This window comes from Peromyscus californicus, unplaced genomic scaffold (assembly GCF_007827085.1).
Source record: "Peromyscus californicus insignis strain IS unplaced genomic scaffold, ASM782708v3 Scaffold_17__1_contigs__length_78620276, whole genome shotgun sequence".
In the NCBI taxonomy this organism is placed as follows: domain Eukaryota; kingdom Metazoa; phylum Chordata; class Mammalia; order Rodentia; family Cricetidae; genus Peromyscus; species Peromyscus californicus.
In genome coordinates, this window is record NW_026294469.1 from 24,466,918 (window position 1) to 24,606,843 (window position 139,926).

The window sequence follows — 139,926 nt, forward strand, 5'->3', positions numbered from 1 at the left end:
GCATAAGGACCTCTTGAAAAAGAGGTTTGCATTTCTCACCTCCCTGCTTAAAGTACCTCAGCAGTTTTTCTTCAGATGAGTTGTGATCTTAGCCCTACCTGTCACACTCAGCTGCATCCGCTCCCTGGCTTGCTCTCTCTCTCTCTCTCTCTCTCTCTCTCTCTCTCTCTCTCTCTCTCTCTCCCCCCCCCCTCTTCCTCCCTCCCTCCCTCCCTCCTCCCCCTCTCTTCCTTTTGCAGTAAGTAGGGTCTCACATAGCTCAGGCAATTCTCAGATTTGCTCGGTATCTGAAACTGCCCTGGTCCACCTTCCACCTCCCACAGGCTGGGAGGACAGAGGTGCATCCCAGGGCGCATCTGCCTGGTTTCTGGAGGTTCACCCTTTGTTACACTCCCCCTAGCTCAAAAGACTCCATTCACATCGGCCTCCTCAATGAGTTGTTCCGGACTAGGGATCCCTTTTCTCTGTCAGGTCAGGTTGCCCCACGATTTCACACATGGTCTCCTTCAGGCACTTGTCACGATTAGGATGTCCCATCAGTTAGAGTGATTCACTAGTCCGAAAGTCTAGGGTTGTCTCTTTTGTTCATGAAATATTCCTGGGGCTGGCCCTTTGCTTGTCTAGAGTGTGTGAGAAACAACTTAGTATATTTAATAAAACCTTATTTCAAACTTGAGCCTGAGAGAAAAGCTAAGTAACATGTTCAAAGCCACCAAGCCTTTAAGTGGAATGCCACTGTTATCTTGGACAGCTGACTCCACTGTCCACCCCACATCTGTTAAGTTCTTCTTGAAAGTAAACCCTCAGAGAAGGGGCTGGGCCTCAGGTTCGATCCCCAGCACTCACACACATGGCCAGCCACAACTGTCTGTGACTCCACCAGTCCCAGGGAACCCAGTGTCCTTTTTGACCTGTGGTGCACAGACATAATGCAGGCAAATACCCATTCATTGAAAAGAAAAAAAAAAACTTTTAAAAAAAGAATGAAAGAAAAGAAAAACCAGGGAAGAGGGGAGGGAAGATGGTACAGGGGAAGAAAGCCAGGAGCTGTTCTCTGTGACCGCAAAATGCCACAGAGTTGAGGTTAAGATCAGAGAAGACATTTGAATGGCTGATAAGCATATGAAAAGATGCTCCCCGCTATTAGTCATCAGAAAATGCAAATCAAAACCATAGTGACACCAGCAATGAACAATCTGAAAAAGAAATTAAGAAGACAATTAATTCCATTTTCAACCACGAAGAAATGCCCAGGAATAAATTTAACTCAGGTTAGAAAGATTTATACAATAGAAATGATAAACCATTTCTGAAAGAAAGAAAGAAATCTAAATAAGTAGACAGTCATTCTGTGTTCTTGGGTTGCAGGACTCTCTCTCTCTCTCTTTTTTTTTTTTTTTTTTTGAGACAGGGTTTCTCTTGTATAGTTTTGGAGCCTTTCCTGGATCTCGCTCTGTAGACCAGGCTGGCCTCGAACTCACAGAGATCCGACTGCTTCTGCCTCCCGAGTGCTGGGATTAAAGGCGTGCGCCACCGTTACCTGGCAAGTTTTTTTTTGTTGTTTTGTTTTTAGTGAAAAATGAGGGGGCTGGAGAGATGGCTCAGAGGTTAAGAGCACTGGCTGTTCTTCCAGAGGTCCTGAGTTCAATTCCCAGCAACCACATGGTGGCTCACAACCATCTGTAATGAGATCTGGCGCCCTCTTCCGGCCTGCAGGCGTACACGCAGGCAGAACATTGTATACATAATTAATAAATAAATCTTTAAAAAAAAATGAACAAAGGACAGGAACACAACACTGCAAAAATGGCCAACAGTCACATGAGTATGTGTTTGAGTAAGATTCGTTAAGGACATACAAATGAAAACCACAGTGAGTTTGTGCTTCCCACCCACTAAGGAGGAAGAACAAAGAAGTCAGACTAGCTGGGCAGTGGTGGTGCACACCTTTAGTCCCAGCAATGGGGAGGCAGAGGCAGGCAGATCTCTGAGTTCAAGGCCAGCTTGATCTACAGAGTGAGTTCCAGGACTGCCAGTTACATAGAGAAACCCTGTCTTGAAAAACAAAACAAAACACCCCAACAACAACAAAAGAAGCAGACTAGAAGGCTGGCAGGGCGGTGGAGAGCTCAGAGCGCTTTGCCCACTTTGGGAATGTAAAATAGCCAACTGACAACCGCTCTGTGAAGGCTTGTCAGGTGTTAAACATTCCGGCACAGTGGTGCATGCTGGGACCCAAGCATTCAGGAGGCTGAGACAGGAGGATTATCACCCACCTGGGCCTTGCCTGATCCTCTTCTTTCCAAAAACAAAAACACCAACAAAGAAGGAAACAAAATCCAGAAAAACAAATAAACAAAACCCAAGATATACTATGTAATCCAAGATATACTATGTAACCCAGTGATTCTATTCTGAAATGTCGGCCTGACTGGTGGTTTGAATGAGAATGAAATGTCAGCCTGACTGGTGGTTTGAATGAGAACGACTCCCATAAGCTCGTGTGTTTGAATGGTTGGTCCCCAGTTGGTGGAACTGTTTTGGAAGGATTAGGAGTATGGCCTTGTTAGAGGAGGTGCGTTACTGGGGGTGAGCTTTGAGGTTCCAAAAGCCCCATTTCATTCCTGATGTGCTGTTTCCTGTTTGTGGATGAAGATGTGAGCTCTCAGCAGCTGCTTCAGCACCACAGCAGCTTGCTGCCATGCTCCCTACCATGATGGATGAACTCCATCCCACTGGAACTGTAAGCCCCAAATAAACCCTTACTTCTACAAGTTTCCTTGGTCATGGTATTTTGTCACAGCACTAGAAAAGTAACTAAGACCCCGAGAAGCCAGAACAGCCTGTGTGTACACATGTGCACATGTCAGATGTTGTCTATCTTTTTTTGCATGTGTGTGGATGCACGTGCATGTGTCTGTGCTTTCCGGTGGATGCCTAAGGTTGACCTGTCTAGTGTCTTCCTGCATCGCTCCCCACCTGGGATATTGAGACAAGGCTCTTACTGAGCTGGGAGCTCACCATTTTGGCTACTAGCCAGCTTGCTCTGGGCATCCCTGTCTCCTCCATCTCCGACTTACTGGGATTTCAGGTGGGCTGCCATGCTCCCCCATCTTTTATATGGACTCTAGGGATTGGAACTCCATTCTTCACCCTTACATGGAAGGTGCTTTTCCTGCTGAGCCTCTTTCTGTTTTGTTGATTTTTCGAGACAGGGTTTCTCTGTGTAGCCCTGGCTGTCCTAGAATTTCCTCTGTAGACCAGGCTGGTCTCAAACTCACATAGATCTGCCAGCCTCTGCCTCCCGAGTGTTGGGACTAAAGGTGTGTGCCACCATGTCCATGCCTTTTTGTTTTTTAAAGTTACAGAAATTTGTGTGGTTGTCACGTGGTTAAAATGGAACCTGGGTCCTCTGGGGGAGCAGCCAGTGTGTTTAACTGCTGAGCTCTCTCCAGCTCCTCACTTGGTTTTTTGAAACAAGATCTCTCACTGACCTGGAGCTTACCAAGTAGTCTCGACTGACTGCTGGCTGGTCATAGACCCCAGGGGTTTGCTCTGCTTCCCCGGCCCTAGTTTACAAGGTGCGCCACCATGCCCAGCTCTCTGTGTGGTTCTGGGGTTCAAACTCAGATCCTCATACTTGCAGGGCAAGCATTTTATCAACTGAGCCATCTTCCAGTCGCTCAAAAGTTACCCAAAGACATATATGAATGCTAATGGTAACATTCCTCACCATAGCTGAAAACTAGGAGTGACCCAGATCCACAGAGGAAGCAGTGACTGATACCATACAATGGTGTGCTGCTTCTTTGTGATTTTTACTTCAACATTCAACACCAAGTATGTGGGGTCTCTTCCCACACTAACCGATTCTCCATCTTCTCAGACATGAACTGGGTGTCCAACAGTTCAGCTCAATTTTGACAGGGGAAGTAAGTGCAGACGCCATAGTTTAAAGGTTCGGTCCTCACAGGTGTGGTGGCACATGAGCTTGCAGCCCCTGAAGGCTAGGGCAGGAAGATCCCAGGCCAGCCTTGGCTATGTTGTGAGTTCCAGGCTACCCTGGGATACAGTATAAGACCATGCCTAGCTAGGCCGTGGTGGTGCACGACTTTAATCCCAGCACTCGGGAGGCAGAGGCAGGTGGAATTCTGTGAACTGGAGGCCAGCCTGGTCTACAGAGCAAGATCCAGAACAGCCAGGGCTACACAGAGAAACCCTGTCTCAAAAAACAAAAGACCATGCCTATGAAAAAAAAGAAAAAAAGAAAGAAAAAAAAAAGAAGAAAAATAGGCATAGCAGTGTACACTATGGGATCCTGGCAGAGGCAGACAGATCTCTGAGTTCAAAGCCAACCTGATCTATATAGCAAGTTCCAGGCCATCTGGGGCTATGTAGTGACACTGTCTCAAAAAATGAAATTAGTGTGACTTTTATAGTCACCTATTTTAGGAGTGGTTTAAGGCAGAGTCTCCCTCTATGTAAACAATACCTTTATAAAGTTAATAAACAAATGAGAAATGATGAGTATAAAATATCAGTGTCCTGACATTTGAGTAACTTGTTTTTGAATCAAGTCAGCACTGACTCATCTCTCTTCCAACTCACAGTTCATCTCTGCAGCTGCCCCCTGTTCACGTGTAGGTCTAGAACTCCAAATGAGGAGAGGGCTGCTCTGAATCCTCCATATTCCTTAACACTCCCCACTCTTCATCATTAACACCTCATTAACTGTTTTTTGCTTCCAGACAATAACCACTAAGCACAGAGACGGGGTCTTCTGCTCTTTATTATCCACTCCCCACTGCGCCTCAGCATCTTGCACAGGGCGCAGTGTGTAGGAAATGCCTGTGAATGCTTGCTGAGTGAAAGAGTAAGAGGTTAGCCCATGTCTAAGCATTGGGGAGGGGGGGCAGTAAGGTGTGTATGTAGACAGTAGGCTGGAGGAGTTGGGTTTCTGAGGCCCTTTGCTCAGGTCCCCAGGCTAGAATTAACATGTTGCCTCCCTTCCAAATCAGATTTGAAGGGGATGGGGAGCAAATCCAAGGGCTACCTGAGCTACAAAGTTGAAGTGGGGCAAGGGAGGGTTCAGAGGCCTGAGCATATGCTGAGGATCAACTCCAGGCCTCACACATGCACGGTAATACTCTGTCTCCATCGAGCTACTGTTATCCCGGCCAATACAACAGTCTGAACTATGTGAAGGAACTTTCTTTCTTCCCCAGCTGCCGTCCTGTCTTCTTCTAGAGCCTGCCCTGCATGCCCTCCAAGTGCTCTTTTCATCCCCATCACCCCCTCCCCAGGCCGGGAACTCGTTCAGTTTGGACAGCCATGGAACAGGCTTGTGTCCTGGCATGAGTCCTGGTTTCTGTTCTTTCCGAGTTCTCCTTTGCCCCCAGAGAGAAGAGTGTCTCCTTTGCCTCTCCCTCACAAAACCCTTGCTCCTTCTTGCTTGGAACCTATTTCCAAAGCTGCTGCTTGCTCTCTTTCCCTAGCCTCCCTAGGAATGGACCCTCTAGCTTCCCTTTTGAGTGGTCTTGGAGAGCCAAGCAGAAAGGACTAGGTACAGCCATGGAGGGTATCTCAGCAGAGTGGCAGAGGGTGCTGGAAGCCTGGGGCAGGAGAGGCAACTGAGTCATCCACTCAAGCCAACCCTGACTCATAGGGAAGTGACTTCAGAACACTTTCCTAACTCCTGCATGCTGGCCTCCCTTCCCCTCCCAGCCTTCTTTGGCTGTCAGCCATTCACCTGCCCCCTCTCATAATCTGGTCTTTCATCCATAACATCGGAGAGAACAGGATTTAGGAGAAGAACAAGGTCACCTATTTGCTGAGACCAAGACTTTGGAGTTGTTGGACATTTATGTTAACTCAGAGCTTGGCAAACCGTTTATGGCGTTGCTCCCTGGTCTTCAGCCACCTTTTCTTGGTTGTGAAGGGAACAGAAGAAGATCCAAGGTTCCTGAGTGCTAAAGTTATGATTCTCAAAGACGGAACCAGGCATGGTGACACGTGCCTGTAATCCAGCTCTTGGGAGGTGGAGGCAGGAGGATCACTGCGAGTTTGTGACTGGCCTGGGCTACATAGTAAACCCTGTCTCAAAAATTAAAGTATTGGGGGGCTGGAGAGGTGGCTCAGCGGCTAAGAGCACCTTTGCTCTTGTGGAGGACCTGGGTTCCGTTTCCAGCACCCACATCCAGTTACGTGGGTGGTGGGAATTGAACCCAGGTCCTCTGGAAGAGATTCCAGTGCTCTTACTGAGCTACCTCTCTCATCCCCAAACACTGTTCTTGAGAAGTGACAGTATTAGGTTACTGCAGTGAAGAGGGAACCCCTGTAGACGAAGAACAGACTCTGCCTCGAGCTTGAGCTCCACGTCCTCAGGTAGCTGTGCTTGCTCTCCACCTGCTGCTTGGCTCGCATCAAAGGCCTCCTATTAGCCCTTGGTTTTTGAGACGGGGTTTCTCTCTGCAAACCAGGCTGGCCTTGATCTCAGAAAGATCCGCCTGCCTCTGCCTCCCGAGTGCTGGGATTAAAGGTGTGCACCACCGCTGCCCTGCTAGTCCATGTTCTTTAGACTGCTTCATCTCCCTCAGTTCAAAGCCCGAGACTATCCCCAGTGCCCCGGAGAGCAGCTCCTGTGCCAGCCCTGCCTCTGCTCTTTCCTAGGCAATTCCTGGTTGACTTAGTGGGACTGACTGAGTCAAACCCAAATTGTGAGTCCAAAGCAAACTTACACAAATAACCAAACCAGTTTGAGTACCTTCTGAACCAGTTAGGACTCCAGCACCTGCCCTGTCATGGATGTTCACGTTGTCCCTAAATGATTCGTTACATACTGCTGCTGTGGTTTGGTTTGAGATTGGATGTGGAGTTCAGGTTGGTCTGGGACTCCCACTACCTCAGTCTCCTGAGTGCCGAGATCACAGGTGTGTGCCACCATGCCCAGTGATGTTATTTTTCCTCCAAGTTTCTGAAATTTTAAAGATGTCCTTAATAAGCCTCACCTATTTTAAACTTCAGCATGTACTTAAAATAATCCCTAAAAAAACCACAGTAATTATAAAGCTATGATTTAACCATGGTAGTTTTTTCTATAGTTCACATCTCAGTGCTAAGTGTCCTATCAATGATTTAATTTGAAGAGCGGGGGCAGGGGGCAGGCAGGAGAGCTCAGTGTGACAGAGATGGAGAGAACCACCACCTACAGGCTGTCCTCTGATTTCCTCATATGCTGTGGCATGCACCTCTAAAAAATGTAAATAAAAATGTGGTAAAATTGAAAAACAAAACCTAGGTGGGAGCAAATTTGGCACAATGCATGTACCTGCCACCCTTGTGTCGCCAGCTACTTGTGATGCCGAGAAAGAAGGGCAAGAATGGTCACTTGAAGTAGGGGGGAAGGGGCCCGACTTTAATCTCAGCACTCGGAGGCAGAGGCAGGAGGATCATTGTGTCTAAGGCCAGCCTGGTCTACAGAGTGAGTTCCAGCGCAGGCAGGGCTATGTAGAGATCCTGTCTCAAAAAACAAAAACAGCAGGGCTGGAGAGATGGCTCAGAGTTTAAGAGCACTGGCTGCTCTTCCAGAGGTCTTGAGTTCAATTCCCAGCAACCACATGGTAGCTCACAACTATAATAGGATCTGATGCCCTCTTCTGGTGTGCAGGTATATATGCAGACAGAACATTCACACATAAAATATAAATAAAGTTTAAAAAGCAAAAAATAAAAACAGCAACTACAGCCAGGCGGTGGTGGTGCATGGCCTTTAATCCCAGCACTCTGGAGGCAAAGGAAGGCGGATCTCTGAGTTCGAGGCCAGCACGGTCTACAAAGTGAGTTCCAGGACAGGTTCCAAGGCTACACAGAGAAACCTTGTCTCAAAAAAACAAAACAAAATCCCAGCAACTACAACAAAAATTACTTGAGACTGAAGAGTTTGTGGCAATTGAGGGTAGGTCAGCAAGACCTTCTTTGCTTCAAAAGGGGGGTGGTGGGTGGGAGATAACAATGTAGCTCAGTGGTAGAGTACACGCTTAGCCTACAGGTCAGTGTTCAATCCCAGAACTGGGATTAACTAATACAAGACTGTAGCATGAATCAAAGAGTTCTTATTAATAAAATCAAACCCCAGGCCAGTTATTGGGGTGAAATACTAGATGGTCAGAGAGACAGAACAAGCCACTAGATACAAAGGCTAGAAAATGGTGGCACTCACACCTTTAATCCTAGCACTCCAGAGGTAGAAATCCTTCTGGATCTCTGTGAGTTCAAGGCCACATTGGAAACAGCCAGGCATGGTGACACTCGCCTTTGATCCCAGAAATCGAGCCTTTAATCCTAGGGAGTGGTGGTAGAAAGCAGAAAGGTATATAAGGCGTGAGGACCAGAAACTAGAAGCATTTGGCTGGTTAAGCTTTCAGGTTTTCGAGCAGCAGTTCAGCTGAGAGTCATTGGGATGAGGACACAGAAGTTTCCAGTCTGAGGAAACAAGACCAGCTGAGAAGTTGGCCAGGTGAGGTTAGCTGTGGCTTGTTCTCTGACCCCAGATAAGTTTATTAGGGTGCACAATATTTTGGGGAACACAATACCACCACACAAGACCAAGGACAAACACTACTATTTGAAAAATCCTGTTTATTCTTCCATGAAGACCCCGGACAAATCGCTTCCTATCCCTTGAGACTGGATCCTTATGTAACCACGGCTGGCATTAAACAGTGTAGGATGACCTTGATCTTCCTGCCTCCATTTCCCAAGTGTTAGAATTTTAAGTGTGCCTCACCAAGGGGCTGGCTGAGGATGCTGGAGAACTTCTAGGAGTCCCCTTCAGGAAGGTCATGGGACCCCCTTATTCATCCTCAACTGTGTTGGGGGATAAGCTGGCTAGCCAGTCGAAATGTGTGTTGTGGGAAGGAAGAAGTGCTAATAGGTACTTCCAGACACAACTCAGGCAGGCGGTCACCTTGGAAAGCATGCCAGAGGTTGGGCAGGGCATGCCCACTTAACCTGACTTGCCCCAACAACTTTCTTTTTTTCTTAATGCAAGAATGGCCTGCATTTCATGGCTTTGGAAACAAATAGACCTGAGTCCTAGATTGCCATGTAATAGCTTGGACAGATAGAAACATCTATCTCTGTGGGTTTTTTGTTTTAAAGGATTATATAATTTAACAAATGTCAGCGACCACAGTTATTTTACAGGTGACAGTTCGAATCTCGATTTTAGAGGACAGAAACTGTGCAGAGGTGGAGTGAGCCTCCCGAGTTCTTCATACACTCGACCCTCCTCCATTTGGTCGACTGCCCTATTTCTCCAGATCTCCCCCACAGGGTTTCTCAGTGTACCTACCCTTGGCTGTCCTCGAACTCACAGAGATCCGCCTGCCTCTGCCTCCTGAGTGCTGGGGTTAAAGATGTGCATCACCACTGCCCCGCGTTCTCTCTAGATTTTACGGACAAAGCAAGCTGTCCCAGCCATCTGCTGAAGCTGGGTCAGAAATGGGCCTTTTTAGATGAAGCAAGTTTCATCTGCAATAGTGTAGCACCACCTTGTGGTCACCAGCAGAAAGTCACTCTGGACACTTGCACGGGATGGAGGTTAGAAGCCAAGGAACCTTGATAGCAAGTCTCATCATAGGCCCAGTCAGTTCCAGGTACAGCACTATGCACTTCACAGACCTTCATGAAATTCTTAGTCTGTAAGACAGGGTCTTTGCAGGTAAGAAGGCTGGCCTGGGAAACTCACCATGCTCCTGCCTCCAGAGTGCTGATGTTACAGGTGTAACATCACGTGTTGGCCAGGTCCAGGGGTCAAACCTAGTCTTCCCATATACTGGACAAACACTGCACTGAACTACACCCCCAGCCCTTTGTTTTGAGACAGGATTCCATTAGTCTGTCCAGGCTGACTTTGATTTGCCCAAGCCTCCCAAATAGCAGGGGTTACAGGCAATTACTAATACCAAGCTGGTTCCTAGTTGAGCCCTGGTAAGGCTAAGCCTGCCAAGTTTGGGATTCCTGGAGATGGCTCTACCCTCCAGGGTAGTTCATGAGCTAGGATGTACTCTTATAGAACACCTTGGCTGTCTGCACGTGCCTCTAGTTCTCATTTGGCTCACGTCACCTGGGGGCATCCAAACAGCTGCAAGACAAGAAAGGGTCCTGTCTCACAAGCTCTAACGCCATGTTTCCATATCCCCTGGCCAGTCAGCAACTCCATTCCTTGAGGTACAGTCCCATCAGGGTGGGACTTCGGCAGATGCAAATTCCAACTGGCACTCACTCAAGTTGGCTGCAGGGAGGACGCTGGCATGAGTCTTAAATTCCACCTTGGCATTCAGCCCTCAGTCTAGTGGGTCTGTCTGGGAGTGTTGTGAGGGAATGGAGCCGGAGAACAAAGATGGTAAGCGCCGCGGCCCAGACAGGAGAGCGTGCAGCTTACACATCCTGCACTTCCAACAGCTTGACTTTAATTAAGAACACACCGAGGCATGCTGCAGGAGAAACGCCACCTTTGCTGTGCCGCATCGCACACCCGCCTCTTTGCAGAGGAAGACTGGTTTAATCCGAGGACCTTCTGGGCTGCACAAGAAAAGCACTGGAAAGGCCTGATGGGTAAGAAAAAGCACGGCTGCTGTTGGTCAGTTTTCTCTAAACTGGAAATAGCAAGACACACACAAGCCGTTTCTCAACAGGACTAAAGCGCTCAAAGAACCGCTAGGTTTCTAAACCTTTAAGGAGAAAAAAGAAATGTTAATTATTGAGCCAAGATCTGACCTAGAACTCAGAGGTCACCTGCTGGGATTAAATATATGTGCCAGCCACCACACCACACCACATTTACTTTTTTCTAGACAGGGTTTCTCTGTGTAGCCCTGGCTGTCCTGGAACTAGATTTGTAGACCAGGCTGGCCTCGAACTCAGAGATCCACCTGCCTCTGGCTCTCCAGTGCTGGGAATAAAGGCGTGTGCCACTACCACCCGGCTCCAGATTCACTCTTAACACTGCCTTGGAACCTTGCTCTTCTAGTCCGACACAAGGGGTAAGGCCAGAAAAAGGGAAGTGCCAGGCTAGTTTCTGCTTTGATATTATGAGGATTTTGCCTGCCTGCATCTATGTGCACCGGGTGCCAGTGGAGGTCAGAAGGCAGTGGATCCCCTAAGACTGGAGTTCCCGCCGTTGTGAGCCACCACGTGGGTGCCGGTAACTGAACCCATGCACTTGCATACAGCCAGTGCCCTGTCCCTCCCATTTTACAAGACAGGGTTTCCCTGTGTAGCCTGGCTCTGCCTCCCGTGCTGGGATTCGAGGCACGACGCCTTGCCTGGCTTGCAGTCAGTCCCCCTACTGCTGAGTCAACTGTGCAGCCCCTGGACTAGGTATTCTTCCATTTATTTTTTGAGACAGAATCTTGCTGTGAAGCCAAGACTAGCCTCAAACTTGCGACCTTCCCACCTCTGCTTCTAGTTTATGTACCACCACACTGGACTATGGGCACTTTTATAGGACTCAAAGGCAAGTGGACATAGGATTAACTTAGGAATTGAGACTGGGATACAATTTTGATTTCATCACCGAAAAGCTGCTAATGAAACCCTTCTTACCTGTTAGAAAGTGGCACCACCTGTCCTTATGGAGTATAGGTAGGTCTGAAATATCTTGAACAAAAATCCAAAGCCAAACACATGCAAATTTCCTTCCGGCATTACCCTGGGTCGCAACCTCAGCTATCCCTCACACAGACAGATACAGTGGGAGTAACTCTAAGGCTGAACATTCATTAGAACGGCTAATCTGACAAACAGGAGGAGTCAGTCTCTGTAGTTCCGGCTTTTCTATGAACATTCCTAAAAAATCTCAAGCACACGAAATATATTCTTAAATATGGTTTAATACTCTTCTCCATTTCTGTACATCACAACACCGAGATTCTGCTCTTAGGGTCTCTCTGCAGAGGCTAGGGAGTGCAGGCTACGGTTTTACCCTCACTTATGTGTGTTTGTATGCGTAAGTGGAACACATATCGGTATATATTGATACACACATCAATATATAATGCAATATATATCACCAAGGAGAACACATTGATTAAAGAAATACAAAAATTTGGCATCATTTCCAAACTTAAATAGTAAAAATAAAAACTACAAAAGGAGCTGCATACCCTAAATGTATCATGTGAAACAACAAGCATATTCAAAAATGTAAATTTACATCCAATTTCTCTGGTCTTGTCATATCACATTAGACCCATTTACAATGGCAAAACCCTAAGGTACTGCTGGGAAGAGTGTGTTTGCTCCTGGGTGTTCTGCAAACGAACAGCAGAGCCCAAAGCAAAAGCCTGTTCTGGTGAAGCCTCCCATGTTGGTGAACACCAAAGAATCGACTCTTCTCACCGGGGGTTGAGACATCAGGTTACACGACAGACAGTCATTTGGACCTCAGAGTACAGTGTGAGAACCAGAAGCTTTACATTGCAGACATACTCCCTCCATTCAAGTGAAACAGGATTATTGGAACGATAGGCAGGTCTGTAACCTGGGAACAAGGAGCTGGTTCAGACCAATAAAGCTACAAGTGACTGAGTCAAGTCAGTGAAGAACAGCAGTCAGGCACTAAAGTGTTAAAAGTACCCAATTTGATACCCAATGTACCCACCACCCTGGTGAGTGTGGGTGATACCAACCGACTTTAAAAACCTTTGGTCCTAAAAGTCCACTTGGTACACTTCCCCACTGCTACCACTGGGCACGTCCTACACTCCGTTTGCTGTTGCACCTCGAGTACACCATGACCTTGTACTTCAACTGGGTTCAAATCCAACGTACAGCCCAGCTGCGAAGCATAAGCTTCAGGTTTCGGCCGACTTTTGGATCTAACATGGTTTAATCCATGGCGCCAGAAGCCGTGTCCCATCCCCCCCCACCCCTGCCCTCCCCACCCTCCTCCCACACTTTCTCATCTGAGAGGGGCTTCTAAGTCCCACTTTTGAAAAAGATGCTCCAGCCCCACCAGGGGTTTGAGAAACATGCACAGTCATACATGTCTTGTCTGTCGTTCCTGTGAAAAATCTTGCAGTTCATTTAAAAGAAAAAAAAAAAATCAAAACATTCACATAATCTCATGCCATCCAACACAAGGAAACACGACCACCTCCCTTTATCAAGAATAGATCCAAGCAAAATCACCTTTGAATTTTTTTTTGGTTCCACTAAAATTGCATGTTTTATTTCTCCCCAATCCCAGCAATAGCACAGAAGCCCCATCGTGTCCATCCCCAACTGGTTTCTAGTAGGCTGAGATCACAGGAGCTTCATTAACGTCAGCGACACCAAGGGCTGGCTCCCAAAGGCTTGGCACAGACGTGCCTCCAAACAGATGGAAGTCAGGAGTGCACTGCCCCAGTGTATGAGCACTCAGTCTGACTTTGCATCAACCTGCACCTTTGAAACAGTCTGGGAGTGGGAAGTGAGGGAGTGAGGCCGAAATGGCCTCCTGTCAGCTCACCCTTTCAACATTAAACAGAGACCAAGAGAGAAACAGTTCCAATATTTCACCACATATATTTCTGCTTGTGCAGTCTAGTCTGAGAATGCCATGTAAATGGGTCACTGCGAAATGCAGCAATCGAGTTATCCTCCGATCAAAATAAGAACAAACCAGTATGATCTCACTTCTACTAACTTTTGAAGGTTTACAGCAGTTAAAGTATTTTTGCTTCTATGTATGAAGGTTAAAAAAATCATTTTTTTTTCATAAAATACAAGAGCAACCAATTTTACCATCAAGTAAAAGTAAAAAGTGGGATTCTTTTTTCAATTAGTCCGGAGTGGCATTTAGGAACTTAGTTGTAGGCTGCTGCGCTGACACCATGACAAACCAAAGTGTAGGGTTGGGTCTGCTTTTGTTTCGCTTTGCTTTTCAGTATCCAATGCTCACGGATTAAGTTCTGGAAATGTTCCAATTGTAAGGCAGGGATCTGTTTGGACTCCACCACGGGTATGCTCCTTGGGTTGAATGCTGGAGGGTGAGGCACATGTTGCCGGACCCATGTCGACTACCTAGTAGTCATCAAGGTCAAAAAATTCATCGTCTCCTCCTTGGTATTCCATTCCCTGGAAATCTACTCGGTACCGCAAGATACCTGGAGAAGCAAAGCAGAGTGAGTAACCTGGGTTCTTGAAGCAGGATGGGATTGTTCTTCCAAGAGAAGCCCATCCTCTTCCAGAATTACAAAATGGTAATCAGCCGCAGGCATGTGACTCAGAAATATAAACCTCAGTACTCAGGAGGTCAAGGCACAAGCATCGCCCAGCTGGAGGCCGATTTGGGCGTACAGTGGGTCCCAGGCCAGCCCCCCCACTCCAAAGACCACAATGGGGGTGGGGAGAGATGGGGTAGAGAATGAAAATAGTGTGTGTGCTTGGCCTGATGACCCTTCCATTTCTGGAACCCACATGATGGAAAGAGAATAGACTCCTAGTTATCCTCTGACACAAAACTATACTCCCTCAAACAAAACACAGGCCCAGCAAGATGGTTCTGCAGGTAAAGGCACTTGCTGCACAACCAGACTCCCACGATAGAAGGAACCAAGCCCTGCAAGCCGTCTGACCGCCATATGCATGCCATGGCACTCTTTATTTCTTATGTATACAGCATGCGTGACTGCAGGCCAGAAGAGGGCACCAGATCTCATTACGGATGGTTGTGAGCCACCATGTGGGTGCTGGGAATTGAACTCAGGACCTCTGGGAGAGCAGTCAATGATCCTAACCTCTGAGCCATCTCTCCAGCCCCGCCATGGCACTCTTGTGCCGACATAGAAACACACAAAACAACAAAATCTCAGAAATTAAATATGACTGAAATACATTATGTACATGCATTAAAAAAAAAAAATCGGTGTGGTGGCACATGCCTTAGTCCCATTAGTCCCAGCACTCAGGAAACAGAGGCAGGTGGATCTGAGTCCAAGGCCAGCCCAGTCTACAAAGTAAGTTCCAGGACAGCCAGAGTTACACAGAGAAACCCATCTTGAAAAACCGAAACCTCCACCACACACATATATACACAAAGAAGCCCCTCAGGAGATCATTATTACACATAAATACATGCTAATAAGAACCATGAAAGATAAGCAAAGTGGTTCAAACTAAGGAATGTGCTGCTGCCACTTGCTACTGTCCACACCTCTTCCAAGTAGAGCGGGCATATGCCACCCTGAAGTAACTTCTTTCAGGCCCTGGCAAGAAACCCTGTTTGGAGTTTGCTACTCACCTCCAATTCCACCAAATCCTTTCACAAACTGTGATCCTTCTTGTGACTTATCTGTGACAATTTCTAGTGTAGCTCCAAATTTTTTATAGTTGTTAGCAAACCATTCCAAGAGGGGCATGCTCTCAATCAGTTCATGTTCCTGTCCAGTCTATAGGGCAGTCACGACATAGAAACACTGGGATTAGAATACAAATGTAGCCTGACCCTCTCAATGCCCCTGCCCGTCATTACTCATCCTCCTAACCATTTTGAGTACTAGAAATGTATGATCCTGAATATATCCTGGTTCTTGGGTAGATAAACTGATTATTTCAGTATTTGCCCTCAAGCTGTAGCCTCAGCAACAAAACGTCAAACCATACTGAGTTGTCAACTTATGATTCCTATTGTTGATTCCACAAAGTAGGTTGTTGTAGTTTCTCTTCATTCAACAGCCCAGAAGAGACAGAGCAACTCAAAAAAAAAAAAAAGTACACCACATGTGTGCCTGGTGCCCAAGAACTGGAGTTAGAAACAGTCGTGAGCTGCCATCATGATGATGATGATGACGACGTCGTCATCATCACCGTGAGATGTCCTCTGGAGGGACAAGTGCTCTCTCTCAGCTGTAGAGCCATCTCTTCAGCCCCACTTTTGAAAAGACAGCATTCAGTGTTGTACGTATTTGGCCTATACATGCCATAAAGAGACAAACTCCTGGAGGCAGTCCTCAGGCAGCATGTGCCTTCTCCTCACCGGCCCTTCAGAACTGCAGGCAGCTACATTACAACTGTCTTGTTTAGGAAGGCAGTGTTCATTATAAATCATGAGATGCATTAAACCGAGCTAAGTACATAGGAAAAGATGATAAAATGCTAATAAAGCAACATTGGTCTCACAGGGCCAGATAATGCAAATCTATGTTATTTCAAGGATAATAATGTTTTCCTGCTTTCCCAACATTTTTTAATTTTTAATTTTTGGAGATAGGGTCTTATTATGTAGTTCTAGCTGGCCTTGAACCTACAAGTGCCTGCTTTAGCCTCCTAAGTGCTGGGATTAAAGGTGTGTACCACCCCTCCAGCTTCCTTGACTACTTTAGAAGTTTATACAACCATGATTTCCCCCTCCCTGGGATCAGATCATGTGTGGCAGTTAGACGAGAATAGGGCTTTGTTTCCCAAGGCTGATACTCTATGTTACCAGTGCTCTAACAATGCTTTTTGTATGTTATCATTAAATAAAAAATGACGGGCTGGAGAGATGGCTCAGTGGTTAAGAGCACCGACTGCTCTTCCAGGGGTCCTGAGTTCAATTCCCAGCAACCACATGGTGGCTCACAACCACTTATAATGAGATCTGGTGCCCTCTTCTGGCCTGCAGGGACACATGCAGGCAAAATACTGTGTACATAATAAATAAATAAACCTTTAAAAAAAAAAAAAATAAATAAATAAATAAAAAATGACATACCTCTTTGTCTGTGAAGTGAGATTTATCCTTCTCTTGTTCTGGAGTTAAATAGAGAATTTTCTCCTCTGTAGTATTAAAAGTTAAAAAAGAAAAAAAAAAGTGTTAATCTGGCCATCACAATACTAATAGATATAAATAATAAGAGGAGATTGGATAAGAAAAGGACTCCTAGACTAACTCTAGCAAGCTGTCCCATGAACAGCATACACCCCTGGTACCCTGCTCCTATAAGGAAACATTCCTTGGCAAATTTAACTGGTAACAGACATCAACTAGCTGGGGATGGGGTGGGGAGCAGGGACACATAACCCTAGACCCTATGCAGTTTTACGTTCCCGTCTAACTATGCCTGAAACCAAGGCTTCCTGAACACAGGAAATGTAATAGACAGCAACAATATTTTCTTCTTTTTTACCTTCTGTGCCTTGGCAATGAAGAACGTATCTCATTATATCCAGATTTTCATAGACTATTAGAATTTCTACAGCTCCCATTTCCAAAGCCTTTAGTGTATCTTCAACTCCAAAACAGTACTTGCCTGTGTCCTGGCTAATTTCATCAAAGTATCGCCCTGTGGATTAGGGATATAACAATAAAATATATGGTGGTTCTTGATAACTTAATCAACTATGGATTCAACATTCAGAAAAGCAAGCACAGCATGCCAAGGTGTACTATGGAGCCAGGCCTGTGATGGTTATATTTGAACATACACGGACCTTTACTTGTCATCGTAACCTAAATGACAGCATACCGTTATTTACATAATATTTACAATGTGCTAGGTATTACAAGTAATCAAGAGATAATTTAAAGTACAGGGGAGGGTGTACATAGGTTATATGCAAATACTACACAATTTCTCTAAGGGCCTTGCACAGCTGTGGATTTTATAACTCACAAGATTATGAAATCAGTTCCACTATTCCTGATCATTATAAAGAGAATCCTACTTTCAGGCCCATGCTTGACAGATAATCCACCAGAGCCTGTTCCCAGTGCCTAGCTGCAGGCCCACGTGGCTGAGGAGACCAAGGGTTCCTGGACCATCTCTGCTCAGCTCCTAGGTCCTCCCAAGTCATCCTTTTAAGGTTGGTGCTGTACTTTAAGAGGCTAACACAGCAGTGTAAAGGAACTCCATAAGATCCAGGGAGAGACTGGAAGCCTCCCCTTTGGACCTGTCTAGAATTATAGCTGGGGGAAGAGAAAAAGATTCCATGCAAGTTTTTGTTTTCTGCAGCCCAGGCTGACTTCCCGTTTGTTATATAGTTAAGGATGACCTTGAACTTCTGATCTTCCTGCCTCCAGCACCCAGAGTGCTGGGATTACAGGCTCCCCACCAGTATATCATACTGGTGCTATGGACCGCCTGGAGGGGCCTTGGGAATGCTATTCGAGCACTCTATCTACTGAACCACTTCCCCACTGGCCCCACCCTCACCCCAGAGTCTCCCCCTGAAAGATCAAGCTAGCTGCAACTTGCGGCAATACCACTCCCTTAGCTTCCTGAGTGCCAGGATCACACAGGCACGTGCCACCTCCGGCCAGCTGATACTTTCTTTCCCTCAGTGAAAATGTTTAGTTTTCCATTCTTTTACTCTCTCTTACTTTAGTTTTGTTTGAGTGTCTCATATAACCCAGGCTGGCCTAAAAGCTTTTGTGGCCAAGGATGACCTTGAACTCCTGACATAACTTCAGCCACCCTAGTGTGGGGATTACTAGTATACTATACTATTACTAGTATGGACTACTACCCCAGCCTTTCTTTTATACCTTTTCAGTGTCTTACTTCAGACATACACCAAAAACATTTCACAGAACAAGCAAAATAGTAGCATTTCAGTGATACCTATTAATTTCTTCTCTTGGATGAACTTCACGTTGGAGAGAACTTCAGTAGATAATTCAATGGCTTGGTTGAATCCATTTTCACCACCATAGGATATATCAACTAATTTTAAAACTTTTGATTGCAACCTCTGGCACAAATAGAAACAAAAACATTAGGATCTCAAATACCTTTACTAAAATCCCACTCTCTTTCTCTTAAAAAACAAAGACAAAATGTTACTGGATCCCCCAGGAGCTGGAGTTATAGGTATTTGTGAGCCATCTGATGTGGGTGCTGGGACCAAATTTAGGTCCTCTGCATAAGCTGTGCACACCTTTAACCACTGAGCCATCTTTCCACCCAGAGATTTTTTTTTAACCTAGGGAATTTATGGCTAGGAATGCAAACACATGCATAATACGCTGAGGATGAATGTATCCCACACTAGACTCCCGAAATGGCAGTTCCTTATCTCTTACCTGATCAAACATGTCAGATTGACTTAGTTCAGTTTTAAAGTCAGCTGATCCAGCTAAAACCAGACCAGCCACATTCACTTTGTCTCCAGAAATAAACAGCTGCACAGCAGTCTCTGCTACTTTCCGAACATAGTTATGTCGCTTTTCCATTCTTAAACGGGCAAAACGCAAGGCTGATTGACCTCCTCTGCCTTTGACAGAAAAGTGGTGGGGAAGACAGGGATAACTATTGAAGAGTACAACATGCCATGAAGTCAAAACAAAACACCAGTCAAGCTAAACACAGAAAAGCCACCACCTCCGTTAACGGTTTAGCACAAACTGATGCTTAATGAGTACTGTTAGAGGTAAGTAAAAGAGCTCAAGCAGCCCTCCTATATACCGTGTTTCTTTGGGAGATCCACAGTGAATTTGTGCAGGACTTCTCTGGTGTTTCCTTGGAGCGTGCCAAAAAGAGCACCACTGCCGTCTATGACAATAAAACCAAACTTGCTGTCATCCGAAAGCAGTGCTGTAAGAGCCTGAAAACAAACACAACAAACACTGCATGATCAACTCCAGGGCTCTGCCAGGGCGGGGACACACGCACAGTGACACACCAACTTTACCCCACTCAACATGGTATGCCACCATGGAGGGAATGGAGTCATTTAGAGACCTCAGCTATAAACATGTATGCTAATGTAGAACGGTGTTCTCCACTCTGTAGTGAAGAAGGGGAATATTTACTGTTTACAGTTACAATTAGTTCTGGAAATAAGATAGTGATGGCACACACTGAACTGCACAACTGAAAGCAGCTAAGGTGATTTATCTGGATTTTACCACAGTAAAACCAAGGAGAAACAAAATACCTCAAAATCTAAACTTGGGCAGGCAAGATGGCTCAGCAAGTAAAGGTGCCTGGTGACTATACCTGGTCCCCAAAACCAATGTGGAAGGGACAGAATCAACCAAGTTGTCCTGACCTCCACAAGCAAGCCACAGTGTCTGTCCCCTTTTGCCTCCCCCCAATGCACACAACACAAACTTAAGGTGGACACAGTGGCATTCTATAACTCCAGCACCAGAGAGGCAGACACAGGAGGATTTTAAGTTCAAAGCCAACCTGAGCTGCATAGTGAGAGACCATCTCCAAACCAGCTACCAACCAATCAAACAAAATGTCAGTAGAAAATTGTAGTCTCTTTATTTTCCTTTTCATCATTTTATTTATAGATGGTATACAGACTGTAACGTCCAAATTAAAGATGAATTTCAAAATTTGGTTCCTGGTTTTCTAGAGCAGTGCTCTGAAGTGCATGCACCCAGGGAGTCTCCTGTACTCTGAGCTAGTCACTCCCAGCCAACTTAACTTCTGTTAACTCTCAGTGACCTCAGCATTATTAGACGGCACTACCACAGCAAAAGACTTTTGTAAATCAATTCTATAGTAACAAGTAAAGGAAAACAGACGTGTCTGAAAAGACTTTAGTTTTGGAATGTTTCTCTCAATTTTAAAGAGTACCCACCTCCAACAGGGTTTCTCTATGTAACCCAGGCTACAAACTCAGAGTGCCTCTGCCTCCTGAGTGCTGCTGGGATTAGAGGCTTTTTGTTTTTGCTTTTTTAATGTGCATTGATGTTTTGCATGTATGTCTATGTGAGGGTGTCAGATCCCCTGAAACAGGAATTAACAGATAGGTGTGAGCTGCCATGTGGGTCTTCTGGAAGAGCAGTCAGTGCTATTAATTGATGAGCCATCTCTCCAGCCCCAGGATTAGAGTTTTATAGGAGAACTACTGAGTTACATACTATTTCTGTATCTTTGCCTCTCCTGAGAGGTATGTAAGTAGCCCTGGGGCCCACAGAGACATATTTTCTGTGATGACTTATATAGCCTTGAACATCATTAATGGCCAGATTCTGATCTCTTTAGAACTGAGAAATCATTTATTCTATTTTAATTAAAGAACAAGAAACCTTCTTTATAAAAAGATCTAGAATGCAAGCTACTCAATTAGCAATCTATCTTTAGACAAATGAAACTTAGTAGTAAGTCTGGTGTGGTGACATGCCTATAATGCCAGCACTTGGGAAGCAGAGGCATTGAGAACTGAGTCCAAAATGCTAGCCTAGGCCAGACAGCAAGACCCTGTCTTAAAACAAGAAAATCAGGTATGGTGGGATTCCCTTGTAATCCCAAGCACTCAGGTAGTCAGAAGGATCAGAAGTTCAAGGTCATCCTTGGTAATACAACAATTTGAGAACAGCCTGTCTCAACAAAATAAACTCCAATAGGGGCTGAGGAAGTGGCTTGGTAGGTGCTTGCTATGCATAAGGACCCGAGTTTGGATCCATGTAAAAAACTAGGTATGGGGGAATGCTGGGTGCTTGGGGTATTAGAATCTTCACCCTTAGCTCTACTAGTCATTTTAATCATTGGAAGAAAAGTAAAAATCAATTATGCTAATATAATAACTGAGCTAAATAGCCAGACAATACAACTACTGGGTACTTTTTAAATCAGAAAGCTCCAAAGTCTGCTTTCATCAAAGTTGATATAAGCAAATCCGTCAGCCAGAATGGCTGACAGTCTCAAGAGGCCTTTGCCAGGGCACTGGAGGCTAAGAGGAAGCTAGGCTAGATCACCATCCAGTCAACCAAGCTTCAACTGGGATTGGGCTTCCTGTCAAGTTAGCAAAAGTCACCCACTGGACACTGTGGACAAATTGTCAGCTCTAATTCCACTGCAGAGGGTTTTCTCTAGGTTGACGAGAGGCAAGGGACTAAAGGAGGGGCCAGCTGTGAATTCCTGATTGCTTCCTGTTGACTGATTTAGGTCAGTCTAATGAGGTTTCTTTTCCACTATTAATGTTCATCACAGTTAGCTCTGTCACTCAGGTTTCATAAGAACAGGAAAAGAGAGAAACAAACAACCGAAAACCCTGCCATTAAATGCATTTTATTTGCTTATTTTTCAACAATTTGTGAGCTTAGGACTAAAGTGCAAGAATATAGGCAAGCATCACTGGTAAAGAGTGAGAGGTAACCAATCAACCAGCAGCCAATCACCCGCCTCTAATTAGTTCTCCAAATCCAACTTAGCACTTTCCTCAAACATCCTAATGAGCAGTATCATAATAACATACGTTATTTTGAAAACAGTTGTGATGGAGGATGCCCAGCTGAAGTGCCCAGCTGGTGGAGGCAGGAGGACCAGGAATTTAAAACTAGCCTCAGCAACATGGACCATGTCCTCCTCCACCACCACCAGCACCCCCACACACACAAAAGAACGAAGGAAAAACAACAACAAAACCCCAACTATGTAAAAGGTTACAGCTGCCTATAGTTTAGAAAAGTGACTTCTCAAAGGATTAACTATGATTACTAGCTGAGCTACCAATTCTATTTCTACATATATAATCTACAAAAATAAAAGCAAATGGTTACGAACAAATCTCTGTGCATGAATGTTTACAGTGACATCGTTCATGAAAGCCAGACAGTGAAAAACAACCCAAAGATATCAATTTCTAAACACATAAAGAATGTGTCTTATCTAATACCACGGAGTACTCAATGAGGAAGTGGTAAAATAGTAGAGAACTAGGCGAGCACACACACAGTCTTGAAAAAGGATAAAGAAAAAGGCTAGACTACAGGATTCCACTCTCTCTTAACAGACAGATTAGTGGTGGCCTGGGGCTGGGGAAGCTGAGGGAAGAAGGGCAGCTGCTCATGGGCTCGGGGCTTCTTTAGCTGGGAATGCTCTGTGCTCATCTTACCTCTGTATGAAACTTGTTGTCACACAAATACAATGATGTATTAATTGGTTTGAAAGGTTCAAAGTCAATGTTGACTTTCTTTTCCTTTCCTTCTTCTGTTACAATTGTTCCACAGTAAACAACCAGACCATTTGGAGGTACTGCAAAGAACATAAACAATTTCTCTACTTTAATTGTTCCCATAGCCACAATTTACATCAACAGAAAAACCCTTAGACTCAGGCAAAATTCTCACCCCAATTGCAAAACTTCCTCGGAGATGTTTCAGTAGGATTTATTCTTAAGTACAGCAAACACTACTTAGTGCTCAATGAAAACGAAAAGCCAAAGACCAAGGACGCCAGCTGGCCGAAGACCCAGGAAGAAAGCACCATGGCAGGAGCAGGGCGGACAGAGAGGGAAATGGTTACCTTTGTTATAAAGTTTGAGTCTCTGTTGTACAGATGTGATGGCTCCCAGGACTGAAAGGCGGTTTACTCGGGACTTAATGTTAGATGCAGTTCCAAACTCGTCTGCTAACATTTTTGCCACTCGTGAAATCTGGTCTTTAGGAGGAATGATCAGCGATATCATACTCGTGCCGTTGCTGGAGAGAGAAACACACTAGTTTAAATCCACGTTCACCATCAGTACACTGAGCTCCGGGGAGACGTTCCAGAAGGCAGCAAGTAACCACACAGGAGCATTTTCCAAAGGAAGCCTAACGAGAGCCAGCAGACAGTAGGTGCTCCATGACTTCAGTGCTGAGATTAGCCATGTAACGAAGGCACTCAAAGGGAAAGACTTCATTCTAAGGATGAAGAGAGAAGACTGCTATGCAGGACCAACAAGCTGGAATCAGACTCTGGTGGCTCTTCAGTGGGAGAAGCTATGCCAGGACAATGCAACCAGTCTTCCAGAGTCCAGACAAATAGTCAGTCCACTTAATACCATCCTTTTCTCCTTAAATTCTAGGCCTGCCACGAAAATCCTCAAATACTAATTAATTCAGCACACCCAATGCTTTCTTGATAGGAGAGTAACGAAATTCATAAATATCCCAGTTATGAAACAATTTGTAACTCAAGAATATATATATATGTACACGTACACACACACACACACACACACACACACACACACACACACACACACACACACAGATAGGGTGGGTCTCTATAGTTCGGGAGCTATGTAGACTACACAGATCCTCCTGTCTCTGCCTCTCAGAGTGCTGGGATTAAAGGGATATGCCACCAAGAATGTGTTTGGATTACATTGATTGACTAAAAACTTTTGCAAGAGCCATATGGGGGCTAGAGATGGCTGGGTAACCAAAAGCACCTGTTTCACAATCACAAGAGCCTGGAGTTGGGGGTCCCAGAACCCTTCAACAAGTCAGGTGAGTTCTGAACACGCCTAGTAACACCAGCTCCAAGGGGGTAGAAAATAAAGTCAACAACCTGTGTGTGCAAACACACAAATTAAATATTTTTAAAAGAGTAATGCACCAAGAGCCTGATTAAGTATCCAAACAAATTCAAATATCTAGAACCAAAAGATGAGGCTAAGGATGACCAGGAGAATACCACCTTTAACCCGTTCTTTTAAAACCATCAGCAGTGGCTAAACACCTGGTTCCAGTATTTCTAGTTCTGTTTTTGTCTAGCATGCATGAGGTCACAGGTTCAAACTCTAACACCAAGGAGGACAGGGCATGTCAGCAGCAATAATAACCAGTTTTGTAAGTTGAAAAGCGTTCTGAAGGTTGGTTTACAACATGAACACACTCATCTTTATTTAATGACATACACATAAAGTTGGTTGAGATGACTGACGCTAGAGAGAAGCCTCAGGAGGGAAAGGCATCTGCCACATGCCTGTAATCTTAGCACTAGGGAGGCAGAAATAGGAGGATCCCTAGATTCACAGGTTCAAGTGGAGACCATCTCAAAACCCAAGTGGAGAGGGATAAAGGAAACTACCCGATGCCAGCCTCTGGTTTCCACACAGGTGCATCCATGTGTGTAACATACACAAGATAACACATAAGATAGAAGACAACGCATGAAAATCACGTGGTACGATTTCTGTAAAGACTATGTAGAACATGTAAACAACTCCCAGCACTCAACAACAAAAAGACAACCTAAATTAAAAACCAGCAAAGACTGGGAATAGGGGTATGTGCAGGCAGATGATCTGAGTAGGGGCCGCCTTGTCTCAAAACAAGTCTTAAACAAACAACGTCAACAAGAGCCAGCAAAGGACATATAGGTCAGCGGCAAAGTGTTTACCAAGCAAGCATAAGGCTCTACGTTCAGTCACCAATACAAAAACTAATAAACAAAATAAAACTGGGCAAAGGGCTTGAATTGACATTTTTGTAAAGACCACAGAAAGGCACTTTGGTCTGTCATGGGCTCCCTATCTGGGGTAAGTAAAGCTGTGTGTGTTGCATCTCCCCGGGAAAAGCTTTGTTATACAACACAGGGCTGGAGAAATGACTCCTGAAGAGGACCCAGGCTGGTTCGGTTCTCAGCACCCGCATGGCAGCTCACAATTGTCTGTAACTCCAGTTCAAGGCAGGATCTGATGCCATATTCTGACCTCTGTGGGCACTGCAACCACACGATTCACTAACATACATTCGTAAACACTCATACATATAAAATCTCGAGTGATAAGACATCCAGTGTGGGCCTCTGGTCTCCATATGCACAAGTGAATGACCCCCCCCCCCCATAGGATACAGAAAAACAAAAACTCAAAATATTGTCACGGGGTAAAATGGGATGACTCCAGGAGGAAGAAAGGTGGGTAAAGGCCTGAGTCTGACTGGTGGGACTTACATGGTGTAAGGAGAGAGCCAACCCCCTTAGGCCATCCTCTTACCCCATAGGTATGCTGTTGCATGCATACACCCACATATACAATTAAAATAAAAATAAATTTTAAGAAAGACTGAGACACATATGAATTTAAATTATAGCAAATAAAATCAGTCATAAAGACCACATGTTGTCTAGCTAGTTCTACTTACATGAACTGTTCATCCAGGAAACAATCTATAGACAGGTAGATAGATATGGGATGCAGAGGACTCTGACTATGAAAATGTAGGGAAGTGGTTGTAAGCATGCACACATTTCTTCTGTTCTTGACTGCAGACATGACTAGCTGTCCCAAGAAATTCCTGCATAACTTTCCCAAAATGATGACCCACAGCCTGGAACTGCTGCTCAAGTCAACTCTTACTCTCTGAGCTGCTTTTTGTCAGGGTGCATTATCACAGCAATGGACAGCTAGGACACAAGTCCGAGTTATAACTTTTAAAGGGGGCATACTGTATGGTATGTGAATTGCACTTTAAATTAGAAAATCAGTTAGGGCCAGGATGTAGCTCAGTTAGTGGAGCACTGACTGAGCATGCATGAGACCCTGGGTTCCATCTCCAGCACAGCTGAAGGCGGGGGGATCAGAAATTCAAGGTCATTCTTGGTGCATGTGTGCCTACAAACAACCATAACAAAACTCACTGGGACCAAAGGAGAGACCAATGCACCCACGCATGCACACAGGTAAAGGGGGCCAGCTAGGAAAAGGAAGCAGATCAGCAGGAGAGAAGTAAGAAATAGTGATGGCATGTCCACCAAGTCTCAGGCATTTGAATGCTCCAGTTGGTGACACTGTTTAGGAGGTGTGACCTTGCTGAAAGAAATATGTCACTGGGGGCAGGTTTTGAGGTTTCCAAGACTAGCTGCTATTTCCAGTTTGTTCTGCTTCTTGCTTATGGTTGGAGACGCAAACTCTCAGCTGATTCCACTCCATGATGGACTCAACCTTTTGGAACCATAAGCCCAAAGAAACTCTTTCCTTTTTAAGTTGCTTTGGTGGTGTTTTATCACAGTAACAGAAAATTAACCTAAGTCATAAAGTCACACACAGGCACACACCATACACATAAAAAAGTGAACAGAAGATCGCCCCTCTTAAGGCTATAAAATCAAGTAATTATTAGTGTCACAGGAGTGGGTGGTATCAAATAAACTGAGAACAATATGAACCTTACCCCTGCTACTGAGCCCATGCATGTTCACAAGAGCCTCAAGCCAGTGCTTTTCTGTTTGTTTTAAAGACAGTGTGTGTATGTGTGTGTACACATACAGACAACTTTGTAGAGTCAGTTTTCTCCCTCCACTTTTATACGCGTTTTAGAACTCAAACTCAGGTTGCTATGCTTGTGCGCTTCAGATGCCTCTACCTGTGGTGCTACCATGCTGGCCCTAGAGAGGTAAAGTTAACCAAAAACAGAGAGAGAGAGACAGACAGAGAGAGAAAGACAGAGAGAGAGAGACAGCGAAGGCAAGCAGGGCATGGTAGTGCACGCCTTTAATCCCAATACTCAGGAGGGAGAGGCCATTCTGGTCTATAGTATGAGTTCCAGGATAGCCAGAAATACACACAGAGAAATCTGTCTAGAACCATCCCCCAAACCAAATAAAACAAACAAAGCTCTTTAATTTCTAAGTATACGGCGTTTTGTCTGTACACAAGCCTGTCTTGTCTACACTACTGCATGCCTGGTGCCCTCAGAGACCAGAAGAGGGCAGTGAATGCCCTGGAACCTAGGCTCTCTCTCTTCAAGAGAAATCTGGGCTCTTAACTGCTGAGCCACCTCTCCAGCCCCAAGACAAGTCAGTTTAAATATAAACTTTCTGTGAGGCTTTTTTTCTGATGAACAATTTTCAAGGACACATATACTGTCACTTTAGAGGCTCCCAGAATCTTTAGGGCCATAGGAATTCTCTTAAAGGGCCCAGTTCTAAGCAAATACACTAGTTTACAGAGTAGTTTCCTAAGAGATGGATTTGACAAAGGAGTAGAATGAGGAGGGGCTCTGAGAACAGCAGAGATGATGGCATAGGAACCCAAACCCAAAGGACTATACAATCTGAAGTTAAAGAAAGAGAATATCGGGACAAACTGAGTAAACTCAAAATACCTCAAAGCCAGAAAATGATGTGCAGTACAAAGTAATGACCTTGAGATAAGCTGCTACCATCTACTTTCTACAAAGCTAGGTTAAGATGATAAATGTTCATTAAGCAATTTTGCTCTAAGAACAGCAGGGTAACCTTGCATCCCCACCTAACATTCCAGAGAAGATAAAGCAGTGAATGCATTTAGTGATAGGATGTGATCTTGTTCCTGGAATCCACTGTTTAAAAGGCTCATAAGTAGAGCAGGGCGTGGTGGTGCACTCCATTAATCCAGCATTAAAACCGAAACAGACAAACAAACAAATTCAGAGGTATAGCTTGCCAGTTTTTTTTTTGTTTGTTTTTTTTTTTTGAGGCAGAGGTGGTGGGGTGGGGTACATTTCTACCAAGTTGCTAAATGTGAAACATACTACCTTAAAGCTTAAGACTGCTCTGAAGAGATGGCTCTATAGGAATGAGCTTGCATGAGGACATGAGTTCAGATCCCAGAACCTACATAAAAAACATGTGCTTGTGACCCTGGGGCTGGAGGTAAAGACTCGGCTACTGGGACCCTGTCTCAGGAAATAAGGACAAAGTGACAGAGCAGGACGCCTGAAGCCTTCTCTGGTGCTCTTACCCAAAGACACATTGTGTCCATCTCCTACCCAACCCCTACATTTCAGGGACAAAACTACCTTTCTCCAGTTTCCATGTATAACTCTCCCCATGCTATCGGGGAAACAAATTTCTAAACTCACCTTTCTAAGACACTTGACTAGAAAAGGCCGAAATCTAAATTTTGAAAACATAGCCTGTAGGGTGCTGCATGCCTGTATCCCAGTACTCCAAAGCTGAGGAAGGAATAGTTCAGGCTATAAAGCTGCCTGATAATTTCTATGTTGGCTTGAACACTAGCAGATTAAAGGCCTCTGCCAGGAAAGTTTTGGAGCAGATACCTTCATTTATTCCACAGGCAAGCCAAAGCTGTTTGACCAGTTTGTATAAACACAAGAATAGATCAAGGAAGTTGAGTATTTCATGTGTACACACAGCAAATACCTCTTAAAAGGAAAATGAGTGCCCGGCATGGTGGTGCATGCCTTTAATCCCAGCACTTGGGAGGCAGAGACAGGCAGGCCTCTGTGAGTTTGAGACCAGCCTGGTCTACAGAGTGAGTTCCAGGACGGGCTCCAAAGCTACAGGGAAACCTGGAGACTGAGAAATAAAACTCTTGCAGCAGGGGGATGAAGCAGCTCAGTGATCAAAGTACTTGCTTGGCATGTGCAAGGCCCAGAGTCAGATCTTCAGACACTAGAAAAAGTTCTCACTTGAGAAGCTGCTAACTATACAGGCCAAGCTACAGACTGGTCTCACTCTCACCACCGACCTCCTCATCTCGGAGACAAGGTCTCACTATGGCTCCGTGGCGGGCCTGGAACTCAGACCTGCCTGCCCAGGCTCCCCAGTGCTGGGATTAAGGCTGTGTGTCATAGATTCTGTTTGCCTCCTCCTCTAATTCCAATCGTTGGTTTGTTTTTGTTTTTCCACCTTCTCTGCTGTCACTATATCTCCTTTCCAAAATCAAAAGACCCCAATTAAGAAGAGCCAGTGAGGGCACTGGAGAGATGATTGGCAGTTAAGAGTAACAGCTGCTCTTCCAGAAGACCCAGGGTTTGATTCCAACTATCTACATGGTGGCTCACATGGCAGCCAGTTAGTTCTAAGGGGTCTAATGCCCCTTTCTGGAGGGCACCAGGCATTCATGTGGTGCTCAGACAAACATCTACACACAAAAAAGAGAAAAGAAAAAAAAAAGCCAATGAATACACATTTGTAATCCCAGCTCTTGGAAAGGCAATACAGAAAGAGCCCAAGACAGCCTTGGCTACAAGGTAAGACCTCGCCCCCAAACCAACCAACCAACCAAATAAATAAATAGAAGAAATAGGAGACGTTCCAGTCAAAAAGAGCTTGGTCTCTGGAAGCATGGGAATTTAAACCAGATCCACAGCACTCATAAAAAGCTAGGCGTGGTGATGCATACCTGAAAAAAACCCAGAATTAAGGAGGCAGACAGGAGATCCCCAGGGCTTCCTGGTTAGCCAGTGGGTGGGGAGATGGTTAGCGAAGTAGACATTTGCCCTACAAGCTAGAGCCTGACTTCCCAGACGCCAGTCAAAAGAAAAACAAACATCATCATCATCATCATCATCATCATCATCATCATCATCAACAGCAACAACACTATCTCAAGATGGAAAGGAGGACTCCCACAAGCTCAATGGCCAGCTACTTGAACAGGAAGCAAAACAAAGAAACTCTGTCTCCAACAAGGTGGAACCAACACATCTGATATTGTCCCCTGACCTATGCACGCACGCACGAGGAGGAAGAGGACAAAGAGGACAAAAAGAAGTCACTACACAGCATGCTGGGGTTGGGAGTGCATGCCTGGAATCCCATATTTTAGGAGGCAGAGCCAGTATGGCCCTAAGTTTGAGGCCAGCTAATCTATATTGAGAGTTCCAGGCCAGCTGGGAACAAAGCATGACCCTGTCTCAAAGCAACAAGAGCCAGTGAGGGGCTCAGCAGGTGAAGACACTTCAACCCCTGGAAGCCACATGATAGAAGGGGAGAACAGACTGCTGACCCCCACCCCCAAAATTAATGTAATTGAAAGGGGGAGGCAGTGAATCATGCTGTATGGCAATGACTCATATACAGGTCTTAAAAACATACAAAGCAAGATACAACATAGAACAGTGACTAACACAAAGCTCCCAAGGCCCTCTGTCCTCCTCATGCTCACCAGGATACTTTCCATTATCAAAGAATTTTCTTCAATGATTTACCCGGAGGATTAGTTTCTGGGAGTCACAGGGAAGGAATACTTGTAAATCGAGTAAATACACAGAGCAAACACAACTACGCCAAATTAAAGCTGCATACACAAGGCAGGAAGGAAAGACTGAGTCAGTCAGTAGCTTTCCCTTTCCTCCCTCCCTCCCTCCAGAACTGTTGACAGGGAAGTTTCTCTACCTAGGTCAACAGGACAGGATAGGAGCAGCAATACTCACCTAAGGATTCAGTCCCCAGTACTGTGGACAGGAAAGCATTTATGTGGTAACTTTACCAGGAGATATAACATAAACATTGAAGGTACTCAGTGAATCTTGGCTTGCACAGTATGCATGTGTTTGGTCAACTTCAGGCAAACAATACCAAAGCATCCTTTCACCTGTAAAAGTCTTACTAAGGCTTGGTTTACTAGCAAGTTCCAGACCTCATCTCAAACACAAAACAATCACTGTGTCTACCTTGTGTATTTCCAAGCAGGACCACCTTCTGGTCAGCTGAAGGCAAAGCACCTCCACAGTGCAAGCCTAAATTCAAGAACAAAAATCCAAAGAGCCCACATGCTGCATTACCCTATGCTGTGCCTCAACATGTGTTGGAAATTCAACCTTACCTGCATAGGGAGTTTGAGGACAGTCTGCATCATTCAATATTCTGTCTTAAAACAATTTCAGCCTGCCCAGGGGCAGCGGTGCTTCTCTGAAGAAACCCATGCACAGGTACAAGGACATTCCACAAAGTTGTCCTCTGACCCCCACATACACAGTGGCACATGCATACCCACAGATGCACATGGGCACACACAAGGAGACACACAGATAACAAATGCATATACAATGAGATTTCAAAAAGAAAAACAAAACAGCAAAGACATGTTTATGTGTATGGCCTTTCTGCCATATGAAAATTGGTGTTCCTGCTGGAGGATGCAGCAGTCAAGTAAATCTTGGGGGTGCTTATCAGACACTGAAACTAACAAGTCACACTTCCTTAGACACTGTCCAGCAGCATCTGCAGTATTCCGCTTTAACAGCACAGACAGACTTTTTAAGCTATCCTACTTAAATAACCACACCATAACCCAACTTTGACCAGACATAACGCCCACACTTCATCAGTTATTTTGTCAGACAGGTCACCACTCTTACTACAACTATTTTCAGGACTGGACCAGAACAGTCTAGAGATGCTGCCCAAGTTTGAGGTTGAACATAGCTTCTTTAACACTCTTTCAGCTCAATGTTCAATGGCTGGGTGCTTCCTAAGATGTTAGTGACCCAGGTCACCATGCTCTCTGCTAAGACCATATCTACTCCATCTCAGAAAGTTCAATTTAGACCTAGATCATTTCTGGGAAAGATGCTAAGCTAACAACATTATAGGGATTACTACCTGAGAAATCAGCCAATTCCTCTCCAATTTTTACACCATTTTTCAAAACTGTCCTTATTGGACTCACTCATTATAGGACTTCAATTCTTGCTTCTTTTCCTAGATGTACAAAACTAAACAACTTTTAAAAGTGGGTTGGAGAGAGAGCTCTGTGGTTAAAGTATGTGCCATGCAAGCGTGAGAGCAAGTTCAAATCCCTAGAAGATGGATATAGGGGCTATCTGTAATCTCAGTGCTACTACAGCAAGATGGGAGGCAGAGAACAGGGGGTCCCAAAAGCTTGCCGGCCAGGTAGTCTGATGTGCACAGTGATCAACTGTAAGAGGCCCAAGACCAACACCCAAAGTTGTCTTCTGACCTTTAGTGTGGGACGGCATATCCATGCCCTCCTCTCCCCAACAGAAGAAAAAAATAGGTGATCTTATGACTTTGAGTGCAGGTTTGGAATCACGGACATCGAGGCTCAGCCTCTAGTCTGTTATTAAGCTATCTGACCCAAAACAAATTACACAAATTCTTGTGAATCTTGGTTTGTTTACTTCACAAGGTCAGGATGATTCTGTAGGATAATGTTAAGTACAGTCTGAACAGCAGAGAGTAAGTAATCACTAGATGATGACTAGATGGAGCTCTAGCTCTTTGTCATTCTGATGGCCACTCACCACAGAAACAGGAGAGCACTTGAAACACCACGGAAGCATTATTTGAACTTGGCTATGTCCACACAGAGGCAGAGTGGACTTTGGTAAGTGGCAACCACTTTTCTAGGATGATGGCACAAGATTCAACACCACCTAAAACATTAAACAGTCGTACCATATAAAGTGGGAATGGCCATAGCCTACATCTGCAGCGTAGGTTCCAAGGGGTACAAGTCACTTCAAAGAGGCCTGCTATCTTGCCACAGGTTGGTGCTCTCGAGGGTAGAGATCATTGCAGCACATAGTGGTGGTCAAATACTTGAGGAATCAATAGTCTCTGTTAACAAAAACAAGGTCTTCCTTATACTATATCTTAATTACATTTATTTATCTGCATGTGAGTACATGTTTGGAGGTCAGAGGTGGAGTCATCTTGCCAGCTCATTTATTTATCTGTTATTGTGCCACAATGTAAATGTGGAGGTAAAAACAAAATACAAAACCCCAACTTCTGGAAGTCAGTTCTCTCACTGTGACAAGGTTTGGAAGATCCAACTCGGGTGAGCAAGGGAGCACTTTTATCTGCTGAGTCATTTTACGGGGCCACAATAGACCTTTTTGCGTTTGTTTTTGATTTTCAAGACATACCCCTGCCTTTCCAGGAACTCACTCCGTAGACCAGGCTGGCCTCAAATTCAGAGGTCTGCCTGTGTGCCTCAAGAGTGCTAGGATTAAAGGTGAGGGAGGGCCACTGTACCTGGTGTCAATACACTTTCTTATAAACAGACATCAGATATTTATTCTAAGCAGCTGTAGAAAATACCAACTAAACATTCTCTACTCCAAGGTGGATATGATGATCTACATCTGTAACTCCTTGGAATACTTAGGTGGGAGAATAATGCTTTTGAGGCCAGTCTGGGCAACATAGTGAGATCCAGTCTTAATAAAGTCACTCCTTAGAGAGGAACACATGCTATCTTAAAATAACTAACTGTCTCTCAGCTTTCCCCTCACTAGAAAGCTCAACCTGCCAGGCATGGTGGATCTCTTTGAACTTAAAGCCAGCATGGTCTGTCTACACAGCAAGTTCCAGGCTGGCCTCAAACTCAGATTCACCTACCTCTGTCTCCCAAGGGCTAGGATTAAAGGAGGACTGAGAAACCTTATCTTGAAAAACAAAAAACAGGGCTGGAAAGATGGCTTAGTGGTTAAGTGGCTGCTCTTCCAGAGGACCCAGGTTCAAGTCCCAACAGTGACATGGCAGCTAACAACTGTCTCTTAACTCCAGGGGACCCAACACCCCCATACAGACATACATTTAGGAAAAATACCAAGTCACATAAAATAAAAACAAACAAATCATTAAAAAAAAAGCTCAAGCTAGCATATTATTTTACCATAATAAATCCTACAGTTTCAGCTGGGCGGTGGTGGTGCGTACCTTTAATTCCAGCACTCGGGAGGCAGAGCCAGGTGGATCTCTGTGAGTTTTAGGCTAGCCTGGGCTAAAGTGAGTTCCAGGAAAGGTGCCAAAGCTACACAGAGAAACCCTGTCTCAATGCCCCCCCACCATCCCAGTTTCCTCATTTGATTTTGATCTCACCTTAACGCCACTATCTATGCCGCAGGTAAGGAGGGGACAGAACCTGGTCAGGATACAACACTGAACTAGAATTTAGCGAAAGGGCTGGGAACGTAACTAGGTTGGTAGTATGTTTGACCAGCCAGCATACATGAGGCCCTGGGTTTGATCTCTAGCATCACATAAACAGGGTGTGGTGGCAGAAAGATCAGCTGTATAGGGCCTACTTTGAGACCTTGTCTACAAAAGGGGGGGGGGCTACAAGATTGCTTGGGTTAAAGTCATTTTCTGTCAAGTCTAATGACCTGAGATCAATTCCGAGAGCCTACCTGGTGGAAGGAAAGAATTGACTCCCACAAGTAATCCTGACAGGCAGGCATGCGTGTGCCTGCAGACAAACGCATACAACCTATGTTTTTAAGTATAGAACAATTTAAATGTGCCAGCCATTTTCCAGTAGTTTACAAAGATTATCTTAGCATTTTATTTCCAAAAGCAGACTACTCAATCCTCTAAAATAAGAACTCACTTGGTAATAGCCACCCTCACTAAAAGAACATCCCAACATTATCTATTGGAATATTCCACCAGGAAGCAGCAGAAGCTGGAAAATTTCTCTAGTTTTGTCAAAACAACACACTACAAGGAGATATCAATCTCAACCAGCGTTAGGATCTCACTATCAGTGCTCTGGTCAGGAAATTATAAATGGAAAAAAAAAAAATTCCCCTTGCTTGACCAGTGTGGAAGTATTTTGAAATAAAGCAAAAGCCACACGTCCCCCATGAACTGTCTTTTTGTTGCACACCTCTTTCCCTCGTCACCAATGTTCATTAAGAACCAACATGTTGAGGCTGGATAAGAGCACTTGCTGCTCTCCCAGAGGACCCGAGTTCAAGCTCTCAAACCCACACCAGGCAACTCACAACTGCCTCTCACTCCAGGGTAATCTGACTCTGGCCTCTTCACTCACCTGCACACACATATTAATTAATTCATTAATTAAAATAAATTAAATCTAAACAACAACAAGTAAATTTTAGGGCCCAAGAATATGTAGCTCAGTGGAAGAGCACTTGCCTAGCATTTACGAGGTCATGGGTTCAATTTTCAATACCACAAAAAGATTCTAACTGGTTCAGTCCCCAGCACAATACAAGAATGAACCACACCAGCTAAGGGATACATGGGAAGTAGAGACAGGAGGGCCAGTTTCAGAGATCTTATCTCCAAACAATGAACCATCACCATGACAATTGTAAAACTGCAGTCCACCAAGCCAAAGAGTCTCCAGCCACATACTACAACACTAATGCCCAAACCAACTTTCCTGCTGTGCCTGGCACATACCGGGCAAACACAAAGTAATCTTTTCTTTCTCTTTTGAGAAAAGGTCTCAGTGCTCAGGTTGGCCTTGAACTTGTGATCCTCCAGCATCGGCCTCCCCAATACTGGGATCACAAATGTGGGCTTGGCTACTTTATTACTTGGCTTGCAAAGTAACAATCCTTTAAAAAAAAGAAACAAAAAGAAAAACCCAGCTTCTAACTGCTGAGCCATTTATTTCTCCAGCCCTGCAAAGTAACATTGTTTTAAAACACCTACCTTACTAAGATACTTTCTAATTTTTGTCCAAGTAGTTAACCTACTTCTTTTTGGATAGCATCCAATATGTCATTTAAGACTAAATTGGAGGCCGGGTGGCAGTGGTGGCCCACGCCTTTAATCCCAGCACTCGGGAGGCAGAGCCAGGCGGATTTCTGTGAGTTTGAGGCAAGCCTGGTGTACAGAGCGAGATCCAAGACAGGCACCAAAGCTACACAGAGAAACCCTGTCTCAAAAAACAAAACACAACAAAGACCGTAAGTTGGGCTTGGTGACTACTGTCTGAAATCACAGAACTTGGAAGGTTAAGGCACAAGGATTCCTGTGGGCTACTCTGGGCTAGCCTGGGCTACAGAAAGATACCTTGCCTCAAAAAGCAAAATAAAGATCACCACCTATACTAACTCCTCAAGCTATGTTAGTCTGTACTTAACTTGGGGCTGAAAATGGCTGTGTTACCACTCCAGGGATGACTAGCAGACCATGTTCTCATTTTTTAAAAAGAAACTTACCCAGGCAGTAATGTCACACCCCTTTAATCCCAGCACTCAGGAGATAGGTGGATCTCCGAGTTCGAGACCAGCCTGGTCTACAGCGAGTTCCAGGACAGATAGGACTATACAGAGAAACCCCATCTCCAAAACACTAAAAACAAACAAACAAAACAAAACCCCCCCAAAAAAACACAACTTTTATTACATGTATTTGTGTGTATACACACACATGTGTGCAAGCACGGCCATGACATGACATTTATGTGGAAGTCAGAGGACAATCTGTAGGTTTCCAGAATAGAATTTAGGTTTTGATGTTTAGCAGCACCTTTATTGAGCCATCACATGAGCCCCCACCTTCTCATTTTATTACGTACATTTTTCTTAAATATCTGTCTACCTCACAACAGATGGTTTGATAAACTTGTCACTTGACTGGTTAACAGTCAAAATGCATTTGTGGATTTAATTTTTGATGTGTGGAGAAAATTGTAACTTGAAGGTCACAGACCTGGTGGAATGGAGCTAGGGTAGGTCAGTGGTAGAAATCCTTGTGCAGCATGGGCTAGGTCCTGGAGTTGACCCCCAAGCAGCACCACAAAAACAAAGTAAAAGACACAGTAGGAAAAAGACAAAACCTTTGACAAGGGTCATCCTCCAAAGGCTGTTTCAGAAGATCAATGACAATGTGGTGACAGTAAACCACAGTCCTGGCCAGGTACATGTCTGCAGGCCCAGCCACTCAGGAGGCTCAAGTGGAAGACCCTTAACTCACAAGCTTAATCAGCCTAGTCAGTCTGGTGCACACCTTTAATCTAGCACTTGGGAGGCAGAGGCAGGTGGATCTCTGAGTTTGAGGCCAGCCTGGTCTACAGAATGAGTTCCCGGGTAGCCAGGGCTACACAGAGAAACCCTGTTTTGGGGGGTGGGAGGAGGTAGACACACACTAGCCTGGCCTAGACAACACAAATAAGAGGGGAATTCTTTCCTTCCACCAACTCAAGACACCAGACATGAAAGCAAAGTTAATCCCAGCACTCAGGAGGCAGAGGCAGGCAGATCTCTGAGACTGAGGTCAGCCTGGTCTACAGAGTGAGTTCCAGGACAGCCAGGGATACACAGAGGAAACCCTGTCTGAAAAAACAAAACCAAACAACAACAAAAAAAAACCATCAAGAAAGCATTAAAGGATCAATGTTAGACACTTATACTCCTGCACCTGGGAGGCGGAGGCAGAAGGATTTTGAGAGTTCAAGACTACTCTGGAGCAAAACCCTGTCTCAAAACACCAAGTATAGTCAGGCCAATGGCCTCAGGTTATCAGCACGACTAGAAAGAGTTGCCAGGAACCCAAAAATGCCAAGTCCTTTGAACCCAGTAGGAAGGGCTGTAACAAGAATAAAGATAGTAGCCAAGGGTCCAAAGTATGTCAAATGGCAATGATAAAGCCTGCTATTAGAGGCAGTCTCACTGAGCTCTCAGTGCCTGAGTGGGAAGCCACATAATTTCTAACCTGACGGAAAAAAGCTTCGAACCTTCCTACCCCTCTTTTACTCCCTCTTAAGATAGCAGGCTGCTAAAGAATGAGAAGACACCTACAGAATGTATCCTAGGAGAAGATTCTATTCTGAGATTCCTGGAGAATAGGCTGGACTCAGAATCTCTGCTGGAGACGATCTACTGGACAGACAGACCTGATAATGGGCAGGCAAAAAGTTCCTTCCCACTCTTCAAGCACTCTAAGACCATTAAAAACCCGCCACAAAGCTAGTAATTTTTGTTTTCTCCCAAGCAAGTATCTTACCAGGACTGGTATGCAAGTACTCTCTCAAGCCCTAAGTTCAAAGAAAGAGTCCTCCTGTAAAAGGGTCCAACTGGTCTAAGTGGTGTGGCAGGAAGGACAGGAAGAACCTTACTACACACTGCCGTAAATGCATTCTAACACTTGCTTTCTGAAGAGTGTGTCTAGACTCTCCCTTCTCTGGAAGAGTATCTCCTACCACAATGTGTGTGTCAAGACTTGAAACTCAAAGTGATTGTTCATTAGATCCAGAGTACATAGTACTTTTGTGCAGAATACTACAGTTCTGAATTAAGACACTTGGAGGGGAGCTGAGGAAGACTACCACACCCTATTATGGGTGAGCTCATCACTCCCCTTCCTCTCCGACCACTTTTTCTATGTGCAGGTGCATGTAGAGGCCAGAGGTTAACAATGGTCTTTCTCAATTACTCTCGGATTTTTGGAGACAGTCTCACCCTGAACATGTTAGGCAAGTACCCTATCACTGAATGATATCACAAGACTACTTTTACATTTTGAGTCAGGATGTCATTTAGTTACCCAGGCAGACTTTGAACATGTAACTTCCTGCCTCAGCTTCACAGGTAGCTAAAATTAGTCCAGTGCCTCTAGACCTAGCTCCTCTAAGATATTTCTAAAGGATCAATGTTTGTGTCTATAACAGGAAAGCACTAACCTATGCATTCAGTTAGAGTGGTACATGCTTAAAATCCCAGCACTCCAAAGGCTGAGGCAAGTGGATAACCAGTTGGAGGGGAACTTAGGCTATACAGCATACAGTGCTGGACATTTTGACTTATCATGCCAAACATCATCACTAACAATCTAAGATTGGCTTTTTGAGACAGTTTCTCTGTGTAACAGCCCTGGCTGTCCTTGAACTCACAGAGATCTGTCTGCCTCTGCCTCCTGAGTTCTGGGATTAAAGGCATTAGCCACCACAGCACAATCCAAGATTTCTAAAGTCTTTGCAATTTGTTTTACAATCATCTCTCCCCTGAATGGAAAATATTCTGATTCTTTTCTCTTTTTCTTTTTAATTTCAGATGGGGGCATGGCACACAAGACAAAGGGATGAATAAAAGCTCTCTCTCTTTCGGAGCCTGAATCTTTAATGGTTTAGGTGGCTATAGGAAAGCCTATGAAGATAGCCACCAAGTCTGAGACAAGCCAGTGGTAAAAATTGAGTGTGACTGTTTCTTAACCCCCAAAGACTCTGAGGGCTGAGGTTGTGGCTTAGTAACAGGGTGACAGCCTAGAACAGACAGGCCTTGGGTCCAATTACTAGGAGCAAAACCAGTATCTTTCAAAATGGCTTGGAAGGTTCACTCAGTGCTCGTTTGCAACTCTGAGTTCAATCTCCAGTACTCTTCCTCCCAATACATATTTGCAAATGCAGAGTATGCAAAATAGGAAGGAGTAGAGGAAGGGATGGAAAAGGGATGAATGAGGAGAAAGACCACCTGACTGGAAGGTATCACTTCTGAAAACCACATCCACTAGCTTTAGAACTGTGCCATCAAGTGAGAACCCTAGCCAATGCATCCATCACCTTTGTCTCAACCACCCCTTCTAGACTATGAAGAGCTACTTTCTCACACTCTTCCTTAAGAAGCCATTACCAGGGGCTGGAGAGATGGCTCAGCAGTTAAGAGCACTGACTGCTCTTCCAGAGGACCCGGGTTCAATTCCCAGCACCCACATGGCAGCTCACAACTGTCTGTAACTCTAGTTCCAGAGGATTTGACACCTTCACACCAATGCACACAAAATAAAGTGAAGTAAATTTAAAAAAAAAAGAAGAAGAAGAAGAAGCCAATACCACTTTCTGGGTGTGTCTTACTTTCTTCTAACTAACACATTCTCTTAATCCTCATGCTTAAACCTCATTAAAACATCTTTAAAACCCACATTTTGCTTCATTTAAAAAAGAATATTGAGAAATGAGTAACACCAAAACTACCTGAAATTCACTAGTTTGAAAATGTTCTGCTAGGTGGAGTTTGAGGTGAGCCTGGTCTACAGAGAGTTCCAGGACAGTCAGGGCTACACAGAGAAACCCTGTCTCCAAAAACCAAAAGAAAAAGAAAATGTTTCTTTTATTAAGAGGAGAAAGATGTGTATCTCCTGTAGCCAACTGACCCTGAACTCAGGACCATTCCTTTTCCCAAAGGCTGGAGTGATGAACTGGTCATGGCGGCTCATTCCTATAATCCCAGCACTTGGGAGATTGAGGCAGAAAGATCAAGCGTTCAAACTCAGCCAAGAACACAGGAGACCTTATCTCAAAAAAGAAAAACAAAAAGACCTAGAAACCTGCTGTAAGTTCCTTATTTGAAACCAAATGTGGTTCAACTCATGTGGCATTAGATCCAGTTTTGGCTGTGTGCATGTTTTTCCTTATAAGTCAACTTTGGGGACTATACCAAAAGTAATCATAAAGAGGTAAAATCATATACAGCCAAGTATTAAGAGACATACATAAGAAAACAACTGGCTGGTTATCTATTAGCACATATAAATTTAAATATTCACCCTCACTCAAATGAAAACAAAACAGGTACAGGCCAACCAGCTTAAAAACCAGGTGTTATAAAACAGGGTCACCAAGTTTCTCCTTTAGTCTTTGTAGGTGCGATTCCACAAACAATACAGTCTCTCGGACTCGGAGTGATTTTTACGACTAGTCTTGCAGATTTGGGTTCACAAATTAGAATGTGGAAATCTGGATTACTACGCAGTTACACGTGTGGAAACCAGGCTTAGAACAAACATCACAGGTCACGGAGGCCTCCAGTTTGTTTTTGCTCCTCTGCCTCACATTTTCACACTGTGACATTCAGGACAACGGTTATCTAAACTCTCAGCCTCAGCTGCTTCTGTGTATCAAACGGTGACATTCATTGATGTAAATGTTTAATGACAATGTATCGCTCCAAAGCATCTATGACAAAATGCTCAATTATTTTGTGGTTACTTCATCCTGTCAATGTATTTGAACTACTGAGTCCATTTTGTGGGTAGTCTTTTTAAGATACACTACATTTGGTTATATACCAAAAGATAATCACATACAGCCTGAGTGAACTTCAAAACTACTTATTCAGGCAAATTTTAAAAAGTAGTGTTTAGGCTGATTACGGTGAAAGTACATATGAGCAGAGACACACACATCTCTGGGAGCTGGAGGCCATCCTCAGCTATATATTGAATTCCAGGCCAGCCAGGGCTACATAGTGAGAACCTGACTCAAGGAAAAAAAAAAAAAAGCTGCTGGTGGTGGGGCACGCTTTTAATCCCAGTCCTCGGGGAGGTAGAGCCAGGTGGATCTCTGTGAGTTCGAGGCCAGCCTGGTCTACAGAGCAAGATCCAGGACAGGGACCAAACTACACCGAGAAACCCTGTCTCAAAACAAACAAACAAACAAACAAAGTCTTGGGCCCTGATGACCTGAGTTCCAGCCTCAGAACTTGATTTAACGTAGAAAGAGAAAATCAATGCCCTAATGCCACAAAGTTCTCCTTTGACCTCTACAAACATCCACTCGTACACACAAAGAAGTTGAAAGAAAGCTAACAGGACAGAGGGAAGCAGACCCACATCTTACCCCTGCCACACAAGTTCCTATTCATTTCTGAGACAATTCTAGGCACCCATCACTACCTTCTGTCTTGTGCTAGCTGCACCCGACTACAAACCTTAGTTAGTTTTCTACTCACCTTAACTGGAGCACCCCCAAATACTGACACATATGGATCCACTCGCCATTTAATCTGTCTTTAAGGTCCATCACAATCATCGCAAGAATACTTTAGTATTAGTAGCTCAACCTATAACCTCAGCACTTGGGGGATGGAAGCAGATCAGGTCAGGCCAGCTTCAGGCAGCCACATAATGAGTTGGAGGCCAGCTGACTTACAAAAACATTAAAAAAATTTTTTGGGGGGGGGTGTCGCATAAAACACTATGAAAATTTAAAGTGTAATACATCTCAGCAATGAAAACTAAATCTTGCCACTTCCCAAAAGAAACTGGTTATGTACTGTACCCAGAAAGTTCTGAGCCACATACAATAAAACTTTGGATTCCCTGACCAACATCTGAGATAGACAGGATCTTAACGTTTCCATGCGCTGAAGGTGCAACCAAACCCTGGCTAAATTATTAAGCAAAATAGGACAAGATTATAAACTACATTATTTGTTTAGAGGAAGAGTCTAGCTATTTTAGACAGCATAATCCTGTCTAAAATATTGTTTAGCATCCTTCAAACTTTACTGAACTTTTCTAAACTAGAAAGTAAAGTTTCCAAAGGCTTTTAAGAGAGCCTTAAAATTTTCAAGTCATTAGGAACTCTGGCACGGAGGAGAAAGAAAAGTAACTTATTAAGCAGTGTTGTCTTCAATGTTAACTTCACTCAAACAAGCAAATTAGTAAAGAATTCATAGTCAGCTGCTTCAGAGAATGCACTACATCCAAATTCTAATAAATGGACCAGCCTAAATGAAAGCACCGAGACAACCAACAAGTTCAAGTCCAACTTGAAACAATGTAACAGCAGTAATCCATTAAGTGTCAATACTCCACCAAGAGCTTTAAGGTAGCCCACTGAAACAATAGTACCTGGCTAATTCTTGGCATCATAATGAATCATGGCCTCTATTAACGTTCCTATACGGTAGTTTTACATTTGGGATTATTTATTTTCACTCTCCACATGGTACAAGTTCCTATGAGTAAGTCTTTATATTCCATTAAATAAAAAAAAAAAACCACCTTAAGAAATAATATTAAAAGCATCCACCTTCAACTCAAGCATTTACACTACATCAAAGAGATGAGTAAAATACCAAATAGAACCAAACTTTCAGAAGTCTAATCCCAATCAGAAATTAGTGCTGCTCATTTATTAAGAATGAAACACCAAAGCAAAAGCACCCTGCTTTAAAAACCATGGACTTAAGTAGAATCAGGCCAAATCCATTTCAAAAAGTTAACGAACTTGGTGCCAAAGGTGGTCCTCATATCACTGTCAAGCTATCCATCAGCAACAAACCCGGGCTGAAAAACAGAATGTCTCATTTGTGTGCTGAAATCAACTTCCCACATGGCCTGGAAGAAAGTCACTCTGTTGTAAGAATGCTCTGGAGTGCAGAAATATATAATATTCCACTTTTAGGGTGGGGACACCCCAAGTAGTAAAAAGTTTCTCTAATTGGGAAAGTAACAAAATACAGCAATAAATGGAAGAAACACAAATACCTCTGGCACACTCCCACACAAAACATATGGCTACTTTCAACCTAGCTTATTCACCCAGGAATGGGCATACCTACAAATTCCTATAAAACTTACATGAGACCGAAACCTCACTTTAAGTCAGTTTTGAATTTCCACAGCATTATTAGTCCATCAGGCAACTCTATTCCCAAGAAGCTCCACAGGAAAGACAACAAGGACTCTGTTATTATGGTTCCTATCAAACAGTCCCATTACCTGGAATTCTCTTGAATATGCACACAACAGATTTGTTAACAAAAATCCACAACCACCCCATCCCGCACACGCTGGCATTTTCGGTTTATAGGCGGGTCTTGGAACAGCTAAAACCAGGAAGCTCTGGGGTAATTAGAAAACTTAGGGGAAGTCATCTTCGGAGAGGTCTAAGACCCAGAGAAATAAAGGTGAGCCAGGAAGATCTCTCTTGGCCAACTCTCCTTTACCCGCCCTCCCCACCAAAACTTCACCCACACGGGACTTGTAAGTCCAAGTGGGGGAGGCCATTTTAATGAGGCCTGGCTGAGGAACGTGAAGCGAAAGGAAGAGAGAAAATCAGGGTAGGGCGTTCGGAAAGGAACGCCAAGTACTTTCCCCCAACAGCACCCAAGTCGGGTGGCAGCACCAGGAGCCCGAAAAGTGAGGAGCTGAATTCAAGGGCTCGAGGGGGGTTCAAAAGTAGCAGTGGCTTTCTCCAGAGAGGGGGCCGAGTGATCTGAGCCGTGGGAGCCAGACTCCTTACCCCCAATAGGGGGAAGGACTTCTTTCCCGGCCAGCCGCGCCGACCCTCGCCCTCCAGTCAGAGGCTACTACCCAGAGGTCCAGAAGGCGGGAGTTGGCTAGTGCCGGGTTCTCCTCATCCGGCCATGCGGCGCGGGGGCGGCCATCCTGAGGGGTCCGGGATCCAAGAGGGCACGGGGGGGCCGGACGCGGCGCTCACCCGCGGGCCGCCTCCAAGCTCTTAATGAGCTTCTTGATCTTCCAGATCTCCACGTTCCTATCGGCAGCACTGGGGTCGTCCGCCATCTTCTCGCCTCCTCCTCCCTAGAGCGGCCCGGCGGGGCCCGGAGACACCAAGACCACAGAGTTAGCGCCGCCGCTGGGGCAGAGCGGCCCCCTTCTTCGCCACCCCCCGAGCTGCCCTCTTCTCCCCGCCCCGACGGCCCGCCGCATAGGACGCCGGCCTTTCCTACGCCCGCTTTACCTAAGGGCCCAGTCCTGGGCGGTAGCGGCTGCTCCTCCCCGGCGGCGGCTCCGCGGCGGCGGCGGCTCTGACGTAGGACACCGGCTCCCTCTCTCCAGGCAGCTGCATGTGTTGCAATCCGCTCACATGGGGCCTCTGATCTCACTTCCTCCGCCAGGGGCGGAGTGGAAGGCGGCGGGCGGAAGGGAGGGGGCCGGTGCGACGGAGAGAGGCTCTGCGCGCGCCGCGACTTCCCATTGGCTCGCCGCGCCTCTGCTTACAAGAGGCTCGCTGATTGGCTGCCTCGGCGGCCGCGCTGCCTTGTGAGGTATAGGCCGGGAAGCGGGAGGTACCGCCTTCCTTCCGGACCGGCTAGCCTGGAGGAGGAAGCGGGCCGAATCCGGGGGCTCTCGCGAGCATTTTCTCGGCTTCTACGGCCTGGAATGGGGGTGGCTCTTAAAGGGGCGCGAGAGAGTGGTCGTTGTCTTTCGTTCTTCCCCCTTAACCTGCATGGACATCCGAAGCTCTGCGACGCAGAGTCTAGCTTCTCAGTCCGACACGTATGTACGTGCGTGCGGTCAGTGGCGTTTGAAAAGCGTGGAGGACACATCTCTACGCGCTTCACCTTTATCGCTGACCAAGTGCATGTGTGCATGGTGGCTTCGCGAACCAAAGTTCAGAATCCCGGCCTCTAGGTCGGGATTAGGAACTTGGCCGAGGCTGGAACCGATCGGCTGCGCAGGGGTGAAGGAGGGTTTCCTATCGTTTCGGTGCTAGCTACTATGGGTTCACTTTGGATTTGGGACTTTGGGGGTTGAAAGGGTTGCGTGAGGTTGGAGACCCAAGGTATCTGAGAGCATGCATGTTTTGTTAACTTTTGAGCGTGGAGGTGGGGGAGAATGTTGGAAACATTAGAACTGTTACGAGTTAAGCTTTCCAATTGTCTCCCTTCGCTTCCCTTGTGTGCATTCAAATATTTGAACTCCGAGCAAGTGCCAAATCTCGTTTTTCTGGAAATAAAGGTGAACCGAGTAAGTAATGCAACTCTAATGGAGCTCATAGTCTAGGTGAGTTCATAATTTTTTCTTTTTCTCTTTTTTTCTTTTCTTTTTTGAGACAGGGTTTCTGTGTAGCCCTGGCTGTCCTGGAACTCGTTCTGTAGACCAGGCTGACCTTAAACTCATAGCCGATTGCTGGGTAAAGGCGTGCGCCACCGCTGCCTGGCAACCGTTCGTAATTTTTATAGTTTTATTTGAGGCAAGATTTTAGTGTTGGCCTCAAAATCCGGGCAATAATCCTGTCTCAGCCTTCCGAATGGATGGGGTTACAGGTGTGAGCCTCTAAACCCAGCTGGCTTTTATATTTGTGTGTTAAAATAATTGCACGAATATCATGAGAGTGTATGACAAGTTTAATTCTGAAATGAGGTATGAAGGATGAAAAAATTTATCTGTGGAGGCCCGATATATTTGAGGAGCTAAAAAAAGGTCAGTGTGCTGCAGCAGCAGGGGGAAGAGGTAGTTGAAAGCCAAGCAAAACATTTGAAAGATGTGTAGGTCTTTCATATGCAATAGCAAGAACAAGAAGAGACACAAGTCCAGGGCTCAGGACCCTCCGAGACTTTATTCCATGTATCCCTCATCAGGATGTTATTCTGTATCTTTTGTAACATCCTTTGGAGTGGATAAAGTGTTTCCTTGAGTTCTGTGAGCCATCTAGCAAGTTATCAAACCCAGCAAGGATCCCCAGTTTGTCAGATGCACAGGTTTCAACCTGGAACTCTTACTAGGCATCCAAAGTGGGGTTAGGCCTAGAGACTGCTCTTGTGGGATCTAGTGCTAACTCCGGGTAGTGTGAATTGAACACCCAGCTGGTGCCTAGTATGGAAAAAAACACAGGCATATGGCCAGACGTTGAATGTAAACAATTCATTAAGTATATTAATAAAACGAATGCCTATTACCTTGGCTGTGAGGATGCTGGGAAGCACTCTACCACCTGCTATATGTGCTGTATCTGCAACCCTTCCTGGGGTTACAAGTTTGGGTTTTTTGTTTTGTTTTGTTTTTTCCTGCCCCAACTAGAGTCCCATAATAGGGATATACCTCAGTTGTAGAACACTTGTCTTGCATGAGCAAAACTCTGGATTTGAACTGTATCACAGTGGGGGTGGAAAAAAAACCAAAAAACACCAAACTGGCTTGGTGGTGCATACCTGTAGTTTAGCTGCTAGTCTATAGCCAGTCACAGCTGCACTGGTACTGTATGAGAGTCGAGGGTGGGGAACATAGATTCCTATCTCAAACAAGGAAACCAAAAGTTGTGCTTGGGTGGCAAGGGGAGGGTAGGATCATACATGGCCTAAATTCTCTATTCTTCAAAGAATGAGGCAGGAGGATCTTGAGTTCAAGGGCTGCCCAAGCTGCAGAGTAAGTTTAAGGCAGCCTGGGTTATGTGACACCCTGTCTCTAATGAATAAATAAAAAGTCCAGTGGGCCCAGGGCAGTTGGTGGCGCACGCCTTTGATCCCAGCACTCAGGAGGCGGAGACAGGTGGATCTCTTAAGTTCGAGGCCAGCCTGGTCTACAGTTAGTTCCAGGACAGCTAGGGCTATACAGAGAAACTGTCTCCAAAAACAAAACAAAACATCTCCAAAAATGTTCAGTGCCCAAGGACTGGCTGAAGTCCACTTTGCAGTTTTCCACCTTACAGACCACTACGTTGTTTCTAATCTCCACCTTCTGAGTCAAAAATTTAAAGAACTTCAGATGGAGTTTACTTTGGGATTGATGTGGGCCTATGCTCTATCAAAGGGATTGCCTTTATTGTTTTCAAGACAGGTTCTAACTGTGGTCAATGCTGGCTCCAAACTTGGGGAATTCCCCAGCCCCAGCCTCATACGTGCTGGAATTTCAGGTATGAGCTACATGCTTGGTGGGAGTTTTAATATGGATAAAGTGTTGTATCAATGATAATTTTCCTGATCTTGGTAATTGTGGGGATCATGCAAAATGCATGATGAAATACTTAGGGTTGAGCATCATGTGTGGGATGTGCAAGGTAACAAAATCTTAATCAAATCTGTATGACAAGTGTTCCACTATACTGTTTCGTGTGTTTTGTTATATTACACCTTCTCTAAGAGATTTGAAGATTTTAAAGTTGAGGGGATATTAATCCATTCATGTAAACAGCATAATAGAGAAACCTAGAAAGATTCCTTAATTGCCTAGGAAATTTGAGTGCTATGGCTTGAATAGATCTCCCACCTGTTGAGTCTTTGAGGTAGGACCTAAAGGGGGATCCGGGTTATAGCCTTCTGAATGGACCAAAGCTAATATAAAAGGGCTTGAGCCTGCAAGCTCAGTCCCTTGTTACTCTGCCGATCTACTTGGGATGCAGCAGCAAGAAGAAATTGGGTAGCTGTCAGACCCTCAATTCTTGGGCTTTTCCAGCCTCCAGACAGACCATCATAGTTAACACCAAACAGACCAACAGGATTGCTACTTATCCTGGCCATTCAAATTATGTTGCCAAGGAAACATCACCCATGCTTTTGGTTTTAATTTCTCTTTATATTCCTTTTCTAGTTAAGAACGATTCTCTTAAACCAGGTGGTGACGGCTCATGCCTTTAATACCAGGGCTCTTTGGCAGAGGTAGGTGCGTCTCTGAATTTGAGACCAGCCTACTCTACAGAGTACGTTCCAGGATAGCCAGAGCTAGAGAAAACCCTGTTGTAGGGGTTACAAAACAAACAACAGCAACCAAAATAAACAAAAAACCCCTTTGGTCTTTCTGAACATGTGTTGTGTGCACTTGAGATGTATTTGGGGTGCTGAAGCAGGAAGACCACTTAAACCTTTGAGTTCAGGTAGTCCGGAATTTTAATAATGGCCCTCTTACCTGTCTTCTAAAGAAACACAAAGGCTGAGGATGTAGCTCTCTGTGTTGGTAAATTGCTTGTTTTTAAGTGTATGCGAGGCTGGGCTCAATCTCTAGCACCCCATAAACTAGGTGGTGAACCCTTGGGAGGCTGAGGCTGGGAGATCAAAAATTCAAGGCCATCCTTCACTGCACAGCTGTCCCTCAAACAAAACACATACCAACAAAAAAACTGTTGTCTTAGTTGGGCTGTCAATAAAACGTGCCCAAGGCAAAGTGGAGTTTGATCCTTAGCAACATACACACAATACCTTTATGTGCTGGGAGATTTACTTCTAGTGGTTTGAAGCCCTGGGTTCAATCTCTAAAGACAACAAAATAAATTCAGGCAGGTGTGATGATTACATGCTTATAACCTTAGCAACCAGGAGGCTAAGCAAGATTGTTTTTCCAAGTGTGATGCCAGCGTGAGCTAAAGCCAAGACTGTCAAAACTTACTTTCTGGGTTTGATAGTTGCACCCACTACCACAGATGGGTTAATCTCTACAATCTGGGTGCATGTGTTTTTGCCTGTATGTATTAAAAGAGCCTCATGCATTCCTGGTGTCTGAGGTAGCCAGAGGGTGCCTGATCTCCTGGAATTGTGGTTATGGATGGTTGTGTCAGTGTGGGCACTGGCAATCAAAACCTAGGTCCTCTGGAAAAGTAGCCAGTGAACAAAATGGCAATCTTAAATAAATAAGACAAAAGTCACAGTTTAAGCATCCACATGGTGGCTCATAACCTTCACAACTCCAGTTTCAGGGAATCTGATAACTCCTGACCTGAGCACCAGAGCCACTTACCTGGTGCAAACATATATTTGGGCAGAAGACAAACCTAAAATGAATTTAAAAAAAAAAAAAGCAGCTAGATTACGTAAAGCCTGTAGACATTTCTAACAGCTTTGAACAGGGGGCATTCGTGTAACATCTGACTGCTGTGGAAAAAGGCTGAGATAGTATAGCAATTGATATAAGATTGAATCTGGACTAATCCAACAAGATGATTCAGTAGGTAAAGGTTTTTGCTACCAACACTGATGATCTGAGTTCCATCCCTGGAAATCCACATGGTTGAATCAACTCCCATAAGGTGTGCTATGGCATGTACACACCCACAGACACAAATGTAAAACTAATTTTTTTTTAATTTAAGACTTAGGACAATCCAAGTGGTAGCTTAGAACGTACATGAATCTGTATGTACTTTGCTAACATTTACTAAAAGTTTGAGTTGAACAACCTGAAGTTTTAGCATTACCTTGCTATAAAACCAAGCCTAGAAAGATTAGAGGAAGAGGGTCTAACCAAGCATGTTAGAAAGGGGAACCTTACAATAAAATAGTTTGCATTCCAACATGGGTATGAATCATTCAGCAACCTAAGGGGCTCCAACAGAACATGGAAATTGGAATTCCTTGCTTCAGCTGGGGCATTTACCTTTCAATCTTGGACTGAAACACCACTGGCTGTTTTGTCTACATCTTTTTTTTTTGTTTGTTTGTTTTCCAGACAGGATTTCTCTGTATAGTTTTGGTGCCTGTCTTGGATCTTGCTCTGTAGATCAGGCTGGCCTCAAACTCAGAGATCCACCTGCCTCTGCCTCCTGAGTGCTGGGATTAAAAGTGTGCACCACCATTGCCCGGCCTTTTCCTTTTTTTTTTTTTTTTTTGTCTACATCTTAATGACAGTGAGTTGTGTGTGGGATTTCTGTTAATTCCTTATAGCATACTTAGCTGTATGTACTTTTCTGTCTTGGAAACCCTAATATCCTCATCCCTGTCTCAAAATGTTTTTGAAAGCAGATGGGTTTGGTGGTACAGGCCTTTAATCTCAGGACTCTACATAGACCCTGTCTCAAAAAATAAAGGGGTTTATATAGAAAAAGATCAACAGCACATACAGCTCTTTGTAGCACGACTGTTAGGGCTCAGCAGCCTATAAGCTCCATGGGGTCAGCACTTGTGTACATAACTGCAGACACACACAAAAAAAGTACACAAAGTGATCTTTCAGAAGGACAGAGCTGTGAGAACACATCAAGGATGAGAAAGCAGAAAGGAAGAACTTTGGGCACCTGTTCCAAGTCTCAGAAACCACACATGAGGATGTAATACTAATGATACTGTTGCCTTTAAACCAACTGCAATTTTGTTAAAGCTGCAAACAGCACTTGCTCAGTATTTTTCCTAGATAGATGACTACGACTAGATTTGTTTGTGCTAGTCCTTTGAGACAGGGTCTCACTTTGTAGCCCTGGGTGTGCTTCTGCATCAGCATACATGCCAATATATTGTATTAGACCCTCCACATCTTCAGTGTGTCCACACTTTTAGCCAATGTTAGAAAGTCATTTTCGCCGGGCGCTGGTGGCGCATGCCTTTAATCCCAGCACTCGGGAGGCAGAGCCAGGTGGATCTCTGTGAGTTCGAGGCCAGCCTGGACTACCAAGTGAGTTCCAGGAAAGGCGCAAAGCTACACAGAGAGACCCTGTCTCGAAAAACCAAAAAAAAAAAAGAAAGTCATTTTCATTTCTCCCTGCAAACTGATAGTGTAGTTATGGTCCTGAAGCTACTGACATTTACAAAGGAAATCAAGATGCTGTTGGAATTTTATTTTTTTTTTAAAAAAAAAAAATCCAGAATGGATGAAAAGAACAATCATCAAGGATATAGGTGCCAGACATAGGCCAGCCAAGAGGATAGCTAGAAACGTATGCTTTAGGACCACGAGAGACTTCACTCTCCTGTATCTAAGTTATGGCTAACACAGCTGTTATCCATTGACCTAGCTTCTGCACCTACAAACCATGGCACAGGTTGCTTAGTCTTAAAAGGCCTCAGTTGTGACCACCCATGTACACATAGGCCATTTTTATAGCAGTACTCTTGGCCAACAAGGATCTACATATAGTCTCAATCAAGGTCCATGACAGACTACCTCCACTGGATGTGAAATGGGTTTTACACCTTGAAAACATGGCCACTTCAGCACAAACCAGATATACCTTAATGATTGGTACACAGCCCCATCCCACCCCTTCACATGCGGCTGAAAATAACAGGCTAGTGACAGAACAGTATGAACCTGCTACTGCTGAGTTAATCACCCATTAAATGAGTTAGCTAATTGTCACTAAACTTATATATTAAGGAAATTATATATAGAATACTGCAAAAACACAGTAAAAAGACTGAAGTTTGCCCCTTTTCTGCTCGGGAAGTCCCTTTACTCCCAAGCTTCATGGTATGTTGTACTTCTGGCTCCACAATGCGCTGCCACTATTACTGTTTCTCTTCCTTCTGATCTTCCTTCTGTTCCCCGGTACCGGAACTTCCAGAACCTTCCCGCTCAGATGCCATCTGTTGAGAAGGTATTTGAGAACCACATCAGGCCTAACAGTCTGCTCTGTTCAACACACCTCATCTTGTACTTATCATTATCTCCCCTGCCTTGCACACCATGGGATTCCTTTGCCTTTCCCTGTAACGTGAACCAAAATAGCCCTCCATCCCTGGTACCTTTTTATATGCCATCTCAAAGAGTTTCAACGATGCCTGCTGAAGTGAAGATGCTGCCTGTCTAATGTTTTCTCCTGTTTCACTGTCCTTTCGAGCAAGGAGTTCTCTCATTTTGGAAATCTCTTCCTTTAGCTTGTTGCACTGGAAAAGGCAAAACAATAAAATAAAAATCCTTTTTCTATTCTGTCTCATTACATGTAGTTCACTATTCAAACTTTTTAACTTTTGCCCTCCCACCTCTACCCTTTATTCATATTTTTAAAAAACTGAATCACTATCAAACCAGCTTCAATGAATTGGTGAATATTCTCTTCAATTATTTCAAATAACTTACCTCATCAGCAGGTAATTGGTCCTTGAATTCTTCCATCTTGGTTTCTGTGTCATGAATAATTCCTTCAGCCATATTAACTGCTTCAACACGTTCCTTAGAAAAATCATGAGTTTAATGTAACTGACTTTCCAATCACCAAGTTTCCTTAACTTCTATAGCAAGTGAGACAGTAAGTTACTTGCCACACAGAGAACAGTAAAACAACAATGACTGTTCTCAGAAGCACTCGTGATAACCCGAGAAAGAGTAGACTTGGGTTTTTTTTGGAGCTGAGGACCAAACCCAGGGCCTTGCAAGCGCTCTACCACTGAGCTAAATCCCTAACCCCATTGACTTGGCCTTGGTGACGGGAATTTTGACAGTGTAAGAGAACAATCCAAACCCAGTATGTGCCCTTAATCCCAGGTCCTAGGGAGGCTGAGAAACGATAAGGTTGTGGAGTCATCCTGACTACATGGTGTATGTATCTCATATTAAACAAATTATAAATTAAAGTAACAACAGGAGATGAAAAACTCAAGATCAGCGACCTGCCCATGGTCTACTGTCAGCTTTACCAAGTTCAGCAGAGACAATCACCTTCTTTCTCCGGTCTTCCTCAGCATATTTCTCTGCGTTTTTAACCATATTTTCAATATCATCTTTGCTTAGTCCACCAGAAGACTGGATTACAACTGGAGATAATGAAAAGAAAACTCTCTTTACTGCACTGAGAAGTAACAGTACACTGGGCATGGTGCACACCTTTAATCCCAACACTCAGGAAGCCGGCATCTGAGTTTAAGGCCAGCCATGGCTACAAAATAAGACCCAGACCCAGTTATTCCCCCTGCAACCTCCCCCCAAAAAACCCCACCATTTAAGTAACTAATCTGAATCATTCAAATTATGAAGGTTAATCATTGTCTTGTAAGTAAATCGTATAAAAAGATTAAGCGGTCAGCAATCCACAAGGTCAGGCTTGCCTGTTTGCCCTCTCCTAATGTTAACTTATAAAAATATAATTCAGAGATCTATCCCAGCATTGGAAGGGACATGCAGATCTCATTGTTTGAGGCCAGCCTTGTCATGCAGCAAGTTCTAGGCCAACCAGGGATACAAAGTGAGACCCTGTCTCAAAAACAAACAAAAACCCCAGAAATTCACTTCTCCAAGTATAAGGTTTAAAAGTGGCAGCTATCCTTACCAAAAAAAAGAAAGAAAAAAAAAAGTAAGGAGGGGCTGGAGGGGGATGGCTCAGTGCTTAAAAGCACTTATTCTTGCAGAAGACTGGGATTCAAGATTCCTAGCACCCACATGGCAGATCATAACTGTCCATAATTCCAGTCTCAGGGCATCAGACATGCATGAGGTACAAGAAATACATGCAAGCAAAACACCCATACACATAAACAAAGGCAGCTAGCTCTAACACCTGGAAACAGGGGCAGTGTGGTAGCAACCTCCCTAAATAGGGTAGAAGAGGCATACAAACAGAGAGTATGTACTTCCCAATAATGGCCACCTTCGTTTTCCTTGATGGTAACTAAACCCAGGGCATCACATATACTAGAAGGGACTCCACACCTAGACTAAGTCCTCAGCCTCATACCTCATTCATATAGCTGGTAAATACTTACTCTGTTGCTCACGTCCTGTTCCTTTATCTTTGGCAGAAACATGTACAATCCCATTGGCATCAATGTCAAATGTAACTTCAATTTGAGGGACTCCACGAGGGGCTGGGGGAATTCCAATCTAAAATAAATATCCAGAGTGAGCTCCTTTCAGAGGCTTGTGTGCTCCCATTTCCAAACAGGACAACCAACCACTTGCTTCCTAAAACAAGTGCTATCTTCACTTAATGTACAAACAACTTGAGATTTTAGGTGATGTAGTTTTAGCGCTTTCTAAAATCAACTGGGCTTCAAGGAGTAACTAACTGTAATAGCTGTATGTGCCTAGAGTTGACAGTAAATGAGGAAACTTCTCCACTGTAGCAGTGCTAACCTAAAACAATTAGCTATCAAGTGTTTTTGAAACGAGTACTCATGCCACAACTAATTTCTGAGTTAGCATTGCTTATGAATCTGAACATTTCCATGGCTTTTATAAATTTAAAATATTGAAAGCATAAAGCACTTTCAGGTAAAAACTGAATGTGGGGGTTTCATAATTCTATGAAAACTGTCTTTTGAAAATAACAACAATATGGGCTGGGGAGATGGCTCAGTGGTTAAGAGCACTGGCTGCTCTTCCAGAGGACCCAAGTTGAATTCCCAGCATCCACATGGCAGCCAACTGTCTGTAAGTCCAATTCCAGGGGATCTGACAACCTCTTCTAGCCTTAGAAGGTACTGTCTGTACTTGGTGCACAGACATACACGCAAACAAAAAACACACATATGATAAGATAAAAACTTAGTAAATAGTTTTTTTAAAAAAACAAAAACAAAAAACCCCAGTATTCCTGTATGTCAGCAGTTTGGAGAGGTTAGAATACTGTCAGCTTTGCAAGCTATAGGACCAAAAAGTATGGTATTCAGATTCAAAATACCTACCAAAGTAAATTGTCCTAGAAGTTTGTTGTCTCCAGCCATCTCTCGCTCTCCCTGACAGACTTTAATCTCTACCTGAGTTTGTCCATCAGCAGCGGTAGAAAATACCTAGGGAGGGAGAAAACCTCCTTAGTTGGTAATCTAATCTAATTATACAGAAATGGGTAACCAGAGAAATTCACATTCTAATACTGGATGATTCCTAATATATATTACTCTCAGAAGAAAGCCGTATATACCTCTACAAAGGCAGGAATAGGATTAGTATAAAAGAGCACACTTGTTTCAGCTAAACAAGTATGTTGTACATGATGACACTTTAAAGTTTAAGGCATCAAAACAAGGGTTTAAAATACTGGTTTGCTAGTCCAGGGAAACAGGATCAGAGACAGGTATCATGTGCTCAGTCATAAGAAGTCATCACATGCCTTTTTCAGAATGATGTGTTGACAAATAAATACATCATTGCACAAATACCACTGATAGTTTTCGAGACGTGGTCACACTACATGGTCCAAGCAGTTCTCAAACTCAATTTTCATACCTCAACTTCCCCAGTGTTGGGATGACCCAATCCACAAGAAGTAATTTTTCATCTAAGACCATGCCATGTCCATATATTCCCACTTGGTAATAATAGACAATCCAGGTCCTATCACTTACCCTGAAATCAAGCCTACCTAGTCCCATGTCTCTAGCCACCTGGCTTTTTATAATTTGCTTCTGATAATAGAAGAAAAATACAGAGAATTCAGTAGCAAAACAAAACCCCAAAACACGGGGTTCTCAAGCCACCCACAGCCAAGTGTGGATTTAGAAACAAAGTTTTAAAAAGTTCATAAAGTGGCTGCAAGCATATCACTCATAGAACTTTAAACTTCTGTTACGAGGAAGGATGGCTCTTACCTGGCTCTTTTTGGTTGGAATGGTGGTGTTCCTATTAATAAGTTTGGTAAAGACACCTCCTAGAGTCTCAATACCCAGAGAGAGGGGAGTGACATCTAGGAGTAGCACATCTGTGACATCACCAGCCAACACACCTCCCTGAATGGCAGCTCCGATAGCTACAGCCTCATCAGGATTAACAGCTTTACTTGGGGCTCTGCCAAAAAGATCTTGCACAGTCTGCTGAACCTATACACCGAGGAGAAAGAACTTGTTAGCCAACACCTGAGGCAACTGCTGGAGTGAGACAGAGCACTAAGATGCCAGCCAGATCACAATCAGATGGACTCAGATCCAAGAATGTGGACTTCTTGTTCATGTTTGACAACTTCGGAGCATCTCACTCACTGTCCACTTAGAGAAGCGTTTGCGTCAATTATCTGGCTTCCCAGAGGACATTAATCATTTGAAACAGAAGGCACAAGGCAAGGGATTATAAAATACAGTCTAAGGCAGATCTCTGTGAATTTGAGGCCAGCCTGGTCTAAAAAATGAGTTCCAGGACAGCCAGGACTGTTTCACAGAGAAACCCTATCTCAAAAAACAAAAAAAAATAAAATAGTCTACATATTCCAGATAATTAATTGAAGACTAATTTGAAGGAAGTAGTAATATCGATTCTGTGGCTGATCTGAGGGATAGTTTTTGATCTATGTTTTAGAGCTAACACAAGTACACAACATCTTGGGATAATTTGTTAATATCAATGTATCCTCCAGACCAGAGTCCTAGGTCTAAATTTATTCTGTACCCATATTCCAATATCCCAGCATTTCAACAGAGAAACAAAACCACCCACCAACCACCACCAAAAGCAGTAACCACATCATTAACTTGGGCCCAAGATAATTCTATCCAGCTACCAAGGAGCAACTGCCCCTTCAACGGTCTGTGCTCAGTCACTACTTCTCTACATGTTTTCAGAATGATGTGTTCACAATGCATCATCACACAAACCATTGTTGAAGAAATGCAAGTGGCCCCAAGTACTATGCTAGGAAGATGCGTCCAAAACATCTAAAGAATGACCATCATCAAGGCTTGACAACATTAGCTTTATAAGCAAGACTGGGTTTAAGATTCTCCCTGCTATTCTTGCATCTTTTAATTAAAATAAACTAGCCGGGCAGTAGTGGTGCACACCTTTAATCCCAGCACTCAGGAGGCAGAGGCAGGTGATCTCTTTGAGTTCGAGGCCAGCCTGGGCTACAGAGTGAGTAGTTCAGGAATGGCTCCAAAGCTACACAGAGAAACCCTGTCTCAAAACAAACAAACAACAACAACAAAAAACCCCAAAACCCCCACAAAACGAAAAAGGTTTCTTGGTGGGACAGAGTGTCACTCTAGCTGAGTCTTGCCTGGAACAACACCATCCTCCTACCTCTTAGGTTAGGTGCTGAGATTACATACAGGAGTGAGCCACTAAACCCAACTAAAAGCACTTTCTGATGAGGTTAGTCTCATCCCCTTTCAAGTAACCAGGTAGAATGGATCATATTCATGTCCATACACAACATAAACTATCTGCCAAGAATGCATTATGTACTGATTTTTTCTTTTTTTCCCCATAAGGAATACCATGAGTAACATACCTTGGGCATCCTCGTCATGCCACCAACCAGAATCACTTCTCCTATGTCACTCTTGCTGACTTCTGCATCCTGCATAGCTTTCTGGCATGGAGCAATAGTCCTCTTGATTAGATCTGTGACAATGCCTTCAAACTGAGCTCGAGTCAGCTTCATATTCAAATGCTTGGGTCCAGAAGCATCCATTGTAAGATACGGCAAGTTGATGTCAGTCTACACAGAAAATATTGAACTACAAGTCAGTAGGGAGACTAATCTTTAATACTCCAATTAAGGTCAAGACCATACCCTAGGATAAGATGTAGAGAGCACAGAGTCAGCCTCATTGAATTCCTAAGATGCAGGGGAAATATACTGAAATGTACTTTAATTGGGGGGGGGGGTCTCTACATATTAATAATGAAAACTGGGGCAGACAAGCTTAAGAAATTATCATTTGACAGATGTGTCGTGGCAAAAAAGATCTTTAAGAAACACACTGTGGCTGGGAGGTGGTGACACACACCTTTAATCGCAGCACCCAGGAGGCAGAGGCAGGCGGGATCTCTGTGAGTTCGAGGCAAGCCTGGTCAACAGAGTGAGTTCCAGGACAGCCAGAGCCGTTACACAGAGAAGCCAAACACAAACACACACACACACAGAGAGAAAGAGAGAGAGAGAGAGAGAGAGAGAGAGAGAGAGAGAGAGAGAGAGAGAGAACAAAAAAAAAGCAAGCAAGAAAGAAAAAGATAAAAGAGGTCCATACTGTGTGGGGGATTGTCTTTCACACTGAGTTTTAAAAATTATCCCATGTCTGCACATAGTAGTTAAGAGTGCTTGCTGTTTTGGCAGAGGACTTGAGTTGAATTCCTAGCACCTATGCGGGGTAGCTAACTGCTCATACTTCCAGTTTTGGGGAATCTGATACTCTGTTCTAGCTTCCATTGGTACTTGCAACCACCTCTCCCTATACATTAAAAAAAAGAAAAGAAGCCGGGCGGTGGTGGCGCACGCCTTTAATCCCAGCACTCGGGAGGCAGAGCCAGGCGGATCTCTGTGAGTTCGAGGCCAGCCTGGTCTCCAAAGCGAGTTGCGAGTTCCAGGAAAGGCGCAAAGCTACACAGAGAAACCCTGTCTCGAAAAAAAACCAAAAAAAAAAAAAAAAAAAAAAAAGAAAAAAAATTCCATGTGCATAAATAAAAATGTTCTGTATCACCAGGTGGTAACTGTGCACGCCTTTGATCCCAGCACTTGGAAGGCAGAAGCAGGTGGATCTCTGATGAGAATTCGAGTCTGGCCTGGTCTACAGAGCAAGTTCTAGGCCAGCCAGGGCGACACAAAGAAAACAAAACAAACACTGGCTACATTTGCAGAAGACCACAGAGTTTAATTCCCAGCACCCACATGACAGTTCACAACCACCTATAACTCTAGTCGTAGCTCTGACTCCCTCTTCTGACCTCTGCAGGCACCAGGCATGCCATGTAGCACAGACATACATGAAAGCAGGTAAAACACCCATACACATAAAATTAATAATAATAATAATAATAATAATAATAATAATAATAATAATAATAATACCTTCTGTAGACCAAACTTGGCTTTGAACTCAGCCATCTGCCTGCCTCTGCCTTCCAAGCACTAGGACTAAAGGCATGTGTCACCACAGCCTGGCTGATGTTAATATTCATCTTCCAAAGTAAACTATTAAGTCTGCTGAGATGCTCCTAAACTTTACAGATTTACAGTCACAGGTGTACACTGACTTTGCTAAATATACTTTGCTAAAGTGCTAAAGTCTACAAAATATCCCTCAGTAAGATACAGCTGCATAAAAGTAACCAACATCTTCTCCCAGTATCAAATTCTAAGATTTATATATTTCTCTTTACTGGCAATTTCACATCCTCTAAACCACAACCCTAAAAGCTATTTATTAAGTCATACAAGTTGTCACTCAGCAGGGAAAATGATATCAATATCCATGACGATTATGTGCAACTTTGGAACTACTCACAGCCACTTACAACAGTGACGGTTTGGGAGCTAGGGCAAACTCAAAAAATGTATACAGCATTCAGGTTCAACAAGTTAGTCAGCAACAACCACTTACCCAACAGCTACCATAACCTCCTTCTGGTAATCTAACAACCTAAAGCAGTCACAGGACTAGACCATTCAAGTTCTACCCTGGTGAGCCTGCAACCTAGATTTTTACACTAGTCTACTTGGTGGTTAAGATAGGGAAGCTTCACCTCTCAGAACTGAGGTCAACAAGCACGGAACTCAGAGGTGGAGCAAACCTGTCCTTCAAAGGGAAACTTGCCTTCACACGAGAGGCAGATTTTTTTTACAGCTCACTTTCTAAAATGGTGATCCAATTTATCAAATGACAGAGAACCAGCAATTCATATAATTCACAATGTAGTACGTTCATGTTAAAACATTAATTTTTCAAGTTAATAATTCTAATTCACCACACTGTTTTTATTAATGCCTTGCCTTTTTTGGAGGGATGATGAGATCTATTATCACTCAGGCAAATTCAAATCCAGGACCTTCCTTGCCTAATTCCTGGGATTAGGGACATCACCATGGATTTTTAATCAATGCTTTGAGGGTGGGGGGATATAGAGCATGGGCCTAGCAAATGCTGAGACCCTGGGTTCAATCACTAGCCCCATTTTTTCCTTTTTTTGAGACAAAGTCATACCACATAGCACAAGCTGGCTAGAACCCACTATGGACCCCAGGCTTGCTCTGGTAATACTCTAGCCTCAACTATACCAGGCTTTCCTTTTTTCATCGTGAGGATGTAACTCCAAAGACTTTATACATGTTAGCTAAGTCCTCTACCACCGAGCTATCATCTCCTGTTCTATAAATCCTCATCTTATTGGATGTGGTGATGCATGCCTTTAATCCCAGCACTAAGGAGGTAGAGACAGGCAGAACTCTGAGTCTGAGGGGACAGGGCTATACAGTAAAGTCCAAAAAATAAAAAAAATAAAAAGAAAATCCCCAGTTCTAACTTAAAATATCCAATTTTGTTCAAATCAGAACTATAAGCTCTTATTAAAAATGTTTAGCTCAGGGGCTGGAGAGATAGCTCAGCGGTTGAGCACTTGCTGTTCTTCCAGAGGACCCAGGTTCAATTCCCAGTACCCACATGGCAGCTCACAACTGTCTGTAACTCTAGTCCCAGGGGATCTGACACCCGCATACAGACATGAATGCAGGCCAAAACACCAATGCACATTAAATTAAAAAAATGCTTTTCTCAGGGCTAGAGAGATGACTTTGGTTAAGAGCACTGGCTGCTCTTCCAGAGAACCTAGGTTCAATCCCCAAAATCAACATGGCAGTTCCAGAGATCTAACACCCTGTTATAGCCTCTGCAGGAACCAAGCACACACATACTACAGATATACATGCAGGAAAAGATCCACATGCATAAAAATCTACCTCGTTCATTAAAAAGAAATGATCATCACATTGTTCTCTGGCTCAAGATTTTTAGCAAACAGAAAACTGTACAGAGGCTACACTGACATTAGGTAAATTAGAATATACTATTCAAATAAGCTTAGGCTAAAAATATCCACCAAAACTGTTCGGATTTGTCCATGTCTCACCTGCACAGATGAGGAGAGTTCACACTTAGCCTTCTCAGCAGCTTCCCGAACCCTCTGAAGTGCCATGTTGTCTTTGGTCAAATCAACCCCTGTCTACAAAATAGGATTCATGAGACAATTAATAGAGAAATGGCAATGATACAGAAGATACTCTGTTTGCTTATGAAGGGACCATCCCTTTATAATAAAAAGGAACACAAATCGTGAGGCTTTATGGGCTAGGGGATAGAATTGGGGGGAGGTAGTACACTCCTTTAATCCTAGCACTTTCAAGGCAGAGGCAGGTGGATGTCTGTGAATTCTAGTTCAGCCTGGTGTAGAGTTCCAGGACAGCCTAGACTACACAGAGAAACCCTATCTTGAAAAACCGAACACCCACACTCACAAATTACCACCTGAAAAATAACCTATTATGAATAAGTTTTCTGATCTATCACCAGTAGACTGAACTCCCATCAACTCTTCCAAGCTCAAGGTCTCTTAATTCAGAGTTCCTAAAATTCTTCTCCAATACTGTAACCAATATACTTCTTTTGTTCCCAATCTAGGGCGCTATATGTAACTAAAATGGTTCAGTTTACCCATGAACATGAATGTAATTAGTTACCTTAGTGCAAAAAAACTATTCAGAAAGCAAAAGAACAATCTGAACAAAAAATTCTGAACCTCCCCCACAAAAGCCTACACATTAACCACAATGGTAACTAACCTCTCTCTTGAACTCCTTGACAATGTGACGTAACAACGCTTGGTCAAAGTCTTCACCTCCTAAGAAAGTGTCCCCATTGGTGGATTTCACCTCAAATACTCCTTTCTGAATTTCCAGGATAGAAATGTCAAAGGTCCCACCACCTAAATCATACACAGCAATGCTAGAAAGGAAAGAAAAGCCAAACAAGTAAATTTTTAAAGCCTTAAGAAACAAAACCTATTACAAAGGAATGAATTAAATAACCAAAGATTAATTTAGAAATATTTAATAATTTTGAAATCTAGCAACCCTAAATGACATGTCTATTAACATATGCATTGGTAACAAAGAAACGACTAAAATTAACAGCATACAAACCATGATTCCGAAGTATTTATCAACACCCATAACAACAAAATTAAAATTGTCAAGGGTCCCAACAGTAAAATGGTCTTGAAAGAATGAAAAACACAGACCATACACACAAATTTGGAGAGAATAAAGAAGTACATTTTTAATGCATTTCTATGAAATGGAAATAATATAGGATAAATCTTATAGCTTTTATAACTTGGTTCACAGTTCAGGTTAACACACAGCACAAGCTTAGTGGTGGTATCACACAGCCTTGATCCCAGCACTCAGGAGGCAGAGGCAGGAGGATCTGAGTTCAGGGCTAGCCTGGTGTACAGAGTTCCAGCCTGGTGTACAGAGTTCCAGGACAGGCAGGGATACCAGCAAAACCCTATCTTGAAAAACAACAACAACAACAAAACTTTATAGCACAAAGGCTGGCAAGATGTCTTTTTAGCAGGTAAAGATGCTTGGCTCCAAGCCTGATTCAATCCCAGGAACCTACATGAAGGAGAGAATTCCTCCCTCCCAGTTGTCCTCTGACCTCCATATGCACACTGTGTTAGGAACATGCCCCACCGCACACGAGGAGATGGGTTGGAGTGAGCTCAGCAGTTAAAAACACAAATTGCTCTTCCAGAGGACCAGTTTGATTACCAGTACCAACATCAGGTAATTTAATTCCTGTAATTTAAGCTCCAAGAATCTGACATCTCTGAAGGTGTGTGCAATAACATGTATAGACCCACAGAAACACATTTGCAATTGAAAATAAGAGAAGTTTTTTAGCCTGGTAGTAGTGGCGCACGCCTTTAACCCAGCACTCGGGAGGCAGAGGCAGGCGGATCTCTGTGAGTTCAAGGCCAGCCTAGTCTACAGAGCAAGATCCAGGACAGGCACCAAAACTACAGAGAAAGCTTGTCTCTGAAAAAAAAAAAAAAACCACAACAAAACAAAACAAAAAAGGAATCTTTAGAAAGGGTGAGGGCACTTGCTGCCAAGTCTGACCCAAGACTCATTTTGGAAAAAGGCAAAAGCCAGCTCACACATTTTATCTTCTGGCATCCACATGCATGGCATGGCACATTGAACCCACACAAACTTTAAAAATGTAGTAAAGCCGGGCGGTGGTGGCGCACGCCTTTAATCCCAGCACTCGGGAGGCAGAGGCAGGTGGATCTCTGTGAGTTCGAAGCCAGCCTGGTCTCCAAAGCGAATTCCAGGAAAGGCGCAAAGCTACACAGAAAAACCCTGTCTCGGGGAAAAAAAAAAAAAAAAAAAAATGTAGTAAAATTACATAAAAACCCGTAATTCAGGTAAGAATATTTATTTTATTAACTTACACTTTATCTTCAGACTTGTCCAGACCATAGGCCAGAGCAGCAGCTGTAGGTTCATTAATCACTCGAAGCACATTTAGCCCAGATATCTGGCCAGCATCTTTAGTGGCCTAGAGAAAGTAGAAATAAATGTATCTTTCCATTCTCTAACTTTGGCACCTTTTTCCCCCCCAGGCAAAAAAGAGGTATAATTAACTTTACCTGTCGCTGTGAGTCATTGAAATAAGCAGGGACAGTGATCACAGCATTTTTTGCTGTGTGACCCAAGTAATTTTCTGAAAAAGAATGAAATAAAATTCAATTGTGGCACTATGTCAGAAAAAAATAAGCATCAAAATTACCAATGAAGCCTAATATTCCATCTCTCATCCTTTTGTGGAGTCCATTTACCTCCTTTGTAGCCTAACATGGAGACAGACCATGAAGAAAACACTGAGCACTGTATTGTACCCCTGTAATCTGGCACCAGAGGCAGCAGGAGGAAGACGAGTTCAAGGCTGTCATGGATTACACAGCTCAAGCCTATAATGTTGGCACTGGGAAAGCTGAGGTAGGAAGACCACCACAAGTTTGAGGCCAGCCTTGGCTACAAAATTAGTGCAAAGACAGCCTAGACTACAGTATGAAATTTAGTCTCAAAAACAAATCACCCTAACCACTGTCAGCATTTCAGAGGCTGCAACTGTAGTATCAGACGCTCAAGGCAGCCTGGGATGCGGTCACCAGCAACCCATTCCCACATGTTTGGAGATCTAGGAAGTATTTTTGTGTAACTCAGCAGCAGAGGTGGGATAGACTGGAAATTCCAAATTACCTTTAGCATTTCAGTCAAGATTTATCAACATCAAATGACCTTTAGACTGAAGTTTAACATGTAGCAGCTTTCTGTACTTTAGCAAATACTACACTGCCCCCTACTGAAAAAGGGACAGCAGGCACCATTAGGGAAATTAAACTCAATCTGCAGATTAAGTGCAGATTAAAAGTCCCAAAGCTCTGCCATTTCCTAACCTTTCTGTGCAGAGCTTCCGACCCCATAAGTTACAGCACATGAATCTATAAACTCACAGGAACACCATACTTCCAGTTTCCCAGAATGAACTACATCTACTCACCTGCAGTCTCTTTCATCTTCATCAACACAAACGCTCCAATCTGACTTGGGGAATAGAGTTTTCCATGAGCCTCAACCCAGGCATCACCATTAGAGGCACGAACAATTTTAAAGGGAACATTCTTACTGAAAGACAAAAAGAACTGTATAAGAAAACTGGCTGGGCGGTGGTGTCGCACGACTTTCATGAGGCAGAGGCAAGCAATTTCTGAGTTTGAGGCCACCCTGGTCTACAGAGTGAGAGTTCCAGGGATGACCAGGGATACAAAGATAAACCCCAGAGGGGGTGAGAAGAGAAGACTTGACTGGCAGTGAGACTTAAAACAGCAAGGCCATCATATATCTACCCATTTCAAATTATTAAAAAAAAAAAAAGATGGCCAACAAATGATAATTTCTAGAGACCTTTTTATTAAAAAATCTTTTTAATTACTATCATGTAAAAATATGAGCCTGATGATTTTTGTTATTGTTTCCAAAATTGTCTTGGCAGTTCTGCTTGAAAATGACAAAGTACTCACATGCATGACACACAAAAAGAAAGCATGTTCACATTAAAAATCTGTACACAGCCAGGATTGGTGGGGCACACCTTTAATCCCAGCATTCAGAAGGCAGAAGCAGGTGAATCTCTGTGAGTTTATGGCCAGCCTGGGCTACAGAGTTAGTTCCAGGACAGCCAGAACTATAGAGAAACCCTGTCTCCAAAAACGAAAAATAAATAAATCAAATAAGATAAAAAACCAAACAAACAGACCAAAAAAAAAAAAAACAAAAAAACACCCAAACAAACAAACTGGGCCAGTGAGATGTCTCAGCAAGTAAAGGCTCATATTGCCAAGCCTAATGACCTGCTCTTCAACGCCCAGGACCTACATGGTAGAAGAAAAGAACAGAATCCTGCAAGGTGTACTCTGACCTCCACCTCCACTCATGTGAGGGAGGATGAACACATCACAAACAAAATGTTAATAAATAAAAGCTTAGCCAAGCAGTGGTGGTGCACGCCTTTAATCCCAGCACTCAGGAGGCAGAGGCAGGCGGATCTCTGAGGTCAAGGACAGCCAGGTCTACAGGCTGAGTTCCAGGATAGCCAAGGCTCACAGAGAAACCCTGTCACAAATAGTAGTAGTAATAATAATAATAATAATAGAAAGCAAAGGACTGTGCATATACACATGTAAATAACTTAAGGATGCACAATATAAAATATGCCATTACCAGCCTTACATGACTGATGACGACAAACATCGTTCAGGAATGTCTTACAAACCTTAATGCATCTTAACCTAATGTGTGAAAGCACAAATGGGCTTTTAAAAACTGTTTAATCTTCTGGTGAAGATGCAAATTTTTCCCAGAATAATAATGAAAAGGTGACTAAGGTGTTCACAGGACCTCGATCAAAGCATTCTGTTGTTTTTCTTATTACTCACGTGTCTTTCTGTACTTCAGGGTCATCATAGCGACGTCCGATTAGACGCTTAGTAGCATAAAATGTATTGTTTGGGTTTGTGACAGCCTGTCGCTTTGCTGGCATGCCAACAAGTCGTTCTCCATCTGCTGTAAAGGCAACAACAGAAGGGGTAGTTCTGGCACCTTCGGCATTCTCCAGGACCTAAAATTCCCAAAGATAATGATTGAGAGACTAGTCATCACGGGCATCTTCACAGCAGTGACTTAAGATAGGATCACAACTCAAATCATAAAACAAATGCTGAAAGGACAACACACTAAACTGGCTTTTTTTTTTTTTTTTTTTTTTTTTGGTTTTTCGAGACAGGGTTTCTCTGTGTAGCTTTGCACCTTTCCTGGAACTCACTTGGTAGCCCAGGCTGGCCTCGAACTCACAGAGATCCGCCTGGCTCTGCCTCCCAAGTGCTGGGATTAAAGGCGTGCGCCACCACCACCCGGCCTAAACTGGCATGTTTTACTGCTGGGATTGCTACACAATATCAATTCAAATGTACAGAAGTCTATGGCCATACCACCTTGAATATGCCTAATCTTGTTAAATGTATATGGAAGCTGAAGTTTCAGAAAACAGGGGAAGGAGAATAAGCAGCATAAATCAGGACTAAGGAAGGGCTTCTCTTTTAGAACCAAACAAGTCAGACTCCTCTAAATAGCCCAAACTGTTTCAGACGAGGGCATAGGAAAAGAGGACGCACGAAGGACCAAGAATGAGCAGACACAACTGTAGAATTCCAGGTGCTCTAAGTCTTGACAGCTCAAAGGAAAAGGTCTGTGTGTCCTGCGGGGTCTCCAACAACCTCCACTTAACACAGACACCTTAAGCCTCGCTTGAATCCAAACAGCAAGCCACTTCAAGTCCTCTGATGGCACTATCACCTCCACCTCTAGGAACACATTTACATCCTATTCTGGAAAGTTGTAGTCATTCAATTGTCAATATCCAAAGGTTAATTCCTAAGCCTAAAATAAATAAATAAGAGCAACTTTAAAGTGTAAATTAGATGTCTGGAGTAGCAGCTAACAACTAATGTTAGCACTGAATAATCTACATTTGAGGCCAGCCTAGGATATACAGTGTCTGAAGATAAAAACCAGCACAAAACTCGATTAAGCATCCTCTTTTTTTTTTTGGGGGGGGGACGCTTTTTCAGATCAGGGTTCTCTGTATAGCCCAGGCTGGCCCCAAACTCAGAGATTCCCCCTGCCTAAACATGTGTACTGCCATGCCTGGCTCAAATTCAGCATTCCTAAGCAGATAATGCCAGACTGGATACCTAATGACCCCAGGCTTCCAGGTTTTTCCAGACTCACCTTTGCTTGTTTGCCCTCCATAACTGCCACACAGGAGTTGGTAGTACCCAAGTCAATACCAACAACGGCACCCTTAATTGCCTCTGATCTGTAAGAAATTCAAAATACCACAGTTATCTTAACAATAGTCTCCAACATAAGAGGAAGAACTTTGTTTTATGTTGGTGGTGTTAACGATGGCACATTTCAGGGGCTGGAGAGATGGCTCAGATGTTAAGAGCACTGGCTACTCTTCCAGAGGACCTGGGTTCAATTCCCAGCACCCACACCGCAGCTCCACAATTGTCTATAACTCCAGTTCCAGGGGACCTGGCACCCTTATACATGTTGGCAAAACATCAATGCACATAAAATAAAAAATTTTTAAGTGGTACATTTCATAAACTACAAATACAAATAAAGTTATATAGAGAAACTTATTAACAAAATGTACAGATCACAGCCTGGGGTTCAATTAATATGTTTTCTCTCAAAGAAACTAAAGTTATACTTACGCATAATCCCTTCTTGAAACAAATCTAAAAGCTTCATGACTAAGGCCATTCCAGCCATCCTGAAGGGGGAAAAAATTGCATCAGCCATCAACTACACAAGTAAACTTGGGCTTTTTCCAATTATTACTCTGACAAACACATGCAAGCTTTAGGATTAAGCAGTAGCCTGTATAAAGCACACAACGAGGAAACCTTAGTATGTAATATATATATAGGTATATAGCTATATACCTACCACATATCTCCAAGTTTTCCAGATAGACAAACATAAAATTGTCTTAAATTACCAAAAACAAAAACAAAAAAAACCACACAGCCAGGAGGAGGTGGTGGCGCATGCCTTTAATCCCAGCACCCAGGAGGCAGAGGAGGGGCAGATCTGTAAGTTTAAGGCCAGAGTCCCAGGACAGCCAGAGCTACATTGAAACCCTGTTTCAAAAAACCCTAAAATAAAAAAAAAAATTACATTGCAATAGAGACTTTTCAACTTTGACACTATTGATCTTGTACCAATATTTGCTGTGACAAGCTAAGTGTGGAATGCTTACAAGCAACTCTGGCCTTTACCAACAAGGAACCATATATATATTAAGTGGCCCTCAAAGTCATGACAACCTGGAAGCTAGGGATGCGCCTCCGCCCCTGGGGTGGGGGGGTCAACTGCTGGAGAAGACCTGATTAAGGAGCTGCTATTCAAGAAATTCAAAATTATTTTTACAGTTTCGGGGGCCTGGTGGCAAACACCTTAATTCCAACACTTGAAAGCCAGAGGCAGGCCTGGCCTAGATAAGTTCCAGGTCAACCAAGGCTACCCAGTGAGACCCTGTCTCACAATAAACTCACAGCCTGTGCCCCTGATTACGTGTGCACTCCAAGGTACTGGAGACACCTGCACTACCCCTGCCAAACAACTACTTGGGAGAGCTACAGGTCTCATCCTCCAAAGACGTACTTTTCCTTATTTCAGATCAAGACCTGAAATCCTTTTCCTGTTCTATTACAATCCACAAGTAAATCGAAGGCATCCAAAAAAAAAAAAAAGTAAGGTTGGAGCCAGGCGTGGTGGTGCACACCTTCAGTCTCAGCACTCGGGAGGCAGAGACGGGCGGGCGGGTCTCTGTGAAGTCTATGGAGTCAGTTCCCAGGCAGCCAGGCTCCAAAGACACCCTGCCTCCAAAAATAAAAAAATAAAAAAGAGAAAGTTGGAACTGTCCTTCGGCTCTTAAGGAAACAGACCCCAGCGTGTAGTTCTGCCTTCCGACCGACTCCATCCACTGCGCCACATGCTGGGTCAGGAGGACCGCTACCTCGTGTATTCGTGGGGTAAAGACTCCAGAACGCCAGGCCTTGTGACTCAGCAGAGCCCGGGGTGAAAAAGCCCTCACCAGGGCCGGCAGCACGGACCACCGAAGGGCCGTTACCTTGCGTCGCTCCCGATTTCTCCTAGAGTCTGACCCCGAAGGGCAAGGCCTGCCTCACTCAAGTCCGGGCCCCGAGCCCCTTCCGGAAGGCATGGCAGTTCCTCACCTGGTGACGGGCGGCCGCGGGACTCCGGGAGGCTGCGGTGCCCACGAGACGCGCGGCCGCGGCTCTGCTGGCGCTTAGCATGGCGGCGGGACGGCGGGAGTACGAGGGCAGAGACCAGACACCCGACAGGCCCGGAGCTGCGCGGCACGGCGGCGGCGACGCTTCTGGAAGCCTCCAACCACGTGGGGTGGGGGGCGGGGGTTGGCCGCTGCAGCACGGAGGCCCGCTCTTCCGCTGAGGCGCCCAGCGTTGTCGCCTGACCGGAGACTGCCGGACCGCGGCTCCCGGGACCGGAGCCCGCCGCGAGCACGCCCATCCGCACGATGGTTGAAAAGCCCTGTCCTCTTCTCACGGCTTCCGCGGCTGTGGGAGCAGAGGGAAGGGAGGCGGAGAAGAGGAACACACAGGCAATGCTTCAGACAGCCCCGGTCCTTCGCGGCAGGAAAGACTCAAGGTCACACGGGATAAGTTACGGAAAGATTACAGTCGCCTTGCGTCAGTTGCGCAGAAGGTGGAGCCTCCTGCGCCTGCGTCCTTGGCGCCCGGCCGAGGCCCTGGAGCGCATGCGTGAGGGGCGTGGAGGAAACGGGTTAGGGACGTAACCGTAGCTTTTGTTGGATGCTCCGGTGCACGCGAGTTGGCCCGAGAGTCCCCGGGGGCGCGAGCTCGCGCGCCTGGAAGTTTCTCCTCGGGCCTCCTCTTGCCGCGGACGCCATCTTGTCCTGGGGCTTTGTTAAGGGCACCTTTGTTCTCGTGACGTATGCTCACGCGGATATGGGCACCCTTGAACGAATTTCTGCGGCACGTGGCGGCAGCAGGGTCGGGTTTCCAGCCTCCAGGGCAGCATCTGCTTCACGCAGCTTTGGATCACTTAAGGCTGTCTTGGGGACGATGAGGAGAAAACTACGTGAGCTGCTGCTCTTTCGCCCCCCGGGTTTGCTGGGCCACAGGTGTCCCTGTGCCTTCTTAAACCTCGCTCAGGTTGCCAAGTGTCCTGGTGTCAGTTACCACCGTGTGACTTTCAGACGGGGTCCACAGTGGAAGGGCGTGGGGGAAGGACAGGTTTCTCTATGTGGCCCTGGCTGCCCCGAACTCGCTATATAGACTTGCTGGCCTTGAACTTGCAGAGATCTAGTCTCTACCTCCTGTGTGCTGGAATTAAAGGCTTGCGTCACCCCACCCAACCCTAAACCATGTACTTTGTATCCTTAGTTGTCCTCAAAGTTATACTGCCTGACCCTCCCAGATACCTTGATTACAGATATCAGGTATATCTAGCCAGATAGAGACTTTTAAGGGGAAAGAATTAAACAAATCTCGCGTCAAGTTTTCTCAGTGGCGGTAAAAACAGTTCAATGATTTAAAGACAGTGAAGTTGAACTTGGTTTTGGAGGTAAGCAGTTTGAAGTCAATAGAAAACAGTTGGGTGGGAAGTGCTTACACACGCCTGTAATTCCAGCATTTGGGAAATGAAAGTAGGAAGGTAAAGTCATCCTTGACTTCATCACAAGTTCCAGGCCAGCAAAAGCTACATGAGACTGTCTCAAAAAAAAAAAAAAAAAAAAAAGTAAAAGTGGTCTTTGAAGGGACTCCGGCCAGCTTGACTGTGGTAGGCATGGCTCTGGCAGGCCTTGCCCTTCTCCCCAAGTCCCTCTGCCTTGTTAAAACCCGTTAGATTACATTCCTGAATCTAGCCCCCAAGTTCTATTCCATTATTTGGCCAAACATCCTCCCACCCCCACCCCAAGGCTACCAAGGTTCACCTAGTACAGTACTAAAGTCCAGCAAACAAAATCCCCCTTTGGCTCACCTAATTAACATGTCCAATTAAAACTAAACACCTCATCCTAACATGGGGTTTCCCCTTGTCCCTTTATAATCTGCCATTTTCCTATGTGCCACGCCTGTTTCCTCTTATCCAGAGGCAGTCCTTTGTCCCTCCGGGACAAATATACCTGCTCCCTTTCCCTCCTTCCCTTCCCCTTCCCCTCCTCTATCTCCTGTGTTGTCTCTTATTCCCTACCCTGTCCCTCTGAGGCAAATCTATGTGCTGAGAACTTGGTCTTGGGGTCCTGAGCCGATACTTTTCTTTGCGGTCATCAATATGACAAATTGTGAGGAAAGTGTGGATAAATTAGGAGGTAAAGGAAATACAGTTTACATTATGAAAAGGATGAAAGTGAAGGTAAGAAAATATCTGGGCATGGTGGTATAAGCCTCCAGCACTTGAGAGGAGATAGAAGCCTGAGAATCAGGAGTTCAAAGGTCTTCTTTGGCTACATAATGAGTTGGAAGCCAGCTTGATGACTATATGAGACTGTGGCCCTGTTTCAAAATCTGAAAATTGAAAAGGTCAAACATAACAATCAGTCATAGATAATGCAGTTTCTTTAAAGGCCTGGTGTAGTGATACAAGCTTGTAATCTATCCCAGCAGTTGGAGGCTAAAGTAGGATCTGAGTCTAACACTGATACATAGTAAGACCCTATCTCAAGTAAAAGGATTGGTTGGTAGAGTGCTTGCCTAGAATGTACGAAAGTTGTGGGTTCAATCTTCATCACTCAATAATCAGGGGTGGTGGCACACACTTCATCCCAGCACTCAGGAGACTGAAGCAGGACCAGCATTGTAAATTCAAGGCCAGCCTGGGCTGTATTTCTAGTACCAGGCTAAACAGGAGAAGACTGTCTCAAATCAAAAGGAGCTTCTCACCCTTCTTTGTAAAATTACACTGTCATTATATCCTTATTAGTAGATCTAACACTTAAACTCCCTCAGAAATTATTTTGCCAAGTAGATCAAAGTTACCCCCTGGTCCTGCAATAATTTCCTGATATAAAAACTTAAAGAGGAACAGGGTGGTGGTGGTGGTGGTGGTGTTGGTGGTGTTGGTGGTGGTGGTGGTGGCACATGCTTTTAATCAAAACACTTGGGAGGCAGAGGCAGGCAGATTTCTGATTTTGAGGCCAGCCTGGTCTACAGAGTGAGTTCCAGGACAGTCAGGGCTACAACAGAGAAACCCTGTCTCAAAACACACACACATACACACACACACACACACACACACACACACACACACACACACACACACACACAACATAGGAATGACAGATACCAAACACTGAAACAGAAGTTGAAACCATTACATCTTACACTGAATATGACAAGCAGTAAGTAAGCCAAATGAAAAGAATTGAAGTCATTGCATTCTCTGAAAGTTGGTATGGTATCATTTGTCTTTGAAACTGAAGCAGGAGTTCAAGGCCAGCCTGGGTTACTTAGCAAGATCCTGTTTTAATAAAAAGTTATGGGCTGGAGAGATGGCTCGTGGTAAAGAACAACTGTAGTTTCATGAATTCCAATGCTACCTTCTGGTGTGCAGATGTACATGCAGACAAAAGCACCCATATACATAAATAAATCTTAAAAAATAATAAAGTTTGCCCTGCAGGGCCAATAGTTAGAGGCCAGCCAGGTCTATACAGTGAGTTCCAGAATGAGAAGGACTATATAGCAAGACTTTGTCTCCAAAAGCCCGGAAGCAACAACAAAGCTAAACATTTGCTTTTTTTCTTGTTCCATACACTTAAAAGCTTGAGCAAGAGCCCTAGAGTTAAATGTTACATATTTTATCTAGGTTATATCCCAGACTGCCCTCAGATTCACCATACTTATTTGAAGTATTGAGCCCAAGATTTTGTGCATGCTAAATAAAAACTCTACCAACTGAGCTATACCCTTAGCCCAAATGGTTTTACCTGAAAGGTAACCACAGTTTTATGAGCATATTTATGTAACTGACTTTTCTTAGGGTTTCTTCGGGTCCCTCAAAAATATTCTTTATGACCACAAGGGGGATGTGGCAGCTACATGTTCAAAGCGTGAACCTAACAATAGGAGCATTTAATATTACCAGTAGGAAGGACAGCCTTCCAAACTGCCTTGCAAATGAGCATTTACAGCCTGAAGCTGGAAGAAATAAATTGAATCTAAGAAGAGAGGGTCCAGTGCGATCCCCAGCCCAGTGGCACTGTTCATCACACAGCACTGTATTGTATTTGATTTCTCTGTTGGCATTTCAGTATCAACTGAGATGGAAAGGACTGAGGCGTAACTTGCATGAGGATAAATGTTTATGGAAAAAACAGGTGATCGTACAGTACCTGTGTGTAATACAGATGGATGGCGTTTATTTGTCCGCTTTCTTGTTTGTTTGAGAGAGTCTCACTAGGTAGTCCTGGCTAAACTCTGATTTGCTATATAGATCGTGCTAGCCTAGACAGAACAGATCTGCCTGGCTTGTGTTGGTATCAAAGGTGTGCACCACCACACCGAGTACTTTTTTTATTTTTTATTTTTAAACAGGGTCTAAGTTGTGCAATCTGGCCTTGAATTCACTCTATTTGGAGTGTTTAACACATGCATGCATTTAGCAGAGTGACTACAGATTTACCAATCAATCTACAGTCTAAGGAAAAATAAGAACTCCCAGGAGTGGGAGGGATTCCCAGGGAGTAATATCCTGGCTTACTTATATTTTTAATATTCTGGGATCTGGGGAGTGTATCTTAATGGCAAAGTATGTACAAGGCCCTGGACTCAATCCCATTATCCTATAAAATAAATCATAGTATTCTAGTAGGCGTGGCTTTAAAGATGTATAAGTGCCATTTACTCATTTGTGTAGGGGAGGAGCTTTATGGCATGCATGTGGAGGTCAGAGGATTGCCAGGAATTGGTTCCTTCTACCATGTGGGTCCCAGGCTTGATGGCAAATACCATCTCATGGGCCTCATGATTGATATTTTGGTATGGGTAAATAGTTTCAACTTAAATACTTAGTTGCCATCCACTAATAGAAATTGTCATCAGAACAGTAATAATAGCTATTAAATATTAAGTGCCCCAGTAGTAGTATGCTTATTACATGGTTTCAAGTAAATACTGTTGATCTTCCTATTTTGCAGATGTAGGAACTGAGGCATAGAGTAGTTATATATGTGAACCTTTAGTTACATAGCAATTGAATAATAAAGCCAGAATTTGAAGTCAGAACCTGCATTACACACCAAAACTGAATTTGATCTTCACTTTTGTTGTTGTTGTTTTGTTTTGTTTTTCGAGACAGGGTTTCTCTGTGTAGTTTTGGTGTCTGATCTGGATCTCGCTCTGTAGACCAGACTGGCCTCGAACTCACACCTGGCTCTGCCTCCCGAGTGCTGGGATCAAAGGCATGTGACACCACCGCCTGGCCTGATCTTTACTTTTGTGTTCACATATACAGAGATGAGTAGTGTAACAGGCCTACTCTACTGTTAGTAGCAGTAACTTTAGATGGCAGAACTAAAAATAAGAAATAGTCAAAAGTGTCTAAAAATTGTAGGATAACCACAGTGAAATTCAGGGATTAGTCAGGTGGTGGTGCGCATGCTTTTAATCCCAGCACTTGGGAGGCAGAGGCAGGCGGATCTCTGTGAGTTCAAGGCCAGCCTGGGCTAGACAGTGAGTTCCACGAAAGGCACAAAGCTACACAGAGAAACCCTGTCTTCAAAAAACAAAACAAAACAAAACAAAATTCAGGGATTAATATGTAGGTGACTCAGAAGCCTCTGAGCTTCACTCCCAGCCCAAAAGAGCATTTAAAAAAGGTTGAAAGAAAATTTAATCTGTGATGTAATCCATAGGATTTATACTATAACTTGTGGACTGTGAGAACTATATTTTTTTTTTGAAGCAGGGTCATGTTATGTAGCCCAAGCTGGCCCTAAACTTGAAATCATCTTGCCTCAGCCTCCCAGGTGCTTGGATTACAGATGTTAACCACCATCCTTGACTACTTTTATGTTTTTAAAGCAATGTCTCTTTAAACTGGTAACTGAGATGACGTTTTGTTCAATCCCCTCAAAGATAAATGTCATGTGGTGGCACCTTCCATCTTCAGGAAATAAAAAATGTGGTGTACTGTAGGAATTTGTCACTTTGGTTCTTCTTGCCATTTTTCATGTTCCTGTAACAAATTTCAGGAGTCAGTTCCCACGCTTGTCTTTTGGTGTTAGCCACACAGCGCTGGAGAGCACTGTGGTACTGCTCCTCTCCTGCCTTCTACTGAGCTTCCCTCGTGAAACAAAGTACTAAATTAGGATGGTGACAATTAATAGGTTTTGTTCTATGAGATGCTTACTAACCCATCAACTTGGCTGCCTTCTGATAAGACAAGAAAGAACTACAATACATCAAAATAAGATGTTACTTTGATTAGCTTTGACAGCTACATTTCAGGGAAAATGCTGTTACACTGCACTGTTAGAAGTCAGTCTTGCTCTGGATTTTCCTTCAGATATGGAGCACAGTTACAAATAAGACAGATGAAGGACTCACAGGAAGACTAATTATGGGAATGGTAGAGATTTGCTCTTAAGAGCCATATAAGACATCAGATGTGGTGGGTCATACCTGTAATCTCAGGATTTTGAAGGTGGAGACAAGCAGATTAAGAGTTTGAGGCCATCTAGGCCACATGAGATGTAGCATTTGTCACTGAGCCCAGTTAATGAACTGTTTCTAAGCTTGCTAAAGTGCACAGGGCCACAGAGGCTATAGGTATAGCTACCCTGCCTATACACTACAGGTTGGCCTAGAGTCCAAAGTCTGATTTACCCTGGTTATGTTTGTGTGAATATGCGTGTGAGTAACTAAATACCAAGGGGAAAAATCTCCCTAAAATGTAGTCTTTTTGTTAATAAATTTGGAGGTAGATTATGTGTGTGTGCATGTACTAGGAATTGAAACTAAGGCCTCATACATGCTGAGCAAAAAAAATAATCTAGCATTGAGTCACAACCTCAGGCACTACCGTCATTTTGTTCAAGTAATTTTCCTACCCCTAATTGAAGATCTCTTAATTTTCAGCTTTTTTCCTGTATCCTTTGAGTGCCAGTGGTCTATATTTTCTTTTACTTTTTTTAGATTTTCTAATGTATGAGTGTTTTGCCTGCATGTATGTATGTGCACCACATAGGTGCCTGGTGCCTAAAGTCCAGAAGAGGATGTCAGGTCCCCTGGAACTGGAGTTACAGATGATTGTGAGTTACCATATCGGTGATAAGAATCAAACCCCAGGTCCTCTTCAAGAGCAACAAGTGCTATTAACCACTGAGCCATCTCTCCATCCTATATATTCTTGGTTGTTGTTTGTTTTGTTTTGAGACAGGGTTTCTCTTTATAGCCCTGGCTGTTCTGGAACTCACAGAGATCCCCCTGCCTCTGCCTCCCAAGTGCTGGGATTAAAGGCCTGTACCACAGCACTCCATCTCAGCCCATATATTCCTGAAAGCTAGAAGGAAGGATGACTATTTACAGCGCTCTGCAGCACAGGGAGGAACATGGCACTTCTGGAATTCAGGACAGTCAGCACTCATGTCTATGTCACTTACTTCCTGATTGAGGGGGAACTTTGAAAACTAGTAAATTACTTGGAGTTCCATTGTTTTCACTTGGTTTTTTCTTTCTGTTCATTGTTTTTAGTGTTAAATTCCTAAGCCAGAAACTCCTTTTTTTTTTTTCCTGTCCCTTTGTGTTCTCCTTTTCCCCTGCTTGGTATTATCTAAAGTTTTCTGTATGTCAATCTGGTCCCATATACTTGTCATTTTTAATGATTATCTATATAGTTATATTTCTTTTTTTTTTTAGGCAAAACCATTTATTCCACATACTCATCCCCAGGGTTTGGTGCCCATATTGTAAGCTACTTTTCAATTGATAACAAAGATCTATTTTGAGTACATGATGGGCACATTTTAACTTCTACATACTGGTAAACTGAAACTTGTGACAATGTACTGATGTTGTACAGCTGTTTATATACTGTGTATATTAAAATGACATGAGGTGGCTTCAGAAGTGTGTGGAGAATAAATCTAAAGTGTTTACCAATGCACGTGTGTGTGTGTGTGTGTGTGTGTGTGTGTGTGTGTGTGTGTTTCTTTTTTTTTTTTTATCAAATATTAGATTTTAATGTGGCAATTATACAGTGCTGTTGGAAAGTAAATCCATATGTCCATTTTGGAAAGCAATAGATATTACATTATATAAACTGATCAGTTAGACCCACAGAGAATATTTTCACATGTTTTACCAGAATAGGTACACCAAAAAATACAAGAGTATTCAGAACATCTATATAATATTTCTTGAGATACTTATTTCACCGAGTCCCCTGTATTACCACATTTTTTTTCTTTTTGCATGGGTACAGGGTAAGATCTGCTGTATTCATAAAATATTTCTGAAAACAAGCTGCATTTCAGAACCCTAATCAGCATTTGAGTTCCTTCATTTTGAGGGTGTACACAGGAAGCTACTGGATATGTGGTACTCAATTGTCTTCTCTGAAGTCAGTATCTGTGGGTCTGTCTGGGCCACTTGAGAAATCCTAGCAAGAAGCCTCATACTACACTGAGGAAAAAAAATTAAACTGACAGAATATTTGCCATTTCCAAGGAGTCACTTGGGTTTGTCTACTATTGCCTTGTTCAGAACATAACGAGTTCAGGGCTGTGATTAAAGTGACTTTTGCTGTTGGCCTCTTTGTTCATAAGATATAGTAATGGGCTACAGTCATTTCGTCACTTGAAGGTAACGGTTAAAGCTGTTTTTCTCCAAAAGGCCAGGTATTTCTTTAGTTTTTCTCTAAAACTTCAGCTTCAGAAGAAAGGAGCTATAAATTCTGTGACATAGCTGTCTTATCTGTCTTGGGAGTTACAGACTATACATAGAAGACAATTCGAGTACCTCTGCATAATGAGATGAGCTTTATAAGTCATAAATCCTCAATTACCATGCAGGTGGTGGTAGGTGCCAGGTTTAGAAAAGCTGATGTGGTTGCCAAGTTCATGAATATCATAAATCATTCATGCTGAGGTAGCCCAGAATCCTGCTGTCATCTGAGGCCGGCCAGTTTCAAGGTGGTTGTTAAACACAAAAATGTGAGTCCCTGTGATTGTCTATCAAACTCAAATGCCCTTTTTGTTTGAAAATTAAGACCAAATGATGTCTTTTAAAGTTAGTTTTCTGAGACTCTTTCACTGAGAGAGCATATATCAATAACAATATCTTTTCTTCCCTGATCCCTGAATTCTACCAAAAATATATCACAAAATACATCACCTGTGCATTTGCAATCCAGATCTTTAATGTGCTGAAAATGAGATTTAGACGTTTCAATAAATCTTGCTCACTTTTAGGGGAAGAAAAAAAATCCTTTCTGGAGTTGGGGGTTACTTTCTTCTTCTATATTTTACATGAAGTTGCCTTGAATTAAAGATACACTGTACTTAGGCAAGTATAGCCCTCTTCCACAGCATAAGGCAGGGAAGGAAACAGGCTTAAAAAGAAGTCATCTCCAGGACAGCACAGTCAGAAGTGTGCACCACTGACGTGCTCCTTCCTCTAAGTTCCAGACTGCCCAAGGACCAAAGTGATTGTGTTGTGTCTTGTCATCTTCTAAAAGGGCCTCACTTGGTAGAGGGAGAAAGCTTTGTTTGACTGACTGAGGTAGAAAACTGCTAGTGCTTTTGGGGAGAAGCACTAAATGAGAAAACAGAAACAGAAAGATGGTTTTGACAGAGATGATCAAGTCTCTCAAGGTGTGGTTGCCAGCCAGCACAGGGACACAGGACCTATGACATGTGACTCCCCTGTACTCTTCCTCGGTAGTCCTCCTGTGGGGGTTATGTTCACTACATCCTTGAAGATTAGGGGGGCCAGTTCTAGGGAGAACAATTTTTTTTTCACTGAGTGCAATTAAGTTTTCACCTGGGCTTTGGGCTATGGTTTAGATGTGGTTTGTCCTCCCAAAGATTCATGTGTTCGAAGCTTGGTCCTCAGTGTGGATGAGGGGTAAGCCTAGCAGATGATTGGGCCAAAGGAGCACTGACCTCAGAAGGGATCTGATGACCTCCATGAGTGCCATCACACATGCAGCATCTACTCACATGTAAACACATGAGTAAAATATAAAAAAATAAAATTTATGCCTCTACCCTTCATGTATTCTTTTCCCACTTCCTAGAATATTATTTTTCTTATCCAAATGTCAACCTTCTCATCCTATAAAACTTAAATCTCACCTTCTCTGGCTTTCTGAGACAAAGTTTGTCACTGGAATCTTGGTGTTTCTAGAGCATTTACACAGTTTTGTCTTGACATACCACAGAGGATTTAACTATCTGTTAGCATATCATCCCTCTCAGTAGATGATTGGTATCTCAAAGGTAAAAACAGTTTTAGTAATACCAATATTACTAGTACCCAATATATGTAACATAAGTAAAAACTTAGTTATTAAATCTCTTTTATTGATATGAGCCTACCCACCTGAGCTCTAGCATATTGCCTTGGGAGAGGACAAGACTTTTGAAAGTTGTATTTCATTCTGACTTAGAGATGCTAAGACTGACTCACAGCATTGACTTGAATCCCCTGTAGGCATGCCTCTGGGTGGAAAGCAACAGGCGAGAACCTTCCTGCATCCTCAGGGTGTCTGAGATCTTTCTGTAGATTCTGAATGAAATGGAGTCCTGATCTGCATAATATCACAGAGTTTTTACATCCTTACTTTCTCTTTGCGTTCATTCAAACTCTCGTTTTCACACTTGAACTTTGGGAATTATGGTATGTCTGGTTCAGTTTATAAATTCATGTGTGTAGGAAGTACCACATTTAATTAACTTATTTATTTATTTATTTATTTATTTATTTATTTATTTATTTATTTTGTTTTTTCCAGACAGGGTTTCTCTGTGTAATAGTCCTGGCTGTCCTGGAACTTGCTTTGTAGACCAGGCTGCCTAGAACTCACAAAGATCCACCTGCCTCTGCCTCCCCAGTGCTGGAATCAAAGGCATGTGCCACCATGTCGAGCTGCTATATTCTTAAATAAAGACAAACTCTAATCATATGCTCAGATCCACCTGACTAGTATTTTTTTTATTTTAAAATTATTTTTAAGTATATTGCTGTGTAACATGTACAGGTGCTTGGAGAGGCAGAGGTGTCACATACTTCTGGAGCTAGAATTACAGGCAGGTATGAGCTGCCTGATGTAGGCACTAAGAATTGAACTGGATCCTCTGGAAGAGTAGTGTGTACTCTTAACCACTGAATCATCTCTCTAACCCTGTTTTATTTTTTGTTTGTGGTTTTTAAGATTTATTTAAGCCAGGCATTGTAAAGGGACATTTCCTGTTCCTAAATACCTGGCCACCACTTACCAAATAATTGACATGGAGGCTTAATATTACTTATAAATGCTCAGCCAATAGCTCAGGCTTATTACTAACTAGTTCTTATTTTAAGTTAACTCATATTCCTTATTTACACTCTGCCATGTGATGGTACCATGTTCATCTCTTGCTCCCTCTACACGTGGCTGGTGACTCCTGACTTCACCCTTCTCCTTCCCATCATTCTTAGTTTGGTTGCCCCACCTGTACTTCCTGCATTGATACTGGCCAATCAGCGTTTTACTAAACCAATTTGAGTGACAAATCTTTACAGTGTTCAAGAGGGTTATTTCACAGCAAGGCATGGTGGTGCATACCTTTAATCCTAGCTCTTGGGAGGCAGAGGCAGGTATATCTCTTGTGAGTTGAAGGCCAGCCTGCCGTACAGTGAGAATAAGGAATGGAGAGAGAAAGGGGTCAGGTTTCATTACTGCTTTAATAATGGTCTTCCATTGGTTTGCATCAACAAGGAGCAGCCTCTGAGTGCTGCTGCCGGCACTGGAAGAAACATGCCCTAGTAATGATGCTCAAGCTCCATTTACCAGGGTGTATGGCCAGGGCTGCTCTGAATAGTTCACTCTGCCTTTGCTATCCTTTGGCTTCTCTACATGCTGCCCTCTTCAGTCCTCACCAATAGGCTTCTCTATTAAAAATGAAAATAAAGCCAAGTGGTGGTGGCACATGTCTTTAATGCTAGCGCTTGGGAGGCAGAGCCAGGCGGATCTCTGAGTTTGAGGCCAGCCTGGGCTACAGAGCAAGATCCAGGATAGGCACCAAAACTACACAGAGAAACCCTGTCTCAAAAAAACAAAAACAAACAAAAAAATAATTAAAAAAAGGAAAATAAGCCAGGCCTTGAACAAATCCACCTCCCTGTCACTGGTTCAGAGTACCCATTCTTTTTTTTTTTTTTTAAGTTTATTTTAACTTTATTTTATATGCATTGGTATGAAGGTGTCAGATCCTGGAGATCTGAACTTACAGACTGTTGTGATCTGCCATGTGGGTGCTGGGAATTAAACCCAGGCCCTCTGGAAGAGCAGCCAGTGCTCTTAACCATTGAGCCATCTCTCCAGCCCCCAGAGTACCCATTCTTTTCAGTGATCGTTGGTTAATGAACGTGACTGAGTGGTTATACACTTTTTGGCAGGTTCATAGGTTGTAGGTCTGTCTGCATGCAGATATGCTGACCAGAAGGCCAACTCAGTTCATACAACAGTATCAAGGGGAACTAAGAACCCTTGCTTCAGCCATTGAACTTCACTTGTTCTCTTACATAAGTCTCCTCTGACTTCATTGCAACCTTTTCTGACAAGCATTTGATTCAGTGATAGGGAATGGATAGAGGAAACCAGCATCATTTGGGTGGGGAGATGATACACCATAACTTTCACTTGCTGTATATCTTTTTTGCTTTATTTTTTTTTTGGGGTGCTGGGAATTATTGAACCCAGATCCTGCACATGCTAGGCTGGCGTCTCCTGACTCAGCCTTCCTCTTCCCAGAATTCTCCTTGTCTGCTTATCTTGCCTATACTTTCTGCCTGGCTACTGGCCAATCGGCATTTTATTTATCAACCTATCAGAGCAACATATTCACAGCATACAGAGCAACATCACTATCAGAGGCAGGTGGATCCCTGTGAGTTCCAGGACAGCCAGTGCTACAAAGGAAAACCCTGTCCAAAAAGAAAAGATTTTATCTTTAATTATGTGTATATGGACTGGGGATGTGCATATGCCTGTGGAGGCCAGAAGAAGGCATTGGATTATACTCAGAGGGTCAGGAGTTCAAGGTCATTCTTGACTACATAGGGTACATAGCTTACATAGTTTAAGGCTGGTTGACTACATGAGATCCTGTCTTAACAACAATAATAAGCTGATGCTTCACTTTGGTAGACATACATACTATAAATTGGAATCTCTGCTAAAACAATATTGAAACAAAGTAACCATAGGGTAGTTTGTTTTACTGAAACAAAGTAACTACAGGGTAGTTTGTGTTACTGAGACAAAGTAACTACAGGGTAGTTACTGTAGCCGGGATTTCAGGAAACACACAACTGAGTAAGAAAGATAGGCAATAACATTGTTCTCCTCCTTTCTGTTCAAGAATTATAATTGTCTTTATCTGGAAAATGCACCCCTATCCGCTCCTTCCCTCAGTCAGAGTAGATGAACAGCAAGTTGGGTGAACTAAGATGACGCTGGGTGGGCCGCAGACCCTAGGCAATAATTAGCCAGTCGAGGAGGCCTCTTTCATACAGGTGACAGGTAGAGATGAAAGACTTGATGAAAAGAAGAAAAAAGTAATTTTGTCTCTCTTAACCGCTCTATTGTTATCATGGTTGGAGTTACTCTCTATGGAATTTAGGCAAGTCTGAATTACAGTCACCGCAACCCTTGCCTGAGGGGCTCGTTCCCTAGATACCGTTAGAGATGTGGCTGTACTTGGGTCTGTGTCTATAGGTTTGAGGAGGAAGGAGTAGATGCCATCTCAGTTGATGAAACAGCTGGATACCTTTATCATCATAAACCTAGTTGGGTCTCTAGGTTCAGAGCCAGAGGCTGCTTTACAAGGAATTACGGCTCTCACCTAGAGCGGCTGTCAAGCCAGCAGATGGAGTAGCAGCTCTTTGTATGCCTCTGGGCCCACCTGGGTTGGTGATATCGGTGATGTAAGGTCCAGCTCTGGCCAGAAGGGACAAAGCGATGAATAAAAAATGACTTATCACATTGTCACAACTATTATCCTGTTGCAGAAGACTTAGCTAACCTATGATCCTGGGGAGGCTGTTTGCATGTGCCTCTCTGGAATTCTACAGAAGCAACTATAAGGAGCTAGTGTTTGTTTGCCTGAAGGGACTGTAGCCATAAGAGAAAGTATAGAAACGACAGAACTGAGGCCTGGGCGGCAGAGGACTTGGCCTGATTTTCTCATACCTGGAAAAAACGGGGAGTACTCAGGTATAAATCTATTGACTTTTAGTAGGAAAGGGTGTTGTATGACACTGTGTCCTGGGGGGATGTGAACAAGTATCTACCCACACCAGCTAGGGAACTAATGACAATCCAAAGTACTATACCACCAAAATCCACCTTGGTTAACACTGAGGTTTTTGTTATGTTTTAACGTTTATTTTGCTTTGTTAATATGAATGCTTTGGCTGCATGGATGATTTTGTATCACCTGCAAGCTTGTTGGATCTCTTGAAATGATAGATGCCTGTGAGCCACCATATGGGTGCTGGAAATCAAACCCAGGTCCTCTGTAAGAGCAGTAAATGCTCTTAATCTCTGAGCCATCTCTCTAGCATGAACTAAAGAATTTTATTAGGGTTCCTTACAGGAATTTGGGTGAAGGGTTACTTACAGGAACAGAAATGACACAAAGACAGATGCATCACCAAAGTCCAGCCCAGCATGGGTGACAGCTCCCAAAAGCAGGAAGCCTGGAGCATCCTGCACAGCCTGCTGGCAGCTGCACAGGTTGAGAAGTGTCCTTTCTAGGTGCCTCATTTGGTCTGAGCTTCTAACAGGTAGCTCAGCTTCTCTGCTTCTTCCAAGCTGTTCGGTCTATGCCTCTTCTAAGCAGTTCAGCTTGTCTGAGCATGACGCTCAGCAGTCTTTACTGTTTATAGACTCTTGGGGGTGGGATGGAGAGACCTAATGAAGCTGGTCAGTTTCATGAACTTCCTGAGCTATTTTGAGTTGCTTATTTCCTATGGTAACTAGCTTCCCTGGCTGATGGAGTGTGCCACCCCCTCTTAGAATATCCTAATATTGGGGCTGGAAAGATGGCTCAGTGGTTAAGAGCACTGGCTGCTCTTTCAGAGGACCTGAGGACCTGAATTCAATTCCCAGCACCCACATGGTGGCTCACGACCATCTGTAATAGGATCTGATGCCCTCTTCTGGCATGTATGCATATATGTAGAGCACTTATACATAAAATATAAGTAAATAAAATTAAAAAAAAGAATACCCTATTATTTCATTCCTTGTGAACATCCAGTCCTAAAATGTCTTATTGTTTCATTTCCTATTTTGCATCCTATATTTTCAGAAAATTTCCTCCAAGATGAAAGAATTTAACCTTGGAGGAAACTGCTACACACCAAAGGGAAAAGTTTGGTCAGCAAAGTTGAGTTTCCATCTGCCAAAGTTGCTCCTTTCAGAATTACAGGCACTGGAAGCTCTCTTTCTAAAATCTATAGACTGCTTAGGAAACTGATTTTGTGGTGGTGGTGAGGGGAACAAGAATTGCTGGGCGGTGGCGGCGCACGCCTTTAATCCCCAGCACTTGGGAGGCAGAGGCAGGTGGATCTCTATGAGTTCAAGGCCAGCCTGGGGGGGGGGGGGAACTAAACCCAGAAGTAGGCATAAACTGGGGGACTCAACAGGAGCACTTCCATACCCAAGGCCTAACCATTACAGACTGTCCTGGAAGCCACAGAGAAGGGCACATCTCAGGCAGCTTGGCTGGTTCTTGCTCAATGTGTTTGAGCAAGAGGGGGGCATGGCAAAGGTGCTGGGGGGGGTCTCAGCTGCAGAGCAAATGGTGCAGTCTCCTCTTCATTGGGAATCCAGAGTTGCCTGGCAAGTCTCTTGGCTGCAGGCCTCCTTGCAGCCTGGAGCTCTTTGAAGAGAAGAAAGGTTCTGGGAAGAAGGAAGCTGCTGCTCTTGATGAAAAAGTCAGAAGGAGAAAATGAGACTAACAAGGGTTGAAGAGAGCTGTCTGGGTGAGGAAAGAATGTTAATGGTTCTGCTCCCACGCTTCCAAAGCTGAGCTGGGCGGGAGCACACACGGACGCATCAGCTGTCACCCACAGGATACTGCACAAGGACTGGGTGGGAGCACACACAGATGCATCAGCTGTCACCCACAGGATACTGCACAAGGACTGGGCTGGGTGGGAGCACACACAAACACATCAGCTCTCATCCACAGGATACTGTACAAGGACTGGGCTGGGTGGGAGCACACACAAACACATCAGCTCTCACCCACAGGATACTGTACAAGGACTGGGCTGGGTGGGAGCACACACAAACACATCAGCTCTCACCCACAGGATACTGTACAAGGACTGGGCTGGGTGGGAGCACACACGGACGCATCAGCTGTCACCCCTAGGATACTGTACAAGGCTGGGTGGGAGCACACACGGACACATCAGCTGTCACCCACAGGATACTGTACAAGGATTGGGTGGGAGCACACACGGACACATCAGCTGTCACCCACAGGATACTGCACAAGGATTGGGTGGGAGCACACACGGACACATCAGCTGTCACCCACAGGATACTGTACAAGCCTGGGTGGGAGCACACACGGACACATCAGCTGTCACCCCCAGGATACTGTACAAGGACTGGGCTTGTAAATAATCCTATCCTGATTTTCCTGGATCAAGAAGTAGGACCTCCTAGGTGTGGTGCCGAATGCCTTTAATCGTCACACTCAGGAGGTAGAGGCAAGAGCATCTCTGTGAGTTCAAGGCCATCCTGGTCTACAGAATGAGTTCCAGGACAGTCAGAGTTACAGTCTGATACCCTGCATGCCTTCCCCCACCAACTCCCCCCCAAAAGCAGTACCTGAAGGCTAGTGAAATGGTTCAGTGGTTAAGAGTACTTGCTCTTGCAGAGGACCCAGCCCCCACATGGTAGTTCTAGTTCCAGAGGGCCCAGTGCCCTCTTCTGGACTCTGTGGTACACAGACATACATGTAGGCAAATATTTATACACATAAAACAAAAATATAGTTAAAAGCAAAACAACAACAAAAAAGTAGCTCACAGGAAATACCAGGCATGATGATGTCCCATAGGTCTGCTAACAACTGTCTATAACTTCAGTTCTTGAAGACCACCCCCCCCACCCCCACCCCCACTTTCTGGCTTCCACAGGCACTATACACACATGGTACCCAGACATACATGCAGGCAAAACATTTAAACACATAAAACATCTGAATTACAGATTTTTTTCATTTTTATTTCACATGTGCATGCCTGGTGCCTGCAGAGGCCAGACAAGGTGCCTGATCCCATAGAACTAGAGTTACAAATGGTTGTGAGTGGTCATGTGGGCGCTGGGAATTGAAACCCGGTCCTCTGGAAGAGCAGCCAGTGCTCTTACCACTGAGCCATCTCTCTAGCCACCAAAACAAATTAAATTTTTTAAAAAAAAAAAATACAAAATGTGAGCCGGGCGGTGGTGGCGCACGCCTTTAATCCCAGCACTTAGGAGGCACAGCCAGGCGGATCTCCGTGAGTTCGAGGCCAGCCTGGGCTACAGAGTGAGTTCCAGGAAAGGCGCAAAGCTACACAGAGAAACCCTGTCTCCAAAAAAAAAAAAAAAAGAAAAAGAAAAGAAAAGAAAAAAGAAAAAAATGTGAAAGGTTCCCTTTTGTTTCACCCATTTGCTTTCTAGCCCCTTATTTCTTCTCCAGTATTATTATTATTATTAGTTTCTGTGAGATCTGGGTCCGGCTCCATGTGGGAGGGATAAGAGTGAATTCTTTTTTTTTTTTTTTTTTTTTTTTGGTTTTTCGAGACAGGGTTTCTCTGTGTAGCTTTGCGCCTTTCCTGGGACTTACTTGGTAGCCCAGGCTGGCCTCGAACTCACAGAGATCCGCCTGGCTCTGCCTCCCGAGTGCTGGGATTAAAGGCATGCGCCACCACCGCCCGGCAAGAGTGAATTCTTTTTCTTCCCTTTTATTAAAGATTGATTCTTTTCTCATACAGTATAATCTGAACACAGTTTCCCTCCCCTCTTCCAGTTTCTTCCCACCCCCTCTCCCATCTGGACCCACTCCCTTTCTGTCTCTCGTTAGGAAAAAAACAGGCTTCTAAGAGATAACAAAACATAAGACAAAAACCGTCATAGCAAAGTTGGACAAGACAAGTCGACAGAAAAATAAAAGAGCCCCAAGAGAAGATACAAGAATCAGAGACCCACTTGTTCACACATTAGGAGTCCCATAAAAGTACTAAACTGAAAGCTATAGTGTATATGTAGAGGAACCTGGTGCAGACTTGTGCAGCCCTGTGATTGCTGCTTCAGTCTCTGCGAGCGCATACGAGCTTTGTTCAGTTATCTTAGAGGAGCATCTTCTCCTGGAGTCCTCCATCTCCTCTGCCTCCCCCACTCCTCCTGCCTCCTCTTCTACAGGGTTCCCTGAGGTCTGAGGGGAGGGATTTGATGGAGACATCTCATTTAGAGCTGTGTATTCCAAAGTCTCTTTCTCTCTCTCTCTGTATTGTCTGGCTGTGGGTCTCTGTATTTGTTCCTATCTGCTGCAGGAATAAGCCTCTCTGATAATGACTAAATAAGGCACTGATCTATGAGTATAGCAGAATTATCATTAGGAGTCATTTCATTGTCACTTTAAAAAAAAAAAAAGATCAGTCATATTTTGTTTTACCCAAGGTCTCTGGGCTATCTAGTTTCTGATTCTTGGCCACCCAAGTAGTGTCAGGTATGGGTTCCATCTCCTGCAATGGGCCTTATCAGACATTGGTTGGTTACTCCCACAAGGTTGTGCCACCATTGCCCTAGCATATTTTGCAGGCAGGTCAGATTGTGGATCAAAGTTTTTTTTTTTTTTTTTTGTGGTTGGGTTAAGAGTTAATTCTTATTCTATAAAATCCTCTGCACGTCAATCCTTATTGCTTCTGGTCATCTCTTACAGCTTAACCTCAGTGCACTGTTATGCTGGAAGGTGCCCTTTACTAAAGCAGTGAGGACCGGAAGGGACGGAGTGGGATAAAGGGGCAGGAAACTCTTTCTTCCCACTTGGAATAGGCCAAGACCTGTTTCCATGGTGGCCCTCAGGACTCTACGGAAGAGAACAGTGGGTGATTATCAACATGCTTCTTAAAGGTTTAGGGCACATCTCAAACATCCCTACTGTCTCTAGCATGTATTTCAGTTTATTCACATTTCTACAGTGAGACTTGCTCCTGATCTTTGTTCTCAAGAGAACTGGAATCTCATGTTTATACCTAAAAGTAAAAAGAGAATTTGGGACTATTCTTAACCATTTCGATAACATTCCTTGCAACATATTTTATGGAGAGAATAAAATAGCTGTAGTTCAACATAAATTATAAATAGCACTTCCTAGACTCAGATCAAGACTGTAAATCAGTAGAAAAAGCATTAACCAGACCAGCTATTTTGAGGACCCTGATGATCACAGTGCTCAGAGAAATAGCTGGGAGTGTTGGAAACCACACACAGGAGGAAGCAGGTTTTCTATGAATCTAAAGGTTGTGCCAGGAAGAACAGTCTGGCACACAGTGGCTCTCAGTGTTTTGTAGCTGCTTCTCATAAACAAAAGAGGAACCTGGGAGATGCAGGAAGAATGAAGGATCGAAGGCAGACTCCTGTGATAACTCAGAATTCACGCTTTGACAAAACTATATTCCTACAGTTTGCTAGATTATACAGAGCTGACTTATGCTAGCACTTTCCTATACTGTAATATAAAGTGGCTCTGTTGTCTTCATTCTAAACAGGTACAGGTGGTAAAGTATATAACTTTCTAATAAATCCCAGGGAAAGACAGGATCAGGAAGTGACTGATCTCAGGGTGCTAGTCTCAGGGCCAGTCTTCAGGAAAAGATCATGTGTGGCTGTGCAAGCCTGTAATACCAGTCAGGATGCTGAGACAGGATGCAAGGCCAGCCTGGTCTGCACAGAGAGACCCTGTCTCAGAAACTAAAACAAAATAAAACAGCAATCTTCTTGAGAGTAACCTTTAGATTTTGTGACACTGCAGTAAATTAGAGACAATTGGTATCCAGAAAGATTTCACAATCAGGCTTTTTATCTTCCAGTGCTGGGTATTAAACTGGGGTATCACACATGCTAGGAAAAAAATTACCCTACTATTGAGATACATCTCCAGCCCATCCAGGGCTATTTCTTTCATTCAAATGTTATTTGTCTACACACACACACACACACACACACACACACACACACAGTCTTATTTTTGGTTGTTTTTTCTACTCTTTTGGGGGCCCACCACCCAGCTCCTACATAAATACACAGAGACTTTTTCTTTCTTACGAATGCCCACCTTAGCTTGGCTTGTTTCTTGACAGCTTTTTTTAACTTTAAATTAACCCATCTATCTTTTATCTCTGGACTTTTCCTGTTCTCCTACTTCTGTAAATTTTACTCTTACTCCATAGCTTGCTGTCTAGCTGGGTGGCTGGCCCCTGGAGTCCTTCTCCTTCTCTGACTACTTCTTTTTTCCTCCCATATTTCTCCTATTTATCCTCTCTGCCTGCCAGCCCCAACTATCCTTTCTCCTGCCTCGCTACTGGCCATTCAGCTCTTTATTAGACCATCAGGTGTTTTAGACAGGCACAGTAACACAGCTTCACAGAGTTAAACAAATGCAACATAAACAAAAGTAAAACACCTTAAAATAATATTCTCCAACATTTCCCCCTTTTTGTCTAAAGAAAAAGAAAGTTTTTTTTTTTTTTTTTGGTTTTTTGAGACAGGGTTTCTCTGTGTAGCTTTGCGCCTTTCCTGGGACTCACTTGGTAGCCCAGGCTGGCCTCGAACTCACAGAGATCCGCCTGGCTCTGCCTCCCAAGTGCTGGGATTAAAGGCGTGCGCCACCACCGCCCGGCAAAAGGTTTTAACTTTAACATAATAAAACTATACACAACAAAAACAGTTATCAAGTAAGAATTAATTTACTATATTCTGTCCATTTGCAGTTAGCATATTCAGAGAAAATAATGCATTATCTATCCTATCTTAGTGGTCCAAAATTTTACACCTAATTTACTTTTTAACTCAATCAGAGTCCAAGAAGAATGTAATATTATCTAACAACAGAGACATTTAGCTGCCTAGACAGTCACCTCTGCAACGTTGGGGCATCCATCATCCATCTTCAGCCTACAGGTCCATAGTTTCTGACAGACTTTTCAGTGAAGCAGGGAATTTGAAAGATTGTCTCACTTTGTATTGAAAAAGTTTGTCAGTCACTTTCCTCTGTGTCTTGCAGAATATTTGGCAGACTCTTGTGAAGCAGGAATTTTTAAGGACTGTCTTGCCTTGTTTTGGCAAAGTTCAGCAGTCTTTTTCCTGTGTGTCCTGCATGTCCAGTCTGCACAGCACATTATCGGCAGTCAAAGGCAAAAACAGTTTCTTTGCCCAATGGCTAACCTTGCCACAATGAAAGCAAACTCCATAAGGAGTTTCTTCAATGCCCATTATCTTCTCTGATGTAAATTGGTGATGCCAGGAGCAGATGTGTCTCATTGTCATGAAAAACTAAGTTAACAAAACATTTTAAATGCCATATTCTGTAGGTCTTTGAAAGGTTTGAAGACCATATATCTAAAATATATCTCTATATGATCTGAAAAGCATACCTAACATATCTACAGATTTGATTGTTATAAATGACTAACCACTAACCTGTTTCCTGATTATCCTATATAGTTTATAATAACAGTTTTCAAAAACTAGAATTTTACCTTACATTTTTAAATAAACTGCACCACCTATAGGTACAATACCTTAAACAAGAATACACACACACACACACACACACACACACACACACACACACACACAATATGTTATAACAAAAGTAACCTTAAATTTTTATTAATATACAAAAATCCCGTAAACAAGAGTAGAAACATACATACAGTGTAACAAAAATAACTTTAAATTTGTATCAATATACTATATTCCCCTAAGTGATAACAAACATCCATAACCCACCAAACAACCAAAGCCTCCCACACCCCTCTTGGGAATGTGGGAGTAGTTTTCTCCATACTGCTTCATACTGTCTGTGGATGAAATATCTTTAAGGTCCCAGAGAGAAAATTTTGAGATAATGACCAAGTCCTGGGAAGACCAGCAGTAACCTTTGCTGATAGATCTTACCTGTCAAGTTTCAGGAGCTCTCGCCTGATCAAACATCCATTTTAGCCCTAAAGGAATTCACAGTCTCTCATCTCCTGTGGGAACAAAACTCCAAAGCATTTTTTTAATTTCCATTTGACAAATACATTTTTTGACTTCTTTAGACAGGGTTTCTCTGTGTAGCTTTGTGCCTTTCCTGGGACTCACTTGGTAGCCCAGGCTGGCCTCAAACTCACAGAGATCCGCCTGGCTCTGCCTCCCGAGTGCTGGGATTAAAGGCGTGTGCCACCACCGCCCAGCCTATTTTTTGACTTCTTAAAAGTTAAGGCATTCCTAAAGTATATAGGCTGATTTATTTCAACAGTCCCTCTTTCAATTCCAGGTCTCTTTGCAGCTGTCCTTTGCTTTTCAACACTCAAAAAATTCAAAATCAGCACAGTAACACACAGGATCCAGACTCCCTGTGTATTTCCCATCTTGTGTGGCTTTTTTCTTTTATATTACTTTTACTCTTTCTTTAAAGACTTTATTATTATTTTTAAACTATTCATTTCTTTCTATGACTGACTATACCCTTTTTCTTTTCTTAATCCTACCTACATTGTAAACACACTGTAACCTGTTTAGAGGTCCTCCGGTCCCCAACCTTTTTTACTGTGTATCGTCAACCTTTTTTGACCATGTGAGCAAACCTTTAAACTGCTAACCTACACCTGGATCCTCCACAGGTGGCTCTCAGCTGGCTTTGCTAGCTTTTCAGGAAGTGAAAACCAAGCGTGAGACTTGAGGCCAGTTGGAGGTTTGTCTGATCAGGGGCTGCATTCAACCTTCCTAGAGCTCTAGATGCTGATGCTTGCACTGTGGCAGGCACTTTTACTTAGTTTTTGTTCCTACTGAACTACGGCTGCTCAAGGGCTTGCCAGCACAAAGAAACTCTTAAAGGAGCCATATCTTTTTTTAAAAAAAAAAAGCTTTCTCAGGCACTATGGAAATCTGAGTCACACATTGGGTGCCAAAATATTGTTGGTTGTTTTTTCTACTCTTTTTGGGAGGCCCGCCACCCAACTCCCACATAAATACATAGAGGCTTTTTCTTACTTATGAATGCCTGACTTTAGCTGGGCTTCTTTCTTGCCAGCTTTTCTTTCTTTCTCTTTAAAAGATTTATTTATTATGTATATAGCATATGTATATAGCATGCCAGAAGAGGGCACCAGATCTCATTATAGATGGTTGTGAGCCACCATGTGGTTGTTGGGAATTGAACTCAGGACCTCTGGAAGACTGGTCAGTGCTTTTAACCTCTGAGCCATCTCTCCAGCCCCATTGCCAACTTTTCTTAACTTTATATTAACCCATCTGTCTTTTACCTCTGGGCTTTTCCCATTCTCTTACTTCTGTAAATCTTACTCCCCCCCCCCCCCCCCCCCCCCCCCCCGCAAGACAGTGTTTCTCTGTGTAGCTTTGGAGCCTGTCCTGGAACCCGCTCTGTAGATCAGGCTGGCCTTGAACTCACAGAGATCCACCTGCCTCTGCCTCCCGAGTGCTGGGATTAAAGGCATGTGCCACTACTGCCCGGTATTATTCCTTGGCTTGCTGTGTAACTGGGTGGGTGGCCCCTGGTGTTCTCCTCCTTTTCTGGCTTTTTTTTTTCTTCCCAGATTTCTCCTTCTATTTTTCCTCTCTGCCTGCCAGCCCCAATTATCCTTTCTCCTGCCTCGCTGCTGGCCATTCAGCTCTTTATTAGACCATCAGGTGTTTTAGTCAGGCACAGTAACACAGCTTCACAAAGTTAAACAAATGCAACATAAAAGTAACACACCTTAAAATAATATTCTCCAACAGTCTCATGTAGCAACAGAGGTGGCCTTAAACTTCTGATCCTTGTCTCTCCTCTCACCAAGTCCAGGATTACAGATATGCTACACAACCCGTCATGTGATCTGCAGTTTCCCAGCTCTGGTCTCCTGAGTATGGGGATTCCAAGAAATGCTTTTAAAAAATGTATTTATTTTATGTGTGTGTGTGAGTGTATGTATGTATGTGGACCATATGTGTACATAACTTTGCAGAGGCCAGAAGAGGGCACTGGATCCTCTAACCAGAGTTATAGATGGTTGTAAACTGCCATGTGGGTGCCAGAACCGAAGCTGAGTCTTCTGCAGAACCACAAGTGCTCTCAGCTGCTGAGCCAACTCTCCAGAGCCCCCAGCCAGAGTTTATTATTATTATTATTATTATTAAGATTTTATTTATTTATTATGTATATAGTGTTCTGCCTGCAGGCCAGAAGAGGGCACCAGATCTCATTACAGATGGTTGTGAGCCACCATGTGGTTGCTAGGAATTGAGCTCAGGACCTCTGGAAGACCAGTCAGTACTTTTAACCTCCGAGTCATCTCTCCAGCCCCAGCCAGAGTTTTTTTTAGAGTAATATTTTCTTGTGCTTGGGTGGGCTTTGAGAGATGTGCCCTCCCCACCGCCCAGTCTCACCTTCCCATGCCTTTGTGGATGGTGCATAAGTTATCGTCAGTGAAAACTTGAAGGAATAATGTGGATTCTCAGACCCAGAGCTGCCCTTCGGTAATCTGGATGTAGCACAATGTGAAATGAACATAAAAACCTGAAATACATGTAATAATGGGTTCAGGCCCTCTGCCCAGTCAGCCTAATGCTCTGGCAGCGGTTACATTTAATGGCTAACCCCATTAACTTCCGGGACAACTCCATTAGCTTCTCCCTTGAGAGGGTTGGGGTGGGTGAGCGCATGGGGGAGTGGGTGGGGGGCCTGAAATGGGTCATGGCACCACTTGTGGTGGTGCATGCCTATAACCCCAGCTCTCTGGAGGTGAAGCAAGAGGGTCAGCAGTTCAGTCATCCTTGGCTAAGGTGAAAGCTTGAAGCAAGCTGGGTTATACGAGACCATGTCTCAAAGAAACCTAAATAAATAAATAAATGGCAACATCCCTTTACACTTTCTTAGAGTCTCTACTTTACAGTTCTAAATCTATACATTTAGCTTCTTTGTTTTGTTTATTTCCTGAGGAAATTCTATGAGTTCCTTATGCTGTGTGCCATCATTGGCTTTGGCAACTGAGATAGAGCTGGGTTGGGTAGTGATTTAGAAGAAACAGAAGATGGCTTAGACCACCGATTTTCTATTTTTAGTTCCACAAGCTGGGGAGGAATAAGAAGGACTTCAGCATCTCCCCTTGTAATGAAGAAATTGTTGATTCTCTAATGTAAACATGGGGGAGTATGGATAGCTCAGTGACGGTGTGCTTGCCTAGCAGCTGGAAGGTCCTGCCTTCAAACCCCAGCGTGGCAGCAAAAAAATAGGGCCCTTGGGATTCTCTCAGAGAGATTCTGTAATGATTCTGGTCAGGGAGGAGAGGGCAAAGGAGAGAAGGGAAGTCCCAGGACACTGGATCAGGGGTGTGAGTGAGAAGAAACTGATTGCTACTTCAGGAGAGAGATGGGGCAGATCTAAAGATGGGAACAAGCCAGGCAGGCTCATTGTCTGCCAGGGAGTACTTAGGTTCAGCACCCCCTCTGAAGGCAAAGAAAGGAGGAGATGCCTCGTACTCCCGTGGCTGATGCCTGACACTCAAAATATCAGATCACTGTGGGGCCTGAGACGCGGCCATTCCCTGGCACACATAGAACACACAAGGTAGTAACCGAAACCGTATCTCCACCGAGGGATTTTCACTCTAGTATCTCCCCATTCCAGCCTTTCAGCTGCTGTCAAACCGCATTAGGGCAGAATATTGAACCTACCATATCCCAGCTGCTGGGGATTTCCCCAGAGACGAGCGTGTGACAAAGCAGAGAAAAAAGCTCTGATCCCAGACTTTGCTCCTGGCATACCTGAATATTCTACCAGTTCTCCTCCTCTCAAAAGTCACTTTCAAAATCTAAGCTAGTCACCTGGGGTGCTGCCTACCCACAAAGGCACAAAACTGAGGACAGGCTACTCAGATACAAGTTCTTAGAAGTCTGTGAAGTCTTGGTTTGAGAGAGGCCACAGGAGAGGGGATACTGGCAGGCCCTTGACTGAGAGAAGAAAAAAACATATTGAGTTCAGGTTCTGGTTGTGCTCCCCTGCAGCCATGTCAACTTGAGCTCTTGCTAAGTTCTCAACACTCTAGGGTATTTCATCTCTATACTACTGATAGTAATAAGAGGTTAGGTGTGGTAGCGCACGCCTTTAATCCCAGCACTCAGGAGGCAGAGGCAGGCAGATCTCTATGAGTTCGAGGCCAGCCTGGGCTACAGAGCAAATTCCAGGACAGCTAGGGCTACACAGAGAAACCCTGTCTTGAAAAACAAAACAATAACAAAAAAAATGGATTACAGCCCAGGGATAGCCAAAACTCTGGGAATGAAGAATGAGGAGATTTTAGACAAGTTGCTTGCTGTGATTCTCCATGCCTTCAGCTTTACCGCCACCACCAGTCACCTGGTCCCAAATGACATTCCTAATTCTTCAGAGAGAATCTGATTCTTCTCCCCCTCTTCATACCTCATCAGGTTGCCCTGGTTCAGAGCTATGGCTGCGGGGACTGGGCTCTAATAGAATACATGATTATGAGACAAACAAACAAACAAACAACAAACAGTAGCTCACAACTGTTGAGGGATCCCTACATGCCAGGCACAGTATGATGGGTTTTTTTTATTAATTTACTTATTTATTTTTCTATTATCAGCTTGATACAGTATAAATTCTTATCCTAATAGTGAAATGTTTCATTGAGGCTTGCTCAGTAATTGAGTAAAACCAAAACTTATTATAAGCCACAGTCATCCTAGGGTCCCCCCTGCTGTATAGCCTCCCTGGTTCTGTGGGTTGCAGTCTGATTGTTCTTTGCTTTATATCTAGAATCCACTTATGAGTGAGTACATACCATGTTTGTCCTTCTGGGTTTGGATTACCTCACTCAGGATGATATTTTCTAGTTCCATCCATTTGCCTGCAAATTTCATACTGTCATTGTTTTTCTCTGCTGAGTAGTACTCCATTGTGTATATGAACCACATTTTCTTAATCCATTCTTCAGTTGATGGGCATCTAGGTTGTTTCCAGGTTCTGGCTATTACAAATAGTGCTGCTGTGAACATGGTTGAGCATGTATCTTTGTGGTATGATTGAGTACAATGTTTTTGATGGCTTAACTCCCTGGTGCAATTTTCCAAACCCCACTGATGTAAACTGGTATTTCCCCTATTGTGTGCATAAGTGAACTGGAAGGCAGCTGTGACTTCGGATTCAGTTGCAGGCAGATGCTTCAGAGCCAGAGCTGGAGGCTGCGTCTCCTGCTGCTGAGGTAGAGCTGTGGGTGAAGTTGCTGCTCTAAGGAAGGACGGAGAGTGTACAGGCAGTGTGTTCTGACACGTGCAGTCCAGATGCATCCTGCAGGAAGGAAGGCAAACAGACCCGATTCCAGAACCCCCCAGCTGTTTTCTGAGTGCTCTTTTAGGGTGTGGCATGAAAAAGTCTCCAGTTTCCACTTAAAGTTGACAAACACATGCCCCGCCCCCTGTCATATTCTAGTAAAGATGCTGTTTTTTCTTAGTTCTAATCTGGAATTTCCCCAAGTTATCTGAACAGGAAGTCACGTCTGTCTTTGCAAACACATCTGCTCATAAACAGTGAACCTTAGGACTGTAGGGGATGCTTCCCTTGGCTCTCCAGACACCCCACCAACTCTACCCAGCCCCTATAAGTAGTAGCAACACCTTCGCTGGCAGTGAGGATTTCTGTAGAGCACAGAACTCGGTGACCAGTCAGCTCAGATGACAGCCACAGGGTATAATTAACCTAGGTTCGCAGCAGCTGATGTTTCTAGGCTGCAGGAAGAAGCCATCTAACCGAATTGGGTGGTTTATTTCTTTCCTGAACTTCTCCTGCCACTACTCTTGTCTAGACCCTTTACATATCACATCTGGGCTGTCAAAACAGCCTCCTGACTAATTTCCCTGCCTGCTGGTTTTCCCTAGTCCGTCCTCCACACCTGGTCAGAGCTGTCTTCATAAAGCACTGCTTTAAGTCTGCTGCTGTGCTGACCCAGATGTAGTAATTCAGCCTGTGAGTCTGTCCTGGATCGCCCTGGCCTACCTTCCTCCACATCCTACCCTGTAGATGGAGCTGAATCATTTCAGATCCCTGCGTACATGCTGCTTCCTCCTCCAGCCGGTGCTTGAAAAGCTCCCCACTGCTTTCCCTTCTGCTTCTGTCAGATTCCTGTGTTCCCATTCAGTCTCTTATCCATTCAACAGCAGTGTGTGCCTATGTGCCAAGCACTGTGATAGGTTATGGCCCAGTCCTTTGCCTCATGGAGCTAATACAAACAGATAAACATACAACTGAAAGCCAGATGGGAAAGAAAGGAAGGAAGGAAGGAAGGAAGGAAGGAAGGAAGGAAGGAAGGAAGGAAGGAAGAAAAGAAAGAAAGCTGGTGGTGGTGGTGCATACCTTTAATCTCAGCACTTGGGAGGCAGAGGCAGGTGGATCTCTGAGTTCAAGGCCAGCCTGGTCTACAGAGTGAGTTCCAGGACAGCCAGGGCTATACAGAGAAACCTGTCTTGAAAACAAAACAAAACAAAGCAAAAACCCAAAATATACAACTGAGGTGATTGTTTTCTTTAAATTTAGATTTATTTATTATATTTTATGTGTATGAATGCTTCACCTGAATGTGTGTGTGCCCCACACGTGTGCCTGGTGCCCACGGAGTCAGAAGTGGGAATCAGATCTGGAACTCCAGTTCAAGTGGTTATGAGCCTCTTTGTGGGTGCTCAGAATCAAACTGTGTCTTCTGCAAAGAGCAACAGATGGTCTTAACCACTGAGCCATCTCTCCAGTCCTGGTTTGTTTGAGACAGGATCTGGTGTAGCACAGGCTACCCTCAAAATCACCATGTAGCTCAGGAAGACTTTGAACTCATGATCTTTACACCTCTATCAACTAAGTGCCGGGATTGCAGACATGTAGTACTGTGCCTGGCCAGTTATTGGATTTCGCAGCAGGGCACCTGTTCTTTCTTGGGGCACATAAGGCTGGCTGGGACAGGCTGCTTGGAAGAAAGATGTTGAAACATACAGGATGAAATGCTAGTAGTCATTTGAAAGGCAGATGGTATGAGCTAAGATGGGCTAGGTATATGGGTTTTCACTGTAGGCTAACCGGGACAGGTGTTCAAACCCAACCCCCCTGCCTTCAAGAAGAGTGTCTGGCTGACCTTGTTGATCTGGAGAAGACAGGTAAGAGAATCTATCAGGACAGTGGAGACGGGAGGAGAAAGGCAGATAATGACTGGCCCGTTCCCTCCATCCTCTGGTTCAGGGACTGCCTCCCTCCTCCCTAGCTCCCAGGCTTTTCTAAGAAACACATTCAGGCAGTTGGTTGCCAGGGCAACCCCAGAAGGCAGTCACAGTCCAAAAACAGATGCTGAAGCCCTCTCCCCAGAGCCTCAGTGCCTGGCTCTGATAGACAGCAGGTAAGTGGCCAGTCCCCTCTAGAAAGCAACAGAGAAGGGCCAAGAGACGTTCAGGTGGCTCGGCATGGAGGGTGTGGGAGATAGCCTTTCTAAACACTGAAAAAAGAGGTGACCCACAGAACCCACACAAATACTCCATACTTAACATGAGCAACATATCCTTGTTTTCTGAGACACAGCTAATTTATTTCAGGCCTCAGGCTCAGTACCGTACAGTGACAAGCTGCAGGTCTCATGCATGACTGTGGACTCGCAGAGCTAATGAGATTGTGGACATGGTGGATTTCCTCTGCCTGCAGTTTTTCTGCTCTGGTGAGGTTGTCTGCCAGTAACCCTCTCCTCTTCCTGAGCTGGGACCTGTGATCTGGGCAAACAGGTACTAATTATAGGAGAAGGCAGAAAGCTCAAGCTTCTTAAAGAGATGCTCAGAGTCACCGGAACGTAACGGTGCTTGCCTGGGCTCACCGCTTCTCCCATCTCCCTCTCTTCCACCTGCTTGAATTACCCACTGCTCTCCCCACAGCAAAGGAAGCTGTGCTGTGTGCAATCAGAACACTGGCTTCGTTTTCCTTCTATGGCTCAGGCAATTTATCTAAGTACCCTCAGCCACTCTTCACTCATGAAATGGAATCAGTACCAGCTGCCCCACTAATCACAGGGTTATTGTTAAATGCCACATAAGATTATTTTAATCTGTTTTAAATTTTCTATTATTTCATACAGGGTGGCACGCACCGCCGCCCCCCGCCCCCCGCCCCCAGCTCATCTCCCAAATTCTAAGATTACAGTCTCTGTCCAGTTTTTATGTGGTGTTGGGGACAGAGCCCAGGCTTTGTACTGCTCAACAAGAACTCTACTAAGTGAGCTAAATCCCGGCTCCTATTTTGTCTTGCTTCGTTTTGAGATCGTCACACACCAAAGATCAAAGGCCTAGTTTCGGCTCTTAGCAGTCTCTCTACCGCAGGCTCTCAAGTCCCTGGGATTCTTGCTGTAACACCACGCCTGCATAGGACAGTTTCTGAGAGAGCACTTTATAAATGTGGGTAGCAAAAATGAGGAGAGGAGGAGGAGGAGGAAGATGGCGCCACCATCTGTGTAGCTTGGGAGCCTGTCCTGGATCTCGCTCTGTAGCCCAGGCTGGCCTCAAACTCACAGAGATCCTCCTGGCTCTGCCTCCCGAGTGCTGGGATTAAAGGTGTGCGCCACCACCACCCAACACCGCTACCTTCTTTCTTCGTGGGATCCCTTGTTGATGAAGATGCCATTGGTTTTACCCGAATCCTTACCGTCCACTGTGCTTCTTCTGCTGAAATCTGCGGCCCGCTGTCAGTCACGTGGGCCCTCACTTCTCTGAACCCGTTTGTACCACTCACTCACCATTGTCTCAAAGCTTTCTGTTCCTGAATAGACTGTAAACCTCAGGAGAGCAACTAGTTTTAGTTGTCATTCCCAAGATAGTGAACACTGGGGGCTGGAGTGATTGTTCAGTGGTTAACAGTCCTGGCTGCTTGTCCGGAGGACCTGGGTTTGATTCACGGGTTCCCAGTACCTGCATGGACACTGACCATTTCCAGGGGATCTGGTGCCCTCTTCTGGCCTCTGGGAGCACTGAACACATGTGGTGCACAGACAGACATGGAGGCAAAACCCATACACAAAAAATAAAATGAAAAAAAAAAATTAAAGGTACTGAACACATTAGCTGCTAATGGAAAACCTGAGGTTGCCTGGCAAGATGACTTAAAGACAGACTGATGCCCAACCATGATGACCTGGAACTCACGGTTGGGACTCTGTAAAGTGGGAAGGAGAGAAGTGATTCCACAAACTTGTCCTCTGCCTTCCACACCTGCGTTGTGGCACATGCACACACAGTAATGATTTAAAAAGAATTTTTGGGGTTTTTTGTTTGTTTGTTTTTCAAGACAGGGTTTCACTGTGTAGCCTTGGAGCCTTTCCTGGAACTCACTTGGTAGCCTAGGCTGGTCTTGAACTCACAGAGATCTGCCTACCTCTGCCTCCTTGTTTGGGCCTCTCAAGGCACCAGGCATGCATATGGTGACAGACATACATTCAGGCAAAACATCCATACATGTACAACAACAACAACAACAATAATAATAATAATAATAATAATTTTATTTTTCGAGACAGGGTTTCTCTGTATAGCCCTGGCTGTCCTGGAACTTGCTTTGTAGACCAGGCTGGTCTCAAATTCACAGAGATCCGCCTGCCTCTGCCTTCTGAGTGCTGGAATTAAAGGAGTGTACCACCACCATCTGGCAAAAAAAAAAAAATCATTTTTAAGGAAAAGAAAACCTGAGGTTGGAAATGTCTAGGCCATTAGTTATTGCACACGTTGTCAATGTCCTGTGCTTGTCTTTCTTTGTTTTGTTTGACTCAGTGTCTCATGTAGCTCAGGCTGGACTCAAACTGGTTAGTTAGCCGAAGATGACCTTGAGATAATAAATAATGAAAAAATCGTTTTGTATGTGTGTGTGTGTGTGTGTGTGTGAGAGAGAGGACAGGTGCCAAAGTCAGAGAGTAATTTTGGGGTTCAAACTCAGTCATCAGGCTTGCAGGGAAGCACTTTTACCCAGTGAGCCATGTTGCTAGCCCGACCTTGAACTTCTAATCCCCCTGCCTCCACCTCCCAAGTGCTGTGACTATATGAGCATGTGCCACCATGCCTGTTTTATGTGGCGCTAGGGTGATCACTCTACTAACTGAGCTCCACTGTCAGCCTGAGAATGCACTACACTTTTCAAAGCAAAGCCCTGGGTGGAAACAGAATTATTCTTCTTGTTCTTTGCCAAAAGCCAAGAACCCGTCTCTATTCAACTCAGGTTGCTAATCATCAGGATTTTTTTTTTTTTTTTTTTTGGTTTTTCGAGACAGGGTTTCTCTGTGTAGCTTTGCGCCTTTCCTGGATCTCGCTTTGTAGCCCAGGCCGGCCTCGAACTCACAGAGATCCGCCTGCCTCTGCCTCCCGAGTGCTGGGATCAAAGGCGTGCGCCACCACCGCCCGGCCAGGATTTTTTTAAGTTGTTTTATTTTATGTGTATGAGTGTTTTGCCTACATGTATGTCCATGTGCCATGTACTGGTGCCTGCAGAGGTCAGAAGACGGCATCAAAATCTCCTGGAACTAGAGTTATAGATGGTTGTAAGTCACCATGTGGGTGCTGGGAACCAAATCCTGGTCCTCTGCAAAAACAAGTGCTCTAAACCACTGAGCCACTTCTCCAGCCATGCTCATCATCATCCTTCCTGAGCTCCCGAATTGAGTCTTCTCATTACAGGAGCTGCCTTTAGAGGTGCTGGTCATGTGTTAGTAATACAGCTGTATACTACCATATAATATATATATATATATATTACTATATATAGTAATATAGCTTAATGATAGAGTGCTTACCAGTCTGTGTGAGCCTCTAGGTTCAATCCCTAGCACCAAAAAAGAAAAAAAAATAGTGCTAATCATGCTACCCCATGTCTCCTTTTAAATTATTATTTAAATTATTAGCCTGGCAGTGGTAGCACACGCCTTTAATCCCAGCACTCGAGAGGCAGAAGCAGGCGGATCTCTGAGTTCGAGGCCCACCTGGTCTACAGAGCGAGATCCAGGACAGGCACCAAAACCACACACAGAGAAACCCTGTCTCAGAAAAAAAAAAAAAAAGGAAGAAAGAAAAAAAATCTGGAACCGACAGCTTCCTGAGGGATGTGTTCCTGTCTCAGTGATTGACAGGGCCATTTGGATTAATTCTCAAGGAAGTGGTATACCCTTGCTCTTTACCGGAAAGCTTCTGGCTAGATAGTAATCTTATGATTTGATCTTGGATCTTTTTGGTGGTTTCGAGACAGTTCTGATCTCTCCCTGGTTTGTTTTGTTTTTAGCTGTGTGTATGTTTGTACGTACATGTTCATGAGTGCACATGTGTGTGCAGGTACACATAGAGGTTGGCATCAGGTTTTTGTTTTTGTTTTGTTTTTTTTCAGTTGCTCGCCACCTTTTTTGGGGGGATAGGAACTATCCTAAACCCAGACCTCACCAATCTGACTAGACGAGCAGGCCAGCAAGCCCAAGAGTCCGGTCTTTGCTTCTCTAGCTCTGGGATTACAGACGTGCACTGCCCCACACAGCCTTTTTCTTTGTGCTGAGTACAGAACTTAGGTCCTTGTGTTTGTATGGCAGGTACTTTTCCAAACAAGCCATCTTCCCAGTATCCCTCTCCCTTTTGGCTCTTTCGAGACAAGGTCTCGTGCAATCCAGTTTGGGCCTTGGATTCACTAAGTAGCTAGAGATGAGCTTGATCCTCCTGCCTCAGCCTCTCAAGAGCTGGGATTGCAAGTCTACACTACTATACTGGCTTCGGTCCTGGTTTCTCCTGCTGATTGTGAGAGAGAAGTTCATCCTCGGTGACTCTCAAGTCTGCTCATATCTGACCTAGCACTCACGCCAAGCGTGCACACGGACCTGAGCTCCTTTCTCACCTAGGGTTTTTGATCTAGGTGTTTTCACAGTTTAGAGCCTGCTGCCTGGCTGATAGCTTTGTTGTTGGTTGTTTTTTGGGCTCTTTTGGTGGTCCCGCCACCCAGCTCCCAAATAAATCACTCGGATGGAGGCTTACTCTTACTTATGAACGCCTGGTCTTAGCTTGGCCTAGTTTCTAGCCAACTTTTCTTAACTTTAAATTATTTCATCTACCCTTTGCCTTTAGGCTTTTCCCGTTCTCTTACTTCTGTAAATCTTACTCTTTTTTTTTTTTTTTTTGGTTTTTTCGAGACAGGATTTCTCTGTGTAGCTTTGCGCCTTTCCTGGAACTCACTTGGTAGACCAGGCTGGCCTCGAACTCACAAAGATCCACCTGGCTCTGCCTCCCGAGTGCTGGGATTAAAGGCGTGCGCCACCACCGCCCGGCTGTAAATCTTACTCTTACTCTGTGGCTTGTTGTGTAGCTGGGTGACTGGCCCCTGGAGTCCTCCTCCTCCTCTGGCTCCTAGCTCTATCTCTCCTCCCAGATTTCTCCCTCTATATATTTATTCTCTCTGCCTGCCAGCCCTGCCTATCCTTTCTCCTGCCTTGCTATTGGCCAGTTCTTTATCAGCCCATCAGATGTTTTAGACAGGACAGTAACACAGTTTCACAGAGTTAAACAAATGCAACATAAACAAAAGTAACACACCTAAAAATAATATTCTACTACATACCTTCTTATCATTCAAGTTTTAGGCAGAATTACAAGTGTTTCCTGATCCCCCAATTTAAATACGCTCCTTGGGGGCAGAAACACAAACCACTTTTTTTTTTTTTTTTTTTTTTGGTTTTTCGAGACAGGGTTTCTCTGTGTAGCTTTGCGCCTTTCCCTGGAACTCACTTGGTAGTCCAGGCTGGCCTCGAACTCACAGAGATCCGCCTGGCTCTGCCTCCCGAGTGCTGGGATTAAAGGCGTGTGCCACCACCGCCCAGCTTCACAAACCACTTTTGTATGAACGAATTTCTCTGGAAGAATACATAAGAAATTCTCATTTGTACACACTGGAGAAACATTTTGGTATCTGAAGACAGGGCCTAGAGACAGATTTCCTGCATATTCCTTTCTATTTTGTTACTAATGCAGCCATTCAAACGTTAAGAGGCAGATGTGACGGTGCATGCCTGCAGTCCCAAACCTCGGGAGACGGAGGCGTGAGGAGTGTTCAAGGTCATTCTCGGCTACATGACAAGTTTAAGGCCAGCCTGGGCTATACGAAACTGTCTAAAGGACGTTTTGACAGTTTAGAAATTAATTTAGGGGCTAGCCAGATGGCTCAGCAAGTAAAAAGCGCGTGCTATGGGGGCCTGACAACTTGTGTTCACGCATGTGCACGCACATGCATGCACGTGTGCGTGCGTGCGTGCGTGCGCACACGCGTGTGCACCCCTTCCACCTGCACGCACACACACACGCACACAAATAAATAAAACACAGTTAGTGATATGGCTGTCTGGGTAACAGTGTTTGCTGCCAAGTATGATAACCCAAGACTCACTAGTTGTGGAAGGAGAGAACTCCCGCAAACTGTCTTCTGACTGCCATGTACAATTTGCGTGTTCTCCACCCCCTCCCTGCCAAACACACACATAAAATAAATACATCTGGCCTCCCAGGGCATCAGGCACACGTGTGGTGCACATACACATATGTAAGCAAAATAAGTGTTTCAAAAAAATAATTTAAAGATGCAAATATGAAAAGAGAAAGAAGCCTGGGCATGGTGGCACACACCTTTAACCCCAGCAGCAGAGGCAGGTGGATCTCTGTGAGGTTTTGTTTTTGTTTTTTTTGTTTTTGTTTTTTCAAGACAGGGTTCCCTGGGTAGCCCTGGCTGTCCTGGAACTCACTCTGTAGACCAGGCTGGCCTCAAACTCACAGAGATCCACCTGCCTCTGTCTCCCGAGTGCTGGGACTAAAGGCGTGCGCCACCACCGCCCAGCTTGATCTCTATGATTTGAGGCCAGCCTGGTCTACAGAGTGAGTTCCAGGACTGTCAGGGATGTGTAGAGGGACCCTGTCTCAAAAAGCAAAGCTGTTTCATCAGCAGATGAGACAACTGGTGCACAAGCCTGACAACCTCAGTTTAATCCCCGGATGCACATAAGGATGAAAGGAGAAAACCAAAGTTATCCTTTGACCTGGGTGCGCGCGCACGCACGCACGCACACACGCACACGCGCACGCGCACGCGCACTCTCTCTCACACAAACATCCCCCTCCACACACACAAACACACACAGAATAATTATTTTTCTAAAAGAGGGAGTAAAAGCCCTGTTGTATGTGCCAAGACTTTTTGGTTTACTTTATGAATTGTAGTTACAAAGCAGATGGTGGAACCAGGCATGGATGGCCCAGGCTTGTAACCATAGCTCTCAAGAGACAGAGACAGGTCACCTCAAATCTGAGGCTAACCTGGTCTGTACAGTGAATCCCAGGCCATCCAGGGCTATGTACGACAAAAAGGAAAAATAATAAGGTGGTTGGCAGACTTGGAGTATTGCTCATAATTTATATGGTCCACGCTCTGTTGGATCATTTTCTCTGAGATTCACCCTGGTACTGACGAGTCCCTTGTTCCCTGCCTGCCTTCCCCCACTAAAATGCAAGCTCGGAGAGAACAAGGTAGTTTTCTGTCTTGGTGCAACCACATCTCTACGCCTGGAATGGTTTCTGGCCCAGAAAGAATCAATAAGTTCTTGTGGAATAAATATTTGAATGGATTGTGTTTGGGCTCTTGAAGAGGGACTCCCTGTGGAGGGAGCTAAAATGAGAGAAGCTTTTGGTGGCAGACTCTCTGGGAAGAATAATCTCATCTCTAGCTGGTCTTCCTGAGGAGAGTCCAACCTTCGTTCTTTCTAGGGGCTGCTTATCCCTGCCTCCCAAAAGCACATAGGAAACTGACTACTGCCCCTCTTGGGACATGTTCCAGAAGGCAGACAGACCAATGGATTTGCCATTTTTCAGGTTTGTGGGTTTTTTTTTCCCCAAGTATTCTAACACTGAGCTACATCCCAAATTCCATTTTCAGTTTAAGATGAACACACACACACACACACACACGGCCTGGCCTAGGTGAGACCGCTAAGTCTGGGCAAACAGCTCAGTTGGCAGGTTGAGTTTTGCAGCCTGAGGGGATGAGGGAATGACTGTCCTGCCAGAACACATGGGTGACAGCCACGACCCCAGAATGGGGAGGAGCTGGAGGAAGAAGAAAGCGGGGTTTGGTGTTGTCCCATTTAGGCATTGTCCTGAACAAACAGCCCATGTCACCATGTGCTTATTAATTTTAAAAGTCTTTCTGAATCAACACATTCTTTGGATGTCCAGTGTAGCTAGAGTTTTCCTGCCTGGCCCACAGTCAGGACAAATCTCTGTCACCTGCCAGTCCCACAGCCGCTCAGACCCGACCAAGTAAACACAGAGACTTACATTGCTTACAAACTGTATGGCCGTGGCAGGCTTCTTGCTAACTGTTCTTATATCTTAAATTAATCCATTTCTATAAATCTATACCTTGCCACGTGGCTCGTGGCTTACCGGCATCTTCACATGCTGTTTGTCATCATGGCGGCTGGCAGTGTCTCTCTGACTCAGCCTTCCACTTCCCAGCTTTATTCTCCTCCTTGTCCCGCCTATACTTCCTGCCTAGCCAATGGCCAATCAGTGTTTTATTTATTGACCAATCAGAGCAACACATTTGCCATACAGAACATCCCACAGCAGTCCAGAGCTGGGCTTTCTGTAGCCAATGAACACACTTCCCAAAAAGTGTGTGGTCCTAAAGGAGAAATGACTCCAGATGACTCCCCCATGGCCCCGGGCACCGCATGCACTGAGCAAGGCCCAGGCCCACCCTGCAGCATGTTGAAGATGAGCAGGGGCTCCACAGACTCCCAGCATTCCCCACCCCAGCATCAGCTGACCGCCAGCTGCTGGTTCAGAGGAAGCTGAGCCCTGGTAAAGCAAGGGTAAAGGTCCAAAGTGACCCATTCCTCGGGGCGAGTCCACTTGTTAGTCATGTGATCCTGATCAAATCATGTAAGCTTTCTCGACTTTCTCTTCAACAGTGTCTTATGGAGTTCTTTAAATTGAATAACGTGCGTCAAGTTCAAGGACTAGGGCAGATGCCTGACAGAGAGGACTTAGGCAGGGAAGGCAGTGCACGTGGCTCGCAGAGGCTAGCAGAGGCTAGCAGAGGCTAGCAGAGGCTAGCGAGGATGGAGCCTGCCTGGCACTACTTGCAGCCGAGCCCATAAAATCTCATCTCTCAACACGGGAGAATAACGTCCTTCTGACTCTCTTAGTGGGGCCCAGGAAGGTGATGCTGCGTCTTCTGACCTTCAGGCACACCCTCCTGGCTTACTTTTCTTTTCCCTCCTCCCTCTGACCTGTCTCTCTTCTTTTCTTCCTTTTTCTTTTGAGACAGGATTTCACTATATGGCTCAGGTTGGTCTTGAACTCACAACCCTCAGTTCCTGATCACTGACATTACAACTGAGCTCACCCTCACCCTGACTTTCATTGGCTGGTTCTCCTAGAGCTTGAGAGAATTCCAGAGATCATTGAGTCCTTCCTTTTTCCTTCACTCAGTGAGGCTTCGGCCTCAAGCAAACTCAGGACCTCTCTGCTGTTAGCTGAGCCTGCGGGGAGCAAGGCCACCCTTCTTTGGCCCCATGACCAGAACTTGTGTCTGTGCTTTCTTGAGTACGCTGCCGGAGCCCCTAGGAAGAGCCCGAGGGTCCTCCTTAGGCTGCCGCAAGTGCAAGTGAGTGGGTCGGTCTTAGGGTGCTAACTGCCCCTGGTGTTCCCTATCAGAAAGTGCTGGGAAGATAGAATCCAGGCACTCAACACTCACCATCCTCTTCACGCACTGCTCTAAGCCAAAGGGCTGACAAGTGACACGCCATTCTCCTGCACTACAAGCACGCCAAGCACCAGTGCTGTCTCAGGACGGTCATTATAGACAGAGAGCAGAGGAGGGGACTTGGTCATGTGTTGCTTTTATTTACACATTTATTTATTGTGTGTGTGGGTAGGTGGGCATGCGGGCATGCACTCCACGGCATGAGTGTGATCAAAGGACACCTTGCAGAAACCACATCTTTTCTCCCACCATGCATGCTCTGAGGTTCGAACTCAGGTTTTCAGCCTTGGCGGCAAGCACCTTTACCCACAGAGCTTTTGTAGATTTGTGCCAGTATGAGACGGGATTTTCTCCCTGAGTATTACTGTTAGGTTGTGCTTGCTCAGTTCTAGAGCCGTGTGTGTGTGTGTGTGTGTGTGTGTGTGTGTGTGTGTGTGTGTGTTTCCCTGTGTGTCCATATGGATGTCAGGGAAGGATACACCTCTGTGTGCACACAGGTACCGTGGGAATGTAGGATGGCCAGTAAGTCCAGGACTTGTCTGTAGCCTGATCTCCCCTGTCACTGTTCCTGGAGGGGAGCTGTAACCCAGTCTGGAGGCTACGTAGCTGTCGTCCCCACCCCCACGCCCAGCATCTCACTCTGTCACAACAAGGAGCTTTGGCAGGAAGGGAGGGAGCGTGGGTGCTGCAGAGAGAAAAACACCCTCTAGTTTCAGTAAAACGGCAGGAGGGATGCCAGCACACAGGGAGCCGGCACCTTCTGCTTCTCACAGCCTGCACTGTGGGGCCAGGATGTATACCATGATTTCCTTCCCTTCCTTCCTCTCTGCCTCCCTGCCACACCCTCACTGTGTGATTCAGGAAAGGGAAGCCCACAATGAGGAGACAAAGGGAATAAGAGATGCTATTTTTGAGCTCTGTTTGCTCTGGGCAAAAACGATGTGTGTGTGTGTGTGTGTGTGTGTGTGTGTGTGTGTGTGTGTGTGTGTGTGTGAATGTGGGGGGTGTTGCTACACATGAGTGCCTGTAAATGTGTGAACATGAGTGTATCTGTGTGAATATAAATGCGAGTGTGTTAGTGATTTGAGTGGACTGTGTTCTGGGGACAGTGACAACAGAGAGTGAACAGAATAGAAAGAGGCAAATGCTCTGTTGGTTAGATACCTGCCTCGGATAATCCGCCCAGGGGTGGCTGGAACATAAAGGTGTTTGGGCAATAGGTCGGCCATCACTCCATTTTACACAGCTCTGGAATAAAGATGTATGAAACAAAACCCCTCAAGATAGACACTTTCACCTGGTTCTTCTGAATCAGGAAACTAGGGCAGTGGTTCTGTGTCTGCAAGGCAGAAACTCACAGCTCAGAATGGTTTCATGATCAATACACTTAAATGAGGGCTGGGGTTTATCTTATTCTATTTGCTTACAAAACATTGGAGTTTGTAAACAGAACCCCAAGGGCAATATTTATCCCACTCAAGAAATGGAGTTCTTTTTCACCTTTTTGAAGTGTCTATTTGAATTCTAACAATATGGTAATTATAAATCACTTCTTTCCAGCAATTCATTAAAGCAAGTCCTAGAGGCAATACTTGCTGAAAATAGGAAGACTGTTTCTTTTTACTTAAAAAGCCTATAATGAATTCTAATAGTTTATCTGACTTACTAAAGTAAATTCACATATGATCATAATAAGTTCTAGGACTTACTGAATGCTTATCACAAACCAGGCATTGATTTAAGACTTGTAATATATGGCCTGGCCTGGGGGTGAACATCTTTAGTCTTGGCACTTAGGAGGCTGAGGCAGGCAGATCTCTGTGAGTTCAAGGCCAGCCTGGTCTGTGAAGAGAGTTCCAGACCAGCTGAGGCAACACAGTGAGACCCTGTATGGAAAAGAGGAGGAGGAGGAGGAGGAGGAGGAGGACACGGACCATCTTAGGTGTGAAAGAACCCAGAACGTTCTAGGAAAAGGACTGAGATGCTTCTGGATCCCCCCGGAAGGAGGAAGCAGGGAGAAGAAAATGGAAGATGCTGAGAAGGGAGTGTACAGCCAGAAGAATCATGGCGAGTGACTTTACTACTTTGACTCTTTGAAGTGAGAACTAGCTTATGAAGGTGGGGAGGGAGAAGCCTGGGAATAAACTAAGAAAAGGAAAAGGAAACCATCCTCTCTGCCTGCTGAAGAGATTGTCAGCATGTCCCTCACCTCTTGCTGGATCCAGCGCCTTTCCAGAGGTAAATGGCAAGGCTCAAAGAGGTTTCATGTGGGGCCTGTGCTGGCACTTGATGGCCCTAGGATATTTGAGTCACAAGAGAAGAGGCCTGGAAGTTGGAGACCAAGCCCAGGCTTCCAGTATCCGAAGGTGGATTTTGTTTTTGTTTTGTAGGAGCTATTTCACTGTTAGCACTGGATTTAACTGTGAAGCTGAAAAGAGATCAGGATATGGTGACACAGATTGCAGTCCATCCAGGTGGAAGGCCAGGTGGAAGGCCGAGGCGAGAAGATTCTGAGGGCAAGGCAAATATAAGCTATACACTGAGACCTTGACTCACAAAACCAACAAGAACAAAACAAAAAAGCTGAGGTGATCCGGTGGCAGTGGCGCACACCTTTACTCCCAGCACTCAGGAGGCAGAGGCAGGTGGATCTCTGTGAGTTCAAGGCCAGCCTGGACTGTTGCAAAACAACAACAACAACAAAAGAATCATCTTTTCTTTTCTTTTTTTTTTTTTTTTTTTTTTTTTGGTTTTTCGAGACAGGGTTTCTCTGTGTAGCTTTGCGCCTCTCCTGGAACTCACTTGGTAGCCCAGACTGGCCTCGAACTCACAGAGATCCGCCTGGCTCTGCCTCCCGAGTGCTGGGATTAAAGGCGTGCGCCACCACCGCCCGGCTTCTTTTCTTTTAAATGGGAATCTCAGGCTTGTATGTTCCCCAGGCTGCCCTTGAACCCCTGAATTCATGCCTCAGCCTCAACAGGAGCTGGATTTACAAGCAGATGCCACCAAGCCTGGCTAGAATAAGAGAGATTATAAGATCCCTACCAAGGTGACACTAGCGATTGACTTGTTAGCTTTAGAAGGCAGAAGTCAGAGCTTGGTGGGTTATCCTGGGTCTCTGGTCCTTTGGATGTCCTGGCCTGAGTCAGGGAACAGTTTTATCCTTATATTACTGTTGACTCAAAGCCTATGTAGCCTGAGACCCATTCTCAATGTACCATGGCTCACACACATGTGATCATGCCCTCCACACACTCCTGTTTTTCTGGCTCCGGTCAGTCTCCCCTCTAGATATTTTGATGTCTCTGTCTGTCATATTGTGTTCCTCAACCTCTGAGTACTTTGTCCCCTGGTTTTCCCAACTCTTCTCCCACCCTGGGTCAGTGATACCTGAAGTTGCAGGATGCACCGTAAGGCTCCAAGGAAGGTTAAAATCCTGAGATCTTGGACCAGACAGGTATCTCTGATTTCCTAGAACCTAGAAACTGCTCACATAAGCTAGGGGAGGGAAGCCTTCTCTTCCACCTCTGCTGGCTTCAAGGGTGTATGTAAACAAACTAATGATCTGACAGCAGACAGAAAGAAAAAAGATTCCTTATTTCAAGGGCAAGACTAAGAACAGGCCTTTCTCACCTCGTAGAGGAGAGCGTATCCAGGGAACATGGGTTTGCCAGCTGTGACTGAGACAGATGCAGAATCTAGTCCCACATCTCATACTTTCTTCATTGAGAAGGGAGAAACCAACAAGGCAGTGGTAGCACATCTTTAATCCCAGCACTCAGGAGGCAGAGGAAGGCAGATTTCTGTGAGTTCAAGGCCAGCCTGGGCTACAGAGTGAGTTCCAGGACAGCCAGGACTGTTACACAGAGAAACCCTGTCTATAAAACAAACAAACAAATAAAAAGAGGTGGTGGGTGGGGGGGATTTCCAGGCCTTAAGAAACTTGGGATTCGAACTGAACATGAAGGTGCATGTCTGTAATTCTAGCACTTGTGCCACGCCCACGACAGTGTCGCCCGCGTGACATATGCCTTGGATGAGATGGTTACGTGGGAAAGGGGGGCTCGCGGCCCTCGGGTCTATGCCCCCGGCGACCCCTTATCAATCTGCCCAAATCATGGTGCCAGGCTACACGGAACCACGCAAAATCTGCTTGCAGAGGCTGGCTGGCACTCTGCCTTTTTTCTCTTTGCAGCTGTGACTATTGCTGTTTCCTTGTGTATTGATTTCAGGGAGTTAGCTCTCAATGTTTCTGATGTGCCCCATAAAGAGAATAATGATTCCTCAAAAGTAGCCTCAATACCCCCACCTATAATTCAAGCTTTTAGGCAAACAGTTAAAGAGAGACCTAGAAGTTTGGGGGAATTTATGAATGACTTAGAGCAAAAAAGAACTCATGACTCAGAGGGACAAGGATTCTAGCGAGGAGAGATGAAAGTAAAAGTCCAGGAACTCATAAGCAATCCACACGCGCAGCCAACAGCAGCTGCAAGGAAGCAGTTACAGGAACTAACCAGTCCTACAAGAATTATCAAGGGACAAATAGAGTTTCTCATCAAGGGTCGGTGGTGGCAACCCCCTAACTTTAATCCTAGATATAATAATTATTTGGAGCCATTGCCCTTTACGGGAGCTTATGATAAACATGGGAACCAATGGGTGAATCATAATAGCATGAAAACAGAATGGCATAAGTTACAGTTCATGGAAAGAATAGCTAGGTCCCAACCCCCCTGGTGCCTTCTCACCTGCAAGCAAAGGTTAAATATTTTCGCACAAATGAAACCATGATTAGAAAGATGGTGGGAAGGGTTTAATTTTGATACAAAACAAAGGTCTAATAATTACGTAGAAGGAAAAACTTCAACTAGTGCCGTGATGTTCTCTGGATGAGGAATCACAATAGAGGAAATAACACCTGTACTCATGAGATCTATTAATCATTCTGAGAAGATTGTGTGACCACATTGTTGATTTTATGTCTATTGCCCCACTGGCCGATTGCCTTGTTTTCTTCAAATGATTGTATAAAAAACACTGCTTGATCTGAGTAAAATTGCAGCAGTTCACAGCATACTCTGGTGTCTGTGTCTGTCTGTCATTCGCCGAATCTCACTTATCCTGAGTACCTTCGACCTGTTCTCCCTCGGTCTGGTGTTCCTACTGAGACCCAGTCCGCGGCACACTTGTAAGGTAAAGTAGGATGGCCAAGAATTCAAGGCTAATTTCTGCTACATAGGGAGTTCACGGCCAGCCTGGACTACATAAGAGTCTGTCTCAGCCGGGCAGTGTTGGCGCACGCCTTTAATCCCAGCACTCAGGAGGCAGAGGCAGGGAGATCTCTGTGAGTGGAGGCCAGCCTGGTCTACAGAGCGAGATCAGGTACCAAAACTACACAGAGAAACCCTGTCTTGAAAAAAAAAAAAAAAAAGAATCTGTCTCAAACCTAGGCACTTGGGAGACAGAGGAAGGCAGATCTCTCTGAATCTGAGAATGGCTTGGTCTACATAGTGAATTCCAGGACAGCCAGGGCTACACAGAGAAACCATGTCCAAAAAAAAAAAAAAGAAAAGGAAAAGAAAAAGAAAAGAAAAGAAAAGGAAGAAAGAAAAAAGAAAACAAAAGAATAAAAGACCCCGCCTCAAAAGATAACAAAACAAATACAACAGCAGAGAAAAGAGTCAGGATTTACCAATCCCCATGCTAGTGCTAAACAAGTGCCATTCTTAACAACACTGAGGAGATGGCCAATATTCTGAGTTCGAAGGCCCAGGAATCCTGGGCTCGTGTCTCCTGAGTGGGAAAGACAGCAGCAGACAGCAGCTTTACAGATGGATTCACAGGTCTAACAGGAAAAACTGGCCAGACAGGAACAGGCTGTCTCAGAAGAGGGGCCTCCAGCTCTTATCTTGATGTGATAAAGGAACGAGGTCACCAGCTTTCATCAAATGAGAATCACACTCAGTGTTTCTATGGCCTGGGCACCAACAATTTCCCTGCCAGTTCCTTTGAAGGAGAATCACTAGCCAATCACAGGCTTGCTCCAGGGTATTAGCACCTGAACTCAAACTACAATTCCTGCTTAGAGCAGAGGGCTTGTGGTCTGTGTTAGTTACTGGTCTTGCTGTTGCAGCCAAATACCTGACAAATACATAGGGGAAGAGCTTATTCTGTCTCCAGTTCCTGTACACAGTCCATCATGGTGGGGGAGGCATGGCGGCAGGAGTGGGCTGCGGCAGGAGGGCAGGAGTGGGCGGCGGCAGCTCACCTCGCACCCAGTCAGGAAGCAGCCAGAGATGAGCGCTGGTGCTCAGCTCGCTCCCTCCTTTTATTCAGTCTGGAACCCCAGCTACGGAAATGGTGCCCCCCACATTCAGGCTGGATCTTCCCAGCTCAATTATCCTAATCTAGAAAATTCCTCATCCTTTAGTGATTTGTCTTCATGTGGACTTTAAATCCCATCAAGTCGATAATCAAGGTGAACTCTTCTAGAGCTAAACAAATGTAGGCGTCACTATGAGGCATGCTGGTGGTTTGAAGGAGAAGGCTCCTGTGTGAGAATACTCAGTCCCCAGTAGGCAGGACTGTTTAGGAAGGATGGGGGCGGGGCTTTGTTGGAGGAGGCGTGTCGTTTGATTCCAGTTCTCTTTCTCTCTTGTCTCGTGGTTGCAGATCAAGGTGTGAGCTCCCAGCTGTTTCTTTGCTCCAACATCATGGACTCTAGCCCTCCGAAGCCTCAAGCCAAATTAAACGCTTTCTTTGGTAAGTTGCTTTGGTCATAATGTTTTATCACAGCAATAGGAAAGTAATGGGCGGTGGTGGCGCACGCCTTTAATCCCAGCACTCGGGAGGCAGAGCCAGGCGGATCTCTGTGAGTTCGAGGCCAGCCTGGTCTACAAAGTGAGTTCCAGGATAGGCTCCAAAACTACACAGAGAAACCCTGTCTAGAAAAAACAAAACAAACAAACAAAAAAAAGAGTCAAAATAGAAATGAAATCCAGAGGCTGAGAAAGCAGCGGTCTCCTGGGAGAGGGACACATGAAAGCGATCGCAGTCCAGCGTTCTCAGTGCAAGTATAAAGTCACAACCAACTGTGACACAGAATCAGTTCAGTATGGGCAGAGGTAGGAGGCTAGTGGAAGTATCTGAAGAAAGGACTCGAGGGGTTGGGGAAGAAGGCTCAGTGGGTAAGGACACTTGCTGCCAAACCCCAGGCCCCACGCGGTGGAAGCAGAGAACTGACCCCTGCAAGATGTGCTTTGGCTTCTACTGAGACAGCTTCGTGTGCGCGCATGCATGCACATGCGCGCGCACACACGCACGTAAAAGAAAAACATTTGAAAAAGAAAGAAACAGAAACGGGAGAGTAGAGCCTAACTCAGAAGGCCACTCCAGAAGTGGATTCTTAGGAAGACTGCTGAGGGGCAGTGGCTGACCAGTGAAGTTGGGCAAGTTTTCCCAGGGACCTGGGGACTGGGAGAGCTTCTCACCCTGGCCCCTGCTCCCCATCTCTCATTTCTCCTTCCCCCTGCCCCACATTCTCTTCGCATGCCCGGCCAGAAACATCCTCACAGGCTGCTGCTCTAATTACTTTATCCCATTTTAATTCTGCTGAGTTAGGAGCCTGTGAACTCAAGAGGAAATTCATGCAAAACACGGGACAAATTGAATGTTCTGGCATTTTAGAATCAAGTCTGACCCCATCTGTCCCCTTTCATCCTTCCTTCCTCCCAGCTTGAAAAATCTGGGGGTGAACGTGCTGCTGGGAAAAAGGTGGAATTGATGGGTAAGATGTTGGGTTTGATTGAATAATCTGAGCATTCCTGAAGGGAACAGAGGACGGAGTAGAACTTTCCAGCCTGTGGGTGTGGGCGTGGGGACTTTATTGGGTGGGTCCTCTTTGGAACCAATGGAGTCCATTTCTACAGCTCTGAAATACTGTTTGTGGGTCATAATGTTTCCCATGTGTCACAATATTTACAAAATCAGCCCTTGGGAGGCCTAGGCAGGAAGATTTCGTTCAAGGCCAGTCTGAACTATAGTGAGACAAACAAAAACACAGAAGAGGCAAGACTTCCTGTTCCAGTCTGTTTGTAGGAGCTGAATGAGAGGCTGAGGCAGGAGGATTCAGAGTTCAAGGTCTACTTCAGTATCTAGTGAGTACAAAGTCAGCCTGGGCAACTCAGTGAGACCCCAATCAAACTGAAAACATTAAAAGTGGTGGCGGAGCCGGGCGGTGGTGGCGCACGCCTTTAATCCCAGCACTCGGGAGGCAGAGCCAGGCGGATCTCTGTGAGTTCGAGGCCAGCCTGGGCTACCAAGTGAGTTCCAGGAAAGGCGCAAAGCTACACAGAGAAACCCTGTCTCGAAAAACCAAAAAAAAAAAAAAAAAAGTGGTGGCGGGGTCCTAGCCGGGCAGTGGTGGCACATGCCTTTAGTCCCAGCACTTGGGAGGCAGAGGCAGGCGGATCTCTGAGTTCAAGGCCAGCCTGGTCTATACAAGTGAGTTCTAGGACAGCAAGGACTGTCTTAGAAAAACACAGAGAAACCTTATCTCTGAGGGAAAAAAAAGTGATAGTGGGGTCCTAATGATGCAGCTCAGTGGAAGGGGGCTTGCCAGGCATGCCCGGGGCTTTGGATTCAACCCTAGTTCACCAAAAAAAAAAAAAAAAAAAAAAAAATTGAGGATAACCAAGATCGTAAAATGACTTTTTTTTTTTTTTTTGGTTTTTCTGAGACAGGGTTTCTCTGTGTAGCTTTGGAACCTGTCCTAGAACTCACTCTGTAGCCCAGGCTGACCTTGAACTCACAGAGATCCGCCTGGCTCTGCCTCCTGAGTGCTGGGATTAAAGGCATGCGCCACCACCGCCCAGCTAAAATGACATTTTTTATGAGTCCATGAAAATGCAATAAGCAATCATGATATGTTAATGTAAGAAACTTATTTTGGTGAAAAAAAATTTACTGTTTTCTTTTTTTTTTTTTTGGTTTTTCGAGACAGGGTTTCTCTGTGTAGCTTTGCGCCTTTCCTGGAACTCACTTGGTAGCCCAGGCTGGCCTCGAACTCACAGAGATCCGCCTGGCTCTGCCTCCCGAGTGCTGGGATTAAAGGCGTGCGCCACCACCGCCCGGCTAAATTTACTGTTTTCTAAAGAAAAGAACAAACTGGGTGTGATGGTGCACACCTTTAGTCCCAGCACTTGGGAGGCAGAGCCAGGCGGATCTCTGAGAATTTGAGGCCAGCCTGGTCTACAGAGCAAGTTTCAGGACAAAATAGACCGACCCTGTCTCGGGGGGGGGGGGGGGGGGGGGGGGGGGGGGGGGGGGGGACAAATCTGAAAATAATGCCCCCAACCTCAACATGGGATTTTGGTTCTTTAGAGATATTTATTTGCTTTATGTATATGAATGTTTTTCTCCCATGTACTGAGTCTGGGTGTGTGTCTATGCATGATCTGCATGCTAGGTGCCCGCCGCCGTCAGAAGAGGTCGTTGGATCTGGAACCTGAGTTACAGATGGTTGTGAGCCACCATATGAGTTCTGGGAGTTGAACCTGGGTCCTCTCTGAGCACCTCCATGGTGGCCCGAATATTTATGGCCGCCACAGACTCAAGTCCTTGAATGTTTGACCCCTAGGGAGTGGCACTATTAGGAGGTGTGGCCTTGTCAGAGGAAGTGTGTCACTGTGGAGGTGGGCTTTGAGGTCTCATATACGCTCAAGTCATGCCCAGTGGGACAGACTCCTGTTCCTGCTGCCTGTGGATCAAGCTGTAGAATTCTCAGCTCCTCCAGCGCCATGTCTGCCTGCACACTGCCATGCTTCCCACCATGATGATGATGATGGACTAAACCTCTGAAGCTGTAAGCCAGCCCCAGTTAAATGCTTTTCTTTATAAGAGTTGCCATGATTATGATGTCTCTTCACAGCAATAGAAATCCTGGCGGAGACAACCCCCTACACACACACACACACACACACACACACACACACACACACACACCTTTTTTTGAGACAGGGTCTCATTATTTTCCTTGTCTGGCCTGGAACATCCTATATAGCCCAGGAATACTAGTTTCTAAATTTTCTTGATTTATTCTAAGTTTGTGTCTGAGTCTGGGTGTGTGGCTGCCAGTGAGTACATGCCATGGCATACATTTGGAAGTCAGGACATCTACTAGAAACTGGTTCTTTCCTTCCACTGTGGATTCTGGGACTTGAACTCAGGATGTCAGGCTTGAGTGGATATTGATTAGTCTTTATCAACTTGACACAAACTAGAGACACCTGGCAAGAGGGAATCTCAGTTGATGAATTACTTCTATCAGATGGTCCTATGGACATGTCTGTGGGGCATTTCTTGATTTCTAATTAGTAGAGGAGGGTCCAGTCCACTGTGGGAGTACCGCCCGTGTGCAGGTGATCCTAGACTGTGTAAGAAGGGTAGCAGAGGACAGAGGTTCGGCAGCCATCACCCACTTGATGGGTCACAACTTCCTGTAACTCCAGCTCCATCGGATGCTCTTTTCTGCTTCCCTCGTGGGTACTGTACAGACCTACAAGCAAACAAAATGTCCATACACATACAACAAAAACCAATCTTTGAAAAAAGAAAGAGAGGTCGTTGACCGTGAGCCGGAAGAGAACCGTGAGCAGCATTCCTCCATTCCGTCAGGGCCTGCACCGGCTTTCCTCAGGGATGCACTGTGCCCGGGAGGTCAAGGAAACCCTTTCCTGCCCCAGGTTGGTCTTAGTATTTTATCACAGCAACACAAAGCACCGTAGGACAAGTGACAAGAACTTTTACCTGCTGAACTGTCTCACAGGCTCAACACACAGTACTTCCTTTTTTAAAAAATTTAATTTGTTATTTTTTTCAATTGAAATAGGATTACATCAGTTTCTCCTCTTTCCTTCCTCCAGCCCCTCCCAGTTACCCTCTCTCGAACCCCTCCTGTATTCCCCCACTCTCAAGTTGAGAGCCTCTTTTTCTTTGATTATGTTTGTTACCTAAGTGTGTGTGTGTGTGTGTGTGTGTGTGTGTGTGTGTGTATACGTGCGTGATCACACACACACACACATGTAAACAGAACCTGTGGAGTCTGTTTTTGTTGTTTGTGCCTAATCCCTTGGACAGGCTAATTCTCCTCCCAATGGTCGACAGTTGTCTGCACGTCTTTGTTTAGGGGTGGGAACCTCAAAAATTTCCTCCTTCCACGTTAACATGTGCTGTTGTTGTTTCTCTTGTGGGGGGCCCGCCACCCAGCTCCTAAATAAATCACACACGAGGCTTTGAATGCTTGGCCCTAGCTTGGCTTGTTTCTAGCCAGCTTTTCCAAACTTTAAATTACCCCGTCTATCTTTTGCCTCTGGGCTTTTCCTTTTCTATTCCTGTATACCTTTTTTTGTGTGTCTCCGTGGCTGGTTGTGTAGCTGGGTGGCTGGCCCCTGATGTCCTCCTTCTTCTCTGGCTCCTTTCTTTTTCTTTTTCTTTTTTTTCAGAGCTGAGGACTGAACCCAGGGCTTTGCGCTTGCGCTCTATCACTGAGCTAAATCCCCAACCCCTCTCTGGCTCCTTCTTCCTTCTCCCAGTTTTCTCCCTCTATATATGCTCTCTGCCTGCCAGCCCCGCCTATCCTTTCTCCTGCCTTGCTATTGGCCGTTCAGCTCTTGTTTTTTTTTGTTTGTTTGTTTTTGTTTTTCAAGACAGGGTTTCTCTGTGTAGCTTTGCGCCTGTCCTGGAACTCACTTGGTAGCCCAGGCTGGCCTTGAATTCACAGAGATCTGCCTGGCTCTGCCTCCCGAGTGCTGGGATTAAAGGTGTGCGCCACCACCGCCTGGCTTTTTTTTTTTTTTTTTTTTTTTTTTTTTTTTTGCCGTACAGCTCTTTATTAGACCATCAGGTGTTTTAGACAGGTACAGTAACACAGTTTCAGAGTTAAACAAATGCAATGTAAACAAAAGTAACACACCTTAAAATAATATTTTATAACGAACATGTCCATTGCCATTGTTCTGATTTTGTTCATATAGCCATCTCTAGGAGAGACTTTCACAGCAGACTTCTTATTATTCTGGCTCTTACAGTCTTTCCACCCCTCTTCCTCCATGTTCCCTGAGACAGGAGCTGTGTTGTAGATGCATTCATTGGAGCTGGGCCCCATGGATCTCTGCATTGTTCCAGTTGTGATTCCCCACACAGTAGTTTCTTTTTGTTGTTTGTTGTAGAATATTTGTTTAAGATGTGTTATATTGGGGCTGGAGAGATGGCTCAATGGTTAAGAGCACTGGCTGCTCTTCCAGAGGTCCTGAGTTCAATTCCCTGCAAACACATGTTGGCTCACAACCATCTATAATGAGATCTGGAGCCCTCTTCTGGCCTGCAGGCAGAACACTGTATGTGTAATAAATAAACAAATTTTAAAAAAAGACATATATTCATTTATGCTGTGGAATATTTGTTTAATGATGCAAAGATATGTTGCATTCTTTTATGTTGCATTTGTTTAACTGTAAAGCTGTGTTACTTTGTCTACCTAAAACACCTGATCGGTTTAATAAACAGTGAACAGTCAATAGCTAGGTAGGACAGAGAAACAGGTGGGGCTGCCAGGCATAGAGAATAAATAAGAGGAGAGAAAAGTGTGAGGAGCAAGAAAAGGAGCAGAGGAAGACGCTGTGGGCCAGCCAGCCACGGAGTAAGAAGGAAAGAGATACATAGAATAAAGAAAGGTAAAGCCCAGAGGCAAAACATAGTTTAAAAGAATCGGGATAATTTAAGTTAGAAAAGCTGGCTAGAAACAAGCCAAGCTGAGGCCAGGCATTCATAAGTAAGAATAAATGGGTGGCAGGCCCCCAAAGAGTAAAAAAGAAAAAAAAAAACTACAGTTGTTATTCTTTTTGTTTTGTTTTGTTTTTATGACAGGGTCTCTCTACATACTCTGGCTGTCCTGGAACTCACAGAGATCCCCTGCCTATGCCTCCCTAATGCCAGGATTAAAGGCATGTGCCACCATGCCACACTCCCACACAGTAATTTCTCAAAGATCATTTGCAATATGGAATCTAGAGCCATATCAAGTAATTCCCATCAATTACATTAAAATTTATTGGTTTACCTTACACTTTAAAGAGACTTTGTGACATTGTATATTGGGTATTTAGAAAACACAAGTCTACTACAATATGCAGATCTTCTAAATGTTGGTGCATTTCATTATCTATAGTTACTTTAAAGATCACATTAATTAAATCACCATCAATCTCAGAAGAGAAGTCTTTAAGTATTGGGAAGCATTCAAGTTCGTGGTGGCAGATACAAATGTTCCAAAATTCTAATTTTTCAATTGAAAGCGTGAATTTTATCATTGGCAACAAATACTGTCAGTTGCTTTCCTTGAAGTGACAGGTTTACTTTGTTCATTTTGGGAAACTGTCTGCCAGATCCTCAAATCTGAATCACTGATGTTTGTGTCTCAGTCATTCTTTCAAGTAAAGTGGACTCCATGAAAAAAAAAAAAAAACGAGGCTATGCCAGGCGGTGGTGGCACACGCCTTTAATCCCAGCACTCGGGAGGCAGAGGCAGGCGGATCTCTGTGAGTTCAAGGCCAGCCTGGTCTATAGCGCGAGATCCAGGACAGCTAGGGCTGTTCCACACAGAAACCCTGTCTCAAAAAACCAACAACAACAACAAAAAAACCACACACACAAGTCAAAATCTTGTTTAAACTCTTCGACAATCCCCCATTCCGCTCAAATCAGTATTTGACACAACCTGGCTCTCCAATGTAGGTCAAATTCTTTGTTGAAGGCAGATGGTGCCACAGTTAAGAACACTCACTAGCTGCTTTTCCGGATGACCCTGGTTTGATTCCCAGCATCCATATGGTGGCCCAGAACCATCTGTAATTCCAGTTCCAGAAGACCCAAAGCCCTCTTCTGACCTCTGTTGGCTCCAGGTACACACGGTGCATAGACATACATGCTGGCAAAACACCCATACTCATAAAACAATAATTATAAAAAGTTCTGAGGCTAAGGACTAGGAGATAGCCAGGGATAGAGTGCCTTAGTGATATGTTCTTTCAATTTCTTTATAAAAAAAAAAAAAAACAAAACTTTTCATTTATTTACTTTGTGTGTATGAATATTTTGCCTTCATGCATACACATACACTATGTGTGCCTGTTGGGTTCCCCTGTTATTGAAGTTGCAAAATGGTTGTGAGCCATTATGTGAGTGCTGGGAATTGAACCCGGGTCCTCTGCAAGAGCAACAAGTGCTCTTAACTACTGAGCCATCTCTCCAACCTCAATTCTCTCGATTTCTTAAAGAGAAAGAAATAGAATCATGGCCCTTTCTTTATATACACTCATCATGGGATGTATGTATATTCATTAATAGTATTGTTAGAGAGAGAGGCTCAGGAAAAGGGCAGTTACATGTAGGCAAGAAGTATAGGTGTGTCGGCACACACCTTTAATGCCAGCACTTGGGAGGCAGGCTAATCTCTGAGCTCTCAAGGCTAGCCTGGTATACCTAGAGATCCAGGGCTACAGAGTAAGACCCTGTCTTGAAAAATAGACAAGAAGGAAGATAGGAAGGGAGGCATGGCTTCTCAAGACAGAATGTTTTAGTGCAACTTAAAAAATTGTTTTTAAATTCATTATTGTGCGTGTGTGTGCACAATGTGTATGTGGGAATGTGATGTGTGTGTGGAGGTCAGAGGATAACTTTGTGGAATTGGTTCTTGACTTCCACCTTTATACGGTGTCTGGGGATTGAACTCAGGTTGCCAGGCATGGCAAGTGCATCTACCTGCTGAGCCATTTCACCGTGGGCTTTGAAATGACTTTTTTCATTTTCTATTTTTTGAGACAGAGTTTCCCTGTGTAGCCCTGGCTGTCTTGAAACTTACTCTTTAGACCAGGCTGGCCTCGAACTCAGAGATCCGCCTGCCTCTGACTCTTGAGTGCCGGAATTAAAGGTATGTGCCACCACCACCCAGGCAAAGGTTTAAATATATATATATATATATAAAAGCAGAAGCAGCCATATAGTGTATATTTGTGGTGTGTGTGTGTGTGTGTGTGTGTGTGTGTGTGTGTGTGTGTGTGTGAGAGAGAGAGAGAGAGAGAGAGAGAGAGAGAGAGAGAGAGAGAGAGATTGCCCACCAGAGTGAAAGTACTGAAGGATCAATATAGGCTCAAAGGATCGATACAGGCTCAGGTGACACCCCAGTGCCAAGTTCTCAGCACAAAGGGCAGGGAATAAGAGACAAAGACAGGAGACGGAGGGCAAGGGAGAAGGGGAAGGGACAAGAGAGGGGGCAGGGATGCTTGTCCAAGGGATGTTTGTCTCTGGATGGTGGAGACAGACGTGGCCCATAGGCAAATGGCAGATTATAAAGGTAAAGGGGAAACCTTGTGTTAGGATGAGGCGTTTCATTTTAACTGAGCATGTTAATCAGGTGAGCCAAAGGGGGCTTCTGATCACTAGACTTTAATACTTTGAGAGCTGGACCGTGCTGGCTGGCTTTAGGACTGTAACGTAATGGTTTTTAGCAAGGAAAAAGGAACGGGATAGAAGGGCCAGGCCCGCCAGAGTCATGTTTTCGTGCTCAAGCTGGCTAGAGCCCCTTCAGAGAGTGTGTGTTTAAGACAGGGTGTTGCTACATAGCCCTGGTTGACCTGGTACTCACTTGTGTATCCCAGGCAGGCCTCAAACTTGTAGTGATCCTCCTGCCTCAACCTCCCAAGTGCTAGAATTGCAGGCATGAGTCACTGCTGTGTGACAAAACTTCCTGGGAAGATGCTACATGTCTACCTGCTCCAGATAGGGAGCCATGACAGACCAAAGTATGGATACCACCAAAATCCAACTTGGTGAATCAGTGAGTTTTACTCGGGTTACTTACAGGAGCAGAAATCACTCAATGGCAACCGTATCACCAAAGCCCACCCCAGCACAGGTGACAGCTCACGAAATCTGGGAACCTGGAGCACACTGCACAGCCTGTAGGCAGCTCAACAGGTTGGAGAAGGTCCCTTCTAAGTGACTCAGTTGTTCTAAACATGCTTCCAGGCAGCTGGTGCCAGCATCTTCTAGGCAGCTGGTCCAGACTCAGAGTGGTCTTTGCACGTTGGCTTTATCTTACTCTGGCAGGGAGGGGCCGAGTGAATCTGGTCAGTTTCAGGGACTTCCTGAAGCCATTTTGAGTTGTTTACCTTCCTTCTTAGGGAACTTCCCCACAGGATGGAATGTTTCAATCTCAGAGAAAACTTATACAACAGCCGCAACGCCAGGATAATAAATGTTGTGGAGTCAATGGTTGAATGAGGCCTAGGATGGCTCCCGTGAGCGCGGATTAATGGATGGAAATAAGTCTTCTGCCCCAGGCTCCCACGCTAAGGGAAGACCTATTTTTATTTTTATCATGTCATAGCATTTCAAAGAAAAATTCTGCCTTGTCTCAGGCATTTCATCAAAGTGTCCTCCTAAGCAGGGGACACATTTGTCTTCCTTTTGACACAGGAAGCCTTTTGTACCCCATCACTCATTCTGCCAATTGCTCTGAAGAAGTTTAGTTAGAAATCCTGGCCTTTCAGGCTTATAAGAGAGAGGATCGCATCCTTCTCTCCCGTTGGCACTTGTCTGGAAGACCCATTTTAGCAAGAGAGAACAAAATACGTGTTAGGAAAACAGAGAATGCGCACTGACAAAGCTCGGCCCTCCACAGAGGGAAGGGGAGGGGAAACTGCCGTTTATTAAGCACCTACTAAGTTTCAGGTCTTTGCCCTTTTGAGACAGGGTTTCACTAAATGGTCCTGAAGGGCCTGGAATTTGTGTTAGACCTTCTGCCTCTGCCTCTTGAGTTCCAGGATTAGAGGCCTGGCCACCATATCTAGCTTGTTTGTTTTGAGACAAGAACTTGCTATATAATCCAGTTGGGCTCAAATTTGCCATTCTCCTGTCCTAGCTTCCTAACGCTGGGATTGCAGGTATGTGTCATCATACTCTTGTCATTTAGTCTTTATAGCAGCCCTGTAAGGTCGAAATAATTGTCCCATTTGTGTATAGGAGGGAACAACAAAAGTCCAGAGGTGTTAACTAACTTCTGAAGCCCAACATTTCAGTGTATCAGAATGGTTTACCCACCCACTGCTCAGCCTGTTTAAGGGACTCAGTACAGGTCAAAACCTTGCAGCAGGCCATACTATTTACCATAGGACGCGACACCTCTCAGTTTCCTGAGCCGCCACAGTCTGTCCACATTCTTTTCTGCTTTAGTTAATTAAACCAGAGAGAAGCTCTTACGTAAACCTACCAGTCCAGGCCCAGCGGTGGTGCACACACGCCTTTACTCCCAGCCCTCGGGAGGCAGAGGCAGGTGGATCTCTGAGAGTTTGAGGCTAGCCTGGTCTACAGAGTGAGTTCCAGGACAGTCCAGGGCTACACAGAGAAACCTGTCTCAAAAAACAAAACCAAGCAAAAAACCTACCAGTCCATAGCCTGTCCAGTTACCACTAGCTCGTGGCCTGCTGCAAAAAGATGAACTGTCTTAGGAAGCACGCGTTCCCTGGTGGGAAACAGTGGCTTACAGTATCTCTCAGGTCAGATACTCCGAGGAGAAAGAGCCTTTAACTTCAGGCCAAAAATGAGTCTTGAATCCAGATTTAGCAGCTACTCCAGGAGTGTCCTGAGGAGCCCCATGTGCCTCTTCAGGCATTTGATACTAACCTGTGCTTGAGCTAACTTGAGAGGGCCTTCTCCCTCCTGAAGAGTCAGACTTCGGTGACTATGGAGTTGAAGAATTCAACCCAGGCCTGTCTGTTTGCAGAGCCCTGAACTTTCCATCGTCCTTACCACAGAGGACAAGTCCCTGAGCCATGATGAAAGCCCAGATAGAGAGAAGTACTGTGGTGGTTTGAATAGGTATGATCCCCGTAGACTCATGTGTGTGAATGCTTGGCCCATAGGGAGTGGCACCACTAGGAGGTGTGGCCTTGTTGGAGGAAGTGTGTCACTGTGGGGGCGGGCTTTGAAGTATCATATGCTCAGGATACACCCAGTGTGGCACACAGTCTCCTTCTGCCTGTGGATCAAGATATAGGACTCTTAGCTTCTTCTCCAGCACCATGTCTGCCTGCATGCCACCATATCACACCATGATGATAATGGACCAAACCTCGGAACTGTAAGCCACCCCCAATTAAATGTTTTCCTTTATAAGAATTGCCATGGTCATGGCGTCTCTTCACAGCCGTAGAAACCCCAACTTAGACAGGTGCCAACACAAATCAGGCTGTAATAGCAGCCATTTTCTCTAGGCTGCCGTAGAATGGTCTACAGAGTAAGAGACCGCAGTGTCGCTTCCCCAATGCAGGCCACGGCTCACTGTGTCACTTCTTGTGCAAAGCCACTGGTCATTGGTGATAGTACTTGGTACTCCTAGCCAGATAATGGCCCTCCTTGGATAGCTCAGTGTAGAACTCTTTGGAATCAGACAGAAGAGTTCAAATCCTCTTCCTGTCTGTCTGAGAGAGGCAACACTATGCATTTCTGTTCCTTAGTGTTCACATCTCTATAAATGGGTATAATTCTTATATCACAATATAGATTACAAGAAGTAAATGCATGAGACCCCGGGTTAGGGGAGTTAATATTTAATGGCTGTAGAGTTTTAGTTGGGGAAGACGCAAATGGAGATTGGTAGTGATGACAGTATACTTAAGGCCCAGAACTGTACACTTAAAATTGGCTAAAATGATGATTTTTCCCCAAGTGTGTATGTGCTCGGGTGCGTATGTGTATGCTATGGTGCACATGTACAGATCAGAAGACAATCATTTCACCTTATTTGAGACCAGGCCTCTTATAGTTCACTGATGGGGATTCACCTGTCTGTGCCCCATCTCACTGCAGGAGCACTGGATTACAGGTGCGTTCTACTGCATTTGGCTTTATGTGAATTCTGGGGATTCAACAAACAAAGACGTTGCTCCTGTAGCAAATGCCTTATAAATGTTGTTTTCCGTGTTTATCTCCACAGAAGAGAGCAAGGTTAAGTCAGTCTTGGTGCTCTTAACTAAAAGTATCTTTCAGCTGCTGTGGAACAATCTTTTTGTACACTGTGAATATGTATTACTCTCATTGGCTAATAAAGAGCTGACTGGCCAATAGCTAGGCAGGAAAAGGTTGGGCGGGACTTGTGGACAAAAAGAGAGTACAAAGAGATGGGCGGTGGTGGCGCACGCCTTTAATCCCAGTACTCGGGAGGCAGAGGCAGGTGGATCTCGGTGAGTTTGAGGCCAGCCTGGTCTACAGAGTGAGTTCCAGGACAGGCAGGGCTACACAGCGAAACCCTGTCTCAAAAAAAAAAAAACAAAAAAAAAGCGGGGGGAGGGCATGGGGGAAGAGGGTGGGGTTGCCAGTGAGACACACAGAGAAGCAAGATGGACATGCCATGCTAAAAAAGGTACCACCACTTGGTAGAGCATAGATAAGAAACATGGGTTAATTTAAGTTGTAAGAGCAAGTTAGAAAAAAGCCTAAGCTATCACCCAAGCATTTATAATTAATAATAAGTATCTGTGTGGTTACTGGGGACCCAAAGGTCCCAATGAAAAACCCACCTACAACCTTTCTTCTAAGATCCTGAGGCACAGTCCTCTGCTCCGGAGAACCAGAGACCCATTGGAGTAATGAAATAAGGTAACCAGACCCGGGAGATCAAGATACTTCTCTGAGGGGGCTAGAATAATATACATGTATATAAAACCATTGAGGTGGCTCAGTGGCTAAGAGCACGGGCTGCTTTTCCAGAGGATCTGGGTTTGATTCCCAGTACCAGAAGGCCTCTGACAGTCATCTATAACTCTAGTTCCAGAGGACCAATATCCTTTTCTGGCCTCTGCAGGACAATGCACACACATTTGGTGCATAGACAAACAGGCAGACATAGCATCCATACACATAAAATGAAAACAGACACATCTACAACAACAAAACGCTTCTCCGGGCTGAGCACTTTCCCCAGCTAGTTTCCAGGATTAGAAATTTCTGGGACAGTGAATAGCTGGGCCTCACTTCAGAACGCCAGGCCACAGAGCAGTGGCCAGGGCTCTGGCTGCTGGGGCTCTCTCCTCTGGAGTCTGGAGCAGCATACAGGCTCCTTCTTTGGGGAGAGCAGATGATCAAGCCCCACCTCGGCTGGAAACTCAAAGCTCATCTGGGAAGGTACCTCTCTCTCCACTCATCAGTTTTCTGATCATGCCACTTGTCACGTTATTGTGTACTGTGTGGAACTGGCCTGGTTCCCCCATCTCTTCCTCACAGCAACCACTCTGCTGCTCCAAAGTCAGTGTCTGTGTTAATACGATAATGTCGTGATAATGGCCAGGAGATGTCTTCTGCTAACTGATTGGGCCCTCTGGAGTGGCATCCAAGCCCAGGCTTAATTCTCCCTGGCTAGGAGGCAACAAGGACCCAGGGCTAGAGCACAAGGTATTGGCTAGGAAATTATATCTGGGAAATCACTGAGGGAGAAAATTGGAAGTATCAGAATTTCCCAGGTTGCTATTCTATGGGGGCCAAGCATCGTTAGCAGCAAAACTAATTATGATCCAGAAGACCAAGGCCAGACTGCCTAGCATGCCAAAGCAGTCCTTCAGAGCAGCCTTGGGAGCTGGTAGGGCAGAGGCAAAGCTGCAGGCAGGTCGAGGCTCCTTGGCAGGGAGGATTTGAGAGAAGAGACTGCAGGGTCATTCAGACACAAGGCAAAGAGGAGATGGAGAGGAGAGGTTTGCCTGCTGGAGGTCCTCACATCCTTCCGAGGGCTTGGACTGCAACAGGAAGTGAGACTGCTTTAGTGACTTCTACCTGCTAAGAACAGAGTTTTCTATGCCTTTCCCGTGTCCTTGCTTTCCATTTTCTCTCTTTTTAAAAATTGTTTTTATTTTATGTGTATGGATGTTTCCCCTGCATGTCTGTGCACCACGTGTGTGCAGTACCCACAGAGGCTAGGAGAGGGCAGTGGATCCCCTGGGACTGCAGTTACAGGTGATTGTGAGCCCCTGTGTGAGTGCTAGAATGGAACCCAGATTCTTTGGGGAGCAGACCTGTTAATGCTGACCCATCTCTCCAGGCCTTCTCATTTTCTCTCGTCCTCACTGTTCCACAGGGAATTTCATGTTAGTGTCATCAGTGATGTTCATGTTACTATTCTCAGATGTATTTTAAATTTTTGAGTGTGTGTGAGTGTGTGTGAGTATGTGTGTGTGTGTGTGTGTGTGTGTGTGTGTGTGTGTGTGTGTGTGTATACTTGTAGAGCTCAGAGGATAATTTGTGGGAATTGGTTCTCTCCTTCAATCATGTGGGTCCTGGGACTTGGACTCAGATTTTAGGCTGGATAGTCAGCTCCTTTGCCCACTGAACCATCTTACAGACCAACAAATATCATTTTTATTTTTACTTTATTTATTTATCTGTTTTTTTGGTTTTTCGAGACAGGGTTTCTCTGTGTAGTTTTGGTGCCTGTCCTGGGGCTCACTCTGTAGACCAGGCTGACCTCGAACTCACAGAGATCCTTCTGGCTCTGCCTCCTGAGTGCTGGCATTAAAGGCGTGTGCCGCTCTGCCCCTCTCCGCCACTGCCACCACCACCACCACCACCACCACCACCACCACCACCACCACCCCCTGGCCAAATGTCGTTTTAAGTCCTCGTTTGTTGTAGAAGTATTTAGATGGTCATTTGTCCCTTCTGACAGGTGTGGTGCCTCTTGCCTTTGATCACTTTACTCAGGAGGCAGAGGCAGGTGGAGCTCTGTGAGTCCTAGAGTAGCCTGGTCTACATGACGAGTTTCAGGTCAGGCAGGGCCCATCTCAAAACAGTAAAGACAAAACCAAATCCTCTCTCTTCATTTGTCCTCCATGCTGCTGTTCCATCCTGTCTGTACGGTCCCCTCTATTGGTCCCGTCTCCTCCCCATCTGCGGGGTTACCCAGACTGCCCCCACACCTCACTCTTCACATACATCCTTTCTTTCCGCTAGTAATCCCAGCAATAATTGACAGCTACTTAGGAGAGTTGGGAGGATAGGTCAGTGGTAGAACACATCCTTAGTAGGCAGAACGTCCTGAGTTCAACCCCTAGCAACCAGATAAACAAGTCCACAGGGTTAGTTCAAAAGTAAAGCTAACTATGTGACTAACTCCCAGTGAATGACTGACTCCCAGCCCTCACGTGCTGGGTCCCCAGGCTTCCCTGTGGCAGCCAGTGTCTGCTCCACTAGGCTCAATGCTAGCCCGCCTCTTGCTTTCACACCCCTCAGGCCATGCTGGGTCCCGCCCCTTACACAGTCTTCAGAATCTCTTCTCTGCATCTCTGGTTCCACAACTGCCCTTACCGAAACACTCCCCATTGTTGCTGGCCCAGGGGGATCTGTAATGGCCACTGAATTAGTTAAAACATATATTAGGCTGGGATTTAGAGGCCTCCCACCCCATCACAGTGTTGTTCACCAGAGAGAAGACTGATTCCTTATGAGCCCATGCAGAAGTAGCTGAGGGGTCATGGATCCTACAAGGTCAGGGACCATGGTTCTTCACGGCTTGCAGCTGTGTTACCTTCAATATATAACTTCCACTGAGCGGTGGTGGCGCACACCTTTAATCCCAGCACTCGGGAGGCAGAGCCAGAAGGATCTCTGTGAGTTCAAGGCCAGCCTGGTCTACAGAGTGAGATCCAGGACAGCCAGGGCTACACAGAGAAACCCTGTCTTGAAAAAAACAAAACAAAACAACAACAAATATATATATATATATATATATATATATATATATATATATATATATCACTTCCATATTGTGGCCTTAGATGGCTGGTCCCTCCAGCTGCTGCCTTCATCTGTGAGATTTCAGTTTGAGGAAAGAAAGAAGAAAGAAATGAAGGGCACCCCCCCCCCTTTAAAAGAGTGACCTGGCCAGTACTTGGGAAGTAGAGGTGGATGGATCTCTCTGAATTCAAGGCCAGCCTGGTCTACAAATCCAGTTCCAGGACAGCCAGGGCTACACAGGGAAAATCCCTTTGTAGACTAGGCTGGCTTCGAACTCACAGAGATCCACCTGCCTCTGCCTCCTAAGTGCTGGGATTAAAGGCATGTGTCACCACTGCCTGGCTTAAAAAGGCTATTTGTTCAATGTTCCATTGCTTTGAAGAGATGTCATGACCACAGTAACCTTGTTTACTTATTTTTATCTATTCTTCTCTCATACAACACATTCTGATGGCAGCCTCTCCTCCCTCCTCTCCTCTCAGTCCCCCCACCTCACCTCTCCCCCAGATCCACTGCTCCTCCGTTTCCCTTCAGTAAAGAGCAGACCTCCCAGGGATATCAACCAAACACAGCATAAAAAGATACAATAAGACTAGGCACAAACCCTCATATCAAGGCTGGATGAGGCAACCCAGTAGGAGGAAAAGAGGCAGAGACTGCCCACTCCCTCTGTTAGGAGTCCCATAAAAACACCAGGCTACACAACCATAACATACATGCAGAGGACCTGGCAGAATCGAGCAGGCTCCCTGGTTGCCGCTTCAGTCTCTGTGGGCCCCAATGAGCCTTAGTTGGTTCTGTGGGCTGTATTCCCTGGTGTCCTCGACCCTCTGGCTCCTAAAGTCCTTCCTCCCCCTTTTCCACAGGGTTCCCTGGGCTCACCCAACTGGCTGAGCAGGGGGCCTCTGTTGGAGTTGGGGGCCAGGATTAACCACGATAACTCTTACAAAGGAAAGCATTTAATTGGAGCTGGCTTACATTCAGAGGTTTAATTAGTCCATTATTGTCATGGCAGGAAGCATGGCAGCACATAGGCAGATGTAGTGCTAGAGAGGTAGCTGAGAGTTCCACATCTGGATCCACAGACAGCGGAAAGGAGAGAGAGAGAACCAGTGGGCCTGGCCTGAGCTTCTGAAACCCCAAAGCCCACTCCAGTGACACACTTTCTGCATCAAGGCCACACCTCCTAATCCCTGTCAAGTAGTGCCACTCCCTAATGACCAAGCACTCATATATGCGAGCCTATGGGGGCCATTTAAAAAATAAATAATTTATTTAGCTTTTTTTTTATATGCATTGGTGTGAAGGTGTCAGATCCCCTGGAAATGGAGTCATAGACAGGTGTAAGCTGCTATGTGGGTGCTGGGAATTGAACCTGGGTCCTCTGGAAGAGTAGCCAGTGCTCTTAACCACTGAGCCATCTCTCCAGGCCCCTATGGGGATCATTCTTAAACAAACCACCACAGTACTGGTTGAGGTGATGGATATATTGGTTTGATTGGGGTAATAATTTCATAACGGTATGCATCACAAAACATCACACTTTATATATTTACTTTTGTGTGTGTGTGTGTGACGATCTCCCTCAATCACTCTCCACCTTATTTATTTATTTATTGTGTGTGCGCGCGCGCATGTGTGTGTGTGTGTATGTGTGTGTGTGTGTGTGTGTGTGTGTGTGTGTATGTGTGTGTGTGTGTGTGTGTCTGTGTCCCTCAGTCACTCTCCATCTGATGTGCGGTGCATGTGCATGATTGTGCAGAGGCCAGCAGAAGCCATCAAGCCTCTTCTCCATCACCTACTGCCTTAATTGTCTTGAGAGAGTGTTTCTCACTGAACTGGAAGCTTTTGGGATCCGCCTGTCTTTGCCTTCCCAGTGCTGGATTACAGACGCATGCCGTTGTGCCTAACTTTTTAAGTGGGTTCTGAGAATCCAATTCCACTTTTTGTGCTTGCCTGACAAGCACCTTGCTGACTGAGCTGTCTCCCCAGGGTCCTAAATATTTGCAACCTGTATTAGTCAATTAAATCTCAATAAAAACCGGGTGCAGGTGGAGGCCAGCACAGTGCCCAGCTATGCTGAGCCCTCCAGAACATGACTTGAAAGTCGTAAATATTGCTCTGCTTGTATTCCATCTTCTGGCATTTTGTCCTACGGCTGTACTTAGCTCCAAGGGAGATTAGGGAATGTAACCCCTCTTCTGAACCTAGTTAAAATGTGGATGAGGACAAGTTTGGGGAGAAAATCTTGGCTCCAGGAATAGTCTCCTCAGCAGTTACCCTACTGCTTTCCTTGTCTGTGTTTTGAGACCGAGTCTCCAGCAGGGTGTGGTGGTGCAGGCCTTCAATCCCAGCAGTTGGGAGGCAGAGGTAGATGGATCTCTGTGAGTGCTAGACCAGCCTGGTCTACACAATGAGTTCCAGGACAGCCTGGGCTACATAGTGAGATCTTGTCTAAAAGTAAATCAATAAAAAATAACAAACAATTCTGGAGCTGAAAGGATGACTCAGAGGTCAGGAGCACTTGTGGCTCTCGCGAAGACCCAGGTTTGGTTTCCAGCACCCACACGGTGGCTCACAACCATCTGTAACTCCAATTCTAGGGGATCTGATGCCTTCTTCTGACCTTCTTGGGCACCAGGCAAGTACATAGTGCACACATACAAGCAAGCAAAACACGCACACACGTAAATGTGAATAAGCTTTTAAAAAGGAATAGAAAGTGCCTTGATTACAGACATGCACCACATGCTCAGCTGAACTTTATTTTCTATAAGGCAACTAATACCAAATGAAATATCTTTATTTGCTTTTTATCTGTTTTTCCCACGAGGGCATTGATCAAGTGTCCACAGAGACATGTTTCTTGAGCGAGTAAAGAGAAGGTAAACGTAGCAGGGGCAGCCAAATTGGAATTTCTGGGCTCAACTCAGAAGGACCCACTTCTTTTTCTTTAAAAAAAAATTTTTTTTAGAATTATTTATTCTATTTTATTGGTTTTTTTTGTTTGTTTGTTTCTCAAGACAGGGTTTCTCTGTGTAGCCCTGGCTGTCCTGGAACTTGCTCTGTGTAGACCAGGCTGGCCTCGAACTCATAGAGATCCTCCTGCCTCCACCTCCGGAGTGCTGGGATGCAAGGGTGTACCACCACTGCCCAGCTATTTATTTTATGTGTGTGAGTATTTTGTCTGCGTGTATGTATATATGTGCATCCCATGTGCGCCTGGTGTCTGTAGAAGTCAGTAGACGCTGTTGAAGCCCCTGGAGCAGGACCTCACTTGCTGCTGGTCTGTCTAAGACATGGTTTGAACCAGTTCTCCTTCAGTGGATGGGGGGGGGGGGGGGTGAAGATGAAGGAAGGCTACACACCCAGACAGCTAGGGGAGGTGGACGGGAGGGCTTGGACTCTCGGGGGACCCCACGTGAAGCGGGAATCAAGCGGAAAAGTTGGAGCTGAGCAGGAGATAAATTCCCTCCACCATCCTTTTCTGCTCTGGGCAAAATGCAAAGGTCATGGTTCTCCGCAGTTGTCTCCTCACAGGGCCACTTAGACACGGCTCTGACGTTTATTACCACAGGAGAAGATCAAAGGCCTCCGCTGAGGCCTGACTTGGGATTTCCGTACCAAGAAGGTTCCGTTCCTCCGCTTCAGTGAGGCTGCCTGTTGTACCCTCTCCTGGGCTTTCCTTCTCTTGACATTCTTTTTTTTTTTTTTGGTTTTTCGAGACAGGGTTTCTCTGTGTAGCTTTGCGCCTTTCCTGGAACTCACTCGGTAGCCCAGGCTGGCCTCGAACTCACAGAGATCCGCCTGCCTCTGCCTCCCGAGTGCTGGGATTAAAGGCGTGCACCACCACCGCCCGGCCTCTTGACATTCTTTTAAGCTTGTGTTGTGGGTAGGGAGCGGGGAGTAGAGCCAGGAGTGTGGGGACAGTTCCCACAGAGCTACCCCTGGCTCGGCTCCAGAGTGCTAGCACCTATCCTTAACCCACCCTGTGTTTCTCTTGTTACCCTCTATGTGAATCTGAGTGTCTCAGGGTGCAAAGCCTATGCAGACCTGGCTGCAGAACAATCCAGAAAACGGTGATATTCCTTAACTGAGAGTTTGCATTTGGCGCTGCCCCTTGGGGAAGCTTAGATAAGAGGTGTTGGGGACGAAGCTACAGTGGACCAGTCCGTGGAGACGAAATCCCCCTGCAGCTGGGGAAAGGCTAAAGATTCATCCTCAGGGTGCCTCTGCCTCTTGCTTCCACGGACCCGTGTGAACCTACACCCACACAGGTATACAACACAAGAGCAAGAGTAACTTTAAAAAAATTATTACATTTATTTTTTAAAGACATAATGGCTTCATTTTACACTTATTTGTCTAATTTGTTTACTGTGTGTGTGTGTGGGTATATGTGTGTGTGTGTGTGTACACGTGGAGGTCAGAGGACAGCTTGCTGGAGTCAGTGCTCTCCATCCACCACGTTTGGGTCCCAGGAATGGAATTTAGGTCATCGGGCTCGGCGATCAGCATCTGTCCTGACTGAACTACACTCTCTCCAGCTTAAGCAACAGTTCTGAAGCTTTATTTTATTTTTTGGTGTTCGAGACAGGGTTTCTCTGTGTAGCCCTTGCTGTCCTGGAACTCACTCTGTAGACCAGGCTAGTCTTGAACTCAGAGATCCACCTGCCTCTGCCTCCTGAGTGCTGGAATTAAAGTCGAGCACCACCACCACTACCACCGCTGGGCCATAGTTCTGAAACTTTAAAATGTGTGCTGTGGCACGTACACACCCACACATACACAGTGAATGAATGAGTGAATGAATGAATGAATGTCCATAGACATTCCTTGGGGAACTTGACATTGTATATTACCTGTTGCCACACCTAGACTTTCTGATCAATAGATCTAAGCAGGACCTGGAAATGTGCGTTTCTAGAGAGTTCCCCGCTGGTGCTGACACTTTTGGTTCCAGTTACTGGCCTGGAGCAAGTAATTTGGGTTTAAAGAGGAAACCTGTCCCAGTGGTCCTGATTTTAAGTCCTTTCTCCTCACTCCCCAACTAAGGGAAGTGGGCTTAGGTTATCACAGAGTCATTCAAATTAAATGTCAACGACTTTCTGACTGTACGAGTTGTTGGCCAAGACATCAGTCCCTCAGACCCTCATTCTTGCCGCACCCCGCCCTGGGCAGGGCATTCTTGGACTCGGGAATTAGCATCAACTGTCGCAGGTGGAGAAGAGGAGATAATGGATGCAGAGTAAGCAGAGGGAACCCCTTCATCCCTACACTCTGTTCCTCGAGGTTAAAATACTTGTTCCTTCCTGGGCTGTGCTCAAGCTGATGTCCGTGAAAGCATTTGTGCTTAACGTCCCCAGCCCATTAGCAGCCCCACCTGGGGCTCTTCTAATCAGACTCCTCGGTGGCAGCAGGTGAAGAGTGAGGTTTCGTCCACACCCGCTGCTCAGCCTCAGCTGGAGAGGAAGTGTCGAGACAAAGATCCGGTCCAGGTGGGCTCAGAGGCGGCCTGATAACGACTCCTCCCTACTCCGTTGTTCATCCATCGATAACCTGCCCTCCACTTCCTGTTTGGTAGTAGTGCCAGCATAGGCTTCCTGGTCTCCTTGGCTAAAGTAGCAAGGCACTGACCCACCCCACACATACCCCATCTTATTGTCTTTCCTTAGTTTAGAAAACAGTGGCCAGCTGGGTGGTGGTGGTGCATGCCTTTAATCCCAGCACTGGTCTACAGAATGAGATCCAGGACAGCCAGGGATACACAGAGAAACCCTTCTCAAAAGAAAGAAAGAAAGAAAACAGTGGTCTTAGGCCATGCATATACCTTAGTTGGTAAAGTGCATGCTCCAAGTCCTGGGTTCAACCCCTAGCGCTGTACAAAAATGCAGGTGTGATTTTATGTAGCACATGCCTTGGCCACGGAAGTGTGAGACCAGACCTGGTCTCTAAAAAAGAAAGAGAAGGAAGGAAGAAAACGGCCTCCTTGGAGTGTGTTTCTGACTTCTTGTCCCACTGTGCTCTGTAACTGCAGTGGGGAGGGGAGGGGAGGAGAGGGGAGGGGAGGGGAGGCTTTCCCATACTGCTAGCTTCAAAGCCCAAAATTCTAGGGTGAAGATGTAGCTTCATTGGTGGAATGCTTGCCTAGCATGCACAAACCCTGGATTTGATCTCTAGCACCACGTGCAATCAAGTGTGGTAGCACACACCTCTGTAATCCTAGCAGTTAGGAAGGGGAAGGAGGAGCATCAGAAACGTTTTGTTGTTTTTTTTTTTAATTTATTTATTTATTATGTACACAGAAGAGGGCGCCAGATCTCATTACAGATGGTTGTGAGCCACCATGTAGGTGCTGGGAATTGAACTCAGAACCTCTGGAAGAGCAGTCAGTGCTCTTAACCTCTGAGCCATCTCTCCAGCCAGCTTCAGAAACGTAAGTACTGCTTCTCCTACACAGTGAGTTCAAAGCCAGTCCAAACTATATGAGATCTTATCTTTTATTTTTCTTTTCAATTATCTTTAACTGGCTTGCTTGAGAACCTGGCTACAGTCTCTCAGTCTCTTTCTTTGAAGGTCAGGTAAACAACTGGTGATATAGAGCGTCAGCACAAGTAACTCCATTTTGGTTCGTCCAGTTGAGCCTAGTGGAGGAGGTCAGTCTAGACCTATGGTCTTCTATACATTTCATTTAGCAGGCCTTTGGGGGAGAATGAAGATTAGATGGCATATAAGGGTGGAGACTCACAAATGGGGACTAGTGCCTCGAAGATTGTGGCAGCCTGCTTCTTCTCTATGAGTCACCATGTGAGGATGCACCGGCAACCCACAAGTGGGTTAAGCATGTTGGTATTCTCATCTTGGACTTCCGGCCTTCGAAACAGTGAGAAATTGATTCCCATTGTTTCCAAGTCACCTGGTTTGTTTTAATAGCCTGAACTGACTAAGATTATCCCAATAGATAACTCCCAAACACCAGCAAGTGTACAACCTGCCGGAAAGGAACGACACTTGTGTCCCCAACCCTACCAAGGACACACTTGAGAGAGGAAGGGGGTGAGTTCCTCTAAGAGAGAGAGGACCAACAAAGTGCCAGAGATTAGCTCCTGCTTATCCTCCCCTCATTTGGGGGAAACCTCGGGTCCCAAAAGCGACAGAATCCGGCTGCTATTAGAATCACAGGGCTGAATACTGCTGACTTTTCTCCTCCTAGGCAGGGAGAGTCCATATGGACACCAGTATTCCAGGCAACAAACAAGCTGGCTGGTTGGCCAAGAGCTCAGGGCCTTCCTCTTTCCTGCCTTTCCCATCCTGGCTACTCATCCTGAGGTCTGAGCCACAGGAAACGCTCTCCAAGCTGCTGGAACAGAACATCACAAACTGTTCCTGTTGTGGTCTGGGCAGCCAGCTCCCCAGTCTGCTGCTGCTCGAAGGTAACTGGGAAGTAATGAGCACACAGCATCCCTCTGCACGCCAGTCTCTTCATTTGGACAGAATCACATCCGAGGCAGGCAATTTAGGGAGTGACTGGGAGAGTGGAAGGAGACAGAAGCGCTCCGATGGCCAACTGGGCAAAGGCAGGCCGCAGTATGCCTTATGCTTTCCCCGCTAACCAGCCTTCTGGCTCAGCCAGTTCAGACCCATCTGCCCAGCTTTCTTCCAGGCCCTACAGAAATACCAGATCTTCCCTTTTCGGCTTCCAGGCCCTACCTGGCCCATCCCCAAGATGTATCAGCCGCCCAGCTGGAGGCTGGCTTGGTGGAGGGCCATGTGAGCAGGGCACAGGCTGCAACCATAAGTGTGAGTTGATGAGCCTGTGGCTTACAGCTAAGTTGGGCAGGTGGGCGCACTTAGAGGCTGAAATGCCACCTGCTCCTGGCTCCCTTCCCTCTTAGGATGTGAACACCCGGAGAGCAGACTTTGGAGGTGGGAGACCCATGTTTGACCCTGACTTTGGAAGTGGGAGACCCACATTTGACCCTGACCTGTACTTTTTTAGCTGGTAACTTTAATACAGCCAGCCCCTCTAAATTCTATGAGTGCAGTAACACAGAGTGGCGGTATATACCTGCCATTCTATCATTTGGGAGGCGGGGACAAGAGAACCCAGAGTTTGAGGCCAGCCTGGGCTAGATAATGAGACACTGTCTTAAGACAAATAAATATTGTTTGTTTGTTTGTTTGTTTGTTTGTTTTAAAGGTGAGGAATTGGGAATAAAGCTCAGTGGTAGAGCACTTGGCATGCTCAAGGTCCTGGGTTTTATCTCAAGTACTGAAAGAAAAAGGCAATGATTAGAATCCTTTGAGAAGGAATGAGTAAGCAACTGTATTCAGATCTCAGCCATCTTTCCCTTGCCTGTCCCTGGGTCCTCCTGGGTCCTCCTGGGTCCTCCTGGGTCCTCCTGGGTCCTCCTGGGTCCTCCTGGGTCCTGGTCCCACAGGACCTACTCTTTTAGCTGCCGGGGATGTGGAGATGCTCCCGGAAGGCAGCCCCACCCCACTGAGGGGCTGCCAGGGCCCTGAACCCCTAGAACAGGGTGGCTGACCCCATGTCTGTGTGGTTCTTCCATCTTCCAAAGGCGAAG

General features: G+C 44.9%; 2 protein-coding genes and 3 non-coding genes across 5 annotated transcripts; 1 reads left to right on the plus strand and 4 right to left on the minus strand.

The window, feature by feature from the left end:
- Positions 1-11,876: 11,876 nt before the first annotated feature.
- Positions 11,877-44,775, minus strand: Etf1 (eukaryotic translation termination factor 1). The gene is made up of 11 exons (XM_052741869.1): positions 44,641-44,775; positions 44,377-44,480; positions 23,229-23,404; positions 22,819-22,958; positions 19,431-19,569; positions 19,049-19,239; positions 18,588-18,717; positions 17,154-17,309; positions 16,739-16,803; positions 15,287-15,434; positions 11,877-14,150 (listed from the first exon to the last, which is right to left on the minus strand). The coding sequence occupies exons 2-11, from the start codon at positions 44,460-44,462 to the stop codon at positions 14,068-14,070; spliced, it is 1,314 nt and encodes a 437-aa protein (XP_052597829.1). The 5' UTR covers positions 44,463-44,480; positions 44,641-44,775; the 3' UTR covers positions 11,877-14,067.
- LOC128113115 (small nucleolar RNA SNORA26) lies at positions 17,817-17,934 on the plus strand. The gene has a single exon (XR_008219341.1). It is a non-coding gene; the product is annotated as a small nucleolar RNA SNORA26 (small nucleolar RNA).
- Positions 44,776-49,675: 4,900 nt separating the features above from the next.
- Hspa9 (heat shock protein family A (Hsp70) member 9) lies at positions 49,676-69,577 on the minus strand. Its single transcript, XM_052741868.1, has 17 exons — positions 69,396-69,577; positions 67,869-67,927; positions 67,375-67,462; positions 66,024-66,205; positions 64,589-64,713; positions 63,675-63,748; positions 63,477-63,583; positions 61,798-61,960; positions 61,089-61,181; positions 57,475-57,684; positions 55,844-56,071; positions 54,941-55,045; positions 54,020-54,137; positions 52,980-53,074; positions 52,401-52,493; positions 52,067-52,207; positions 49,676-51,907 (listed from the first exon to the last, which is right to left on the minus strand). Exons 1-17 carry the CDS (start codon positions 69,474-69,476, stop codon positions 51,830-51,832), a joined length of 2,040 nt encoding a protein of 679 aa, XP_052597828.1. The 5' UTR covers positions 69,477-69,577; the 3' UTR covers positions 49,676-51,829.
- LOC128113157 (small nucleolar RNA SNORD63) lies at positions 55,336-55,408 on the minus strand. Its single transcript, XR_008219374.1, has one exon. It is a non-coding gene; the product is annotated as a small nucleolar RNA SNORD63 (small nucleolar RNA).
- LOC128113159 (small nucleolar RNA SNORD63) lies at positions 56,773-56,835 on the minus strand. Its single transcript, XR_008219375.1, has one exon. It is a non-coding gene; the product is annotated as a small nucleolar RNA SNORD63 (small nucleolar RNA).
- Positions 69,578-139,926: the final 70,349 nt, after the last annotated feature.

What these genes read in the sequence shown, in the direction of transcription:
- Hspa9 (XM_052741868.1), bottom strand. Translation starts at nt 69,476, where the DNA reads ATGCTAAGCGCCAGCAGAGCCGCGGCCGCGCGTCTCGTGGGCACCGCA. An exon ending in TGGAGGGCAAACAAGCAAAG is followed by an intron (nt 66,206 to 67,374) that starts GTGAGTCTGGAA and finishes TGGGAATTTTAG; the next exon opens with GTCCTGGAGAATGCCGAAGG. An exon ending in CCTGAAGTACAGAAAGACAC is followed by an intron (nt 64,714 to 66,023) that starts GTGAGTAATAAG and finishes TTTGTCTTTCAG; the next exon opens with TAAGAATGTTCCCTTTAAAA.
- Etf1 (XM_052741869.1), bottom strand. Translation starts at nt 44,462, where the DNA reads ATGGCGGACGACCCCAGTGCTGCCGATAGGAACGTGGAGATCTGGAAG. An exon ending in CCAAGAGAAGAAATTAATAG is followed by an intron (nt 17,310 to 18,587) that starts GTATCACTGAAA and finishes CCTAATCCACAG; the next exon opens with GGCGATACTTTGATGAAATT. An exon ending in TCATTGCCAAGGCACAGAAG is followed by an intron (nt 16,804 to 17,153) that starts GTAAAAAAGAAG and finishes TTAATACTACAG; the next exon opens with AGGAGAAAATTCTCTATTTA.